Source organism: Drosophila sulfurigaster, chromosome 3, assembly GCF_023558435.1.
Source record: "Drosophila sulfurigaster albostrigata strain 15112-1811.04 chromosome 3, ASM2355843v2, whole genome shotgun sequence".
Lineage (NCBI taxonomy): Eukaryota > Metazoa > Arthropoda > Insecta > Diptera > Drosophilidae > Drosophila > Drosophila sulfurigaster.
Window position 1 is genome coordinate 1055527 of NC_084883.1, and position 142021 is coordinate 1197547.

At 39.1% G+C, this 142021-nt stretch overlaps 9 protein-coding genes, 1 long non-coding RNA gene and 1 pseudogene across 14 annotated transcripts; 2 read left to right on the forward strand and 9 right to left on the reverse strand.

Annotated features, from left to right (window-relative positions):
• Window positions 1-18844: 18844 nt before the first annotated feature.
• On the forward strand, window positions 18845-20608 carry LOC133843527 (uncharacterized). Its single transcript, XR_009894516.1, has 3 exons — window positions 18845-19300; window positions 19391-19574; window positions 19637-20608. It is a non-coding gene; the product is annotated as an uncharacterized LOC133843527 (long non-coding RNA).
• Window positions 20609-54784: 34176 nt separating this feature from the next.
• LOC133840973 (uncharacterized) lies at window positions 54785-103640 on the reverse strand. 4 transcript variants are annotated; one of them, XR_009894235.1, is made up of 5 exons: window positions 103479-103640; window positions 103239-103427; window positions 102334-103183; window positions 101884-102083; window positions 101784-101798 (listed from the first exon to the last, which is right to left on the reverse strand). XR_009894235.1 is itself a non-coding variant. In XM_062273201.1 (4 exons), exons 1-3 carry the CDS (start codon window positions 103529-103531, stop codon window positions 102981-102983), a joined length of 441 nt encoding a protein of 146 aa, XP_062129185.1. In that variant the 5' UTR covers window positions 103532-103639; the 3' UTR covers window positions 54785-54797. The 4 variants fall into 4 exon arrangements, 3 of the variants coding, with proteins under 3 accessions (XP_062129185.1, XP_062129184.1, XP_062129186.1); XM_062273201.1 differs by lacking the exons at window positions 101784-101798; window positions 101884-102083 and adding an exon at window positions 54785-54797 and having other exon boundaries at window positions 102981-103183; window positions 103483-103639; XM_062273200.1 differs by lacking the exons at window positions 101784-101798; window positions 101884-102083 and having other exon boundaries at window positions 102845-103183; window positions 103483-103639.
• Window positions 56643-64045, reverse strand: LOC133845038 (uncharacterized). Its single transcript, XM_062279373.1, has 9 exons — window positions 63555-64045; window positions 62716-63498; window positions 62374-62647; window positions 61165-61436; window positions 60326-61108; window positions 60146-60257; window positions 57888-58423; window positions 57045-57833; window positions 56643-56977 (listed from the first exon to the last, which is right to left on the reverse strand). Exons 1-9 carry the CDS (start codon window positions 64014-64016, stop codon window positions 56702-56704), a joined length of 4287 nt encoding a protein of 1428 aa, XP_062135357.1. The 5' UTR covers window positions 64017-64045; the 3' UTR covers window positions 56643-56701.
• On the reverse strand, window positions 59879-61667 carry LOC133840970 (probable cytochrome P450 6w1). Its single transcript, XM_062273198.1, has 3 exons — window positions 61165-61667; window positions 60326-61108; window positions 59879-60257 (listed from the first exon to the last, which is right to left on the reverse strand). Exons 1-3 carry the CDS (start codon window positions 61624-61626, stop codon window positions 59982-59984), a joined length of 1521 nt encoding a protein of 506 aa, XP_062129182.1. The 5' UTR covers window positions 61627-61667; the 3' UTR covers window positions 59879-59981.
• On the reverse strand, window positions 67762-69534 carry LOC133840969 (probable cytochrome P450 6w1; annotated as a pseudogene).
• On the reverse strand, window positions 72954-74974 carry LOC133840968 (probable cytochrome P450 6w1). Its single transcript, XM_062273197.1, has 3 exons — window positions 74474-74974; window positions 73623-74408; window positions 72954-73561 (listed from the first exon to the last, which is right to left on the reverse strand). The coding sequence occupies exons 1-3, from the start codon at window positions 74933-74935 to the stop codon at window positions 73286-73288; spliced, it is 1524 nt and encodes a 507-aa protein (XP_062129181.1). The 5' UTR covers window positions 74936-74974; the 3' UTR covers window positions 72954-73285.
• LOC133840967 (probable cytochrome P450 6w1) lies at window positions 90836-92638 on the reverse strand. Its single transcript, XM_062273196.1, has 3 exons — window positions 92143-92638; window positions 91299-92087; window positions 90836-91238 (listed from the first exon to the last, which is right to left on the reverse strand). Exons 1-3 carry the CDS (start codon window positions 92602-92604, stop codon window positions 90963-90965), a joined length of 1527 nt encoding a protein of 508 aa, XP_062129180.1. The 5' UTR covers window positions 92605-92638; the 3' UTR covers window positions 90836-90962.
• A 6338-nt stretch (window positions 103641-109978) lies between the features above and the next one.
• On the reverse strand, window positions 109979-111761 carry LOC133840971 (probable cytochrome P450 6w1). Its single transcript, XM_062273199.1, has 3 exons — window positions 111283-111761; window positions 110445-111224; window positions 109979-110380 (listed from the first exon to the last, which is right to left on the reverse strand). The coding sequence occupies exons 1-3, from the start codon at window positions 111742-111744 to the stop codon at window positions 110105-110107; spliced, it is 1518 nt and encodes a 505-aa protein (XP_062129183.1). The 5' UTR covers window positions 111745-111761; the 3' UTR covers window positions 109979-110104.
• Window positions 111762-113696: 1935 nt separating this feature from the next.
• On the reverse strand, window positions 113697-115309 carry LOC133845044 (probable cytochrome P450 6w1). Its single transcript, XM_062279379.1, is given in 4 exon segments — window positions 113697-113948; window positions 114014-114227; window positions 114229-114785; window positions 114863-115309. Coding segments are annotated over 4 exon segments (1464 nt in total). The 5' UTR covers window positions 115304-115309.
• A 1421-nt stretch (window positions 115310-116730) lies between these two features.
• LOC133842464 (probable cytochrome P450 6w1) lies at window positions 116731-118464 on the reverse strand. Its single transcript, XM_062275557.1, has 3 exons — window positions 117986-118464; window positions 117148-117927; window positions 116731-117083 (listed from the first exon to the last, which is right to left on the reverse strand). Exons 1-3 carry the CDS (start codon window positions 118445-118447, stop codon window positions 116808-116810), a joined length of 1518 nt encoding a protein of 505 aa, XP_062131541.1. The 5' UTR covers window positions 118448-118464; the 3' UTR covers window positions 116731-116807.
• Window positions 118465-128140: 9676 nt separating this feature from the next.
• Window positions 128141-139961, forward strand: LOC133840961 (zinc finger protein jing). Of its 2 annotated transcripts, none has more exons than XM_062273185.1 (6): window positions 128141-128319; window positions 132684-136562; window positions 136620-137172; window positions 137239-137386; window positions 137451-137628; window positions 137707-139961. In XM_062273185.1, exons 2-6 carry the CDS (start codon window positions 132823-132825, stop codon window positions 138197-138199), a joined length of 5112 nt encoding a protein of 1703 aa, XP_062129169.1. In that variant the 5' UTR covers window positions 128141-128319; window positions 132684-132822; the 3' UTR covers window positions 138200-139961. The 2 variants fall into 2 exon arrangements, with proteins under 2 accessions (XP_062129169.1, XP_062129168.1); XM_062273184.1 differs by lacking the exon at window positions 128141-128319 and adding an exon at window positions 132412-132581.
• Window positions 139962-142021: the final 2060 nt, after the last annotated feature.

The following is a 142021-nucleotide window of genomic DNA, read 5'->3' on the forward strand; positions in this document are numbered from 1 at the left end:
CTGCACAAACATCAGCGGCATGCGATATGCCAAACCTAACAACAACAACAACCCGAACAACCTAAGCAACCTAAGCAACCCATCCGCCCCAACTAGTCATCTTCAGCTACCCCTCCCCCATTGCCTCCCACTCAATCTGGGAAGACAAGTGACAAAAGACACGCCCACCTCTTGCCTCCAGCCACCCACAAAAGTTGTAGTCGCTCTCTAAGCTCCTGCCGCATAAATATCATTTGTTTAGCACCATTTCAGGGGGCGACTAACGTTGAGACTTTTGTGTTTTGTGTTTTCGGTGGCTCCGCAGCTCTGAGCTACTTTTAAAGGTGGGTCCTCCACTGAGCGGACTGAAACTCTAGTCGCGACAGCTGCACAAATAAACTTGAACTTTCATTAATTATGCGCATTCGCATTTGGAGTTGCGAAGGCTCGACCATAATTAGCTTCACTTTTGAATGGGGCGACTTAATAGAATTTTGAATAAGATATCATTTCATCAGCTCAAATATTCTGTAAACAATTGATGATGATTGCATTTGCATTTGCATTTGCATTTGCATTCAGAAACAAAGCGAATGTCCACTGAAATTCCTTTGTTTGGCTCAACATTTTCATAAAACTCAAGTGTTTGTGCATAGTAATTGTAATTGTAATAGATTGATTCTAATACATCGTTATTAATTTGCCTTGTTCGCAAGCAACTGGCAAAATCTCTAATCTCTTCTTCTTATTGGCAACTTTATTATTGTCATGTTTTCAACTTAATAAACCTTTCGCTTAAGTTAAGCTCTTTAGGCTTTTTAATACACATGAATTATAATAAAAAATGCATTAATTGCATATTTTATTATCACATTTTGTAACATTTCTTATAAATTCTTATTTATTTTATTCATCAATTGTTTTACACATTATGTTTGAGAAATACTTTTGTGTGAGAAAAAATCATCCTTACTTCGGGTCTTAGTAACTTTGGCTGGCAATCTGGTATATTTTAAGGGTAGTACTATGTCAACACTTTGCTATAATTTAGTATTTTTGTGGTATTCAGTATATTTTAAGAATAATACCATACTGTTGCTTCTATTCAAAATCGGTAGCAAGTATCTTTTTGTCGAGCACACTCTGTGGTCTACCTTATTTGTTACTCGTTGTTTGCCTAATGCTGTTAATCCTTCTTACATTCTAATTCTTCCATGAGTTGTATTTGTCAACGTTTCTCTCTTCTCTGTATGATAATCCTTAAATCTCTTCTGTTTTCATTTGATTCTTTCTTCTTCGTGTGTCTCCATATTTGCATTTTCCGATTTGCATTAGTTTCTGAAATCGTTTTTCTATTAAATGCAAAATCCACATTTGTTCTTCCATCTTTACAATGCTCAGACCTTAATCTTTACCTATGTAAACTTCATGTGAACTGCCTTGTTCTTCCTTCTGAAGAACCTTAACGTATTGCCAAGAGTTCTTTGTGTAATAATCTTCATCGTTTTGCTTCATTGCAATAATAGCATTCGTTTTCAGTTTAATTTTTCGCAATTCCCAGTGCGAAAAGGAATGCGTTGGTAATTACACGCTCAGACCTGAGTTTATCGCATTCAGAGACCGCAACCCTTACACATTACTATCCCACAGATCTGTTTTCTTTCTCTTCTCTCTCGTCTCTCCTCTCTCCGCCTTTAACTTCCCCGCAACCGTTCCTAAATGCCAGCTAAGTCACAAAAATCTGTTACTTAATTTCAATTGACTTTGAAAAGCGCGACGTATGGCAAAAGTGAAGTCTGGCTGGCTGTTTGCTTCGATTTCGACATGGAACAAATCAGTTTAATACAACTCCCCCCGCCCACTCTATGGGAAAATCCACCACCCAACGGAAACTAACCAAAGGAGCAGAGAGACAGTCGAATTCAAAACCCAAACCCGAATCCAATCCCAGGCAGTTGGTCGTCAGTCGGGGAGCGATGCTTATCAATTTGAAATTACTTTAGCCTCGAACACAAAAGACAAGCCACGCACACGATAAAGACTCACCGTGATACTGAGGGGGAGAGGGGGGGACGAAGGGCTTGGCATAGGGCGCAAAGACAATCGCGCCAACATCGACAATGCTGACACCCCATAAAATATTTAAGTTAACAGCGGCTGTGCGGCCCGAGGGGTGCGACAGCTATTCAAGGGGTGAGGGAGAGCGGGGGTAGCATTAAAGGGCGTCACAGAGCGCGCACCCCAAGCCAAGGCAGAAGCCAGAAGCCAGAAGGAACAAGCAACAAGGACCAAGGACCGAGGACCGAGGACCGTGCAGCGAGCACATTAAAGCGCCTCAATGTGTTGCCTTTTTTTGCCTTGCCGCACGTCCTTTGCCGTCGCTTTGACTCGCCTCATATTTGTCGACCCTTGTAAAACTCGCTTGGCACTTTGCTGTGTGTCTCTGTCAGTCTATGAGTGTACATGTGTGTGTGTGTATGTTTATATCAGTGTGTGTGTCTTCCTTCCTTCCGGTTTCGTGCTCGCCTTTTTTGCTCAACTTTCTCTTTGGCTGTTGCGCCTGATAAGGTTCTGTCCGTTGCTCCCAATTCCTTCGCATTCCCCTCCTCATTTGACAGCGTTGCCACTTGATTACTATGCCGACAGTCTGGCAACGCTGAAAGGCGAAAAGGAACAATTTAATTTCGCTATATTAAATCTGCGAGTTGCAAATCTTTCGCTGCTCTCACCAAACACCTTTCTAGCTGCTCCTCTAAGTTCTTCTTTCTCTCCTTTCGGATCCTTTCAACTCCTGGGCTGCTTGTCTGACGACACTGTCGTCTCACAGGACACAATGTTTTATAAGTTTAAAGAGGCGTTAAGTTCATTTCGTCCGCCTGTGCTTCCTTGCCTTCCTTCGTCAGTCTTTGGCTTTCTAATGTTGCCACACAGCTCCTTCTCTGAGCTCCACTTCACTTCCTTTCGCTGGCTTCATTTTATGTTTGTTTTGTGTTTCGCCGTCGTTCTCCTGCTCGTCTAGACGCGTCCTGCTTTAGCTGCTGCTGCTGCTGCTGCTTCTGCTTCAGTTTCAACTTCAGCACTGGCTGTTGGCTTCTGCTTGCCACACAAGTTGCCGCGACTTGGCTTATTCATTACCAACATCAACTTTCAGCTTCAGCTTCATCATCATCATCATCATCATCGTCATCGTCATCGCGCTGTAAATAAAACTATAAATATAAATATAATAATAATCAAGCTGAGAACACACACAACTTCATTTCGCCTGCAACAGCTCGTGTCTTGCAACAGCTGCCACAGTGGCGCGTGACACGCAGCACGTGCCCCCAGCTCCTCCTCATTAGCTCCTCAGACATCAACAAACAACAAGACAGCAAGAAAAGAAAACATGTTTATTAAGATTAGTCGCTTTACAGATACTCTTACTCACACTCACTTTATTCATATTCGCGCTCTTGTTATTCACAAATAGTTTGAACTCTCTGCTGAATGATGCAAATGGGTGAATTAAGTGGCGCCAGAAACTTGTGCGCGATTTTAATTAGAAAACTTTTACATTTGTTTTGCGAGCCCTTTTTTTGGGGCATCGCTTTTCAAGTTTAATTGAAGACAATTCGCAAGTTTATGAGTGTGTGTGTGTGTGTGTAATCCAGGGCTACAAAATCAATTTGCAAATTAATTTAAGGGGTTCTCTTCACTTATTTTAAAACTCAATAATTGAAATCTGTAAATTTGAATATCTGTTTCAATCGATAACTTCTTAAGTGGTATTTTTAAAGTTGCTGAAAACTTTCATGGGAATTTATAAGCATTTCGTAAATCAATCATTCCATTTACGATCATCTATTTTCACTTTTTGCAATCTTCTAATCTGTTAATCTAATCTAATCTATCGATTGATTTATTTATCTATTCATATTTAACTTTACTGATGGCGTGTTTTAAGATGTTAGAAATCTTTGAAATGCATTGAATTGAGTATAAATCATTTCAGTATAAACCATTTGTGAGTATCAATTTATATTCTACCAGCATTTGAATAATTATTTAGTCTTTGCTTGATTAAGATCTAATGTCGATCTTCATTTATAGATGAAGATTTTCTCTATCTACTTTAGGTTTAATCTAAAAGCACTTCATCAACTTGAGCTTGGAAAATAAGTAGAATACATTTGACCACATGCTATGAATATAATAGCTAATTTTCTCTTGAGTTGCCAGCCCTGATCTGTATCTGTATCTGTATCTGTATCTGTATCTGTATCTGTATCTCTCTGAACAACTCGACCCTTCGACTAATATCTGCAATCGTTGACTAAGTCCTAAACCCAGACACGATTTGTGCATTTAGCAAATAAAGTTGTTGATTGTTAACAAAACTTCTCTTAACTGACTTTTTAATTAACATGTTTTTCTTTTGACTTTCAATTTCATTTACAGGTAAGAGGACTATTAAAAGTGTCAAATCAGCCAAACAAAAAAAAAGAAATCATAGCGTACAACAATATTAACGATGATTAAGAGATAAATTCGGTGAGTTTGTTGACTCTATTTTTAGTGCAAATAATAAGGAAATATTGAAATAGATTTATTGACGAAGCAAGTGAAGTGCTCTTGAAGTGATTGCTGAAAATTATTGATGCGATAGAAGCACAAGTGCTACACACTTGTAATCATATCTAAGTAGCGACGCCTGAATGAGTCGAATCTCTTTGATTCAGACAAACCGACGACGTTGGCTGATAAGTCAATAGTTGAAAGTAAATATGTGGGGTCAATAACATGCAGCTGATAAGAGGAAGACGGCGTCGCAACGCTCGCAATCTGTCAGTCAGTCAATGTGTCAATCATAATTTAATACGCCGTCAATCGTGTTGTGCAGTTTGTCGTTCGATTTGTCATCGACTGTGCGTATGTATGTGTGTGTGTGTGTGACCAACTTGAGTAAAACAAGTTAAAATAGTTGTCAACATGAATTATTTACAGGCGACGTGCGTCGCATGCAGCAATAGCAGGCAGTAAGCTAGCATTTCCATCACCCGCGCGACAGGTGTAAGCGACAACGCGGCGTATGCGTAATGTGAAGACGACCCTGCCACTCATTACAAATGCGAGCGCACGCGCGCAGCTGCCCAAAAACGGATTGCGGATGGTCACTAGACTGCTGTGCTGTGTGTGTGTGTGTGTGTGTGCATGGGGAGAGGGAGGGAGGGACTGAAGCAGCTGAAGCGGGGGTCATTGAAATTAATACGCGCCGACAGCACAGAAATGTGCGTCGAGTTATGTGAAAAAAAGAGAAAAACATGAAAAAAAAAGAAACCAGTTTGGTAACGCGAAATTGGCAGACAGACGGCGGCCACTCACTCACTTCGCTTCGTTTTGTGTGTGTGTGTGTTGGGGGGAGGGGGCAAAGAGGGGGCCGCATTTAATGGAGTTAAGTGCCTGGGCCATCAAAGGGAGGGAGAGTGAAAGAGCGAGCGAGAGAGCGAATTGTAGTCGTTGCTCTTTGCGCTCGTTTGATTAAAAAACGGTAGCAAAGCAATTACAGCAACAGCAACAATTCAATTACAAGAGCAACAGCGATGCACAGCCGAAGATTAAATGCGTAGAGAGGAAGAGGGGTCAGCAGAGAGGGGGGGAAGAGCAGCGATGTGGGGGCGTAGTTGACTGATGTGAAAGATTGTCTGCCTATCTGTGAGTGTGAGTGACAGTTGATAGAGTTGCAAGCACATTTAATTCCACACGCACTGCGAGCAACTATCAACTATCAACGATAGGTCAGAAATTAAACGAAACAAATTAAATTAAATTGAGGATTATTCAAAATTCATTCAAATACAACATACAAAAAAATAAAACAAATGCAAATATCGATTTTCATTAAAGATAAATAACATTAAAGAATTTAAATTGATTAACCGCAGAGCCACATTTAGTTTTCAAAACTAAATATAATTTACAGCTGCGGAATAAAAAAAACCCACAAATTTTAATTTATATTTTTGTTTATAATATAGAAATTGTTCTTATGGTTCTGATAGTAAATATTAATTTAAAATATTATTCAGTTACATCTTAATGTAGTATAAGTTAGATTGAGATGTTATTTTAAATCGTTAAGATCGTTTTTTTTTTTTTTTTTTAATAGTATTATAATTGTAATTTAAGTAAGAAAACCACATAAAAAGTAATCGAAATACAAATGAAGACACAACAAATATTCCTTATTATTGGAAATTTTCATTTTAATTTTAAATATGATTATTATTATATTAAAAATGTTAGATATAGTTAAAATTAATACTGGCTGAAAAGGCCTTCCGCTTAAATTTTAACTATAAAATGCTCTATTTCGAGCAAAACTATTTCAAAATTGTAAAACTTTGAACTGCTCACTCAGAAACTGTCAAGTATAGAAACCAGAAACTATGATTTGATATAATATTAAGTTTTAGTTAACGTAAATTTTAACATAGTTAGCCAAAAATAACATATTTGGTAATCAAACGATGTAAGAAATCAACTCAACTCAATGAATGGCATAAAAGAATTAGTCGACTGCTCGAAGAAGTGTTTTGCTTTAAGTGAAAACTAAAAAGTGGTTGCACAAAAGTTTTGTTTTCTTTTTAGTTTTAAAATGTTCAATTTGCATTTATCTGTTTTTGCGAATCTCGTTCTGCGTTGAGCCAATCGATATGCCCACCTAAATGCAGTGTAGCGTAATGTTTATGAAAAATGTAAATCAGCAGGCAGATCCATTCCACTTGTGCGACAGCCCCCCACCGTTGCCCCTGCTGCCCCTTCCTCTGGCCCCTGGCTGCGTCATATTTATGAAGCGTGTGCTCATAATGCAGCTGAAAGGCCCACAAAACTGGCTGGGAAAAGTGCCACAGCGAAGAGCGAAGAGTGAAGAGTGCAGAGTGCAGAGCGCGTTGCAAGTTGCAGTCAAGTTGTACACGAGTAGTTGGGGCGTCAGCTTCTACCACGCAACGCGTTGCAAGTCGCGCTTTATCATGAAGATAAAAAGTATATAAAAAGAAGCAATGAAAAAAAGCGAAATGAAACACAGGGCAAGGTAGGGCACTCGCCCTGAGACTCGAATTGGGATTCGGATTGGGATTGGAGAGTCGGAGCCTCACCTGCATAACGATAACCGCAGTCAGCCACCAGCCAAGCAGCCAACCAGTCAGTCAGTCATTCAGTCAGCCAGTCAGCCAGTCAGGCAGGCAACAAAAGCTGCAGGCAGCCACTGACTGACGCTCTCTCTCTCTCTCTGACTCTGTCGCTCCGTCTCTGTTGTGGCTGGGGCATGCAACTCGTGCCTGACGCCAATCAACTGGTTGCCCGTCAGTGTCCAGCCACTGGGCAGAGGAGAGGGGCATGCTCTGTGGTGCTACGTTGTATTTTGGTTGCTCACCTCCTCCCGTCTCCCTCTCTCCCGCTCTCCCGCTCTTCGTCACTCGCATTTTGCGTTTCCGTTGCATTTTTTCAATGTGCCTTCAGTCGTCAGTCGACGTCCGTCGATGCGTCTGCGGCGTCTGTTGTTGTTGCAGATTTATATGCGGTTGAATGAACACGCCTCCCAGGCACAACAACAACTACAACAACAACAACAAATGTTCATTATCATCATGCTGTACAATAACAATAACAATATACGCAGCAGCAGTCACTCACGTTTTTTACTCGTTTTTCTCTCGTTTCGCTCGCTTTTTTTTTGGTTGGAGGGGGGGATGGGGAAATAAACAAAATTTTAACAAACTTTAGCGAGGCGCACAACGACAGCAGCCACAACAAGAACAACACCAAACAATTCACAAAGTGTGCAGAAAAATTTCGCATAATTATTTTTCATGTTCCGCGGTTCATCTGGCTTTCCCCCTCCACTCCCCTCTCTCCCTCTTGGCGCTCCCTCGATAGTAAGTGAAAAAATTTGTTAAAGTGTCAACATTGACAGCGATTTAAGTCATTTTACTGTCATCATTAAGTGTCGGGGCGGGGCATTTACTTGTTATATATGTTGTAGTTGTTGTTGTTTCTGCTTTTGCTGTTGTTGTTGTTGTTGTTGTGTGTGGGTCGCATTGTGGTTTTTATTTAGTTGTAATTCCATTCAACTTGCGGCAACTGTCTGGCACTTTTTTTGAGCCAACTGCGGTTGTCGCATCTTCATTAACTCGACGAAATGAGAGTGAAAAGAATGTCCTTGAACGCAGTATTATATTTCTCATTTTATTTTTACCTTTTAACCCATTATTAATTACAGTGAAAACTTACACTTCCACTAAAGCTCTTTTTTTATGATATTTGGTATAGTTTTCAGAGCAAACTTTCCTCTCTGCAGCGGAAGATGAATGTGAAATCATGAGAATTTTAAGTGCATTATTTAGATATCCGTTACTTACTTTAGATAAAACCATATTTTTAAAACACATATAAGAGACATAGTATAACGCGAAAATACTTAAACAGACAAAAGCCTATATATTTTATACCCGCTACCCATAGGGTAGAAGGGTATTATAACTTTGTGCCGGCAGGAAATGTATGTAACAGGTAGAACGAGGCATCTCCGACCCTATAAACTATATATATTCTTGATCAGCGTCAACAGCCGAGACGATCTAGCCATGTCCGTCTGTCCGTCTGTGTGTCTGTCCGTCTGTGTGTCTGTCAGTCTGTTCGTCTGTCCGTATGAAACACTGGATCTCAGAGACTATAAGAGATAGAGCTATAATTTTTGTCGACAGAATTTGTTATGTTTGCACGCAGATCAAGTTTGTTTCAAATTTTTGCCACGCCCAATCCCTCCCCCGCAAATAAAAAAAATCGAATAAAAAGCGTGGGAGTTTTTAAAGAAATACTTTTGTAGGGGCAAAACCGGCTACTTATACCTATATCGATATACCAAATATACCATTTGGTATATTTTTAGTACCTTTGCAGCACATTCGGTATATTTTGAGAAAAATACCGCAAAATGTATTTCTTTTATTCAAAATGGGTAGCGGGTATCTCACAGTCGAGTACACTCGACTGTAGCTTTCTTACTTGTTTTCTTACCCAATATGAAAATCAAGCCAGCAGATTCTTATATAATTTATCTAATGTAATAGAATGCTAGTTATAGAATCACCCATATCAAAATTCGAGTTATTTTTAAAGTCTTGGCATAACTTTCAATGAGTCTTCCCTGAGTTTCCCTTTCGAAGGGCGCCAAAGCGTGCTGCAAACATTTTCGCTTCGTTGGCAAAGAACAAAAAGCCGCCGACATAAAAATGGAAAAATAATAAAAAAAAGAGAAGAAAATCAACTGCAGGCAGCGAAATCAATTAAAAACTTTGCTGCCAACATATTCCCCCAGCTAGGGTTCTGACGGGATTAAGGATTAAGCGTCTAAATTACGAGCAACAAATAGTCGAAAAAGGGGTCGACAAATTGGCAATATGCGGATATGGAAATGGTAACGGAAATAGATGTGGATGAGCATTAATTAAAAGTCAATGCTGCTTTTAAAGTCAACCCCGGCCATGTTTTTTTTATGCTTAAGCAACTCAAAAGAAAAATCGTTCAAGTCAATTTCAAATGTCTTTCTGGGCAAATATATACATATATATATAAAAAAAGACAGACAATAACAAAATTTAACAGTGCTAGGCTTAAGGCCACGCCCCCTCGTTCGACAAAAGTTTTACGCCCTGTAAAGAAAAAACCTAAACCTGAAAAGAAAATTGTAAACGCGCCGCATTTTCTCTGTATTTTTGCTTGTTTTCATTTTCAATTCGTGGCTGAAAAACTTTTTTTTTGGCACAGACATTAATCTTGAGAAAGAAAATTTGCATGAAATTAAAAAGTGAAAATATTTTAGCTACAACAACAAAGCGGCAGACTTGAAAATGCGAGAACGTGCAACATTCTGGAAAACGGAAAAGTGAAATTTGCAAGCACTTAACAGAAGCATCGACTTTGCCCCTTAGTCCGCATGTTGCCCCCTAGCCCCATCCCAGAGTTCTAACATTGCTAAGAGGGTGTATTTGTAGTGCTCTTAAAAATTCGGGATTTAAAAATTAAATTTTTTGTAAGGAATGTCTTTAAAATAGCGGGAATAAAGCAAGTTTAACAATCTTTTGAACTTAATTTATTTTTAAATGAATAATAACTAATTTCATTTTATAAATAAGTAATAAAGCTACAGTTGAGTAAGCTAGACTGTGAAATATTAGTTAACCATTTGCAATAAAACTAGACTCTGAAAATACTAAAATATATCGAAACATATACTTGGTATATCAATATTGTACTTAATAAAATATTATAACGTTAATAAATTTAGAAATGCTAATTTTTAAGGGGATTTTAACAATTTGAATCAATGATCTTAATATAAGATTTTTCCTTCTTGGTTAAATTTTGAGATTTTTGGGCAATCTAGATTTTTTGTAAATTTTCAATTTTGATATAAGAATAAACATTATTTGTTATTTTTTTGACATAAAACAATCTTGATTAATGATTTTCTTCTTGATCTTCACACATTTTTTCCTTATGTGTATTTTGTTTTGTGTTCTACTTTTCAGTTTAATTATTCACAAAAACAACTTAAAATCCAAATGCCATTTATTAAGATGTTTATTTAAAGATTAGATAGAAGCGATTACAAATTTAATACTGTACTTATTATCTTGCCAAGCAATAATTATTTACGTTGGAAATCAATACAATAATCAGCATTTAATTATGTCACTTTCACCAGCTTTAAGTCGATTATCTCACCGGAAGCTCTAACTAAATTGTGCCGTAATTTTATTAAAGCAAAAAGGAAAAAATCGTTGTTTAATTGGAGCCAGGCGGAAGAATTTCCGGACGGAATCTTGTCCGTTGGCATGCAAAAGCAACACTTTAAATATTTAATTACGTAATGTCCGTAATTCTCTGTGAGCCCCTTTGCCACTTTTTCGGCGGCACAGCTGCAAATTGTTGTAAAGCCTCCCACTTCAGCTCCCTTTCACCTCTTCAATGCTTTAAAGGGAGAGAAAAAGAAGGAGGAACAGAGCTTTGATATTCTTTTGTTGCCACGACGACAGAGAGAGAGAAGAGAAGAGAGAAAAACCGCATCAGCTTCGAGTTATGCCAGTTGGCATAGGCAGCATGCCTCGTGTGTTTGTGGCATCCACACAAAAATAAAAAAATAAATGAAATAAAGCAACAGCAGCAGCAGCTGCCCCAAAACGCTGCAGTTGGTGGCACAATGGACGCATTTGCATTTGACGCAATTCGGCGTTGAATCCACGCCCACATACGCCGCTCCCCTCGCCCCCTCAGGTGCCAGCCCTTAGTCCTTGTAGTCCGTGGGCAACTTATTACTTTAGTCGGCTTTCAGGCGCAAGAATTTCATTCATTCATTTGCACATTCACTCCTCGCTTTGGCTGCCATTTGCGTTAAAATGTGATTTTTCACTTGACTTTTTAATTATGCGGCAATGCCAGAGAACAACCAAGCAGCAACCAAGCAACAGCAGCAACAACAAAGAGCGGGGAAACATAAACAAAATACACCTACTTGAGCCTTTTGCCTCCTTGTCCTTTTTTTGTGTGTGGAATCGTGCCTTGGAATAAGCCCGCAGCTAACCAAAAAGTTAAGCAGTAAATCTAAAAACCATAGACGGAGAGACAAATGAGAGAGAGACAGAGAGAGAGAGAGAGAGAGAGAGAGAGGGTAAAGGTCTAAGGTAAGGATAACAAAATGTATTGTTACCGACAATGGTTCGGGTTAGATTTTTGTTGATTTTTGCTGAGCTGGCAAATTGCGGCGATTGAGCTGATAAATTTCTGTGCACTCGAGTGAAACTCACGGACAGCACTTGATTAAGATTCCGTCTGGGCTAAGAAATAAAACGAAAACACAGCCAAAACATTAATATACACAATTAAAGCAATTAAAGTGCAGTTACAAAAACAAATTTGCGTATGCCAAACAGCTTCCTAAAATATTATTTTTGGCTACAACATTTTTAAATTCTTCTTCGAAATACTTACTTTAATATTCAAGAATAATGTTTGCTATTATTAAATAGTGAATCGAAAATTACAATACTCAAAATATTAAAATTCTTTATTTTAATTTTTGTACAGACTCTTGATAAAGTAAAATAGAGAACTTAGGTAAATATATGTATATTTCGAATGATTGCATTGAGATATTAGAAGAATAAAATATAGATTATCTAAACATTATTTTTCCCAAAATACAGGTGAAATGCCATGAAATGTATAATTCCTTGAAATGCCGAAATTGAAATATAATACTCAATTGTATTTTTACAAATTTATATCTCGCAATCACTTATATCGAATTACTTCCACGGTTTGCCATTGTTGAATGTTTTGAATTAATGTTCAGATTTATTTGATGAACAATTTTTAAAATAGTTTGCAAAATATTAATGAAAATATAATACAGAGTTGTTACTTTATCAAATTTGCGTATTTGAATTTTTCAAATCTTTGGCACTTTATTAAATTACTTTGCTGTTCAAGAATTATTTTCACGATTTGCCATTATTGAGTGTTTTGAATTAATGCTTGAAGAGATTTGCAAATGGTCCAGCGCGAATGTTTTAAAATTGTTTCAACGCTGTTTCAGCGTAGAACATAAAACAGAAAGTCACAAATACACAGACTACTTAGATTTGTTCATTCGTGTTGAATTTGCATACAAATGAGTGCATTGCGTAGCCAGCCTCCCTTTCTCCCTCTCTCTCTTTTCCATCACATCTCTCCCTCTCTCATTCTCTTTCATATTCGTACAAAAAAAGCAAAAGTTTTTGGTTTGCGTTCGTCCCTCATTTGTAGTAACCGTTCCAACGCCACGCCTTGTTGGTGCCGTTATGCAAATGACTTAATTTAAAACATCAAATTTTGCACTTTACTCTCTGCTGGCCTCTTCTCTTCTCTCTCCTCTTCTCCCGCCCTTCTCTATCAGTCAATTCGCTGGTTGCCAAAAGGACGACGACGAAGATGACGACAGCGACAGTGAGAGCGAAGAGCGACGACAACGGAGCCATTGGAAACATTTGAAATCATTATTATACCACTCACACACACACACACACACACACACACACACACACACACACACATAGATGGGCAGACAGACAAACTGAAAGGCGGTCGAGAGCATTCACATTATCATTATTATCATGAGCGGAGGGGAAACTCCTCTTCATCTTCTTCGCTGTCTTCATCGTCGTCGTCGGCGTCATCATCATCATCATCATAATCATTATCGTTGTCTTCATTTTTATGAAGTGTCATTTTTGTATAACATTTGCGCCTATAAAGCAGACGTCTAAGCCCAAAAGGCGCACAACCCCTTTGCGACAGACAGACAAACAGTCATTCAGTTAGTCATTCAGTCAGTCAGTCATTCAGCTATTCACTTGAGTTAGGGAACGTGCTTTTTGAGCTCAGCCAGCTCTGCTTGAGTCTTGAGCAAAGGGTAACAGATAAGTTTATATGAGCATCTTCAATATTCTCATAATGATTAATAGCTATTAATTATGAAAATTACATTTCAAAATTATGGAATAGAATCTCTGAAAATGTATCGATCCAAGCATACATTCTTAAAATATAAATTGCATTCAGACATAAATTGAATCCTAGAAGGGAATACTCTTCTAAAAAATAAAATTAAATTCTTAATTTCATTTTTAAGTTAGGTAACGAATAACTTTAAGTCGTGCACACTTTCTCCACATCTTTTTTTTATCAGGCGTCCACAATCATTTTTCCAGCTTCTCTTTGCTGTTCTCGCTCCTCTCTCATTTTCTCTGCTTTGCAATTTGTGCGCCCCTTTCATTTGTTTTCCAGCTGTGGTTCTTGGCTGTTGTTCCTTGAATTTTTCATGACGCGCAACTTGAGCAGAAAATTCTGGGAGCCTATTGTTGCTGTTGGGAATGCGGGCGAAAGTTGAGGGTTATTTGTGTGGGGCTTACGAGTCGTATACTTAATAACAGTTTAATTAAATGAAATTATATTTTAATTGCATTCGCAAGGCAAGCAGATACAACGATAGCAGCAAAGAATCTTCCCTAGAAGGTGTCAACCTTGAGTACTTACATATATTCGCAACTGCTCGCCATTTTACCACTTGTCACAACATTTGCCGACAACAAAAGCAATCATAAACATCAACATCATCATCATCATAATCAACAACAATAACAACAACAACACTCACACACACTCTCAATGTTTATTTGGTATATCAGAAATTCCGCCCACTACGTTGCGCATACGCCCCGTTTGACCGGCAAGCGACCCACAAGCCATTCAACGTTTTTCTCAGCGAAGCAAACAGTTGCCGTTTATTGAGCCGTCCATCCCAGCTGTCCGTTGGTCCGTTGGCCAGTCTTCAGTCAGCTTTAGACATTTTTATGGTTTCATTGACATTTTTGCCTGTGGCCACAGCCCACAACGCCCACCACCCGAATGTCTACGAAATTGATAGTCTTGATAAAATATTCAATAATAAATTATAGATGTGCGTCTACCAGATATACTATATAGTACATACATACATATATGTGTATGGTAAATCAAGTATTAACCATATTTGTTGTACTTAAGTCGCTTTCTTGGCAGCCACTTCAATTCCTCGACTCACTGAAGAGTTAAGTTTTGGTGTCACAATTTGTTATCTTAATGATTAAAATAGAGGTAAACGAGTTCCATTTGCAAATTCCTTATTCAAAAAGTGAGTAAACTGGTTTGCAAATTCTTTGAACATTGTTACACAAACATATTTTCAGAAGTTACTTAATTGAAACAATTAAGCATTTAACTAATCATAGTAAGAAATATAGTACATAGCAAAAACGTAATAAGTTTAGGAATTTATTCATTATGATTATGAATTAACGTTTTTAATCAAGATAAGAATTGTGAAATAATTCTATATTCCTAAAATTAAATAAAATATTCTTTAATAACATTATCTAGCTTAAGATTTGTTTTGTGATTTTTAGAACGTAATTTGTGTTCATTCATTATTATTATAATTGTAATATGATTAGATTATAATATATTATTGTATATTATTTTATATTATATTATTTTATATTATGACTGACTACTTTTCATTTTTAATTTTTATGATACACAGCGACAAACCATTAGCAATTTGTATACATTTTAATTAGACTTTGCGAGTTTCATATTTTGCGACTTTTTCGCTAAGCAATGAACCACTGTGCACCTTGACGCATTTACTTGACTTGCCAATTTCTTTTACATAAATAAAATACGCTTGGAGTGCAACTGGCAAAGCGTGCGCTCGGCTCATGCAAATTAATCATATTGATTAACCAATTAATTGCCGAAACATGTTTCGCTTTGCGCTCAGATTTTCAATCAGAAATTAAAGCGAAATAAATAAATGAAAACCGAATCGGGGTCTCTCCTCCAAAGCCTCCAAACTGGAAATGATTTATGTGAGTTTGGCCGCCAACTGTTTGGGGCAAGCTTAGAGCTTGAACGTGGAGGGGAGTGGAGGGGAAGAACCGACTGCTGCTCAACCGTGTGGCTTGTGGCTGTCAATATCACACGATGCGGAGTCCGTCCGGCTTCTCTCTCTCTCTCTCTCTCTCTATCTGATTATCGACTAACGATAATGAACTTGGAAGTCAGCTGGCTGGCGATGTTGTTCGATTGGCGGTTTTGGCGCGTTTTTGTGCAATGAAATGTAAAATGTGGCTCAAATTGACATTTAATTGGCTTAGAAGAGCTACTTGGTCGGGTTTGGGTCGAGCGTAAAAGAGAGTTTAGAAACTCGGCCGTAAGCTGATATAGTTTGGCTAACAGAGCAGCGGCGACTCTGTGCTTAATGATGATATATTTTATGGCTAGTCATTAGCCCAGTCAGTTAGGGCTTAAACCTTTGAGTAGGGTCAAGGTGACTGGCCAACTTTGTGTGCTGCCGGCCCAAAGGGTCTTCGAAGCAGACAGAGAGATAGAGAGAGAGAGGGCAAAATAAGTAACAACAATCAATCAGTTGTTACTGAAATAACTTTGTTATTCTGACACCATATGAGACTGAGAATGTTTTTTTTTTTACTCCTGGGATACAAGACTATAATATTTATGAGCGAGTATTTCTCAAGCAACCCTCGCTTGCCACAGTTTGCGGCAGCTTTGAGCCTAATCCTGTTACCTTTTAATAATAATTTCAATTTCGGTTCTTTATTTGCGACCCCTGCAATTAAAGCGCAATAATTATGATGTTTGGCCGAACGACATCGAAACGTTATTCCAATTAACTTCCGAAATTAAAGTTCAACCCGAACCAGAAACTGCCAGACAATAAACGTTCAGATTATATAATCCATAACACAGCTGATTTGCCTGTTGTGTTCCGCACATCATCAATTTATGTACGAGCATAGCTCTCCTTTCTACGAACCTCTGTGGTCCCCTCCTCCTCCTTCCCTCTGTCTGTCTGTGAGTGTGTGTGTGCTTGGCCTGTCTGCCCTCATCATTGGTATTGTTATGCGCCAATGCCCAAATCTCTGGTCGGCTGACTGGACGCCGTGCTCAGACCCTAATCGCATTTCAATCATCAATGAGCGTATCGTGGCAGGCAAAAGACACACACACAGCCAGCGAAAGAGAGAGAGAGAGAGAGAGAGACAGAGAGGAGGACCTCAGGGAAATCCTGCAGCGAACGTCACTTGCAGAAGCCGGACTCGTCTCGTTCTCGCTGACAATATGGCAAGAGCACTCGGATTACCTATTCACCAAAAAGATTCCTATCTGTGTTCGTATTCGTATTCGTATTTGTTATTCACATTCAGTTCATTTTCATTTGATATGCAACAAGAAACATTCTTTTCTCGTTTAGTTTTCGTTCTTCTTGCGACCCCGTAAAAAAATAAAAGATGTGCAGGAAAATTTAGCTTGGCATTTTCTTTATTGATTACATGCAGTTTTCCTGCCGCTTTTTCCTCACTTCTATTTGCACAAGTCAAAGCAGGGCAATGACAAGTCCGAGCTACAGAATGGAATGAAAAACTGTGTCCATGTCTTGGCTCTGCAGACTCTTTCTCTCTCTCTCTCTTTCGCTCTTGCCTCCTTCGCTTTATCTACTTTTCTATCTCTTTCGGGTTTGCTGTTTGCCAAGGACATAATGAACAGAACTTCCGGTACTTCCGCGCAACAAGAAAAACATATCGAAATGTACACGAGTATTGTGCAAATGACTCCTTTGAAGTCAAAATGTTGATGAGACAGCATTTGTTGTGCAGGCAGCATGAAAAAGGATGTACACTCCAGAGGGTGAATACTTTCGCAGAGCACTGTGTAGAAAATGCCCAAAATGAATACTATGTCCACTGGCATTTTTGTGGCTGTCATTGCGAAGGATTCCTATTCTTCTTCTTTCTTTCTCAACTTGCAATTGAGATCTAAGCTGGATTTAAATGCTGCGATTAAATGCAGACTCATATTAAAGACTCAATTACGAGTACTTGCCACTAGACTCTTTCAAAGTTTAAGTAACATTATTACTTTCAAGAAATCTGTTACTCAAACATGAAATTATTTTACTACTTGTTTCCTACATCAAGCTAAAGCTGATGCCAGTCAAAAAAATTTGCTTTTTGAAATAAATATAAAATGGTTATATTTGTAATACAAAAATGTATTATGTATGTTTTATTTTCACATTGTATATATTTAATAACTAAATTTAAATTCAATTTTCTATTTGCTTGGCCTTATGTTGAAATAGATGATAATTGATAAATTAACTCAATTATACAGCTTCTTTACCAATTATAAATATTCAGTATTTAGTATAATAGAATATGCTTTTAAATGCTTTATCACTTAAATAATTGAAAATGTAATTTCCGTTTTTATAAAAGATTAAAAATCAACACTCTTAAAAAAACAGCTAATGCAGCTTATTTGAATATAACCAATTATTTGAAGGCAAATTAAATTAACAAATATGGCATATATTATATTATCGCTATTAGTGAATAACTACAAAATAATAATTATCATGCTATACAAAATTGATCAGTCTAATAATGTGTAGAAACTGTATTTATTTGTTATTTTATCTATACCAACTTTATAAATAACCAGTGTTAATACAACCGACTAAATATATTATCGAAGTTATATAGTATATTATTATACTGTTCACGAAGTTATCATACTAATTTGCAATATAAATTCTGTTCTATCTCTGAACACATTAAAAAGTATTTCAATCTTCGTTGCATTTACATATGGTCATTTACAGGAAAAGGTCCAATACGATCAAAATAATAAATTGCATTTATTTTCTATTATTTACATCAAAAATACAGAGTTGAAAAAAATAATTGGTTTTGAACCAATGCAGAGCAGTTTTCTAGTTTGATTTCGACTTTATTCGGCTTACTCAAAGCTACATTTACACAATTTAGTTTTTGTAGGTTTACATTTATTGTTGTCTAATCTTATGGTTAAATGTTAGTTTACCCCATACCCCCTTCTCTTAATCCTTTGCCCGCAAGGAGTGAAGAAAATACATATTCACGCATCATTTACAATGAGTTTTTTTGATGGCAAAAATGTCATGATCGCGAAGTCGCTTAATTAAATATAATTAATATCGCAATACAGTGATTCGAAGCTAGACTTCAAAGGCAGTCTTCGTTTAAATAAAAAATAGTTCTTTTAAAATGACTTAAATACGTACAAATACATTTTGGAAAATATATATTTTTGACATAATTTAAAGAAATACCGAGTAATACCGCCATATTGTAAGTTTACATTTGAAATGTTTAAAAAATACAATATTTAATGAGGTGTTATTTTTATGTTGTTGCATTAAATTATTTGTCTTACCAATACTTAAATTTCGTAGTCATTAAACTCTCACAGTGCGTTTATCATAAAACACAACTCTAAGCTTCAAGTTACGTTCAAAAAAGCTTCGCACACTCGACTTTGTATGAAAATTGTCATATTTCACACCGCAGAGCAGAGCTGAGCGGAGCAACGGTAAATGCAAGATAAAAGAGCAAATATCTCATCAGGAGCAGCTGAGCGAAAACTAATTATCACCCCGTTAAACTCTCGGCTATCAATTTCAATAATTAGAAATTTTCCAGAGCTGTGGCAGAGCCACAACAACAACAACAACAACAGGAAAGCAGCTTGAAACTTTAGCCGTGGGGCAGCCAAAAAGAGCAACGGCAACAGCAGTTTTAATGATGGAAAAGCTTAATAGTTGCCATTAAGAAAAACGCGTGCAGGACTGAGTAAAGTAAATCAAAAATAATAATAAAGAACAACAACAACAAAAAAAAAAAGGGAGAGAACCTAATCCACAAGCTATTAAATTCTTTTTTCGCAGAATGAAATTTCAAACTAAAAGCATTTTGCGCCTTGAAGCAACAAAAAGCAATGGAAAGCGGGGGCGGAGGCGGAGGAGGGGGTTTAATGCATACATATAGAAAGCAGTTAGTTGGGAGACGGAAGACGACGACGTCGTCTGCGTTGGCAACCAATTAGCAGCTTATTAGAATGCACACCAAAAAGTAATCCTTTGCAACAACAATTTGTAGACTTAAAATATTAAATTGCTAAAACTTAAAAACAGATTTCTCAGCACAAAAAAAAGTGAAGCAGAGCATAAAAAGCGTCGAAAACTTGCTCGACAACCCAACAGCCAAACTGCCAGTTTTGTTGGCCAACTCAGCCGGGTGGCCGCAAGGAACTTTTGGGGCAAGCAGACGGAGGGAGAGAGGAGGCGCAATTGCAGACGAGACGCCGAAGCTCTGAAGCTTAGCGAGTAAGTGGCCAAGGCACGAACCTGTGGCCATGTTTGGCATTAGGTTTGGGCAACTGAAACTGCCACTGCCATTGCGACTGCGACTTGGACAGAGACTGCGACTGCTACTCAGACTGAGACTGAGACTGAGACTGACTCTGAGATTGGGCACTGAGAATTGGGAACTGAGAACAGGGAACAGGGAACTGAGAACCTGCCCATCGTCGTCGCTTCAAGCGTAAAAAGTTATACTCAAAAATGCTGTTGAGTTGCTTTCTTGGAAATTGGTCCTGCACTCGCATTGGCATTGGGCAAACCCAAAGCGGACGCATCGCAGCCAGATGGAGCGGGAAATCGAGTTGGAGATGGAGATGGAGTTGGAGTTGGAGGCTGCAGTATTACTCCTTCGTCTGCGTCTAATATGCACGCCCGACTTGCTAAAACAAATTATAAGCTAAAAGACATTGCTATGATTATAACGTTGTCTGCCCCGATGTGACCAAAAGCCCCCAAGAGAAGAAGGAGATGGAAAGCAGCTTGTGGGATGGACCAGATGTTGTCTTCAGGTTGAATCGCCAAAGACAACAAGTCTGAGAAAAAGGAGTTAACCTTGCTGTTTGCTGCGAAATTAGAGTTCAAACTCGCATTAAATAAATAAAGCAACACTCAAAAAGTTTACTTCAGCGTACGAAAGAGGAATTAACATATTTATTTTTATAATATAAAATGAATAAACTTATGTGAATAACGCTTCGTAAACATTCATTAAAGATTAAAATGAATCTTTTTCTTATTTCCCTATTTTATTCTAGTTTACCTGTTCTTAAAGACTTTACACTAAGTAGAATTGATCATTAGTAACAAATTAGTAGATTCCAAAATATACTAAATTATAAACCAAAACAACAGAGTCGCGAACCGAGCAGCATTTTTATTTAAAAATAATGAAGTTAAAAGAGTTTTGCAAACTCAGCCAAATTTGAAAAACAAATTGATCAACTTTTTAATTTAGTTTAGAAGAAAATTACTTAAGTGATAATCTTTTCTATTTTGTATAATACATAAAAACGAATTTAATCCACTCAATAATCAAAATCTGATTAACATTTACTTAAATGTCTGGCTTTTTGACTGGCAATCGCCATTTTTCATTTCCTGCGCTCCAAGGATCAAGAACAATGGCATTTAATGTCCTATTGATGACACTATCTATGCCTAATTTGTGCGCTTCTAATGCATTGAGGCATTTTCGACAATGCGACTTAATTACACCATATTCACACACGCTCACACACTGACTACACACAATAATGAAAGGGATCAAAACACACACACACACACGCATAACTCGGCAAATATGTGACTATATTGAATGACAGTTGTTACCGAGGGGCAAGGGGCGAGGCAAGGCAAAGCATTGGTATATTGCTCAAAAAGGAAGGATAAACCAATTAAACTGAGTCCGAAGCCGGTTCAAAAATGCCTGACTGCCTGACTGTCTGGCAATTCAAACAACAGAATTCAACTAACCAACAATGAAAACCTCAAAAATCTGATGCCAGGAGCGGAGAATGTGGTGTCATGACTACTAATGCCAGAACTAATGCCAATGCCCAGGACAGGGCAGGATAATGGGAGATGGCGATGGAGAGTGTCCTGTGTGTGTCCCAATGCTTGACAGTCGCTCAGCTCAGCTCAGTTCAGCTGAGATGGGTTTGCGGATTGTGTTCGGGGGAGTCAACGTTGCTGAATGGCATGACTGCATATTTCGACATTTATGTGGTCGTCGATGGGTGTCGTTTGTGTCGTTGATTTCTTGCTTAAGCGTTGCGCGATTCAATTTCGAATCCTGAACACATTTCCACGAGTGGCTGAGCCCAGAGCAGGACACAGACCGAGGACAGGACTCAGGACTCAGTGCTCAGGACGGGGCAGCTAACAATGTTATCTCGTAATTTTACACGTCGATGATTTCAGGCGAATGAGTTTGATTCGATTGTCTCAAGTTTTTTTGCAATTGTAGCACCATCTAAAAAGGATGCGCCGCTCACACCGACAACAGCAACAACAACGACAACTAAAACTGCGGTGCACGCTGGTGACGACGCCTTTGACATGCTTTTGACAGCCAAACACCGCCCGTTGTTGCCAAAAGCGAGAGCTGAGAACAGCAGCTGGCTTCATGTTGCCGTGACTGGCAACTAGCAACTAGCAACCCCATTTCATGTTATCCCAACCCATCCGACTTCATCGTGTCGTACCATTCACTACCATTTTTGGGAACAGTCTCGGAGTCGGAGTCAGAATCGGAATCGGAGTCGGAGATGGCGATGGAGTCGAAGTCGTGTGCTGCTGCAATAAATTGCTCGAATGCAACAGTCGAAAATACTTCCAGAGCATTAGAAAAGGGTTTCACGTTCTAGCTGCCAACTTCCCCCTTTTGGCCAACACCTTCAAAAGGGGATCAAAAAAAAGTGGGGGAAAGATTTGGTAGCAGACACTGCGACGGCATTTGAATGACATGCAAACTTGTCGCCCCGTTGCAAAACTTTTGTTCAAAATCATTCCGTATTTTCATTCCTTTTTTCGGCTGTGGCAAGAGTTTAGTGCCACGTCCTTGCCAGAGATGTCACAATTTCCATCTGAAAGAAATCCGAAAGAAAACAACAGAGAATATTTAATACGCTTGCAAAAAACAAGCTTTTGTTAACTTATTATTTTAAAGACGTTTGTAAAATACTGTTTCGATATGTTAAACACCGATAAGAAGAGAGAGAGCATTTTTCATTATTTTGAATTTTGAATACAATATTTCTATTAAAAATCTATATTCAAACCGAGAGACAAACGAAACACAAAATATAGAAATATAACGTATATAAATTAAAATAATAACTAAATAGGTAATATTCTCATAATCAGTTTTAAACAATAAAATTATTTTAAGCAATTTTAAATGTTTGCTTAAAATAAATATAAACAAAAAGTTGTGCTGAACACTTTAAAAATATTAATTTAAATTAAAATAACTTTTTAATTTAATCTCAAAAATTTGCAAAAAAAAAGTTACATAAAAAATATTATTATTAAAATTAAAACTATACATTATTAAAAACATTAAATATAAAATATCACTTATCACTCTTCTAATGAAGTATATCAGTTAAACTACAATTTCAAAATTTGGCAAAATTAATTTTATTAATTTAAAAGAAAAATACTATTCGTGCTGACATTTTCTAAAAACTGAACAATAATTTTAACAGATGGTATCATATTTTTTGAATTATAATACATATGTTACTTATAAAGTAAGAACGCCTTTGCAATGTTATAAGCTGAGCTGATGAAGGGAATTCAGCTGACTTTTTACGAGGAAAAGGCTAAAATAATACTTGCAACTCTCATTCTAGCTTCAAATGCAGTGCGCGTCCTTTCATTGTCCTGGTAATCAAATAAAAATCAATGGCTTGTGAAATTCAAATTGTGACTGCGAGTGCGAGTGCTGCCACCACTCGCCACCTTGCCACCTCTCCACCAAATAGATAGCGGCCCTGAGACTTGGTTGGACTTGAACGTCCAAACTTGCCCCAACTTCTGCTTTAACCACTCCTCCATGGGCCAGGAAACTCATTTCTTCGAGTGCTTCGCGTCTCGCACTCGCACTCGCGTCTGCATCACGTGCCCAATTCTCATTTGCCGTTAGCATTCGAAATCGTTGAAGTTAATGATCTGATGCAGTCTAGAGCGCACAACTACATCTACATACATATCTATAAGCCCTTAGCCCATGCAACTAAATCAACTGTCATTAGGGCCACGTTGACTGCGCCCAGCTGTGGCAAAGACAACTCAACTCAACTCAACTCAGTTGAAGTCAAGACCAGACCGAAAATATACCTCCCTCATTTTTGGTGGGGGGAAATAACTTGAAAGTTGTGCCCAAGTCTCTGCATAAATTAATTTTTAAATAGCAGAAGGAAGTTTGAAGTTTGCTACGCTTGTTATTTGGTGTGATGCTAGTTAATTATTGGGTTTACTTGGCGAACTGGTCTTGTTTACCTTTAAACGATCTCAAATGTTGTCTGCATTTAAATTGTCTTCAAATATGCGGAGTATAACAAAAGGCAAACCTTTGCATTTATTTTCATTTCACCCGTTAAGAAATGATAGTATAAACTACGCGGAAATTGCTTTAGTTGTTATCCATTCCTCCCTCGGGTTTTCCATTACTCGAAACAATGCCTGCTCCATCCTCATTTATTTACTGCCCCGCCAGACTTTTCATCAATCTGTGTGTTTTCCTGGCATTTCCTTAGAAACAAACAAGAAATTAACTTCATATGTTTGAGGCAGCGATGCGCAAAGCTAAACCTTAAGGATTCTCTCACTTTATCGCTTCCTGCCCAGATCCGTTCCATTTTGCATATCCCCAGGGAAAAGCTTCCACCTCTGTTCAAATTTCTTAAACAATTTTTTATTAAATGACAAATACTTTTGTCCAGAGCGACACGCTACAGGCAAATGTTGACATTTGTTTTGTGGGGTGTGCGTGTCGTGTATTAGCTTACACTCCCCACGAAATAATTCCACCCCACAACCCCCAACCGCCAAGCCGTGTGTAATAATTATGCCAAGGACTGTCAATTGTGAGGGCTGGAAATTGAATAGAGATCGACTCAATGACAGCGATACACACCGCAATAGAAAACCGAGAGCTACATTGTCGTCGACTTTTATTGGAAGGGTTGTTTTCCCTTATCCTTTTTTTTGGTCCCCGCATTGTCTCAAGACGCAGTCGATGTCGATAGTTGCCTCCCATTCAGCATAGACCTCAAATCGCTGCCCCTTTTATTCGCAAATTAAGCTTGCTTTGGCTTTTCACAGTCAATTGACTTGACGCGAAACCCTTTGCCACTGCTTACCCCTCTCAACCCTTTGTCCCATTTACTTTCTTAGAGGTAACTGTTATTGGAGTGTTGTCAGCTCTTCACACACACACACACACATACATGCACGCACTCTCAATGGGTTTGTGGCAAGTTCCCGTTCCGCTAGAACGAATCGCATTCGTCCATTATTTGCAGGCACTTTAAGATATTTCCCTCCGACTCCAAACTCCGTCTTAAAGTCCGTCGACCGATGCTGGCCACACTTCAAGTACTCTGTTGTTGCTCTTGAGGCATTGCTGTCTGCGCCTTTGACGCATCAGACTCTGGCTTGTGTTTCTCTTCCTCAGCTTCAACTGCTGCCAGCGACTGTCAGCGACTTTGCATTAAGATTATGTAAATTTTTGGCACTCAACATGCGAAATGAAGGCAAAAAGAAGGATGAAAACAACTTGAAAATGCGCGTGTTTCTGGCACTTTTCAAACCAAAAAAAAAAAGAAATCTCCTTTTTCGAGAAGGAGGTGAAGAAATTAAATTTTCCCCCATTTGCACTTAAAGATGTGCCACAAGGAAATTGCTTTAAATTGTATGCCATGTAAATCATAAAATCATTTTCCTATTTTAATTAAAACTGCCAACCGAAGGTAGAAGTAAAAGTCAAACCCTTCCTTGCGTTCCTTTTATTCTTGCCAGCGCAGGAGCCAGAAAAAAAGGGGAAAAAGGGAAGCCTGAAACGCTCTCAGCTGTCGCCTTTTAAGTTTTGTGCGTTTAATTTGCTGCCATTTTCCATTTTCACTTTTCTCCCGGCTGGCCGCTTACATTTATCAGTACCGCACAGCCACGCCCCCTCAATCCCCATCCCTATCCCATTGCCATTTCCACTGCCACCTCCAGAAGCTGCCTTTGTCAACACTGCGGCAGACGCATGTGGCATGTATGGAGTCAAAGTTAAGACTGGAAAAACTTTTATACCTAGGCTGTAGCTATAGCTGTAGCTGTAACTGTAAGTAAAATGTTTGGTCATAGTTTTCTTGTTGCCTTTCGTATCGCATCCAAAGAGCCAAAGGATAGCCTTACCTCACTAAGGGGTTGGGATTGGAACTGGGACAGGGTCCTGGCCCCTGTCCGAGCATAAGGAAATTTATTTCCTGCCCGCCCGGCCCATGACATGAGTGTAAGTAACTTTGACTGGATACTCGCCCAGACTTGGACCTGCACATATGGCGAGTAGTTGATGAAGAAGAGGATGAAGAAAGGGGCCACAAAAAGAGCAAAGAAACTAACACAGAATGTCGTGCTGTACAGAGTCCAAAATAGTTGCAACATTTGCAGCAATTATATTTATAAAGTGTGCGGCAAAAGCGCTGAGGGCAATCAAAAATTAGCCACTGCCTGGGCAGAAAGTTTAAGCGTTCACAGAGTGTGAGAGTCAGAGAGAGGGATGCAGAGAGAAAGGGAAGATATGACTGACAAAAGCAAGTGCATGTGAGACCATGCTTAAGTTATTTCTTTAAGTTATTATTGAACCGTTTAAGGAAAATGTGAATAGCATCATTCGATGAATGCTGAATGTTTAAAGTAATCAAAGATACACCAATATACATAAGAAGGGAGCAAAAAGTTTAATTCGTTTAGTAGATTTCAGACTATCAGATAAAATGAGGGAAAAGAGAACATCCCTGTTCATTTTCATCAGATTGCAGGAGAAAGATCTGATAGAAGCAAAGAGCTGATCATATGGACCAAAATGAATATAGAAAGGCAGAGGAAGAGAGGGGGAGATCGAAAGAGCTAGCTGCAATTATCAGATAAAAAATGAGATTTTTTCAAATGCTAAAATAATAAACTACAAAGCATACGAAGATATGAAGCATAAGATTCACTGAAGTAAATCGCTCTTTAAGTGAGATTATCAGGTAAGATTAAAATAACACAAATAAGAATCCGGAAGTTGAGGATTATTATTACTAATTAGAAAGAAAAGTGAAATTCTTCATTCTTCATTTGAATGTTGTCAATTGTTTTGAGTTCTAGACGGTAATAGAATATAAATGATTTAATTTGTTGTATTTCTATAATTGAAATGTCACATTTTCATTATTTTACACTTTTTATAATAGCTTAGCTGTTAAGTATATTGCAAATTTAGCTCAACTTGTTTCTATTTGACAATTTAAAGGCTTTGTTTGGCCTTAAATCCAATCGTGCGTTACCGCATGCAATGCTGAATAAGCTAACTTTATCTTAAGGTTCATACATATTAACAGTAGAATCACGGAATGGAAAATGTTTCAATCTCATTCCAACATAAAAAGCGTAGCTAAATTAAAATATTCAACAGATACTCTAAATCTAAGAATATCAAATGGATAGGAAGTGAGCCCCAAAGCCTATTTTATTCGGTTCTTATAGATGTCACTATATATTGTCACATCAATCTGTTTCCTAATACAACACGCAACAAAGTTAAGCTCATCGAGTCGACTCGAGTTGGGAAGTAGAAGCAGAAGCAGTCGGTTGCTGCTTGCTGCACGTGCTGACAAAGTTGTTGCAACTGACAGAGTGACAGGCCAGTCAAAACTACCCACAAACACACACAGACAGATTGAGAACGGTAGCAGCTCTCCAGCTCCAGCTCCAGCTTCAAGTCAAACTCTAACTCCAACTCCAACTCCAGTCAGCAGCTTCAGTTCTCGGTTGCAGCAGCCCAATGCTACTTAACACTTTTAAGAACTGAAAAAAATGCAGGCACAAAATAAAAGGAACAAAGGAGAGAAAGAAACCGCAGACATGTTATGCCTGGGAAAGGCAAAGCTGAAAGAAAATGAAATTTAGTATACGAGTTGTGCTGAAAGGGTGATGCCCCAAGGGGGAACGGGAAAGGGGAAGGTGAAGGAGAAGGGCCTGAGGCAGCTCAGCTGTTTGGACCACAGTCCTGTGTGTTGTTGTTGGTTGTTGTCCCCAAATGGCATTTAGCGTTTGACTTAAACGCGACAGTGGCTGGGGCAAGTTTGTGTGCTGCAAAGGGGCAGGCAACAACCACGACGACGACGACGACGACGACAACCTGCTGAGGCCGAGCCCAACAGCAGCAGCAGCAACAGCAACAGCAACAACACAATCACAACAAGCGAGCGAGCTGCAGTCAACATATGTTTGCAGCGTGTGTTTGCTTGTGATTTCATGTTAAGAACGTCGAATACTCTTTTAGGAGTATTACTCTACTCCACTCTTTGCTTCGTTCTGCATTTTTTGTAGTCTTTTCATTGTTTGTCTGCAGACTTCGCACTGTTTCCCTTTGGCTGGCACAACTTGCTGGGCAACTATTAAGTCACATGTTTGTCTCTTCAGTCTCGACTTTTGAGTTATGACTCTGGGCTCAGAGCATCCTTTGAGCGAAGGCCTCTCTCTCTCTTTCTCTCTCTCTCTCTCTACGCTGGCAACCCAGTTTAACCTGAATTTCCACATTAGAGTCAAAGTTGGAGACAGAGTCAGAGTCAGAGTCGAAGTCTGTCTCGTTTCTCGCTTGGTTTCATTTCGTTTCATTTCTTGCTTCTTTCATTCTTTTGGCCTTTATTTGTCTTTGTTTTTATAGCCTTTTTCTGGCAGGTAAACATGCGGCTCGGCAGTGTCCAACGGCAGTTGCTGCAACGCAGACGTGCAACATCATATGGTCGAGACCACAGATTGTGTATGTCTGTGTGTGTGTGTGTGTGTGTGTGGCAGCAACTGAGTCACCTTTTGTTTGGTCGCCTGCTGCTCAGCTTCATTATGCGCCTGTTGCCACTTTGCTGCCCCTTACTTGTTGCAAGACGCTGCTTTGTTCCTTTTTGGGTACGACTGAGGCGCTTCTTTGCTTTATTACTTTGGCCCACGGGGCAGTTGCAACAATGGCCAAGCTACGTGCCACAGCTGCGTGGCAAGCACCATAACTATTCTCGCACGCACCGAGACACAATATGACAGCGCAAAACTTTCGAGTTTTATTTGACGTCCAACGCGGGGCATGCAACATAATCATCATCATCAACGTTATTATCATCCTTAGCTGCTATTAGCAAAAAAACATAAGAAGGAGCCAGAGTCTAGACTCGGTTAGCGGCAACTTTTGCCAGCCAGTTTTATCTATTAGACATAATTTACACGATTTAACTAACTTTATCTGTCGTATACACTGTGCAAAAAACTTAACGTTTCTTTCCCTTTCTTTCTTCTTCTTCTTTCAGGTAAGTCCCGACAACAGCTCGAAGGCGGCAGGTCTTAACTTCAATTAGTCGTAAGTGCTGAGCCCTTTCTCCTTCCCTTCAACTCCCTCTCTCTCTCTCTCTCTCTCTCTCTCTCTCTCTCTCTCTGTCCCACACTTTTCTTCTCTCCTTGGGCCACAGTTTCGCACGCTTCTCGCGTATATTTTATATGCTTTATCCTTTGGATTGCCAACGACTCAACGTTGCCAACATTCTGCGAAAAGTTGGGCAAACTTATGTGTGTGTGTATTACTGTGAGAATGTCTATATATATGTACCACATATATATATATATATATATATAGATGTGTGTGTACGTGTGTTGGCTTCTTTGGCGACCGAAATTGTTTTCAAAGCTGTTTTCGCTGCATCTCTTTTGATTCTCTTATCTTTTTGGCTGTTATCTCCCTTCCCCCAAAAAGTAGGCAATAATTATGTGCTAGCACTTGGTGGGCGTGACTCGCATTGGGCGTGGCACCCACTCACACACAAACACACACATTCAACTCTTCTGGTTATATTCACACGTGTGTTTGCCGAGCAGATTAAGTGCACTTTCACTTTGCAACTAAGTGCAAAGGTGGCAACTTTAAAAGCTAATTCAATTTCGAATAGGATTTCAAAATATCTGAATGTTTTAAAATATGATTTAATAATAGCTATTACATAAAATTCGCACCTACTAGTTGTACTCAATAATTGAAATATTTAAATAATTTCAATGTTTGCACCAAGTGCCTTAAGCTTTAGTGCTTGGAGCTTTTAGTTACGTATTTACAAATGTAAAAGGGTATCATTTTTTTCCATATATATTTTTATTTTATTGCTTATATCAACATTTACATGATCTTCTTTAAAGAATACAGATCATTTGAATAGACACTTCACATATTTAAATTGCCTATATTTCACTAAAATTCTATCTAAAGATTTACTTAAAACACAAATCTCAAGTAAATCGTAAAAGGATATCTCAGTGAACGTAATTTATGGACGTCATTTAAAATAGTTTAAAAAAAAGGAGTAAAAATATAAAAGTTTATGAGAACAACATTATTTAAGTGCTTCACACATTTTACTTATTATTATAATTCGAAATCCTTAGTCGCTCTGACTGATCCCATTGAAACAAGCAATTGTATTCATTATTTCAATAAAATAATGAATTATCTAAAATATCCACTTTAAATACAGAACTGTAATAAATCGTTTAATTCATATTTGCACAATTGTTTTCAAAACATTATCGTAAATTGTAAGCACATTAATGCGCTGCACAAATAAATTCGTGTTTGTAAGATGCTTAAATCTTTTGGAATAATATCTCCCTGATTAATTGTAACAAAGCTGAAAATGCTCACTTGCATTTTACACATTTCTCACCATATATTTATTCTTTATCCTGACATTTTTGAGTGTGTGTGTTTTGTCCTTAATCCCACACATTTATGGAGCATTTAACTACAGCTCTTAGCATAGCAGCAGCACATTTAAATGCTCCGTTTGTATAACATAACTCAGATACAGACCACATGACACACAGGCAACAAAATGTCATTTGTGAATGCTTTTGGCCTCACCGCATATCATAAATGCTGTCACCTTTCGCATTTTTTATGCAAACTTTTACCCTCATTTTTTGTGAGTTTTTACTTTATAAATAAAGTATCACAAGCGAACTGAACTGGCTGAAAAATAGTAGGTAAAAGTTTTGTGTATGCAGAGATTTTTGTGTAGCTTTTGCTTTTTGCCTTTTGTCTACTCAAAAATTCATTATGAAATATCCATTACTCAGACTAAGCACACATGCAGAGAGACAGAGACTGCTGAAGAGTGAAAAAGCAGAACGCAATAAAAAGTGCGAGACGGGAAATAAACAGTTGCAAAAAACTTTCGAAATGAACTGTGGCTAAAAAACTGAAACTGAAACAGAAACGTTTCCTGCAAATTCCTCGACTCGACTTCTGCAGCTTGAAACACTTGAAAAACTTTCGTCATATTCACATAGAAGCCAGAGTTAGAGTCAAAACAGATTCATTAGATAAAATAATAAGCACTTGCCGAGTCGAGTCGTGTTGAGGCTTGAGTCAACGTTGCGTATGAGCGATATTTCTACTACTTGTTATCCTTAACGGTCTCTCTCTCTCAGTCTCTCTCTCTCTCCCTCTATGTTAAGAATATTGCAAATGCAGTCAAAGTTTTTTCCTGTATTTTTTGCAACACTCGAACAGCAAACTTCAACACTTTGGCTGAAAAGCGAGCGGCAAAATTACAACAAAAGGGGCAGCAACAACCACAGACAAACAAAAAAGCCACATAGAAAGCACAGCTCTGAAAAACTTTGCTACTTAAAAGCGCAAAACGCAACGCAATGCTCGAGTGGCTGCAGAGAGGGGAGGGAGGGGGGATGGAAAGAGGGTGGCTTGGCTGCTTGGCAAAGTAACTGCGAACAAACCAATTAAGTTTATTACTTTTGCGTTTTTCAAGTGCCTCACTCTGAATACGTGGCACAACACGATGCTACACTCGCTGCGTCTCTGTGTATGTGTGTGTGTGTGTTTTTTTTTTTATTTCGACTTTGCTCTACTATTACTAATGTTAATATGATAACGAGATACATGATATAAATAAATTATGATGGGTAAAGGGCAGTGCGATCTCCTGTGGTACGGCCGTGAAGCATTGCTTCACAAGAGACATAGCGCCACCTATTCCATCGACTCTCTCCTGGCTCTCTCCATGCTTCTTTGGGTCTGCATCACAGTTGACACAAACTCACAAATCGCAACCCAGTTGTCCACTGATTGCAGCATAAGCGGGACCAAGTTTCCCACCGCAATCGATACGCCCAGTGCCCTTTCCAAGTCGTTGCGTAGTGATCCATATAGCTTGCAGGCGAAGATAGTATGCTCAGCATCCTCCAGTGTTCCACACTCAGAGCAGTTGCCAGAAGCTTCATGACCAAATCGGTGCAGATAGCTTCTGAAGCATCCATGGCCACTTAGAACCTGAGTCAAGTGGAAGTTGACTTGGCCGTGCTTCCTGCTGGTCCATTCCCCGATGTTCGGGATAAGCCGATGCGTCCAACGGCCTTTTGGAGACATATCCCAACGTCGCTGCCACCTCTCTAGGCATTCTTGCCGTCCTGCTGTCCGAACGGTTCGCGTTTCGGCGTTGCTGTGGTGCCGGGATCGCAGCTGCCGATAGGTAGCAGCTCGCTCTCTGGCCATTTCCACAAACGGAGGTACACCAGCGATGACGAACGCTGCGTCCTCAGAGATTGTGCGGAATCCACTAATGATGCGGATGGCACTCTTCCTGAACGCTGCCTCCAGCCCTTGGCAGTAGCTTCTGGTGTCCAATGCTCGAACCCATACTGGTGCCGCGAACAGTGCGATGGATCGCATGGCACCCGCGATTAGCGATCGTCGCAATTGTTTTGGGCCTCCAACATTCGCCATGAGCCTTGACAGTAGCCGGTTCATGCCTGCAGCTTTATTGCTCGTCGCTTCCAGGTGCTCTCGAAAGCTGAGCCTTGTATCGATCCAAACTCCCAGATACTTGATCGCTCTTTTGGACGAAATAGTTGTACAGCCAACCGAAATTTGCGCTACCTCTACATGTTTTCTGCTGCTTATCAGCACGGCTTCAGTTTTATGCGGCGCAAGTGCCAGCCCAACTGAGCCAAGCCACTGCTGGATGGTCGCAATTGCTTGGTTGCACACACTCTCGGCCTGCATCAGCTCCTTCCTCACGACAAGGACAGCGATGTCGTCTGCGAAGCCAACCATGTGCGTGCCCGGGGGGAGGGTTAGTCTCAGGATGCCATCATACATGGCATTCCACAGAAGAGGGCCCAAGACCGAGCCTTGTGGGACACCTGCCGTCACGACGTACTCCTCTGTACCAGCGCTTGTCTCGTACAATAGCCGCCTGCAGGATAGGTAGCTACGCACGATTTCCAGAAGATATCTCGGCACTTGGAACGCTGCCAGAGCCTTGAGAATGCAGTCCCAACGAGCCGAGTTAAAGGCATTCTTGATGTCCAGCGTGACCATCAAGCAATACTCCTTGGCTCCTCCCTTCCATCTGCTGCCCGCTATGGCGTGTGAGGCGATCTCCACAACTCTAGTCGCTGCGTCGACTGTCGATCTGGCCTTGCGAAAGCCAAATTGATTTGGCGATAGGTCACCTCCTGCGGCAATAGCGCGCTCCAGCCGGGTGCATACGATTTTCTCCAGCATTTTTCCCGCATTGTCAATGAGGCAGATTGGCCGATATGCAGCAGGTTCGCCCGGATTCTTGCCTGGTTTAGGGAGCAGAACCAGTCTCTGCGATTTCCAGATATCTGGAAAGACAGCCTCCTGTAGACACCTGTTGAACATATCAACGAAGATTTCCGGCCTCAGAGCACAGGCGAGCCGAAGAGCTCTCAGTGGAATGCCATCCGGCCCAGGCGCCTTTCCCAGCTTCATGCTTCCAGCGATAGTACTTATCTCGGCACTGGTAACCAACTCAATTGCCGCGCTGTTATTGGATGTGGCGACATCAAGATTTCGCACCGTCTCACCAGCTGTAGTCGGAAACAGCTCACGGACAACGCAGTGCATCACATCATCCGGTGGCATAGACGCTTTGTGTGCCGAGATCTTTTAGTGACCAGTTGGTACGCCTTCCCCCATGGGTCGCTCTCCAAAGTCTCACAAAGCTCGATGAAGCATTTGCGTTTGCTCGCCTTGATGGCATGTTTCAGAGCTTTCCGCCTCTCTTTGTATTCGCGCTGCCATGATGTGTAGGACGGTCTGCCTCGCGATCGCTGATAGCATCTTCTCACGCGGTTGCATTCCCGCCTGGCGGTGGCGATATCCTCATTCCACCAGTACACTGGCAGATGGTGGTGGGTGGAAGATCTTCTGGGGGGCATCGAATCTTTGCATGCTTGCGCTAACGCATGCAATGCTATCGTAGCCATCTGCTCGGCGCTTCCTGCCGCTTCCATACGCTGGATGCGAGCGCTGAAGCGCAGCACGTCCATCTTATCCGCGTTGAAGTTAACCCATCTTGATGGGTCACCTGTATTGCTGGGGCGCCGCCCGCCAACTTCGCACAGAATAGCACGGTGGTCGCTAGCTGTGTAGCCGTCGCTCAAGCGCCAACGTGCCGAAGGCGACAGCGCGCTGCACACATAAGTCAGGTCGACTATGGACCCCACGCCAGCTCTACAGAAAGTCTGTTGCGTGCCCTCGTTCAAGAGGATTAGATCCAGCATTTGGAACGTTTCCGTCACAATCGAGCCTCTCGCATTTGTGCAGGGACTACCCCATTCCATTGCCCATGCATTGAAGTCGCCGCCGACAATTAATGGGGAGCGGCCTATAGCATCTGCTGCGAGTTCATCCAGAATGCGCCCGTACTCCTCCAGAGACAGACTGGGGCCAGATACACGCTATAGACCCATGTACCGCCGATTTTTGCTCGCACAAATCCACGTGCAGCATGCTCGTGTCCGAACTGCAACGGTGATTTGCCGCACACCCAGATTGCTGCCTTACCCGTAGTATCCGCTGCCCAGACTGAGCCTGTTACCGCTCTGTACGGTTCGCTTAGGATAGCTACGTCAGCGCTATCATCTCGCACTGCTTACTGAAGAAGGTCATGCGCAGCTGCACAGTGATTTAGGTTGAGCTGGACTAATTGCATGAGTGTGCTTTCGTTGCGCTCTTTGCTGCCAATGGACAATTGCGACTACCAGCCTGGTGGTTTAGCTGTTTGCCTCCATTTGCGCTGCAAATGTAGCAATTCGCTGCGTTGGTGCACGATGCCACTTTGTGACCAGGTACTCCACATCTTATACAGCAGTTACTCCTGTCAATGAGATTCTTGCATCTGCTGGCTATGTGCCCGATCTCAAGGCATTTGAAGCACCTCGTCCTCTGCTCTTGCTCCACAATTCTGCAGCGAGACCACCCAACCTTGAGTTTGCCCAACTCAAGGATTTTGGAGCCCATAGTGGTGGCACCTGAAGAATTGCTACCTGCGTGCCTGCGTATCCCGCTCTCAGGCTCTTCAGCTGGCACACATCGATAGGGACGCCCGCTTGCGCATGCACTGCTGCCAACACTTCCTCCTGTCGCGTGAGTTCGTCCAAGTCACGAATAGCAATTGTAGTTCGCTGGGTAATGCTGCGCACCTCTGCGCAATCCCTAGCACGTTCTCGATTGCGTCCTTCAGTTTGGAAGTACTGTCCAGCCCAGAGCCGCCGAGCTCCAACAGAAGATCTCCCTTGGCAGTTCTTCGAGCTGTGATCACGCTATCAGCGACATTTTGCAGCTTCCCATCCTGCCGTCTGGTAACCATAGAAAGCACGTCACTATAGCTCATCTCTCCTTTTGCACTGACCACCAGTGCGTCAGGCCGTGGCTTGATAGTGGTCCTCTTCCTCCCCGTGCTTTTCGACTCCACAGTAGTCCACTCGGCGTGAGTTACTGTTTTATTTCGCTTGGGTGGAGTCTTCCTCGGCTCCGCCTCGGTATCCCTCTGCCTCTTGGGTGTTGCCGACGGCTTGATGCCGATTGCCGCTGACACGACTGCTCTTTTGTGTGTGTGTGTGTGTGTGTGTGTGTGTGTGTGTGCGTGAGTGTTTGTGTGTGTAATGGCCAGGCATTTAACAAGTTGCGTTTTGGTCCCTCCATCCGTTTGTGTGCCGCAAAGTTGTTGCAAAAGTTTGACAAAGTGCTTCAAAAACAACAGCGGAGCCGGAAGCGAAGAGCAGCAGCGTTTGCCACTCAGCGTTGCATGCAACAGATTTGTCAAAGAAATTAATAAATACCACGTCATGCTGTGCGGGGGAACAACTTCCCCACGTTCATCACACTCAACACACTCTCTCACTCTCAATCGCAATCTCTCCCTCTTTCTTGGCCAGGTGAAGTTGTAAAAAAAGCGTAGCATACTTTTTGGGGCCAACCAGGCAATTAATTGCAGTCGTCGTCCTTGAGTTATGTGCGGGCTATTTGCGCTGAAGTTTTTCAGCATTGAAGCTCGAGTGCTTTATAATTAAGATGCCACTTTCAAATACCAAATATATATGTATGTATATACACTGTGCGGCAACTCTGCGAGCCACATTTGCTGTGGCAATTAAAGCAAATTACAAAAGGCGACATTTATTATTATTATTATTATTATGCCAGTTTCATTTCTGCCCAGGCAACAGCCGAGCGACTGCTGACCCTTACTCTCTCTCTCTTTCTCTCTCCCTCTCTATCTCTTTCTCTTCATCATTCGTCTGTTCGTTCTCCGCTCTCGTCGTCGCTATTCGCCGTGCCTTTGTCAAGGTGATTTATCACTTCTAAGCGCCTGGCACTCATTAATTTTTGATTGGGCCAAAAAAGGCAAACGGCAGAAGATGTTCGGACCCCAAATGCTTTTGACTTGTTGTTGCTGCTTGCTTTTTTATTGTTGTTGTTGGTCTGCTTCTTCTGCTCGCTGTTGTTGCTTTTGCTTTCATTAAAACTTCATGCAATGCCATGCCAGCGCCTAATGATGTGCCCAGTCAGCAGCTCCGTTTTCATTACAAACATACCCTGTTATTATACCCTGTCAGGCACAAAAGGGTATATTCAATCAATAAAAAATTAATATAAATTTCTTGTGAATAAGTTTTTGTTTGTGTATTAACATTGATATTGATAGATTTGAGCATTGATATTGAAACTGGATATTAGCTAAGTTTAAAAAGTTATGCGTAAAGGAAAATCAAGTATAACAACTTAAAATATAATAATAATATTAATTAAATAACAACATAAAAAGAATAATTATTAATAACAGATAATTGGTTTTTAATACGATTTCTGAGGTTGCGAATTCTTATATTCATAAAAACTTTTAACAAATAAAAATAGAACTTCGAAATATTCTATTCAAAGTTAGTTATTTTGCTCTCAATTCTTTTTACAGGATATCTATCTAAGAATCTATAATTGAATTCAAACACTTCCACTTATTTTGATGAAATAAAAGACTTGCATTCGTCCAGCAAATGGTTCATTAAGCTGAACGATTGCCTGGATAAAGCGTTTATTTAGCTGATAATTTTCGGTTATTGATCTGCAGAGTGTATTAGCTCATTGTCACTTGGGTTTTAGGGTTGCCTTTGGGGTTTTTACTCAGAATTTGGTCTGCGCAACTTTAAAAGTGCTTCAATAGTTGACCACAGAATTTGTGCACACAATTAATTATGGCCAAAAAGCCGACAAAGCAAATGGCAAAAAAATGACAACCGGCGGCGGCGGCGTCGATGGCGGTGGCGGTGGCGGTGATGGTGGTAACCCTGGCCACTAACCACTGTCCACTAGTCGTATACATTATGCGCCGCACCGCAACTTGAACTATGCACTCAATGGGGATATATTCATGGCTAGTTTCGAATAGGTTTTTCATTTTTAGCTTTCCCGTCGTCGTCGTCGTTGTCGTTGCCAGTTCCCGGTTGCAAGTTCCCGGTTCCATTGCCATACCGTTAAAACTATGGACGCCGCTTCCGCTGACAGTTATTTTGATTTATGTGAATTTGTTGCAAGTGTGTGTGTGAGTGAGTGTGGCAAATGCGTGCTTTGGGTCCATAGGAAAATGGCAATAAATAGCCAAGCGTACGTGGTCCGCTGCTTTTTGGCCCTGACAATCCGCTAACAAAGAACTTCTAGTCAGCAGAACCCCAAAAAGCACTCAAAGCCCTACAACAAATTGTCTACTCTCTGCTCTCAGCTCTCAGCTCTGAACTCAAACTCCAGTGGCTTCATTCAAAGGTGTTTCTATTGATAAATACTTGAAGTGCAGGTCGTGATTAAACGTACGCACCTTGAGCGCAGTTAACACACAAAAGTTATGCGAATAGCATCGATTGCTCATCATGAATAGGAATATAATATGTAATATATAAAAAGACAAAAGAAAAAGTTACATAACAATTCACTCTGAAACTCAATTTTAATTTTGAGAATTGATTAAGATATTTACTTTAGAAATCAAAGCAACAATAAATAAACAAACTCGTATCTGACTCCAAGTGAAATAAATTCCACTTTTTATCTATGTACATGAAATCTGCACATTCTATTAAAATATTAAAAACAGTTGCTTCAAGTTTCATAAATCACATTTTAAAGTTTAATCTCAAGCCATAAATTGGCTCAAACTCTGTTCAATCTCTCTCTCTCTCTCTCTCTCTGTCCATATTTGAATCCTTCCATTCCACTTTCTATCTTCCGTTTCTTCGGTTGTTCACGCATCACTTGTCGCTGTCTCTGCTCACTCCTTTTGAGTGTCTCAACTTTATCTTGGCCACTTAGCAAATTCAACAGCAGCCTCTTGTCTAATAACTCTAATGGCAGCAATAAAATATCCATATACATTTGAAATTAGCCCTCGATTGGAGAGCAGGGAGTTGCATAGAGAAGAGGACTGAAGCAAAAGTGGGAGATATCTACTGGGATGTCATTTGCAGTCCACTTCTAGTCTAACCCATATTGCTGGGCCAAATGTAACCGCAAACTACATAAACTATAATGTGTCTGCTTGTGTGTGTGTGTGTGTGTGTTTGTGCTGCCAACAAACCAAATTGAATGAAATGCAGGAAAAAGGTTTCGTTCGTCGCTTGGCAGAAACAAAAAATGAAAACGACAAGTTGGCCAAACAACCGCACAAGCGGCGACTGTGGGTGCCACTCTGGATGGTCAACAACAACAACAACATCAGAAACAACAACAACAACAACAACACCGACAGTCAAACCAATAAAGACCACTAAGTGTCCAAGTGTGTGTGAGTGTGTGTGTGTAAATGTGATTGTATTTCAAATAAACCAAATAGTCGCACATAAATGCGGGTGTCACAAATGCCTGACCGCCACTTCCCCCTTTCGTCTGTCCCCAAAGCCAGCGCCAACAGCCGTCGCCGCTGTCTGCAGGATCGAGATGAGCGTGAGCTCGTGACTAGTAAGCAGATATATATCGCATTGCAAAGAGTCCTTTTATCATACTTTAAACGTAAAGGGAGACTAAAAAACTTATTCATTCAAGTAGCAAAAAAATGAGTTAAAAGTTCATTAGCAAATGCGATATCTGCTTTTAATATTAATAATTAATGAACCCAACAATAAGTGATTTGAATATATTACAACTTTAAAGAATATTCTTATTACTACTATATGCATCTTATAGTTCAAACACTTTAGAAGACAAAAATTCAATCACTATTCAAAATATTCTCACTTCCCATTCACCTAATGTTGAAATTCTACAACACAATTATACATACTATAGTTTCAAACGTTAAGCTAAATCATCCAAACAACATTTACACTTTTAGAAGAAAATTTAATGTTTAAGTGATTGATAATAACAATATAACGATCTAATTACAAATAATAATAGGTCTGTTATATATTGAATTCTCTCTTGTAAGAAGAAAAGCCAATTAGATCAAATTATGTGTATGTTTTTATTTACATTTTATCTTGCCATAATATGGTAAGTAAATTTTGTAAAGAAAGATATCGAAAGTATATAACAAAGAGTGTGACTGATTACGCTGTGTGATTATGTTTATGTTTTTGAAGATTCTATATTATTGTAGCAATATAAAAGATATTCGGGATAACTATTCTCTTACGTGTTCAAATATAATATCAATTTTCAAAGACAAATTAATCTGATATATAAGGAACAAAATTGTAAATTATATATTATTTTAAATAAACAACATTCACATTTTAGCATAAAAAATTAAAGTTGAAGTAGAAATAAGTAAATGATATTAAGATTTATTTATAAATGAAACTTGAACAGTTTTGAAATGTATTCCCAAAGGCAAAAGCCTAATAAGAACAGGATACTCTCTTCACAATGAAATAACTTATAAAAGCTTTTAGCATATTTTCACATATTCATTGGACATACGATGCTATTTGAATCGGCCTCGGTCTGGGATAGTCTCCGTATCGAGTGTCATCGCTACTGCATTGTCGTACATCATAAATTGTGCACAGGCTGCTGTTGCTGGTGCCCTCTAAAAATGTCCTGAAACAAGCAGCGCAGCAGTTTCCGTTGGCACTCTCCTCCCTCTTTATCCCCCTCTCTTCCATTGTCCCTCACTATTAACATTCGCTGCTCCATTCGACACCGCAATCCGAGGCAAGCGGCCAGCCAACCGGCATAGCTAAACTTCCGGCCAATGCTGACCGGACAACGGACTACGGACTCCGGACTACGGACTACGGACTACGGTCTGCGGCTGTGACTACGGCTGGGAGTCCTGGTCAGGGTGCAACTCCGGTTGAGACTCCATCACCGCACCGACTGATGTTGCTGTTGTTGTTGCTGCTGATAAAAAAAGTTTGCCTTTGAAAATGTCTATTTGAAAAGTTTTTCGGGGCTGGCCGTTGAAATCAGGGCGCGACCATAGTTTGTTCTTCCCCCCAGCCATTCCCTAAACTTTTCCTCTGCCGCTAAATGAAAGTCATTTATTTTCGTAGGGTATTTGGTAATTTTTTTCTCTTGCTCTCTACGGTTCATTGCCGGGCAATGTTTTTAATCAACTTGGCACAAAATAGTTCGCGCTGCTGTTACCCGAACGAGTTGAAGTGCCGCCATCTAAAAGCCAAGGTTCGGGCTTCACTAAAAAAGGGACTCCCCTCTTTGCTTTTGGATTCCCTATTCACCATGAGCTGAGCGCTTCAAGTTTCAAGTGCATGCTGACGGCTTTGATTAGTCTTCTGTGTGGCACATACTCGAGGCATGTGATGAAAGGCACTGCAAAAGCCTAATAAAAGCCATAGTAATTGAGATTAACTGCAGCTGTCTGCTGCAGATTAAAAAGAGGACACCACTCGTAACCACAAGCAAGCACTTCTTCTCTTCGTAGCTTCACTCCCATTGTTTCTCAGTCAAATTTCCTACTCTTTTTTTGTAGATAAATGTTGGAAACGCATGCAATCTTGCTTAATTGCAAAAGCTATTGGCTTTTTGTTGGATATCTCTCTTTTGCAGCAGTTGTAAATTAATTTCAAACCAAACTTCAAGTAGTTCAAACTAACAAGGAAATCAAAATGAATTTTCCAATACAATTCATCGATTCTCTCTGGTTAATATTAACATAATTTCACTTTCCACTTCATATTAATTCGATCGGGGATGCTTTCAGCAAATGTTTCTACAATTCAAATAAAAACAATAACTTTTGTAAATTTCTGTAAAAGTTAAGTACTATTTACTCCTTACACAACTGCATTTCGTTTCCTTCAATTGGTATAATATTACTCCATTAATTATTTTTTAAATTAAAAACCTTTTCACAACTTATAAGTCCAACATTAAACTATTTTCTTTAAATCTTTTTCCAGCACTTTTTGACATTTCCATCTATAGTTACTTCTGAATCTTTAAACATTTATGAATTTAAAAGACTTTATCCTCCATTAAAATATTTTTATTTTATCTTTTTGTAACTTGGGAATTTAAACAATCTTAAGCTTTCCTTATTTTAATAATAAAGTATTATATATTTATTGTTTCGAATTGAGAATATATTAAAGTTCACTTCAATCGTTAATATTATTTTTTATTAATTCTCATTAAATATTTAACACAACCTTTTCTCCACTTAAAAGATGTTTAGAATACTCGATAAATGCATTAAGTGTGCTTTCATTTGTAATTTTCTTTAAATCTTTAAACATTATTTAATTTTAAAGTCTTAAAACCATCTTTCAATTTGTTTTATTGCTCTGTTTTTATAAACTTACAAAAATTTGATGATTAAGTTGTGAAGTGAGAATGAAAAACTTTGTATTCAATCGGTACCATTCAATCTTATAAATTCTCGTAAAATCTTTAACACAACTTTTTGTAAATTTAAAAATCTTAAGTCGAAGGCACCAGTAGTCAGTATTCTCTTTACTGTACAAATAAATATAGAATTTAATACTACATTTCATATAAAAAAAATAAGAAGTCTAAGATCCAAATTTTAATTAATCGTTTTCTTACTTTATTCCTTTTAATCTTATATTAAAGCAAATATTATATAATTCAGAGCATTTTAAAGTGATTATCTCAGTAATAGGAATCAAAATATTTTGAAATTTGATTTAATCATTATTCCACATTTGCATTTTGGTTGTTTTCATAAATTCTCATTAAACCTTTAATACCATTTTCTGCGAATTTAAAAGCCTTTAAACCAACACCAACATACTTTTAATTAATATATTTCTAACTTGATATTCTTTGAAACAAAATTCGCTAGCTCTGCTCGTGTTTAGTCCGCGACTATTCAGGTTTTATTTCCATCATGTAAATGCAGAAATTTCAAGGGATTTGCCAGCTGACGCGCCTAAAAGCACGCCACGCTTTTCTATAGCATGCGATTAGCATGTAACATGAAAAGTGAGTAAATAGTATGGAAAACAGTAAAAAGAAAAAATGGAAGAAGAAAGTGTGGAAATCTATTGAATGGCATGCATTGAAGTGCAGTTTGATGCAGTTGCTTTTCCCGTCAACATATTTAAAACTTATTCAGGCATTAAATAAATATTTACACGATGTCGGGGCCGATCTGCATGGCAAATCCGTGCTTAGCCTGCCAAAACGTGCATAGAAAATGGGCGTGTTGTGGGCGTAAATGGTGGGAAAAATGAGTGGGATATGTGTGGAAAATAAAAAGTGAATGAATGGAGCACAGAATGCTTTATCATTTGTCGCTCGCTGCGCCCAAAAACTATGCAAATAATTCATTTGACAGACAGCCAGGCAAACAAACAAACAAACTGTCAGAATGGTGTTGGGGGTATCAAGGCGTAAGGGAGTGTAACATGGGAGTAGTGGGAGAGGGAGAGGGAGGGGAAGGGGATGGACTGAGGCAAATGGCAACAGAGACGATAAAGTGTGAAAATATGCAGCAGGCAAAATTGCAAAGAAATTAAAACGAGCAAAACGCCACAGCAAAAAAATGTCGACACTCCAAAGGAGGAAAGCGAAGGGAGCTCGAGGGATGCGTGTGTGCGTATTAAGGATGTGTATATGTGTGTGTGTTGGTGTGAGTGTGATACATGAGTCCGGAAGTTGGCCGCTTGCATAGACATTGCCTCGGTTCTAGCTATCTGTCTGCCTCTTTGCTTCTCCCTCTCACTCTCTTATTCCCTCTCTCTCTCTCTCTCTCTCTCTCTCTGTCTCTCTGTCTCAGTCAGGTTAAAAGTCAGCTCCGCCCGCACGCTGCGCCCCTTTGCCTTGGCACTGTTCGAGCCGGAAGCTCAAAGTCAATGTGCAGATTTGTTAGACGCCTGCTAAACTGTTTGGAATTTTTGCACTGCTTCTGCATCTTTCACACCTTCAATTTACCTTCCCCTTTGTCAACATCCCCAACTCCCCCTCCTGGCATTCAAACTTTGGTCCATTGTTTGAGCGTTAATATTGCATGGCTGGAAACGCTATAAAGTATGCTTTAAAATATTTTTGTGCAAGAGCATAAAATAAACAACAAATCGTCGTGAAATTCGCATTAAAAATGCAACATGTTGTGTCGCATGCGAGCTGTGCCACATGCCACATGCCACATGACCTCCAACTCCTGCTCCGTCCCCAGATAGTGAAATAAAAAATACAGAAAAAATCAACCTCAGTCGAGGCATTTTAAATATTTCATAGCTCAACATTATTCGGCAATTGATGGCAGACACTCTATGGGAAGAGCTTTTGTCGAGAGAAAGTAAGAGAAAAATAAACAAACCGAAAGAGAAGCACGGACCGACAGACAGAGAGAGAGAGAGAGAGAGAGAGAGAGTGATAGGAAAATTGCTGTCTATTAGTTATGGCTAAGAGCGGAAGCGTTTATATTGTTGCTAACAGCTGTCAGGCATTGAGGAATTCATCTATAAAAGCATTTTCTATGCATTTCCCTGACATTTCCGCAACATATGGCATTACGGTATACAACAAATAAGCAAAAAGAAAAAAAAAACAGAAAAACTGAAAAATATATATTGAAATGACAGCGGCCGAAAAAACCCCTAAGGAACTACTGTCAGTCTCTGCACTGACAGAAATACTACATATATAGTAATATATAAAATATGTATTAATCTGATATCAGAATACACTTTACAAATGTCACTTTTAGCATTGTTTATTTAATTAATTATATCGTGCACATACAGTTTTCTCATTTAAAATACATCAATCAAAAGTAATTGAATTTAATACAAAAAAGATGAAATTGGTTTAATTCACGCTTTGTGAAATTTTCTGAAAATTATTCGAAATACCATAGAAAACGTGTCTGCCAAGATTGAAGTCTCTTACTGATTAGTAAGATTAGTAAGATTAGATTCATCTTAATAATAAGAAGAGATCATTTCTGAACCGTGTTTCGAGTAAAACGCGTTAAAAGTTTTAATATGCAATTGCATTATATTATAGACAAAAAAAAATCGATTTCTTGAAAATTGTATTGTGTTACCCCTTAATCAATAAAAAAAATTTCGTTCCGATTTTTAACATAATTTTTTTTAGTTATTTGCATACTTCTAAATTACGACTAATTTTGTTAAAGAAAGTAAATAGTATTTAAATCTATTTGTTTAAGCATGAACATGAAGAAGCCACAGTGCACCGAGTTATCCAAAGACTTAATCAATATACATATGTACATGATCATGTTCAGAGCTGAACAATATTTAAAATTTAGAATCTCTTTAAAAAGTATTCTTATATGTTTTCTTTTATTAATTCGTAGTTAATCATTGTTTTATGATACAAAAAGATTATTTCTATATTTAGTTGTCAAGGTAATTTTGATTTCAGTGTAGCGCAAGTATCATTCATTATAGAGAAGGAAATAGAGCTAGGGAAAGAAAGAAAGGAAGACTGGTAGGGAGAGAGCGAGAGAGAAAGAGTGTCTCTACACATATGTCACTTGGTATAACCGACACGGAAACGCGATGTCAATTCAAATTTGGGGAATGTGTCTGCGTATGAGTGTGTGTATGTGTGAGTTTGTGTGTGTTTGTGTGAGTGTTAGCATATGTGTGTAGCTTTAAGTCGCCCCCTGATACTTTCTAAGCACACGAAACTTTTTCGAGTGCGTGAGCATCCTTTAGCATCATCATTATCGTCGTTATCTTCCTGAGTATCGACACCATCATCGTGTTCCGCATCATCAGAAACTTGTGCTTGTTCTTCGTGTTCCGCTTCTTCTTCGCCTTCTTCTTCATCTTCTTCGACTGTGCGGCGCTGTTCCTGTCACGCTTTGATATCCTGCTTTGTGTGACATATCCGTTTCTGCCAATACCTCGCCTCCAACCTCTTCTCTCGCCCCTGCTCCCGTTCCTGCCACGCCCCTGCATCTCTTTTGATGGCTGCAGCTGTCGCTGTCGCTGTCGCTGTTGCTGTTGCTGTTGCTGCTTGCGCTTTTGTTTGTCAGCAAACGGCGCAGAAATTTTCCGTCTTTGCAACATTTTTTCCCTCGCTCGTTCGTTCGTTTTGCAATTGTTGCGATTTTTCTTTTGCCATGTTCTGTGCAATTGAATTAAACGCGACACCAGACAGGAGTCGCTACCGTTATGCGGCATGTGGGTGGCACTGCCACCTGAGACTCTTAAGTCTCTGCTCCTCAAGAGCTGACAATCAGATGTGTTCAGCTCTGCCAGATGTGAGGATGCGAGTCGAGCTGAACTGAACTGAACTGAGCTGAGCTGAGAGTGTCGCTTGTTAACCGGCAAGATGACAACTGATGATAACAGTTGCCACTCTCGAACAACAATCACGTGGGCTGCGACTCTTTAACGATATAAATCACACTGACGTGAGTCACGCTTTTGCCAGCTGACATATTGAGCATGATTCCTACAATCAATTGGGATTTCTAGGCAGACAAGATAGTTATTGACAGTTTTCTAAATAATTACCAATCTACTTTTCTCGTTTGCAGTGCTTAAACGAAAAAACACTTAATGAAGGGATTAAATATAGTCAATATTATTTTATCACAATGATTTTCTCATTAAATGTATATTTTCTTAAATGTTATATTTACTATATACATATGTATTTAGCATATATTTATAATTGCACAACTCAGCTTCTTTCGTATATAAATATATCGTCTATATCTGCAGATATTAGAGATTATTCTCCAAATGAAAATTAAAATCGAATTATATTTTGTTACACTACAAATTGCATTGTTAATTTTAAACTCCATTCCATTCATTCATAATATCATAATTTAGTTGTACTTGTAAATACTTTTATAGATTTGCTTATCTATCTTAAAATTTTTAAATGAGAATAATACCATTTATATAATTTGAATAAAGTATTGAGAGTCAATATCTTTCACAGAAATAATTTTCTTGATGAATTAAAAATAATTTGATTTCATAGCATCTAACTTTGAAATTTATCTTCTACAAACCTTCAAATTTAAATTCTCTCATTTTTAAATCAGTATAATATCGAAAATATTTTATTTTACTGCCTGCAACTTTCATTGCTATTACTTATCTCAATTTCTAGCATATCTAGTAATTGGCAACAAACTATCATAAGTATAAATAGATTTTACAACCGCATAAAGGGCTGCAAGTCTTTGCTTGACCATTTACATGGCATTATGTCAAAACAATTAGTATCGCGTAAATCGCTGGCTTCTAGAATTACCAACAGCAGGTCGAAGCAATTGCTGTGAAGCTGCCAAATCAGATAACAATAAATTCCAATTTATATTGCGCTTCGAACGAAACCAGTTTCCGAGAAAACTGTCGGTTTTGGTATCAGTTTCCATTTCGAAGAGAAACCCAAAGTTACTCAAGTTCTTAATTTGTGTACAACGCATAAAGTCAGCCAGTTGACTAGACTCGGATTGGATCTTAATATATTTGTTACTCAAACGCTGTGGCATCTAACTTACGCCGATTATTTACGATCGATGGGCATAAAGTTGTGCACACATTCCTCGTTAAACTAACGCACACAAGCACAATTGAAAGAGCCACACGATAGCAAAGAGACACAGACAGAGGCAGAGATAGAGATAGAGAGAAAGAGAAAGAGGCTAAAGCACCGGAGGGTATCTAAGACCATTGGCATTAAAGTCGATGCCAACTGGGGGCTAATTTAACGACACAAGCGACATTTCAAGGCACATTTCATGGCACTGTCGACTGTCTACACACACATACGCACACAGAGAGAGAGAGAGAGAGAAAGAGAACAGCACATAACGGTAGCTGCTAGTTAGACCCTCTAAAACACGAGCCAGACACACGAGACGACGAGACATTTACAGGTGGTCGGAGCTGCAACGTTGGTCTAATGAATTTTATAGCCAGGAAATTATTATGGCAGGCATCGATGGGCCAAGGTAAGGCCCGAGACGGAGGGCAGAGTATCGATGGGGGGAAGTAGCTGACAAAGACGATGGTCGCGGCGCTCACAGTGACTGCGAAAACTTGTGCGACGGTAGAACGAGTTGAAATTGGCAATTAACAAACCATTGAATCCAATAAACAGGATTTTAACATTTTGAACAAACACACAAACACAAACATAGAGAGAGAGAGAGAGAGAGAGAGAGATGGAGCATGGCAAGCAAAAGGTAGCAAATTATGGGAACGTATTGGCGCCAGGGGCAAAGGAGAAACAGCAGGAAAACGGGGATGACAGGCAAAGCGAGGACAGCCCAGCAGGAACCAAGCAAGGGACTGAGTCAACAACTTCCAACTGCCGATTCCCGAACCGAACCGAACCGAACGTCGACAGCCGACAACCGACTGCAGACTGTCGTTGTGTTTGTTTATATGCCATTTTTGATTATTTTTATGTCGGTGTGTGTGGGTGTGTTCGTGTGTGTGTATGTATGTGCATGTGTGTGAGTGCCCAGCCCCCGACTATGAGTCCGTGTATTGGTTTTTGAGACTGCCTCCAAAATGACTGTTGTTGTAATTGAAACCTTTGAAGTGTGTTGCCAAAATGTTAGTTTCACATTTAAATTTAAATGAAAACGGAAGGCAAAAGGAAAATGAAAATTCATTTAAATCATTTGACAGTCGCTGTGATTCAAATACGCAGCCCTTTTTTGACCACTGCTCAAAGGAATTCCCAAGCTATTTGGCCATTAGTGAAGCGACCTTAGTGAACCGTGTCAAGGCGACTCAAAGTGACGGTTTTAATTGGAAAACGATTTAATGATTGAGCAGAACTCGACAACTATATAAAGCTTACATTCGATTAAAAGCATCTTTTCACTTCGTTAAAGCAAAGAGATTTGTTTACTTAATTGTATTAGAATTCAAAATTAATAGAGTATAAGACAAATACGTAGAATCTTAGGATAGATATCCTAAATTAATTTTAACTTTAACCTTTGTTTTTCAATTTTTGTATTGAATAGAATAAAAATCAACTTTGTTAACTTCTCCGCAAATAAGTTGTGATGGTTATCTTAAGGTTGTTTTCTAAGACCGCACCAGAATAATCGCTTAAGCTGGTGGAAGTCTAAACATTGGAGAACTATTAAGTTCTTCAGCATTCACGTGTCCCCATTCCTATTCCTATTTGTCATCTCATGGAGCCACCATCAATTACAAAAGCCTTTCAGTTGCCATATGCGCCTGACCAGCCTAGGAACCAGAGATCTCCCCCAATTGCATCTTAATGAACAGTTTTCAATTGCGAGCGGTTTTTAATGAGCGATTGCGATGTCAGTCAGTGTAGGGACTACAATAGATCACGTGGACTACAATGCAAACCACTTAGACATACTTAGTCCTGGCAGCGTTGTCCCGACGTAGTCCAGGCATATGCTGCTGCGTTGGGTATTATTAAATCAAATTAAATTAAATTAATGCCGCTGATTAAAACGTAACGCGACGACGTAAACAAAGGCCCAGCATTTAAGAGTGCGTAATGTACAACAAAAGGTCTACAGAGAAAACGAGAGAAGGGAGGAGAGGAAGGTTCTGGACCTGGAGACTTGGAGAGCCTAGCGACGAGTAAACATCATAATCAGGGGGCTATCAAGGGACGCGCAAGCATGTGGGCTCTTTAATGCCCTGACAAAGAAGTGAACAGTCCGGAAATGTGGAAATTTGCAATCAGCATAAAAATTACATTAACATACAGCTCAGAGCATAGCAAGAGTTTCCCAACCTAGCCCAAGGGCACATAACAATCTTTATGTGTGGATATTTAAATGAAATTATTTTAGGCAGAAAAACGCAGAATAGAACGCCAAGCTCAAAGACTTGCGAAGTCTTGAGCGAGAGTTATCTCGCCTCCATGCGCAGGACTTCAGTTCCTTTAGAGTTCCCTGTTGTAATGTACCCGGTTTCTCTCTCAGTGACAAAACGGAAAGTGATTAAAATCACATTTAATGCACAAGCGACGCGTTCGCTTAAAGCAAAGGAACGGGACGCAACAGGGGAATGTTGTCGATGTCGACTTCGATGTCGATGTCGCTGTCGCTGTTGTTGTTATTGTGGCTGCTGGTGGCGGTGGTGGTTTGGCGGGGTGTGAGTGTGCTCTAAGTGTTTGAAATATATTGTATGTTTAGGGCAGGGCTTTCGACTTGAGTTGGGTCTGGCGAGCATTGCGCTAATCAACGGGAAAATGACACGAGCAATGGGGCCCAATCTTTCAATATATCGAACGGAGCTTAGCCCGAATAAATGGCAATGGGAATGAATGCTGTTTCGATTTCAACATGGTTCAGGATGTTGGGGCGTAAAATAACCTTTAGAAATACTTCAGACATTCCTCGAAATCATTTCCGCAATGTGACAAGAGATTTGCCATTGCCTAAGAACATATTTATTTAAATAGACTTGAATTTAAGTGAGGAACTCTTATTCATTTTTCCTTGCTACGATCATAAAATATAGTTATTTTCAGAAATCTTTTGAGTAGCTCTACAGCTATCCACATTTATTATCACTAATCTTGCCTCTTCAACATCTTCTTAGCTCTTATGCAATCTTCCTGTAGAACAAACAGTCGAATTGAAGAAAAGAAAATAAAAGAAAACACTGGCCAGCAGATGTATGTTTAGTGCTGTGCAAACAAGAACCCAGCATTATTGCTGTACAAATGTAAGAAAACATGGAAATCCTTTTATCACCGCTGCACATCGTTTATCATTCAGGAGCAAGGATCAAGTCGGCCGAGTTCCATGGAAACTAGCATGTTCAGCTGCTCAGGATCAGTGGAAAGCAAAGGCAGCACCTTCCATCTACCTGGCACTGCGAGAACAACCTGGTAGAAACACTAGAGATTGTTGTGAAAAATGGAAACGAAATTGTTTGTTTGACAAATAGAATTTCCATAGCATTAAAGCGAAAGCCGTCAATAAAGATTAGATGCGATGCGTGCCGTAAGCGGAGATTGCATTTGCTCTCTAAACGCGCAGACAAATAAAATAAATGAAATTCTGGCAACCCTCCGAGAGGTACGGCTCATTAACGACAGCTGCTCAACAGGCAGAGAGACAAACAGAGAGACAGACGAACGGACGGACTAAGGAACAGAAGAAGCTGACGGCTCATGCAGGTTGCCAGCCCAGCTACCTGTGTGTGTGCGTGTGTGTGAGTCCCTGGTGTCTGGTGCCATGGTGCCACAATACCCCTCGCTGTAGGGAACGGAGACAACTGAACTGAGGGCAATACTCAGTGCTGGAATGAATTCTCTTCCTCCTCCTTAACATAATAATCATCAGGCCAGAGCAGAGCGCTTATTATGCCTGCTTCTGTTTAATATCGAGCCTGGGCGTCCCCCTTCATGTTTTTCTTTCCTCTTTTTTGTTGTTTTCTTTTTTTTTTGCACCTTGCACTTTCCTGTTGCATACCGCAATAGCACCGCAGATACCTGATGGATTCAGGCAACACGATCGTTGGATTGTCCTCATTCTCGACAGCTGTTTCGCATGGCTCTTCCCTTTGTTTTGTTTTGCTTTTGATGCCAAATCATCTGTTTTTTTGTATTTTTCCTTGTTCCTATTCCTGTTTCGATTGCTGTCCCGACAAGGACAACTTAACCATGCAACGTGTTGGAGGCCTTTTGTGTGCACAGTTATTTAAATTTGTCTTGCGGTTTTCGACCACGACAACGACGACCTTATTGTCAATCATCTGTTGTCTGCTGTCTGAAATGCTATTAAGATCGTTCTTCAGATCCAAGGAAGTGGTCGAGAGAATTAAGAGTGCCCCAGGGTCCAATAATTGGGTGTAAAAAGAGAAACAACTCTTAAAATACATAAAGTAATATAATGTGAACCAAATTTAATAGGAATTATGTAAGGCATTAGTAAGTTTATAATTCTCTTCGAACTTTGGTTCGATAAGGGCTAATTGTTAAATGCTATCATACTCCTCGATTAATCTACAGCGCAAGAGCAGTAACCATAAATGAAAAAAGTGGCACTTAAGATATCATTCAAGCAAGAGATTCTCAAGTTGAAATACGAGAACGAAGTAATTCAAGTGGAACAAAGGCTAGTAAATTGTCAAAAATTATAAAATAACCCACTGAAACTATAGAGAGCGACCCTAAACTCTTAATTGAGGCATGGGAATGCTTTGTGGCCAAGTATTCACTGAAACGGAACCAAAGTAATGTCTAACGAGAGAAATGCATTATGGCAGTTGAAGATCTTGAAGAGCTTATATGTTTTTCTTAACAACTGGTCAAATAGAAGATGTTTCTAAATATTACCCATTTATTTTAAAGCGATGGGACCCCATGTTGGGCGCCCTGTTAACTATAGTATTCATAGACTCACCATCGTTTATATGGCTTTTTATCTACACCGCTTCAGTTCGTCACACCAAAAATCAATTTCCATCTAAAATGCTCCTCTGTCTTTTCAGTCGAACTTTTTGCCTCACGTTTGTAAACAAAACACTGGCTCCCTTTCTTCCCTTCTTCCCTTCTCCCCCACCCTTCCGACGAAGCTGAAGCGAAACCGAAAGGCAGAGGCCAAGGCAGAGGTTCGATGCCGCCGCCGTCGCAGCCGCTGCCATCGTCGCGTCGCCTCCCCCAACAAAGGCAAACGAATTTGACTAAACACTTGTAAAAAATACATAACACCCCCGACCACGCTATCAAGAGGCATAAAAGGAGCGCTCAACCCAAAAAAAAAATACAGAGAGCTCTTTTACACATGTACACACAGATATGTACTACGTTCATATGTGTATGTACGCCAAGTGAAGTGCACTTTAGCAACAACAACTGCAAAGCCATAGCCCAGTATTTAATGGGTGCTCTCGCAAAGAGAGCCGCTCTCGCAGCGCATGTGCATGCCGACGAGAGCGAGAGCACATGACGGAAGTGTTAAAAATACTGGGAAATTTCATAAACCGACAGCATTACCGAAAGAGCGCTAACAAAAACAAGAGCGGGAACGGGAGCACGAGCGAACGAAGTAAGAGTGAGAAGCGTGTGGCCGGGTGTGAGTGTGTGTGTTTGTGTCTGATAGGGTAGCAAACTTCCCACCAGGGTGTGTTCAACTCTTGATGAGCAGCCGCTAAAATATCCTGCATGAAAATGTTCTCACGCTGCCAGAGCCTGCTTGTACCCGTCTTCCTCGCTCTCTCCCTGTCCCGCTTCTCCTCCTGCTACACCCCTATATTGACGCCTCTTTACGGCCCCGTGTCCCGCTCCCTATTATGGTCCCTATTCGGTTTGCCATTTGGCATGGCTTTTTAAAGTTCGTCGGCGCTTTCAATTTTTAGGCAGAGCCCGAGAAAAACCGAAACGAAATGCTTAATTTCTTGTCTAACTTCCTTTTCGCACGGCCACTTGAGAAGGCCGCCTGTGAGCCTAAGAGGGCTACTGCCACTGGGACTGAAGTCCGAGACTAAGACTGCGACTGAGACTGAGGCTCTGGCTTAAAGCTATTGCCAAAAGGTTCTTCAGGGCTGCGCGCGCAGTCAGCAAATTTAAAGAGGAGCCGCAGTAGCGAGTGTATGTGAAAGTGTGTGTGTGAGTTGCCTGTCAGTCAGCCCGTCCCTCCATCTGGCTGTCTGTCGTTGGGTGTCTCTCCGTCGCTGTGTGTATCACAGTTTGTACTTAGCGCCAGATGTTGCACGTTGCTGTTGCTGTTGCTGTTGCTGTTACTGTTGCCCTTCCGCTGGCGCTTGGCACAATCTTCCTCTTTTGCCTTCTTCCGCAAAATCAAGTTCCCAAGTTCAAACAGACCGAGAGACAGACGAACAGGCGTAACGACTGTCAGTCCGTTAGATGTTCATAGCATGCAGGATTCCCAACTCCACGCGACAATTAACATACACACAATCATGCTACTCACACACGGAGCGTTTATCCTTTTTAGCCTTCTTTTAATTTTTATAGAAATCATTTTAATGTGTTCCATGTTTTTCTCCCTCTCTCTCTCTCCCTCTCGCTCTCTCTCTGCCTTTTTCACTTGTCTTCTTCTTTTTTCATAATTTACGCATTGTTGACTTGGTCTTTAATCCTTTTTAGTGTGTGTCCTTTTCAGCTTGAGGTAGGACCCGTTGTATCCTGCGGCATCCTTGTGTGCCCAGGCAAGCGACTGCGGCTGCTAATGAGCAAGCGACAAGTTGCTGCCAGTTACTCCCACAAATAGTTAGAAAAAAAGCAGAAAAATCTACGAGTCCTGTCCAGGAGAGGTTTACATAGCAATTAAGTAGGCGTGCCAAAGCAGAAGAAGCCGCAGCAGCTGCAGCTTAATTGGAACAACTAAGCTAAAACTGGCAAGAAGCAAAGAATAGTCTTTGGGTTAGCTAATTCAACAAGCTGAGATAGGGAAACAAAAGCTAGCTTCAAGTAATACATAGAAGGTGCAGATTGTAAGTACTGTTGTTTAAAATATAAATACTTTATTTATGATTCCATCAAAATTAAAATTAAATTTAAAAAAATTAACTATAATAATGCTCTTCTTCAGTTATTGTCAGAGCAACAGATTTAAAATTGGGAGAGTAAATTTGACTGTTTTCACTGATATCACATCATCAATGTTATTAAATTGTGTTTTCAAATATATCTTCGAATTAAATATAATGCAACATCTGTTATTGTTATGACTGTAATCAAACCATTCCTGAACTCTCGTTATCTACTTTAAGCTTTCAGTCCCAAATTTGACACTCAACAACTATCAACCTTCCGTAGATTTCATCTACGTTCCTTATGTCAACATTGTGCCTGCTGTTCTTCATTTAGCACTTTAATAAAATAGACGAAAAAAATTTCATGACCACACATACACAGAACTACCACCGCACTGTCTCTCTACTCCCTTATCGACCGATGATCCCTTATCCTAACTACACAATGGAGAAAGGAACTAAACTCACCCCGCAGGCATAAGCCCAAGCGACATGACATCAAACTCATTAAGCTGACATTACATCTAATTAAAATCAGTGCAAGAGCTCTGCCTAAAATTTAATTTGACTTTAAGTCGACTGCCAGCTTGGTTTTGGGCCCAGATGCCAGAAGCCCCAAAGCAGCCAATGCCCTACAGCAAATTGCGAGTCCATGGCAATTTAGACGCTTTGCTTTGCCGGTGAACTGTGAACAGTACTCCCCACTTTCCACTTTGTTACGCCTACTGCTCAGACCCCAACCCAAACCCCAACCCCAACACAGACCCAGACCCAGACCCAGGTGCCGGGCGGCAGTCTGAACATAAAAATGTGTTAATAACATTGAACAGCATCGGAATTTATTAACAGGTTTATGATTTCCACAGCGCAGACCGGCGACTTTTACTAAATCGAATTGAAGAGAGCGAACGAACTCGAGCTTGGGAACTTTAATGTCAACGAGGGGCAAATCATTGGCAATTCAATAAGCTAAAGCCAAATGAGCTTTGAAAACTGCCCCAACGACTAGACTCCAGATACTTCCTTCCTTCCTGCATGGCCACGATATGCATACATACATTTTTATGGCCTGCCTATAAAAGCTTTCAATATTTCATTCGCTTTGCATTTATGCTTTTTTTTTCCTTTTACTGTTTTCGAGCCAACAAATAATTTCATAAACGCACCGCGGTGTCCCTTTCATCCTGTTTTTCGCATGAAGCGGGCTTGCGGTGCCTACAACAACCCCACATCGAACTCACTTTTGTTGCTCGTGTTGCCGTCGGCTCGTTGAGCCTCAAACCGAACCCGTGACTAGGGATGAGGACGAACAGAAGCAACAGCAGCAGCAGCAGCAGCAGCAGCAGCAGCTGCCTCCTGTTTGGCGGCTCTGTGGCTTGAAGTTGGGGTCGGGTCAGCTCTTCGCATTCGTATTATCCTTTTTATTGCGGGTATACACTCGCTTCCCACTCGCTCACCATGACCATTTACCGTTGCAGACTTTCGGCCAGTTCAAAATGTCAAGTTCAGTTCAATAACAACGCAAACGACACACGACTAACAAGCTGAGTCTACACTTCATGCACTTTTTGCGGTTTAAGTCGACCTGTTAATGCCCTCAAAAATCTACTTGAATTATGCTTCATTTAAGAAAACTGTCTGACAAAGCGTCAGTGTGTCCAGACTAAATGGGCCTAGGTTGAAGGAATGATACTGATGAAAACTAGATTAATGAAGGAAGCGATGGAATATTGTTGCGGCTAATAAGGATTTAAATTAAAATATCTTTATAAACTGAAAAATATTTATTTAACATTAAAATATTTTCATTATATTTATTACTTTCGAATTATCAAATAATATTCGCAAAAACTATAAAAACTATATATATTCTAATTATTTAGTTCATAAATAATTTAAAATATTAAGTAATTTATAAATATGAAATATTTGTATATCAAAAGTTCATTGCACCAATACTTTATAAAGAAAGACTTATCTTCGAACGTCTCGGAGAGGAGCTATAAATATACTTAATTGACAGCAAGTGGATTACTGCATTGGCTCAGCCAAGATTCGTATGCTCCTGTTATTTATTTTTTAATTTTTTGTTAGAGCCACGCCCCGAGAGCACACTGTTATCTGCCCTAGCTAATTTGACAAATGTAACGCATTCGTCACACTCCCAAAACAGAGAAATGGGAATCGTGAAACAAGAACAGGGAACCAGAAAACCCGCAGGGGAGACAGAGAAACCAGAAATCGAAACATTGCTGCATTACAATTTGGAAAATCAAATACAAAAGAGTGAAAATCGTTTGCCATTACACGCGATGAGCCAACCGACAATCAGACTGCCAGACAGAAAAACATATAGCCAATGGACGGGGTTAATGTGTGTGTGTGTGTGGGAGCTTTCCCTTCAAGCTGCTTTCTTTCCTCTCTGTGACATGCTATCTCTCAGAATGGGGTCGTGAACAGAGTTCGAGAGTGTCGTCGTTGAGCACTTGCTGGCAACAAATGAGTTATGAAGTGAGGATTTTGTGGTATTTGCTGGCTGGCACTGCTCATGTTTTATTGCCAACATCTTGGTGCTCACCTGGTTCGGTTGAGCTGAAGACGATGCATTAGCATGCCGGGAATTGCTCGTAAGTACCGCGTTTTCTGGGGTAATCCTTTACACGGTAAACAGATCTGAATTATTTGTGGAGCATCTAAATGAATGAGCTCATCTTCAAGGATACTGGGACACCTTAAACTAATTACGAGTGTTACACGAAATCAAAAATACATATATCTCTGAATGCTTCTTATAGTTACATTTATTTAAGTAGACTTCTTCCACCAGTCTAATCTGTCTTAATCCTTTTGCAATTGCAAATAGATGTCCACATCAGGACTCATAACAGGACTATTAGAAGCATAATTGAAGGAGTCCACGGTTTTACCACACTTGGCGACACTGTGATTACGCAACAAGTGAACCAGACCTAGTTTAGCCTGCAGAAGTCCAAGCCTCATGCCAATGCAGTTGCGGGGACCGATTCCAAAGGGCATATAGGCATCCATGTTGATCTTATCACGATTTACTGGCGCGAAGCGATCAGGATCATATTTCTCAGGGTCTGGCCAATACTGCAAATCAAAAGAAATAAATAATAATTAGTAAACATGCTAACAACATGTAGAAACACACTCTTACCTTTTCGTCACGATGAATTCCCAGAGTGGAAACATAAAAGGGCATACCGTTTGGCACCTCCAGATCATAGTAAGGCTTGAGAGTAAACTTTTCTCCCGTCTCAGGTTGGGCACATTCTCGTTCACTAAACCCTGCAATAGGATATTTCCGCAGCGTTTCATTTACCACCTGTGTGAGGTAAGGCATTTCCTGGATTCTCTCGTAGCTAATGAAATCCTCGTCTGCAAAATAATCACTTATCTCTCGGCGAAGACGCTCCTGTATGACAGTATTACGTGCCAATTCAAAAAGAGTCATCGTCATAGTCGAAGAGCTTGTCTCAAAGCCCGCTGTCTGGAAGGTAGCAGCATGGGCCACCAAATAAGCCAAATCCTCAGTTTTATTTTTATCGTTTTCTGGATGAGCAGCTGCTTCGCGTTTCATAGCCAATAGGACATCAATTAGATCATTGCGATGTAATCCAGATTTCTCACGCTCCGAAAGAACATACGAAATAGTATTCATAAAGAAATCCCTTGTTCGCTTCGAAAATGTTTTGACTCGTGCCAGAGAAGCCAATGTGGGAAACAAGAAAATTATGAAACTGTCCAAAACGCGCGACAAGTCGAAATTAAAGAACTCTGTATTCACTTTGAAGAACTCGCTATTTGTGTCCTTCAGAGCGTTGGCTTTGATCCCAAAAGCAATAGTCGCTATTAAGTCAGTGGTAAATCGGGAACAAATATCCTTAATGCATACTATAGAGTCAACAGGCAAACTCGCCAAGAGCTGTTCCAAATCTTTGCCAATCTATAAAATAGAAACTTATTTTTATAGTTTATTTTCATATCTTAGAGTACTTACTTCCACCATCAGCGGATACATTTGCTTGATCTTGCCGCTTGTAAACACCGGTGATATTTTACTCCTGACATTCTTCCAGTCCGAATTACGTACAAAGAATAAGTTGTTGTAGCCAAGAGGATCGTGAATGGGATCAGTTCTTATAACTCTATTCACAAAAAAGTTAAATTTCTTGATCATTACGGTCTTAATTAGATCAAGATCACGAATAATTATGCCCGGTCCTTTTAGCAAATAAACACCAATCAAAGGTTCCTCCTCGAATCCAGGTGTATTATACAGCATACTAAGTTGCTCGAAATATGGCACTTTTCCCGTCAGAAAACTGCGAAAGTTTCCAAAGATTGGTTTAGGCTTTATGGACTTAATGCCATGGCGACGCCAATAGCTATGAACTCGTTTCTGCCAGAGATAGAAGGCAAGAGCCAAACTGGCGATGAGTAAAATGATTTCAGTATACATCTGAGTTCTGGATTGCACTATGGACTGCCACTGCTGCATAGCCCATCTCAAGCTTTTATATACAACAATTCCACCTTAAAGCTTTCCATCTAAACGCATTTGTTTTCAAAACGTGTCGTCTCATTTTATTGCTGATATGCCATGACAAAGCGAAAACAATATGTTTGTATAGCAAGTGTGTATAGTTGTTGTTAAGGAATAACATTTGTTTGTAGGATTTATAATTTCTTGATCTACATTAACATCCAATGCTGATATCTGTAGGAATTTCATAAGTCTTCATTCAGTTTTCATAATACAAAAGTTATGACATACTGATTTTCTTCGGCCGTGATGATAATAAATATTCACACGCGAAATGCTTGAATACCCTGTATTTAAGTCTTAATAACTCGGGTATAATTCGAAAATAAAGAGAATACAAATTATTTTCCAGCATATTTGAGGTAAATATTTTCATATGTCATGTTATTGATATTTTGCCCATTTTTAACAGTATTTATTTATCAATTACAATACATTTATTTTAATCCATTACATGTTTACGGAAAATTTTCTATTTCAATTAAAAAATAATTCTTAACTTCAAATGACTATTTCCTTTTAAGACGATATTTAAACAAAATAATTTTATAAGGTAGTAAATGGTCGCCACTTCTAAATATAACAATTTTTGCCAACTCAAGAGAACCCCCTCGTTTATCAATTTGCTTAGTCAGAATTACTTTCGTTCTCTGCATGGGGGACTAACAACTAACTAATTTTGTTGTTCAATTATTATCAGTTCTTCGTTCAAGTGTTTGCTGATCGCTACTTTTGCTTATCATTGTTGTCTAGGTTCGTCAGAGAACAAAGAACCGGGGAAACCGTTTATGGTTTGTCTTGAGAAAACCCCTTGCCATTAAATATTTTACTCACGATCTCGCTAAATATTCCACTCACTCAATTTATTACTTTTTTTGCTCTCTCGTCATACTCTTCCGTCTCTCTCGCACACATTTTCTAACAGTGTTAGAGATGAATATAGTCAAGTATATAAAGAAGTTCATAATATGGAATTAAGGTATTGTATGTAGCTAAATCTTTAAGGGCAAAACTTTGAATTGGTGTAATCTAAAATCTATCTATCTATAATCTAAAATTGATCTAAATCAATTAATACAAGTAGCCATTTCTCCGCTGTTCATATAATAGAGAGGTGTTTCAAATTCATACAAACCATACAGCTCATGCTAAAACCATTTTAACCAGTCGCAATAAGTGCCTGTAAGAAATATGTTATATGTATAACATATACTGAAATAAGAAAATTAAAAAAATTCTCCTCACTAACTCTAATACTATCTAACATTCCGTGATTACATTCACCAATACAATCTTATTTTGTAACCTCTGGCAACTCTGTAAACACCAAACTTTTGGAAAACCTTTATTCTAATCAAAAAATAAAGATAATTTCTGGATAGTTTTCATCACTTAAAAATTAATTCGAGAATATGATCTCTTTTTAGACTTAGGTGTACAATACATGAGACAGAAAAAGCAATAACACTTTGCACATTGCACAACTGCTGCTCATTAAGTAAATTTATTGCAAAAGTAATCTTCAATACAAAAATACTTCTTTACATATCAATCCTTTTGCAGTCGTACATAGATGTCCACATTGCTTGCCATAAGAGGACTTTTCACCTCAAATTTAAATGAGTCAACGGTCTCATCACATTTGGTCACACTGTGTTTGCGCAACAAGTGTACTAAACCTAGTTTAGCCTGCAGAAGACCAAGTCTCATACCAATGCAGTTGCGGGGACCGATACCAAAAGGCATATAGGCATCCATGTTGATCTTATCACGATTTTCTGGCGCGAAGCGATCAGGATCATATTTCTCAGGGTCTGGCCAGTACTGCAACGCAAAAGAAACAAATAATTATTACTAAAATCAATAATACGCCTTTTGAAATAAGTATATACCTTTTCATCTCGTTGTATCGCCAAAGTTGAGACATAAAAGGGCATGCCATTTGGTACCTCCAGATCGTAGTAAGGCTGTAGAGTAAACTTTTCCCCCGACTCAGGTTGGGCGCATTCTCGTTCAACGTAGCCAGCGATAGGATACTTTCTCAAAGTCTCATTGACAACTTGACAAAGATAAGGCATTTCCTGCAAACGTTCATAGCTGATGTGGTCCTCATCCCCGAAGTATTCCTTTATCTCCGAGCGAAGTCGATCTTGGATCGCAGTATTGTGGACTAACTCAAAGAGCGTCATTGTCATAGTAGATGAACTAGTCTCAAATCCAGCTGTCTGAAATAGAGCAGCCTGGGCAACCAAAAACTCCAAATCTTTATTATTAAAATCATTTTTTTGAGATTTAGTCTCTCGTTTCATTGCCAGTAGAACATCGACTAGATCATTCCGTTGCACTCCAGACTTCTCACGCTCATCTAAAACGTAGGATATTGTACGAATAAAGAAATCTCTGGTCGGTTTTGGAAACATTTTGGCATGAACCAGAGAAGCCAATGATGGTAGTAGAAAAATGCAAAAACTATCCAAAAGCGTTTTTAAGCTGAGCTTAAAGAATTCTGTGTTAACCTTAAAGAACTCGCTATTGTCCATTTTCAAAGCATTAGCCTTGATTCCAAAAGCAATACTCGCTACAAGATCAATGGTAAATCGAGCACATTTATCCTTAATGCGAACAACAGAATTATCGGGCATTTTCGCTAAGTTGTCTTCTAGATCCTTACCAATCTGTAAAATGATAAATTAATTTCAATGTGTTTCATATAACATCAAGATGTACTTACATCCACCATCAGCGGATACATTTGCTTTATTTTACCACTGGTAAAGACAGGAGAGATTTTATTCCTGAGACCTTTCCAATCTGGACTTCGGGATAGTAAGAGATTATTGTAGCCAAGTGAATCGTGAATTGGATCTGTTTTCATAGCTCGATTCACAAAATAGTTGAACTTCTTGATCATCACAGTCTTAACTAGGTCGAGATCCCGCACAATTACTCCAGGACCCTTCAGGAAGTAAACTCCTATTAATGGCTCATTCTCAAATCCTTTGGCTGTGTGGAACAAACTAATTTGTTCAAAGAATGGAACTTTTCCAGTAAGAAAACTACGTATATTTCCAAAAATTGGCTCTGGTTTTATCGACTTCACACCATTTCGCTGCCAATAGCTATAAAAACGATTCTGCCAGATATAGAAAACAAGAGCAACACTGGCAAAAAATATAAAAAATTCCGTAAACATCTTTGCAGTTTACACTGTAGAACACGACTAACCGTAATGGCAACTTTCGAAATTATTTTTACCAAACCTCTTATCTCTATAGAGCTTTACTGATTAGCAGTGGAAAAGCTTAAAATGTGCATATTTCTAAGCACTGATATAGAACACGAACTTTTTTTAAAGCTTTTGCACAACTTGAAGACTATTTAAAATTTATAAGATTGTTGTGTCTTAACAATTCTGTTTGTGCTTTGCCATATTATGCTGATTAAAGGCGTGCATAATTTCATTCAAAACTAATTCCTACGATCCTTTTCCATATTAATTGCCGATTCATTATTACACTCGTCGTCTTACTTGGGGACTACCTCAATTTTTAATAGTACGTTTTTATAGTTTACCAATACTTTTTGCTTGGAAGCATAATACCCTGCACAGCTGTTAGACGACTATATTATATTATGAATATAATAGAATAGAGATGGACAGTGGCAATTTTACACATACAGTAAAGAGTGAATTCTTAAAACCAGAATAGTATTACAAAGTTCAATATTAATTAATCTTCAATCACTATATTACAATTCTACTCTTTCACTATGCATACTTTTAATAAATAAATTCTAAATCAAATTGTTGATTACGAACATCTTTGTATTTGTTTTCTCTGAAAAAGAAACTAAAATAAGACCTCGGAAAACATAACCGTGCTGCTCATGAAGTATATTTAATGAAAATTATATTTTCAATATAAAGTGCTTACATATTAATCCTTTTGTAGTCTCACGAATATGTCCACATTGCTTGCCATAAGTGCATTTTTCACCTCAAATTTAAAGGAATCAACTGTTTGTTCGCACTTAGCTACACTGTGATTACGCAATAGGTGAGCCAGACCTAGTTTAGCCTGCAGAAGTCCAAGTCTCATGCCAATGCAGTTGCGGGGACCGATACCAAAAGGCATATAGGCATCCATGTTGATCTTATCACGATTTTCTGGCGCGAAGCGTTCAGGATCATATTTCTCAGGATCTGGCCAGTACTGTAATATTAAAAAAATAAATTATTTTTAGTACAGTAATTAAACGGAATATTAAATTTAATGTATACCTTCTCATCTCGATGAATCGCAAGAGTTGACACATAAAACGGCATGCCACTCGGCACCTCAAAATCATAATAGGGCTTTAGAGTAAACTTTTCTCCTGATTGCGGTTGTGCGCATTCTCGTTCAACGAAGCCAGCGATAGGATACTTTCTCAAAGTCTCATTGACAACTTGATTAAGGTAAGGCATTTCCTGCAAACGTTCATAGCTGATGTGGTCCTCATCCCCGAAGTATTCCTTTATCTCCGAGCGAAGTCGATCTTGGATCGCAGTATTGTGGACTAACTCAAAGAGAGTCATGGTCATGGTAGATGAACTTGTCTCAAATCCAGCTGTCTGAAATAGACCAGCTTGGGCAACCAAATATTCCAAATCTTTATCATTAAACTCTTTTTTTTGAGACTGAGTCTCTCGCTTCAAGGCCAGTAGAACGTCGATTAGATCATTGCGTTGCACTCCTGATTTCTCACGTTCATTTAACACATAAGATATTGTACGAATAAAGAAATCCCTGGCCTTTTTTGGAAACAATTTGGCTTTCACCAGGGAAACCATTGATGGTATTAAAAAGATACAAGCAGTATCCAAAACTCTTTTTAAACTGAACTTAAAAAATTCAGAGTTAACATTATAGAACTCGCTATTGTCCATTTTCAAAGCATTAGCATTAATTCCAAAAGCTATACTTGCTATAAGATCGATGGTAAACCGAGCACATTTATCCTTAATTAGAACGACTGAATCAATGGGCACTTTTCCCAAGTTCTCTTCTAGATCCTTACCAACCTGTAAAATGATCGATTAATTTCTATGTATTTTATACATTATCAAGATGTACTTACATCCACCATCAGAGGATACATTTGCTTTATTTTTCCACTTGTAAAAACAGGAGAGATTTTATTCCTGAGAATTCTCCAATCCGGATTGCGCGAAAGTAAAAGATTATTGTGGCCGAGTGAATCATGAATGGGATCCGTTGTCATAACTCGATTCACAAAATAGTTGAACTTCTTGATCATCACAGTCTTGACCAGGTCAAGATCTCGCACAATTACTCCAGGACCCTTAAGGAAGTATACTCCGATTAATGGCTCGTCCTCAAATCCCTTGGTTGCGTGGAGAATACTGAGTTGTTCAAAGAAAGGAATTTTCCCAGTAAGAAAACTTCGTATATTTCCAAAAATTGGCTCTGGCTTAATTGATTTCACTCCATTACGCTGCCAAAAGCTATAAAATCGCTTCTGCCAGATATAAAAGAGAACTGCAACACTGGCAAAGAATATAAAGAATTCCGAAAACATCTTTCTAGTTTGTAGCGAAAAACACGACTTGCGGTGAATGCAAATGTTTCGGGGTATTTATACCAATCGTCTTATCGCTTCAGAGTTTTGCTGATACACGATGACACAGGTCAAAGTGTACACATGTGCAGTATGATATATACGACATCGAATATTTATGTAAATTTCTTAATGTTGTTATTTACAAATAGCTTCAACAATTTTCATCTCCCAATAATATTATTTTCATAAACTTATTGAAGATTCTTTTAAATTTCAACAGACTAACACTCAACCCTAGCGTGTAGCGGTTTTCGCAATATAATGATGAATGAGATCGTGCGTAATTTTATTCACTTCATTTTACTTACTACGAGTCACCTTATCAATTAGCAAGTCATTATTAGTTTCGTGGCCTTACTTTGAGAATATATCAATTTTATAATTTTGTTTTTTTTGTAGGAACTAGACTAACTAGACAGCACGTCGCAAAAATATAGGGTGTCACAATATCCATATCACAAAGAACATGGTAGTAGATTCGTAAATGAGCTCTCGATAGGGGTTTCAGTCTTAAAATAAACTTCTTAAAAGCTACAAGTTATATTTCAAAAATAGAAAAATAAATAATATTTTTATTTTTACACAAATTTCGGGTTTACGTATATTTTAACATTCTTGAATTACGGGTTTTCATTATATAATGAGAATTTTTATACCCGCTACCCATAGAGTAGAAGGGTATTATAACTTTGTAACGGCAGGAAATGTATGTAACATGTAGAAGGAGGCAACTCCGACCCCATAAAGTATATATATTCTTCATCAGCGTCAACAGCCAAGACGATCTAGCCACATCCGTCTCTCTGTCTGTCCGTATGTCCGTATGAACACCTAGATCTTAGAGACTATAAGAGATAGCATTTGTTATGTTTGCACGCAGATCAAGTTTGTTTCAAATTTTTGCCACGCCCACTTCCGCCCCGCAAATTGACAAAGATCGAATAACAAGCGTAATTTTAAAGCTAGAGCTTCGAGTTCTGGTGAGTACAATAATAACAAGAGTATTTATGATTTCTGAAAATTGATTGCGATCTGATAAAAATTGTGGAAGTTATTAAAGAAATACATTTGTATGGGCAATAACGCCTACTTATGTTACTAGGGGTCTTAGTTGCTTTGGCCGACAATCTGGTATATTGTGCCGTCTATGATATATTTTGAATGTGGTGCTATGTCGATATACCAAATATATCATTTGGTATATTTTCAATATTTTTCTAGTATGTTTGGTATATTTTGAAAATAATACCGTAATATTTTGCTTTTATTCAAAATGGATAGCGGATATCTCACAGTCCAATATGGGCAAAAAGTCCCGAATTGCGGCATTTTTACCATTTTCGAAGATAGAAACATGAAACTTTGTACACATACCTAAAAAATAAAGATCGAATTTCGGATTTTTTCTTTTTTCAATTGGACCACGCCTTTCTTCCCGCCCACCTTACCATGAGGTTATAATATTCGATTTTTTTTCTAGAAATTTGTTTTAAAATATTTCAATGTAATATATTTAATAAAATTAAACTAAATTTATTAAATTAATATATTTTAGCAAATTCGCATTTTAAATTTGATTTGGATCCATGCAAAATTAAATCAAAAATTAATTAGAGCCCAATATTAAGTTTTGTGACTCCATATTAGTTTATTCTTCACAAAGCTGTTCCTCCAACTCCAGGGAACTTTGCCCGAAAATTTCGAGTTCATTATCTCCGCCTTCTTCTACCTGATTATCATTATTGTCTACACATGCCCATGTTATTGGAGGCTTAATATCAGGAGATTCCAAAAGAGCTATAACATCTCTTGGTAGGCTTTTTTATAGTTTAATCTTTGGCGTTCCTTTAAATTTATAGTTGAAAGCAGTGGGTCAGAGAAATCTAATCCTCTATTTAACACATCTGATATAGTATTCAGGCGGCTGTTTTTCCTTGCATGAGAAAACATATCGAGTTTGTACAATTTTTTGCGCTCTTCTGACACATTTTCAATGTACTAGTACTTTATGCAAAATTTGAGACATTGGATACCACTTATAAGTATTAACGTATAAGTACATCAAGTACCTACTTTAACTTTTGATTGGCATTCCTCAAACTCACATTATGTAGCAATTAAAATTATATAAAAACTTTTCAAAACGTATTGCCACAATAGCATTGACTTTTCTGTTTCATAGACTAGTTCAAATGCTAATTTTCACTTTAACCTTGGTCCTGCCTAAGTATACGTCAATCGTTTACGACCAGTCTTTACGCGTGGAACATCATCTTAAAAAAACTCAATTATGAACGAGGATGCAAGCCTGTTGCATTTTCATAAACTAGTGTTACTCAATCCGAAAAACTGAATAAGCTTATCTTTTATTAAGATTTCCTGAACATCACTTAATTCATTTTCATCGATATTTTGCAAAACAAACTGCTTCACAGCAGTTTGTTGGCGGTTGTTTTTTGCTCCAAAAATCAAGCAACGTTGAAAAATAAGACGTAAATACAACTGCAACATTGAGTTTTGCCGTAAATCGGGCAAAAACGGGCAACAATGTTAATCACTATTTGATTGTTAACAGTTTGGTTAATAACATTCAGCTTTAATATTGCCTCGACCGGCCTAGACGCACTAGTTACACTCCACAGAAACACAAATATATTTGTTACCAGGGACCTAAAAACATACCAACAACACATTGCACGATTGGACAATATATCACATGTACTACAAATTTAGTGCCAATAATTAATATTAGATACCTTGACGATTAAATTCCATATTCAAGCTTTTTTTGTTTGATTTAATATTTGAATATAAAATTGACAGAAAAAATCACAAATTTTCCCGCCAATTTCTTTTTTTTAGAGGGTCCAGACCATAGTCTTTAAATATGAGCGAATAACAAATTACCTACGAAGTCTAAAATTTTTTAAAAATATGTTTCAGTATCCTTAAGTATTCTAATTAAAAAAATAAAGTCAATTTAATGATACCGAACACAAAAAAAAAATGTAAAAATGCCGCACCTTGCGACTTTTTGCCTATAGTGCACTGAAAAACACCACTAACCGTAATGACAACTTTTGAAATTATGTTTACCAAAGCTCTTATCTCTATGGAGCTTTACTGATTAACGATGGAAAAGCTTAAAATATACATATGTACTATATATGCACAAGGTGATATAGAACACGAACTTTTGAGTAAGCTTTTGCACAACTTCTTCAACTTATTGAAGACTGTTGAAAATTTATAAGATTGTTGTGACTTAGCAATTCTTTTTGTGCTTTCGCAATATTATGCTGATTAAAGGCGTGCATAATTTCATTCAAAACTAATTCCTACGAGCCTTCTCCTTATCAATTGCCCATTCATTTTTTCATTCGTCGTCTTACTTGGGGACTACCTCAATTTTTAACAGTACGTTTCTATAGTTTAGCAATACTTTTTGCTTGGAAGCATAATAACCTGGCAGCTGCTACTAGAGGTTATATTATGAATACTAGAGATGGACAGTGGCAATTTTACACATACAGTATGAAGTGAAGTCTTAAAACCAGAATAGTATTACAAAGTCCAATATTTATTAATCTTCAATCACCATATTAGAATTCTACTCTTTCAATATGCCTACTTTTAATTCAAAACTTCTAAATTACGAACATTTTTGTATTTGTTTTGTCTGAAAAAGAAAATAAGACAAAAATAAGACCTAGAAAAACATAACCGTGCTGCTCATGAAGTATTTAATGAAAATTATATTTTCAATATAAAATGACTACATATTAATCCTTTTGTAGACGCACAATTATGTCCACATTGCTTGTCATAAGTGCACTTTTCACCTCAAATTTAAAGGAATCAACTGTTTGTTCGCACTTAGCTACACTGTGATTATGCAACAAGTGAACTAAACCTAATTTAGCCTGCAGAAGTCCAAGTCTCATGCCAATGCAGTTGCGGGGACCGATGCCAAAAGGCATATAGGCATCCATGTTGATCTTATCACGGTTCTCTGGCGCGAAGCGTTCAGGATCATATTTCTCAGGATCTGGCCAGTACTGTAATATTAAAAAAATAAATTATTTTTAGTACAGTAATTGAACGGAATATTAAATTTAATGTATACCTTCTCATCTCGATGAATCGCAAGAGTTGACACATAAAAAGGCATACCACTTGGCACCTCAAAATCATAATAGGGCTTTAGAGTAAACTTTTCCCCCGACTCAGGTTGGGCGCATTCTCGTTCAACGAAGCCAGCGATAGGATATTTTCTCAAAGTCTCATTGACAACTTGATTAAGGTAAGGCATTTCCTGCAAACGCTCATAACTGATGTGGTCCTCATCTCCAAAGTATTCCTTTATCTCCGAGCGAAGTCGATCTTGGATCGCAGTATTGTGTACTAACTCAAAGAGAGTCATTGTCATGGTAGATGAACTAGTCTCAAATCCAGCTGTCTGAAATAGAGCAGCTTGGGCAACCAAATATTCCAAATCATTATCATTAAATTCTTTTTTTTTTTTGAGATTGAGTCTCTCGCTTCATTGCCAGTAGAACGTCGATTAGATCATTGCGTTGCACTCCAGATTTTTCACGTTCATTTAACACAAAAGATATTGTACGAATAAAAAAATCTCTGGCCTTTTTTGGAAACATCTTGGCTTTCACCAGAGAAACCATTGATGGTATTAAAAAGATACAAACAGTATCCAAAACTCTTTTTAAACTGAGCTTAAAAAATTCAGAGTTAACATTATAGAACTCGCTATTGTCCATCTTCAAAGCATTAGCCTTGATTCCAAAAGCAATACTCGCTATAAGATCGATGGTAAACCGAGCACATTTATCCTTAATTTGAACGACTGAATCAACAGGCACTTTTCCCAAGTTCTCTTCTAGATCCTTACCAGCCTGTAAAGTAATCAATTAATTTCAATGTATTTTTTTATAATCTCAAGTTGTACTTACATCCACCATCAGAGGATACATTTGCTTTATTTTACCACTGGTAAAGACAGGAGAGATTTTATTCCTGAGACCTTTCCAATCCGGAGTTCGGGATAGTAAGAGATTGTTGTATCCAAGTGAATCGTGAATTGGATCCGTTGTCATAACTCGATTCACAAAATAGTTGAACTTCTTGATCATCAGAGTCTAAACCAGGTCAAGATCTCGAACAATTACTCCAGGACCGTTTAGGAAGTATACTCCGATTAATGGCTCATTCTCAAATCCCTTGGTTGCGTGGAGAATACTGAGTTGTTCAAAGAAAGGAACTTTGCCAGTCAAGAAACTACGTATATTTGCAAAAATTGGCTCTGGCTTAATTGATTTCACTCCATTACGCTGCCAAAAGGTATAAAAACGCTTCTGCCAGATATAGAAGACAAGTGCAGCACTGGCAAAAAATATAAAGAATTCCGTAAACATCTTTTTAGTTTGTAGCGAAATACACAACTTACTGGGAAAGCAAATGTTTGGTGGTATTTATACCAATCGTCTTATCGCTTCAGAGTTTTGCTGATACACGATGACATAGGTCAATATGTGCAGTATATATGGTATAAACGACCTTGAATATTTATGTAAATTTCTTGATGTTATCACTTAAAAATAGCTTATAAAATTTGTATCTTCCAATGACATTGTTTTCATAAAGTTATTGAAAATTCTTTTACATTTCATCAGACTTGCACTCAATCTTAGTGAAGCAATTTTCGCAATATAATGATGAATGAGATCGTGCGTAATTTTATGCACTTCATTTTACTTACTACGAGTCACCTTATCAATTAGCAAGTCATTATTAGTTTCGCAATATAATGTTGAATAAGATTTTACTTACTACGAGTCACCTTATCAATTAGCAAGTCATTTTTAATTTCGCGGCCTTTCTTTGAGACTATATCAATTTTATAATTTTGTTTTTCTTTTGTAGGGCATTCCTCTCTGATAACAAACTAGACCAACTAGACAGCGCGTCGCAAAAATATAGGGTGTCACAATATCAATATCTGAAAGAACATGGTTAAGTTCAAGAGTTGTAGATTTTTAAATGAGCTCTCAGTCTTTAAACAAACTTTTCAAATTTACAAGTTACATTTGAATAATAGGAAAATAAATAATATATTTATTTTTTCAAAAATTTCAGGTTTATGTATAAAATAACATTCTCGAATTAGAATTTTTAATTTTCGATTTAATAAAAATATTACAAATCTGTTTTAAAACATTTTGTAATATAAGACGACTGTGCGAACAAATAATCTCTTTCATTACACTATTTGTGTACTATTAATTTGATCAAAATAAGAAACTTTTAAAAGTTTTTCTATAGAATAAGGAACAATTTAATGCACCTTGATATAAAATGACGACGGCGAAGTTAGGGACAATCTGGCTAGTTCCATAAATTATTGCTCCTCCTATTTCTTTATTTATTTGTCTGCTATTCTCTCTTATGTTATTGATCTTCGATTCTTACGAGGTTTACCTTTCTATATTTCTTCCATCCAATCCATAAATACATGTTTTGCAATTCTCATACTTTGCAATTTAATAAGCTATGAATTACTTAAGAATCGTCAAAATAAATAAACGAAGTTGTGGGTCATTGGGTCATCTTGGAGTGAAATGACAAATGCCCCAAACCAGTGTCGCGAACTACCCCAAAATATGCAAGTTGAACCCCTGGTTGAAGAACACAAATTAGATTATATCAGCAGCGGTGGCATTACGAACTTCATTGGACAATGGCATAATTATGCAATGAGCAACCCTCGTCGCAAATCGTCGCAAGGCAATACTCGAACTGCCGTGCCAGATGTTATCGTGAAAACGTTTACCGTTCGACTGTCCCCAGTCTTCAGACCCTGCTCAAAATTATGATGGAACACGCGACACAGCACACGGGGCTGCTTCACTCTTCTCTTTTCTTTCTGCCTCTATCTCTGTCTCGCTTTTTAATAATATGCACTTTGAGATTTTCTGCCCCTATCTGGTCAGCAGCTTTTGTTTTCTTCCTTATTTTTTTGGCACATGGCATGGGGTCGGGTGTGGCCAGTGGTCAAACCCTTGAGAACAAGTTCCGATCAAACAGGTTTTCGCAGTTGCATGCCGTACAAACATACGACCCCCTCATCAACAGTAGCATCAAGTCAAAGGCTTACACATTTCATTGATGTTGCTGATGCATGCGCCCTGCCAGGCTCAACAGGGTAGACCAAGGCAGGGGTAGAGGCAGGAAAGGTCCTGGGGCAACTTGCAACCTAGGGTATTAAGTCCGCGTGACATTTTTTAAATTAAACAAGATCCAGCAACAAATAATAACAACTTACTACAGCAGTGGCTTGCGCGATTCAATTTTTGTATGTGTGTGTGTGTGTCTACGACAATCCTAGTTAGGGTTGCTGCATGCAGTGCATTCGATAAAGGGCTTAAGGGTTGGAACAAAGTCCGAAGAGGGTTGTCCCTGATCAATTCCATTGACCAAATGTTAGAGCTGCTTTACTGACCAAAAATTCCAATAACCGAATATAAAAGTGACCAATTACTAGTGAGCTATATATACTTAACAACCCTATGCCATATTTCAACTCAGTGATAAAAGTCTTAACTCTAATCTATAAATAATATTTCTGCTGCCGAGTGGATTAAAGCTCATAACAAACATCATTGCAATTGCCTGATGTTCGTAATTATAAATTAAAGTAGTCAATCTCGATCTCCATCTGGTTGAATCAGCGCAATCATCTTTCTACCCAAAACTTTTCTGTGTTAGTAATTTTTATAAATAACTAAATAAGAAATAAGAATTCGATCCATTTGATTAGACTTTTTAGTTTAAATTTTAGTTGCTTTAGAACTAAAGTATCACATTTCTATGTATTTATATTCCATGGAAAAGTCAATCGCCATTTAACGATTTTATGAACATGCATATTCTTAGTCAAACACAATCTTTTCTTAATCTCTTAAAGACTTCTTTTAGAATAATTTTTAATATAACATCTTCATTCGGTTTCTTTAAATGACATTCTTTAAAAGTCAGACCCTTGATTCAGCCACCTTGTCTCAAGTGTTTCCATCAACTCTTGAAGTAAGTTTCTTAGACGTGTGTTTCCCCTTATGTTCAACTTCCACAAAAGTTAAACAAGCTCAACTTCCTTCATCTATATCTGTGCTCTCAATTGCACAAGTCCCTTCTAGATTTAACTCCTTTTCAACTGAAATTCACTTAACTTCATGCTGAATATCCACTGAAATAACCACACCTGTCCCATCGGCTGCAACTTTTCTCTCCTTTTCTTACTCTATCACTCCTCTGTTCGTGTAGCCAACTTTCCGACTTCGATTCGGCATGTGATGGGCAAACCCCTCTATAATGGCTCGTCGATGGTTATGAATGCATAATTTCATTCCAAAAATTGCTGCTTCCTTCTTTTCTTTGCGACTCTGACTCGCTCTTTTCTTTTCTGTTCTGTTCTGTTCTGTTCTTTTCTGTTCTTTTCTATACTTTACCCTCGGACTATTTGCCTGCTTTGCCAATGCTGTCGTGGCTGCTTGTGCATATTTCACCGCGGAGCACACACAATCGCACGGGGTCTGATCCTTCTAGCCTTTCACGGTCACACCTCACCCCACTTGAATCTAACGCATTCCATCTCCCCTCAGCCATGGTTTTGAATATGTTAGGGTAAAGAGGTCTGCCAAATCTGGTTTATAGTCGCGCTTATAAAAAACACACAACAACATTAAAACTCCCCACGATGGTACATGGACGAACGCAGGTTTAGGGTGAGGAAAAGGGGACAACGATGAGGGTGAGGGCAATGGGATTCGGGTAGAGAACGAGCCAAGTTAGACCGGCCGAGGGGCCAGTTCATATGGTGTAGAAGGCCGGTCTAGCCGCTGCGCTAATATCTACATAAATACATGCAACACGCTGCTTCCGGTGTTGAAAGTTCCATTTCACAAAAGTCCACGACTTCATGTTGATGTGATGTTGATGTTGATGATGATGACGATGGCAACGGGCACGAAACCCAAATGAGGACTAGGCGGCTCTCGTGGTTGTCCTGATGAAGGCGAAAGCAATGGTGGTGATGGTAGGCGTGTGAAGGACGCAAGTAAGAAGGGCCCCCAAGTTTGGGGACAGTAACAGTGGTAGCAATCCAAGCAATATTTCACCAAAATAATAAACTATATTTATTGAATCGAATCAATTCAATCACGTTGCAATCGCAGCAAGATGTCCACATCGGATGACAACACGGGACTTAATGGCTGGAATTTGATCGACTCCACCGTCTTATCACACTTGAGCACTTTGTGATTGCGCAACAAGTGAACCAGACCCAACTTAGTTTGCAGAAGACCAAGTCTCATGCCAATGCAATTCCGAGGACCAATGCCAAATGGCATATAGGCATCCATATTGATATTGTCACGATTTTCCGGAGCAAAGCGTTCGGGATCGTACTTATCCGGATCTGGCCAGTACTGCAAAAATAAATAAACAATTATTAGTAAAATCACTCAGAAATAAAGCGAACTGTAGTACCTTTTCATCTCGATGTATAGCCAGAGTGGACACATAGAAGGGCATGCCACTGGGTACCTCCAGATCGTAGTATGGTTTCAACGAAAACTTTTCTCCGGACTCGGGTTGCAAGCATTCCCTCTCAGCATAGCCGACAATGGGATACTTTCTCAAAGTCTCATTGACAACTTGACTAAGGTAGGGCATTTCCTGCAAACGCTCATAGCTGATGTGATCTTCATCACCAAAGTATTCCTTGACCTCTGCCCGCAATCGATCTTGCAATTTGTTATTGAGTGCCAATTCATAAAGTGACATGGTCATGGTAGATGAGCTAGTCTCAAAGCCTGCTGTCTGAAATAGAGCAGCTTGAGCCACCAAATAGTCCAATTTGAGAGCTTTCTCTCCCTTTTCTGATTGAGCAGCTGCTTCTTGTTTCATAGCCAACAGAACATCAATTAAATCATTGCGATGCACTCCAGATTTCTCACGCTCCGATAAAACATAAGAAATGGTTCGAAAGAAGAAATCGCTCGTTTTCTTCGAGAACAACTTGACACGAGCTATGGAAGCCAAAGCGGGTAGCATGAAGATAATGCCAAGATCCAAAGCGCGTTGCCAGCACAATTCAAAGATTGCCATATTATAATTAAAGAATTCACTTTTTATATTGCTAAGAGAATTCGCTTTCACGCCAAAAGCGATAGTTGCTATAAGATCTGTGGTAAACCGCGCACAAGTATCCTTAATCCGAATCTCAGAATCAGTGGGCACTTTTTGAATGTTCGATTCCAGATCTTTGCCAATCTGTAAAACAATTTAAATCAATTAGCTTTTCCTGTCCCCTTTTCTATAAATCGATGTAGACTTACTTCCAACATGAGTGGATACATTTGCTTGATCTTGCCGCTGGTAAACACAGGCGAAATCTTGTTGCGAAGACCCTTCCATTCCGGACTGCGGACGAAGAATAGATTGTTATAGCCGAGGGGGTCGCGATGTGGATCAGTTTGAAGAGCTCGATTCACAAAGTAATTGAACTTCTTAATCATTATAGTCTTGATGAGGTCAAGATCACGTACAAGTATGGCGGGACCCCTAAGCAAATAGACACCGATCAAAGGTTCGTTCTCAAATCCTTTGGCCGTGTGAAGCAAACTCATCTGCTCAAAGAAGTTCACCTTTCCAGTAAGGAAAGCTTTCACATTGCCTACGATGGGCAGCGGTTTGATACATTTGACCCCATTGCGTTGCCAATAGGTATGGGTTCGCTTCTGCCAGATAATGAACACGGTCACTAAACTGGTTATCAGTAATAGAAGCTCCGTAAACATTGTGTTCGCTCCGTACGTAGATTTGCGACTACTGCGTATTTCAGCTCTCGCGCTTGCTTATAAGTAAGTAAACAAGATTTGCTTTCTCAGAGTGTCGCGTGAATATTTTAATTTGCCGATCGGCGATGACAATGCAGAAAGTGACAATGCGAAATGTTTGCGTACCCTGTTTTAATTGAATGTTTTGTGGGGAATTATTGTACTTTTGGTAATTTCAATTATTTAATGTTTTGCTGAGGTTGCTTAACATTATCGAAGAATGTTTCTTAATTCAATTAGTGGAATTAATACTTATTTTCAAGTATGTATATAAGCTATTTTAAGAATTATTAATATCTTCTTTATAAATAGATACTTAGATTGCCAGTTCGATTGCTAGCTTTAAAAATGTATAAAATTATTTTCAAATATCTGTATTATAAACCAGACTATTAACAATCGTTCGTTATACGAATAAACTAAACTACTACACTTAAAGATGATAAACTATATTCTTCTTATCAATTAAACCTTGTGTGTCGAATTCATTGATAATGCGTTGACCGTCAAGTCAAAAGACCTCCCTGATAAAATTTGAATTGATGTAAAACTGTAATTACGGAATATATTGTTTTCTACGCAGTATAATCTAAGAGCTAAACAGGGTACCTCTTAGTCGGACACTTGAATTGCACAGAACGCGGCACGATTGGACAGTAAACTCTCCTTATCATATGCTCAGTCAGTGTTACTTACGAAGTCGGCCACTGTGACATGCTCAATTCTTTTTTGCTTAGTGTTAATCAAGTTTTGTATCAGTGTTTGGCGCCCCCCTTTTCCGTGCTTTTTTCTCGCCTCTTTCCCCCTTAGCAGCACATTCACGGAAATCGGTTTCGGTCTCGGTCTCGTGTTTAGTCTCACATTAGCGTATTGACTGCCCGCCCGTCCCGCTCCCCACTCTTCACTCGACACTCGTCGCCCGTCGTCGAGTGGTAAACGATGCGACGCCGTTTCGGCTTTGACTTCGGGTTTGGGTGGCTCGGGTGGCTTGGAAAGTTTAGCCAGGGGCGCCGTCTGCTTTAGCTATCGCTTTGGGGTGTGGTCTTTGGCTTTGCTATCGTTGCTAGTTGCAGCCCTCGCCACCCACTGGGCTACCCCTTCTCGACTCCTTATCGTCTCTCGTGCTGTGGCTGCGTCTGCGGCTGTTTGTTTGTTTGTTTGCCTTGCCTTTCGCTGGCTTCTTTCGTTCGCAACTCCCACTTCCTTTGCAACTCTACCCTCCGCCCTACCCGCTGAGGCGGACACATACTTCAGTAACTGCCAGTTGAACGCATATTGACGCTTATTAATATTTACATTTTTATTTGTATTTTGGGTTTTTTGCTGCTGCTCCCGGAAGAATTTTGGACGCCGTTGATTAAGCGCTGAACAATGTTGCGACAGCGAAAAAAAAATATGAAGAATAATAAATGTTTTTGATTGCTCCCTTTTTTAATTGTCATACAATTTAAGCCAGTTTGGAAGCCGTGCCACATGCATTTTGTTTTTCTGTAAATATGAATAATCATAAGAAGGGTAGTTAATTTTTATACCCGCTACCTATAGTGTAAAAGGGTATTATAACTTTGTTCCGGCAGGAAATATATGTAAGAGAAATAAGGAAGCATCTCCGACCCTATAAAGTAATAAAGTTGATCAGCGTCAACACCCGAGACGATATAGCCATGCCCGTCTGTCCGTTCGTTTTTATGAACACATAGATCTCAGAGACTATAAGAGATAGAAACTTGTTATATTTGCCCGCAGATCAAGTTTGTTTCAAATTGTTGCCACGCCCACTTCAACTCCCGAAAATTGACAAAACTCCAATAACAAGCGTATTTTTAAGCTAGAGTCGCGATCAGATAAACATTGTCGAAAGTATAGAAATAGTTTTGTATGGGCAAAAACGCCAACCTACTAGGGATCTTTTTGCTTTGGCTAAAAATCTGGTATATTTTGGACTGTATGGTATATTTTAATTTAGTATTTAGTATTTTTGTGGTGTATTATTTTGATATTTTTAAAGATTAATGCAGCTCTGTTTTCTTTTTATGGGTACCGGGCATCTCACAGTCGAGCACACTCGACTGCAACTTTCTTACTAGTTTTTGTTAAGTTCAAGATCGAAAATAAATTGAGAATAATATATATACTTGCTAACAAACGATAAAGGCAAATGAGTTTAACAAAAACTAATTTATTATTTATATAACATAAATATATAAATATAAGTAAAATCTAATCTAATAGAAGGATATGAATATAAATATTTTTATTACAAGATATCTATAGTTAGAAATATTCATCAAAAAGATTAATTTTATTGACAAGTATTTCATAAACGCGATATGTTAGACCTTTACAAGGTATACAGCAGTCGATCTATTGTATTACAGGTCGCAATTTTATTTAATGGTGTTTTGCTATGTTTCCTGCAATTTGAGGCCGTAAAACTCAGTGACCATAGATTTACAATTTACAATTTACGATTTGCTTTCCGTAATTGGTCCCAGTCGCCACATGCGAACTCCATTAAAGTTCGGAAACACTCGTAATCTCTACTCTCTTCTCGCTCTTACTCAGCATTTACGTGCTATTTTATTTCCACTTTTTATGTATTTTTTACACAACTTAATTAAAATATGAAATTTCTTTAATCTCACATTCTCTTTCTCTCCTCTCGCTTTCGTTGCAGGTAAGCAGAGCGTCCAACTCTCATTTAAATGTTTGGCTCTAATTTCGGAGGGATTTTGTGCACGTGTCATTGTTTTCCTGGTTCCTGGTTCCTGGTTCATCGTGTCTGTTGTTCCGGTTCGACTTTCAGTCATATAGTGCTGTTGCTCGTCGATGCTTGTTGATGTAGCGAGAGGAACCCCTAAACCACTTGAATTGTTTGCTCAAATTATTTTGAATTATTGCATGCGCCGTCGGCTCATTTCCACGCGACTTTTGTTACACCCTGTCCGATCCCCCAGGGGATGTCAGAGAAACCTTACCACCACCAAACACATCGCCATCGCTATCGTCATCGGCAACGTCATCTCCAACACTAGCACTATCATTAAGAGCATCAAGAAGTGTTGTTGTTGGGTTCTCTACGGATAAGTTCTATTGCATCCTGTTGGGTTTATGTTTTCCCTCGCAATTCTCAATTCTACTTATTTCTTGATGTGGCGTGTCCTTGAGCGCAAATGTTGCATTTGCTGCTCAGCATGTGGCAGCTCAAACGCACTTTGAAAGGATTAGTTCCATTTCCTTTCCCTTATTTCCCTGCATAGCATAATGCTCACTGCATGGGTGGTGGCAGTTTTCAATTTCTCTCCATCAGCCAAATAAGGATCAGGCAACAATGAAGTAAATGCCATTTGCGATCAAAGCTAATAAAGATTAAAGAGAAATCAACAAAAAAAATATTATGATATTTTCTTCCATTTGAGCAATTATGGAAATAGGTATAAGTTATTACTATTTATTCATATTCGCCAATATCGTGATATTTTCATTGTCTAGATGATAGAGCTCTCAGAAAATGGTTTGATATAATAAAGTCCCTATTAAATAGAGCCTTCAATGCAAATCTAATTTCATTGACATTTTGTCAGAGTGATAATATGATTATTTTTTTGATACAATAAATATATGTAGTATCTGCTTCACAGCAAATCTTCCTAAATTTATATTTTTTGAGAAAATTTCAATATATCAAATAATAGAGAGTTCATCCACACCACTTGGATATATTGATATATTAAATAAGTAAAATAAATGAAAATCGGCAAATCTTCATTAATTGACATAATTGACATAAGAAAGCTACAGTGGAGTGTGCTCTACTGTGAGATACCCCCTACCCATTTTGAATAAAATGCTATTATTGCGGTATTATTCTCAAAATATTCCAAAAATACTGCAAAAATCCCAAAAAATATATATATATTCGATGGTATCTTTAGTATACCGATATAGTACCGATATACACACATTTCTTGCCGGCACAAAGTTATAATACCCTTCTATGGGTACCGGGTATTAAAAGTCATAAGGAAAACAGAAACTCACTATTTTATTTATTACTTAGTGTATATTAGCGAGATTTAAATTCAAAAAAGAACGTAGTTATGAGGAAGTGGATTGGTATAGGTATTAAATATATTATGTGTACTAAATAACACCAATTCCTCTTTTGAAATATATTAATTGTTTAATAAAATATTTTGTGAATTTTCTTTTATTAACATTTTGTCAACTAATAATAGAGAGATCAAAAAGTATTTTGATAAATATTAAAGCCACTATTCAATAGATCCTTTATTGCACATATAAACTCAACATTTATTTCTATTTCTTCTTTATTATTTAAGTAATCTTATTAAACATTTTAAATGTTAATTTACCTAACCAAAGGACAATAATAACAATTATCATTCAGCTCTTTAATTCTAAGGAAAAGTCCCTCCATCGCTCTTTTCAAAGTATATTTCAAATTCCTCATTGTGCATCTCAATCATTAAACATCAAAATTGTGTCTGACCTTGAAGCACAATTTTCAATTATGTGTTTAATCGACTTGCTTAACCATAATGTGACAATTATGATTAATATAATTGCAATGCGAATTGCTGAAATCATCTGCTGCTTTCACACAAAAACATTCTCTTAACTCTTGGGTAATAATTTATCAAATTCCACAATTGAAGTGTGAAATGCTCCAATGAAATCAACTTGGAATGTTAACTGATGTCGCATCATGAAGAATATGTACAAGTATATTTCTGTGCGAATGTAATACTGTATTATTAAGATATTTATATTCATTAACCCACAAAATACAGACGGCAATTGATAGGACACTTAACACGCCAATGCCCCGAGAGACCGGAGAAGAAGATGTGGAGTGGCAAGTGGCAAGAGGGAAGTGGCAAGTGGGAAGTGGCACGAAATGCCATTAACATAATTTATATACTAACAAAGGCGCCGTATAACGATTTACATAACAACCTGGCTTGAAGAGTGCGAGTATAGCGATTTGGCCAATAGATTTTGATTAAGCCGCAAAACAAGAAGCAGCCGTCTCGATGTGGACATGGATATGGTTATAGATGCGCATAAGCCGAGCCAAAACGCTAATTGTTAGTCAGCCAAGGCAACGACAACGACGGGTATAAAACATAAATAGGGCAGACGCTTGAACGAGGGATACGTGAAGTGAGCACATTGAGAAAATTACATTGACGACGTGTTGTCGGGAGAGGGAAAATAATTTGGTCACGTGCAGCGATATCGAGAAGGGGACTCCTTTGCTTAGCTGGTTGACTATTATTTCCATTTGATCTCCACATCCACATCCACATCCACATCCGCATCCTCGTGTCTGGGCTCAGGGCTTATCGCCCACAAAAACCCGAGCAAGAAAACTGAAGGCAGTCAGCGTAATGAAAATAGATTTTTGCTTTCTTTGGACAAAGTACAAGTTACAACATTGAATTTCTCTGAGGGTATTTCGGATGTTCAGTGTCCAGGGCAACAGCCCGCCCTGGGCCTGTGGTTTCGATAAGCATCTGAAATTGAATTGAAATACAATTTTTTTTTTCCTAGTGCCTTTGCTGGCGAACAATTAGAGAAATGAAGTTATAGGAAGTTCTTCAGACTGAAGCCGATTTACTGTCACAAATTTGTTGGAGTCGTGGAGCAAAAGAACTTGGAAGTTTGAAGTTGAAGTTGAAGTTGAAGAAGGTGTAGTTTTGCAGGTGCTAAAACGCCACTTCCTGTGCCTTGACACTTGACTTGACTCCAGTTGACTTGAGCGAGCTTCCCTCTCGGGGAAATAAATTGCGTTAGGGGCGCTAATGAACAACGTCTGCGGACAGGTGAAATGTTCCCGACCAACAGATAAGAGTTACTCACATATAACTGTGGTCAGCTCTCCATTACAAAATGCGTGCCCTCAACGCACGAATGCGGCCCAGACAGCGACCTCAGTCGCAGTTGAAATTCGCATGCGATTCGATGCGTTCAAAAGCCGGGATACATTTAATAACAAATAGCATGAACGAGCACATACGAAACCATGAGGGTAGTTTTTATACATCAATTTTTTTTCAGTTTTCCTTTTTTTTTACTGTGTTGTTATAAAACTGCTATGCACATAATGAGCAAAAAACGATGCGCCAGTTTGGGTTAGACCGGCATCAGGATGCGGGATACGGGATGTGGGGAGATGCGGAACGTGAACCAGACGGTCTGACAACAAAACGAACGAACGCATGCAATGGCTCATGGTTCATGGTTGGTTTCGTGTGAGGTCCTTGTTTTAGAGCACTCGGCTCCACATCACATCTCCGCATGCAGCTCACGTATGCGCTTAATTTTTTGTTTATAACGCCCCCAAGGCACACGCCCAGCTGAAAACACCCGATCCATTCCGATTCCATTCCGGACGCAGGCTGCGTATGTCACTTGGGGACTTGTTGGGGTAGACCATTAAACCCTTGGCCATTGCCTTTGACTATGGCAGCCTTTTCATTTATTTTTGTCTATTAACCGCATCGAATCGAAATAACGTCTGTACTATAATGAAGGTATCTTTAACATAAACCCTTTTGCAACTTCTTCTAACTGTTTAATTCAAGGCAATGCTTCCTAGATAATGTTAGAGTATTTACACTTCACTGCATTTAAAATATTTGAAATTTTTGTTTAAACTTTTTTTTTTTTGGTTCTGTTGATAATCAAATGCGAAATTCTATGCATGGCTTAGTTACTTGGGTTATGTGTAGACTGCGCTCCTGACTCTAAAAAGGTTTTCACTTTTTAGCCTTTTCTTTCGCTCTTTCGATATATATATTTTAGCTTGTGACCGTTGAAAAACTCTCTGGAGAGTACGACTTATATCCGATTACAACACCACAACTTTTCTATATGTGTTTTGGGTGGTTGAATGCAACGCGACGGGATGGACAACATTTTTTTCGTTTCCTAGACCTTTTGTCTAATGGAGCTAATATAAGTCGAAGTAAAGCGAGTTTAAAATTTCATAAATTTCAATTTTAATAATAACTGAATGACATAAAAAGTTAAAGGACCACAAATTGTAGATTTATGGTATAGGTTTGAGATTAACAAAAAATACTACTCATTCAATTCAAGAATTCAATTTGTAATATAATATAACAACTTAAATATTTATATTTACTACATAAAAATACTATAGACCAAAAAGAACTTCGAGTTTTCGTTACTTAATCAAACTTTTAACGCTATTAATTAACGAATTAGAAAATATTTATAAGACTTTTCTACACATCTATAGCCTGTTAACGATGTGAGCCTCTCTACGCGCTTCTCAAGTCAAGTTTCGTGACACAGCGAAACGAAAACTATAATTACTCAAGAGGCAAACCACAAGGCAGCAGACAGTGACGCAGGCTCAAACGAAGAAATTAATATTTTAATTACAACACATTTAACATGCGATTATGCGCTTCAATGAACATCTTGTGGCCCAAAAACCAAAGAGAGGGTGACTCAGATACACACACAGGCGCACGCACACACAAAGCCATGCAGGCAAACGTTCACATGTTTACCGCCCCACGGCACAGTGGGCGTTAAAAGTGTCATAACTTATTACAGGACTACGACCAAAAGCGACACATCCGCCTGTTAAGCGTAAGCAACCCTAGACGCAGCAGCAACAGCAACAACTTTCAGGAGTAACAGAAACGTCGACAAACGCAGAGTCAAACGAAGAGCAAGCAGCAGTACAGCTGTAACAGAGCTTAATGAAGAGTAAGTCATAAACGGGACGAACTAAGCCCAACACGTACTGCACTTTAATTACAGACGAACCGAGACGAACTCGGAGCCGAAGAGCGACTCAGTGGTCACTCGGCTGCCAACAACAACATACATTTCAACACTTACATTTACATAGCATGTACAGAGAAACGCTTTCATTAGCTTAACAGTGCAATCTAAGCTGGTCAAGCGGACAACGCTCAAAATACAGAGACAGCGAATGTAATTGACAGCTGTTAACTTAACAGACAACATCTAAGCTACTGTTGTTGGTGCGTCTGCTGCTGCTCTGCTTCTGTTGTATTTGGGTATAATTGTAGTTGGGGGCTGTGGCTTGGGCTCCGCTGCCAGCAGCTGTCGTCGTCATTGTCAACGATATGCGACGCCGTCGAGTGTTAATCAAAGCGTAGTTAATTGCTTTGCCGAAAGAGCCGAAAGAAAGACAGTGATTGGGCTTGAAGTTTGTCTGGGTAAGAGTAAGGGAGAGCGAAAGAGTAACAAACTGTTGACGACAGAGCCACACATGTGTGTGTCTGAATAAATGTGTGTGTGACTTTTGATTAAGTTAACCCTTTGGTGTGCTATTGTGTGTGCTGCCGCTGTAGATGTTGTTGTTCTTCATGCATTTCTAATTTAGCAAGTGTTAAGTGCCCGTCTGGGCACAACAGGAAGAGTGGGAAGAGCGTATTTGCCCAAATGGCAACGCCAGTCGTCTACAAAAACAATAAATACTAATTAAAATGTATTTAAATACAAATTCAGACACGAACATGCCCAAAACCTCACACACACACGCTCACTCGCACATGTACATCAATTTTTATGCGCTGTGAAGCGTATGTTTTTGTAGCAACACAAGCCAATCCCCATCTCCACATTCGCACACTCACACACACACACACACACATATACATATATAGTCGCCCTGCAGTGCCGGCAAAGCAGCAACAACAATGCGAATGAGTCTGGCGCCAGCAGCGAATCGTTCGTTCCGTCTGTTTGTCTGTGTGCGTGTGTTCATGTTGTTTACTTGTTTTTGCACCAGCACACTAGCGCCACCTAACGGAAATGTTTCATAAAAACTTAATTGTCCATGTAACACTTTTTTTATAGCCTTTCTCTACGAAAGTCTTGTTAGCCTTTAAGTGGCATGTCAGGCATAGTTATTATTAAAGACCCCTAACTATTTCAAGAAAGGATTTCAAAGATATAGGCCAGAGAGCGTGATAATTGGCATCTCTTTCACTGTCTTTAAAAGGACATAATTCTACAAATTAATGGGTCTCTAATTTCTTCACTAGTTTGTAAAGTGAACGCGTTCATTTCGTTTTAATTTAAAAAGAAGTGTGAAAATAAATGTATAAAATTAAAAATAATACCTGCATAGCTGGTTTTGTAGCAAACTAAAGACTCGGTGGCTTTTCGAAAGATTTTCTAATTTACATTAAACTTCGCATTAAGCTAGAAGAATCTAGAGTTGAAACCTGAACTTTTCTGTTGAAATACAATAAGTTCAAATCCCCACTAAATATTAAATCAGTGAAATGAAAGAAATTTTAGAGAAATAATACCACAGACCGTTAGTTCATTGTCGTTAAATTAGTTAGTAATGTGATAGCTATTTCATTTTAAATACGATGTGGATGTTATCATTATCTAAAAAGTGCAATTTTTCAATCTATTTTATGTTGACTGCTTCATAAAATAAAAACTAATCAAACGAAGAAAAGTCTGTCGCATTCCACTATTGTTTATGTTGATTACGAATAGCCTTCGTTAAACCCGAACGAACTAACCACGTGCAATAAAAGCAGTTTGCGGCAGCATTGTAATCAGAAAAAATGAACTTCCAGAATGCAATTCGTGTCACTTCCCCCTGCTGAAGATAACGTCAAAAGAGAAAGAGAAAGAGAAAAGGAAAACCCGGGGAAAGAAAAAAACTTGAGCGACATCATCCATTCGCATCAGTCGCCGTATCCGTCTACCACAGACGATTCACATAACAAAAAGATTCGGAATGAAAAGAAAAATAGATTGAATTGCGTGCAAAATGCGTTTGCTGTGCCTTGCATGGGTCAAAGCAGGGAGAAAGGTAAGGTGAGGGTCGGGCAACATGCACCAATAAAGTGCTACAGCCCTTGAATGAGGTTTTTCAGCTACGAACGCAAACGCAGATATCGCTGATAAAGTATCTACGAAGCGGCTATACACTGCCAAATTAAAGGGACACGAATTCTGTAGCCAATCCAAGTATTTATATTTTGGGTGAGATATAAACTTATTACGGAAGTAATAAATAGAATTCATTTCACCGAAAAATAAAAAAGTTTAAAATTACATATTTTCATGAGATTCATTTCAAGATCAATAAAAAGTTGAAAATTATATATTTTTATGAGATTCATTTGAAGATCATCGTTTGTTCATCACACTATCTTTAAACGAATTCCTAAATCGAATATCGGGAATACTTTCTTTGTTTTTGTTAATATATACCAAAAATTATAACCATAATTAACAACATTAATAATACCCAATATCTTCTTTGAGAATTTTAGAAATTTTTCTACAAATAACAAGCTTGAAAATAACAATCTTGAAAAGAATTAAAGTACAAAATTCTTGACTCGATATGTTTACAGTCACTAAAGAGATAATGTCATGAGGTTTTCCAAAATCATGTTACCCTCTAGCGGAGAGGGTGCGACAATAACAACAACAACAAAAAGCGGCAACAACACGCGGCCTAGACAAAGTGTCGCCGTCTGTCCGCCAGCCTAAATGTTGTACGTGTAAAGCATTTAAAGTAATGAAGCGCCTCTGGGCCGAAGTTGGTAGCAAAGCCATCACCCTGTCACTCCCTGAAGGGAAAGGGCAGGGACGAGGAAGGAGAAACATGTGGCAAATACTCGCACTCTCAATTTTATTATTAGTAACATTTGCGCGTTGACTTGATTCGTTTTTCGGCTGAACAATCATTCAATGCACTCAGCCAATACATCAATATGTCCTCCACTGAGGATACGTTCAATGATGCGTCCAGTCGAAATGTGGAAACTGTCAGAAAGGTGTCCAGTAGGACATATATATATGCATATATGTATATGTATGTGTCTGTGTGTGTATGGGGAATGAAACGAGCTCAACTTTCTGCTGGTGGCAAGCTAGGACTACGAGTGTATATGGTAATTTATGTGCGGCATTTAAATGGATCAGCTATGGTCATAGAGTTCCCCCCCCCCCTCCACCACTCTTTGTCCACCTCTCTTACCCCTTACCACGTGATGCGACACGCCCCCGCTGGGCATCCGCAAATTGTTAAAGCAAACATTTGGTAGCACAACAGGATGGAACAGGACATAACAGGCAGGACTTGGATTTGCCTGAGATCCGTTTCATTTTATGGCGAAGGCGCGCTGTTTGTCTTTGATAAATGTTTGGCTTTGCCTACTCCTTGTTGTTTCATCTTCTTCTGCATATACTGCTTCTTCTTCTTCTTCTATTCCGTCTTCTTAGTCCTGCATATCCTTGAAGACATTTTACGTGCTTGGCTCCATTCGCTGCGATTATGAGCAAAGTTTTCGGTTATTTATCAATTTAATGACTTTGCACTCGGCCAACGTCAGTTGCTGTTTTACTGTTGTTGTAATTTAAAGCTTTTAGATTGGATTTATATTGCGAAATTAAGTTGAAAATCTTTTGCTACTGAAATAAAAGAATAATTAATTTCCTTTATAGCTGGACTTTGACTTGAGAGTCCTAAGAGTGCCTCAGGACAACAGTCAAATAAATATGCTAAACATCTTCAAGGTATATTTACATTTTGAGTCCCAAACAAAAAACATCGAATTTAAAAAAAAAAGTTTCACAATTGGATTTTAAATACATGCAAGCCAAGAATAGAATCAATAATTTTTAATGAGACAATTGAAATTGAATTAAGCAATCTTGAATGTTTCCATTGATTTACATAAGTATTCACTTCTCAAAAGTTCGTCGTTATTTGTAATCTACATTTTGCTACAGGATCGAATTCCCCAGTTCCCAGAGTTGAAGAAGTGAACACTTGGAATCTGGCTAACTCAAAAATTCAAGTATTATATTTAAGATAATACGTCCGACTGTCGTCCTATATTTTCTTTTGCTCTCTTCTCTTTTTTTAATTCACACTTGATTTGGCTTCATTTATGAAATTCTTGAAGTACAAATATTGGATCAAATTAAAGTAAAGTAGAATTACTTTCAATTTAATAAATAATGTCTTGGATTGTCTTAAATTTTATTAGACTACTGTACTATGAATTAAATTTGAATTTAGCACCAATCCATTGTAAATAAGGGTTGTCCTTAGAGTCTCACTTCTTTATGAGGTGTTTATCTATTTATTGCCATCCCTTTGAAGTTAGCACTCTGTAATACCTTACTTTATTCTCTTTCGCACCACATTCCATTCCATTGCTCATCCACTTGCTGTCAACTCCTTATTGATGACAACTCCGAAATCAATCCCTAATGCCCCTTGCCAGTCAAATCCTAAGCACCTGTTGGCACCCCTCCCCCTTCCCATCACACAAAATGTCAATCTTCACTCCCTGGAAAGTTGGAGAAGCCCTTTTTCGATGGTCTCATTGCCCATGCAAAGTTCAAACCCCACGGCACCTTGACGAGTGACTCGCCAAATCCATACCAAAAATTCCATTTCTCCCTTATATCTCACTCTCTCTCTTACTCTCAGTGTCTCTCTTTCTGCCGCTTTCGTTCGCATCGCTTGATTGCACTTTTTTCGGGTTTTGTTATTGTTGCTCGGTACAAAAAAAAAAGTGAACGACAACAAACGTTGCCACACAAATGTCAGCATCATAAACCAATTTTTACAAAATTTTCCAATTTGTTTAGTTGAATCTAAGCAGCCATTGAAGCCGAGCAAAGCAAGCAAAAAATCCCAGTCAAGTAAATACTGTGCCGTCTGTCAGAGAAGGGCGCAACCCCTCGGCCTAGGGGTTGACTGTGGACGGGGGTGCAGTCACAGCTCACATGCCACGCCAAGCAGAACCTGTCAACTTTCTGAATGGGTGTGAGTGTGAGTATGAGTGTTGTGCTTGTGTGAGTGTGTTGATTGTAGAGTTGGGTGCAATTGAAGTTGCTTGCCGTGACACGAAAATGCTAGAATCTGAGAGTCAGGTAATAAATGAGATAGCTACAGTCAACAGCACTAATGCGAGATACCCGATACCAATTTTTGAGAATTCCGAAAAGAATGTTTCGTATAACGTTATACCACCACATTTAAGATATACTTTATAAAGAATTTTACATACTCTACTATGATTGTTCATTTGTTCGAAGAATCAGAAAGACCAATAACAACAATATAAAATTAAAAAAGAATCTAAATAATAGTATCAAGTTGGTAACTTCTAACGTTCAACAGGCATCTCTAAGTCATATTCAACACATTCAATCTCTAGTTCGTGTCACGACAGAGTGCCCACCACTAGGGAGCACACACCCTCGGCTAGCCTGAAAGGCGCACCAACACTATGCTCATCATCATAATCATGAGCAATGAGCAGGCGGAGAAGCGGAGACTTTGTGAAGACGCGTGCTGCCATTTTTATATTTATTTTTTTTTTTGACATGTTCGATGCCTCCCACCTACCATCTCCCACCCCTTCTAGTTCTCCCCCTCACTGTTGTGATAAATTGTTCAATAAACTTGTTTCGCAACTGATTTGGCTGTGCCAATTTCCGAAGTGGCCAAAGTTTGTCCCCATCCACAATCGTTGTGCACTGAAAGTTCATGCCAATAGTCCAAGCCAATTTGGCTGGCAGAAGTTTGAGACTCTGAGTCTCAGGTTAAGTCTCGAAAGCCTTGAAATAATTTCTTTGCTATTTAAGTTTGTAACCAGTTGGCAGGATCTGACTTCAAGTAGCCACGTGATGCAGCAACAAAGTCCATTATGGTCGTCATCGTTGTATGAATAACACACAATGCACTTTGAGTCTACCATTTCCCTGAGTTTTTCCCTTCCCAATTGGCTTTTCAATGCACGCTACTTAATTTCAAATTAGGGTGGCATTTTTCATGGCTTGCGCCCGTCTGCAGAAAGTTCAGAGTATGGGCTACGCTATGTTTGTGATTTTCATTAATAGCATTTGGCACAATTGCAGCCCTTGGTCCAAACAGAAGTCCAAATCCCAAAACTCAACCCTTTGATGCACAAACTGCAATTATGCGTCCTGACTTTCCTACCCCCTTCAGTGCGTCTGCATGCCAGAGTTATCAAAAATCAAAAGAGGCAAGGCAACAACACTGGAGCTCTCGGCCTTTGTTTCAGGTACTCGAACGATCTGCCCACTTCAAGTCAATCTTCAGTATTTGCAATCAATTTAATTTCAATGACACAAAATTTGCATCGTTCGGGGGGCTTTTTCTATGCAGTTTGCTTTCTCAACTCAACTCGATTCGACTTTGTAGTCAACTCGAATTCGCATAGGCTGTAGATTTTGTGTAAATATGCAAATCGAAAATGCAAATTAGTTGAATTTTGATTTGGATTTCGCATCCGATTTTCTTTTCAATGAAATGGAAACGAATGAATCAATGAGTGTGAATGGAGAGAAGGTAAAGCCAGCTTAAACAAAAGGATTCACGACTTTGACTGCATTCGCAGTCAACTGGAAGCCAATCGATAGAGGAGGGGCTGTGGGATTAGAATGCGTCATGTGTGAGATTGGATGTATTCATGAAATAAGTTATCTGTCACTCGCACTTGCTTCAGGACGGGTGAAAGTGAGAAATGAATAAATACCGAGAGCAGGTGAACTAGAAACTTGGGGAACCCCTCACAGATTATCTATTTTGATGATTAATTCTTCTTCCTTTTCACTTGAAGTAAATGTCAAGTTCCTTATCCTTCATTAGAGATTAAAATATTTATTACAAATATGTTTTTAGAACTTGTTTTTTGTAATTTGAGTTCTATTTCGAAACTTGTTTTCCCTTATCTGCTATTACCTTAAAGGTCTTTTCGTAACTTATCCTTTCTTTCTCCGTTTGACCTATGCAACACAATAAGGACAATTTAAGCGATCAGAAATGTAACAGCATTAGTAATATCTTAGCTGTTAGTTTCTTCTAAATATTACTTTAGATTTTTCTTATTTTAGAGCTGTTTATGTCGTATGTATGTTCTCCCAGATCGCCAAGTTCACTAGCAATTTCTAGGCTACTGCATTTCATATAAAGTGCCACTTGAGATACCTTCGACTCAATGTTCATCCTACTCATCCCATTGTTAGCCTCTCGAAATACCTTTCACGCACATACACTTGGCCAAGGGCATAGAGACTACGGCGATTATATACGATGATTCTATAGACTTTGCCATTTCATGTCAGGCGCGCCCTCTTTTATTTTTATTTTCTGTTCTGTGCCTCTCAGAAGTTGTTTACGCTGGAAAAAGATTAAAATTTCAGAAAACAAAATGCATTCCTCGAATAACGCAAATATTTTCGAAATTAAATAAAAACATTGTGAAGAGCGAAAGAGTCTCAGTCGAGTTTTTCGAGTGAAACGCTTAGGCAACCCTTGTTGAACTGAACAGAGCAACCCTATGTTATTTGTATGTGTGCCAAATGACGCGCACAGCATTTGGCGCACTATTATTATCATAATGCTCAGCTTTCATTATGATGATTATTATGGCACGCGTAGCCTATGAGAGCAAAACAACTGCAATAATTGTATGGATATGTCAGAGACCAGGGTTGTCAGCCAATGAACATCAATGTGACAGCTACTTAAACATTTTTTCGATAAAGGGCAATATTTTTTTTCTATAGAAATGCAAAAAGGGGAATTCTGAAATACAATTATAATTTTCATATGAATTGAGCAAAACTATTTAATTTTAGCTTCGGAAATATGGGAAAGGAATATTATTTAGATTGTGTAGATTGGGTTACTATTTAAGCACTATTACATTTCGATTATAAAATGTTGCGAAAATGATTTGCTTTTGCATTTCATTTTTCCTCTATGCGATTTGTATATAAATTGCATCTTTAGAAGATTTCATAAAAATAAACTAAAAGTTCAAAATCGGGTATTTACCATTCAGAAAAGTTCAATATTCTTTCATTTTGTTGCTGCTGTAGTAATATATTTATTGAAGAACTAATTCTCAGTTACGTTGTAGACGACATCTTAGTCTTTTTGTAGTTGCACCAAAAGATCGACAGCGGAAGACATTACCGGAGAGTTAATTTGGAACTTGAATGAGTCGACAGTCTTGTCACACTTATTTACACTGTGATTCCGCAAAAAGTGAGCCAAACCCAGTTTCGTCTGCAGAAGAGCAAGTCTCATGCCAAGGCAGTTCCGAGGACCGATGCCAAAGGGCATATAGGCATCCATGTTGATGTTGTTGCGATTCTCAGGCGCAAAGCGCTCTGGATCATATTTGTCAGGATTTGGCCAGTACTGCAAAGTTCATAACAATTTTAGTAAATAATTTTTGCAAAAGGAAGACAATTTAGTTACCTTCTCATCACGGTGAATCGCCAAGGTGGGAACATAGAAAGGCGTGCCACTGGGTACCTCCACATCATAGTAAGGTTTGAGAGTAAACTTCTCTCCTGTCTCCGGTTGGGCGCATTCTCGCTCAACGAACCCAGCAACCGGATATTTCCTTAGGGTCTCATTAAGAACCTGGCTAAGGTAAGGCATTTCCTGAAGGCGTTCATAACTAATGTGATCCTGATCTCCAAAATAATCCTTAATCTCGGCACGAACGCGTTCCTGGCAATCGGGATTTAGTGCCAGTTCATAGAGAGTCAAGGTCATGGTGGATGAACTAGTTTCATAGCCCGCTAATTGGAAAATGGCAGCATGAGCCACGAGATGGTCCAAATCGGGAGTCCAATTCTTTGACTTTACTGATTTAGCATCTTCTTCTTGTTTCATAGCCACCAGGATGTCAATCAAATCATTGCGATGAACTCCAGATTTCTCACGCTCATTTATAGCATATGTTATGGTACGAATAAAGAAATCTCGGGTTCCCTTCGAGAATATCTTGACACGGGCAAGGGAAGCCAAAGCGGGCAGCATGAAAATTATGAAACTATCAATCACGCGCATTAAGCTGAAGTTAAAGAAGTCTGTGCTAAACTTGTAGAATTCGCAATTCCTGTCCTTTAAAGCATTGGCCTTGATCCCGAAGGCTATAGTTGCTATATTGTCAATAGTGAATCGAGCACAAATATCCTTAATGCGAACCGCAGAATCAGAAGACACTTTCTCCACCGTTTGCTCCAGTTCCTTGGCTACCTGGGATTAAGAGTAAATTAATTGATGTTTGGCAGATATCCTTAGGAGTACTTACTTCCAACATCAGAGGATACATTTGCTTGATCTTGCCACTAGTAAATATCGGCGTGAGTTTACTTCTTACATTCTTCCATTCGGAATTGCGCGAGAAGAAGAGAGTGTTGGCACCCAATGCGTCATGAATCGGATCAGTTCTCATGGATCGATTTGTAAAGAAATTAAACTTTTTGATCATCACGGTTTTGACGAGCTCCACATCACGAATAACTACTCCCGGACCCTTCACCAAATTAACACCAATCAATGGTTCGTTCTCAAATCCAGGTGTATTATAGAACAGGCTCAGCTGCTCAAATAATGGGACTTTGCCACTAAGAAAAGTGCGGAAATTTCCGAGTATGGGCTCGGACTTTATGGACTTCACCCCATTCCGTTCCCAAAAACTATGGAGTCGCTTTTGCCAAAAATATAGGGCAATAAATACACTTGTTAAAATAAGAAAGAATTCCGTAAACATATTGTTTGTTTGCACTGTGAAACACGACTAACTGCATCGAGTAGACTGGGGAATTCTTTTATACAATCTTAAAGCTTTTGCTGATTCGCAATGACACAGCAAAAAAAAAGAAAATATACTTCGTTTCAGAAAATGTACATTTATTAGAAATAAACTGATATTTTTCATTATATTTTGGGGTTAACAAATACACATAATAAATAAGTTTACATTTTTACAAAACTAGGAAGAAATAAATGAAAAATTAATAAAAAATGGGCATACAAAGTGTTGTACCGTTAAGTCACATGGTGCCGGGTAAACAAATTTGTCGATTCTTTATGACAAAGCAAATTTGTATTGAATTTGTAGCACGATTACTATGACTTTTCTTATCAAAGTGCCAAGTCAGTATTACTTTCATTGAGTACCTAGTGGCCTATCTCAATTTGTTCAGGATTATACCCAGCAAACATTTTGTATTACAAGAATCTTCTAACTGATTAAAATGATAATTTTGAGCTCATTTTCTAATAAAAAATTACTCATCTGTCGGCAGAAAATTATACTCAGTTTTCATTGTAATTTCGATTCCCCTATTGAGAGTAGTTTTATAAACATATAATGTAAGCTGGATTTTTAACAAATAAAGCTTATATATAATTTATTTAAAATTAAAATGCAAACATTGAGTGCCTATTGCAAGCTATTATATAGCATGCAAAATTACATTCTAGACTGACATATTTGCAATCTTGAAAAAAGAATTAAACTAATCTTATATTGAAAATTATGTGAATCTTGAAATTTGCAGAACCTTTTTTGTTTTATCCTCCGAGATCAATTTTGACATTCCATAATTACAGAAATCGTTTCATTTTTAATTTTAGAATTTTTATCCTTTGTAATAATAAACATGCAAGAAAACTTAGAATTACAATTTTTAAAGGGTTCAGCATACTTTAACAGAATGTATGGAATAAAACACGAATTGCGGCAACAGCGCATTCAAACGCTATCGTTGGGGGAAACATTTGAGAAGTGAAACATGAAATGAAATGTGTGCAATGCAAAGCAGTAAATTAAGTGCCCGCTGGGAATACGCGCATTCATCGTAGCAGAAGTGCGTGTGCATGAGTGTGTGTGCACATCTATGTATGTGTGTGAGAGTGAGTGTGCTATGTTGTGTTTGACTGCGAACAAAAAAAACCATGCTCACTGCTGGATGTTCTTGGTTCTTTCACGTTTTAATGGGCTTGCTTGGCGGCTGCTGCCGCCGTCGTCGTTGCTTCCCCTCTGTGCCTCACCACTGCGCCTGGCTGGCTCAACGATCAGGCCGATGGCTCAGAGGCTTACCCTTTCATTATGGGCTCAGCTCTTTGTGGGTCTTGGCATTGTTATTGGTCGACTACGATGACGACGACGACGAAGGCGACGCTGATGGGAAGTAAATTTCAAGTTCTTGCGATACAAATTCATTTCAGAGCAGCTTATTTTTTGTTCACTCTGTCTGATGCCGCAGCAACACTTTCCATGCCGTTGTTGTTGTTGCATTGTTATGTTAATTTTGATTATACGCATTGTTATTGTTCTTGCTTGTGGTTGTTGTTGCTCTCAGTTGGCACGAGACTCGCTTTTCATATCTGCTGCTCACTAATTTGTGCGCGTGCCGCGCGGGGTGTGTCGCCCCCTCTCCGCTCACTGCTCTCTCTCTCTCTCTCTGTCCCGCTCTCGGTCGATTTGCTTACCCCACATCGCACTCCAACAAATCACATTTAAATAGTGCTGAATATGTTTTGCGTTCGCCTCCCTCAAGTTGTGCCCAAAATGTTGCTTTGTTTTGTCTGCGCCATCCGTCTGTCTGCCTGTTGACCAACCATTCCGTCGCTCCTGCGGGCATCGTCATTATCATGTACTTCGTCATGTCCACGTGCCGGGCATCAGTTTCAAGTTCGTCTTCTCCCCCGCCAGCCGGCTATGGGGGGGAAGAAGACACTACATCCGAAAAGGGGTTTTCTACACAAAAGTTCTCAGGGCAACTACGAAATTAAAAGTGTTGTGCTTAAGTGTTTTGTTGTGTTATTGCCAGTTCCCAGTTGTTGTTGTTTTCGTTCATGTTGTTGCTGTTCCACCCGCAAACTTTAACTAATGTGGAAGACAAAAAGGTGACCGTAGCAATCCCATTGTGCCAGCCCCTTGTGGGTGTTGACTGACATTGCCAGAGTCAATCAGTTGCCTTAACCTCTAATAACCCTGCCAAGGTAGAACACTTATCCAGCAACTCATCTACAGTTACGTGTAATTTGTGGCTGCACTTTGAGGTTATGTTCGCCATAAGCACTATTATTATAATGTTTAGGGAAAAGGATAACTAACTGTTATATGTGGGCTAGACATTAAATACCCTTACATATGGTTTCCATAGTTTCTTATCATATTTCCTAACATATGTGATTCCTAGGATAGTAATTCGAAATAAAAAGAAAGACTTCCGATTATTAAAATCGTCAGAATATAAAAAACCTACACTGGTTCAACTTAGTACATAAGAAAAAACCTACTTAAATTAAAAAGAACATCTTAAATCATGCAAACACATCTCAAAATTAAGCCCGGGACATTAAATTATAGAATAATTATAGATTGTTCACTCTTCAATTCAAATTGTGCATATACGAATATGATAAAAAATAATAAATGCATTTTTGTGTTTTTAATTCATCAATAAGAAAATGTCGTAACTTAATCAAGGACAAATGTCAAGTTTTATTTGAATTTAAAAACATTATTTAGTTACTTTTTGTTAATATCAATTACAAAAAGAAATAAATACTGATTTAATACTTTTTAAATGTTTAAATTGAGTTTTATCTTTAAAGAGAACCCTACTCTGATTAAACCTTAACTGGAAGCTAGTCCAAACCTCGCCTGTACACTCTTGTGTGGCAGCTTGGAACTTTTGTAATCTTTCATCTTTTTGAGAGTTAATCAAATTCGTTTCTATGCAATTATAGACGGCACCCCCGCTTTTTATGCTAACCCTAATATAACCCTCCGTTTGCAACATGCAGACCAAATCACCTGCGAATCTCCCTTAGTATTGCAAATTAATGCATATGTATTATGACCATCAAAGGTGTTAATGGACACGACACGCCACACACACACACACAATTTCGGGCCAGCGATTGCATGGGGCAGCGAGTCAAGTTGAGGTCAGGGTTCAAGGGGAGCAGACCAGCAGCACGTTGGGTGTGCTATGTGGCATGTAGCAATAACAAAAGCGTTGCAGCCACAAATTGCATTAGAAATGCAAACAAGTGGGCAGCCCCGCACATGGCAGCGCCTATGCCACGAAGTAACGAGTGCCGAGTACCGCGAGGCGAGTACTGAGTACTGAGAGTACCGAATATCGCGGGCTGCTTCTGTTCCGTTTATTTGGCAACGGAAATGTTCGAGGACACACAGCCAACTAATTGAATATACAAAACGCCTAACCGAAAAGGAGACGAAATAGACTCTGCCTCTCTCTCTTTCTCTTTCTCTCACTCACCCTGCCACACATATTCCTGTGAAAGGTTGGATGGATTGTGAACGAGAGAGTGGATGTGGACCACGTGTTAACCCTTCAAAATTTGTTATTGTTGTAAACTGATTGACCACTACGGCAGGCAAATGTGGGCGATGCCACACCCCAACTCCCTTCCTCCTCCCCAAGACACCCACTGAGCACACAGTGTTCAATAACGGCAGCTATGGCTTAAGCATCATTGAGTCTACCTTGTGAGGGGTTACAACACTCTTGCATCTACTTCGGGAACGGGGGACTTGCAAGTTCATGCTTAGGGTGGTTTCTTTCTAGCATGTCGCAATTTCGCGCAGTGTATTGACATCGTGGGAGTTTAACAGTTGTTGCCGCCGACTCTTTGCTGCATATTCCACTTCCGTTTCATGCCATGCTCTGCAAAAAGCTGCCAGCTCAATGATGTATATTAACAATTTGGTATATTTTACCAAATAATTATTAATTTTCATGTGCTCCTTAGAACTTAAACACAGTCACTAAACGTTAGGAGGGAAATAATGGGAAAGAGTAAAGTTAGTGAATTTGCGACTCGAAAATATTAAATAATTCTAAGGTAAACAATTTATAATTTACATAAAAAACATAGATTAAAAAAGATATAGTTTAACGGCTTTAAGGAAGCTAATCCGATGCGTTTCAGCCCAGTGAAAACGGATATATTTAATAAAACTAAAAATTTATTTATATTTTATATTTATTATTTTATTTATTTTTTTTAATAATCGTTGATTATTGATTATTTTATTTAAATTATAATCTTTTTTGCATTAAAAGTTATATTACTTTCAATTCCTGACATTTCCTTGACATTTTCGAGGGTATTTTTTGCGTCGTGTCTTGGCCAGCTTAACCCTTTGACTTGTGCACTGTGTTTTAACAAGTTTTTTGGACCTTAATCTCATCCACATATTTATTTGTGTAGTCTCTTCGTCCATCTCTCTTTCTCTCTCTCTCTCTCTCTCTCTCTCTAAACGACTGTTGCCGTCTCTCTTTCTCGACATGTCCACCAGCCTGAGGTAACTGCAATGTTGACTTTTTGGCTTTGGTTTTGGCTTTGCCTTTAGCCTTTTGATATGCGTGCATTTCCTTTATTTTTGTTTGTATCCGTATCAACCCTCCTCCTCGACCCTCCTACCGACTCACCCCATTGCCCCTTTTGCCATGTTGTGGGCCTATCGCTTTTAATTGGAATTGTTTTACTCACATTTTGTGCCCACATTTCGTCGTCTCTTTTGTTAATGTCATCGTTGTTGCTGCTGCTCCCGCCAGTTATCTGTTGTTGTTATCTGCATTCTTTTTTCGGCTGCAATTTTCAGTGCGGTTCGGTTAATCGCCTGGACTTGCGTGGGATTACACCACGGTGGGTCGCGAAGGGGCAACAATGACCCTGGATTTGGAAGGGGGTTCGAGTCTGGGGTATTGTTCTTGTTTTGATTGCGACGCACAGATGTCTGGCCAGGTAACGGCTAGAAAGTTGCAATCGGAACATGGAATGGAACAACAATTTCTGCAAACCCGCGCATTGCCTTTACAAAAAGTGAAATAATCTATTCTCTTTCCTTTCAGGTATGGAAATTCAAAACAAACATTTTTACTCTGCCCTCAAACAAAGTCAAATAGGAAGAGAGTATTATAAGAGTGAGATGCGCATAATGCTGCTTACTCACTCTTGCATCGCGCATCCAAAAAATTATTGGTAAAGTAAAGAACAATAATATCCGACTTATTTTTGGAACTTCTCCCTCCCCTCAAAAAGTCTTCTGTATATAGGGAGGGGGGCTTGAGATTTAGGAAGCTATTCTTTCTGGACTTTCATTAAATTTTTGGCATATGCTGTGCCCCATCAATGAAATGTTTATTGGTTCTATTGTTTGTGTTTTCAATTTGTTCCACTGCTCAACTGGTTTTAGAGGCATTTTCCAACCCACACTCTCAAACACACACACACACACACGCACACTCCACACAATTCATGGGCGTCAACCATTGCAAGTCACGCACTTCCGGACAGCGACACGCCCCCTAATTGCAGCTACCGATAGCGCCGAGAAAGAGAAATGAGAAATGAGAAATGAGAACGACGGCAGCGCCAAATTAGCAATTGTCATTGTGAGTTCTACGACTATTCGTAGAACATTCGCACAGCTGTGAGGAATTCACCAGTTTCCAGTTTCCCAACAGCTGAGCTCTCAACTCAACTAAACTGTCCAAACCAGACAGGGGCAACATCCCAACCACGGCCAGGGGTGCAAAACTCGTAACAATTAGCACTCAAGATTGATGACTGAGGGAAAGGGAGAGTTCTGCAGAGAACAAAAAGGAATGAGGCGTAAGGTATCAAGGGTAAGAGCTACGGAGTAGCGACGTGTGGTATGATTTTTGTGTGTGCATTTTACAACGAAAGAGTGTTATTAACATCCGTTGCATGCCACAAGTTAAGGCGTGGCAAAGACCAAAAATGCTCTCGATTTCGATATGATGGATTGATGTGATGCATTAGAGAACATCCTAATGGAGTTTGAAAAATATGTGCTCTAGCAAAACCCTCAATGAAAACATGCAACTATAAAATTCGATAAGGAATATATTTAAATAAATAGGTATATAATTGGAACATATTTTTCCTATATATTCTTGCATGTCTTCTTCAATCTAAAGGAATCTAATATATTTTTGAAATTAAAGATAAACAACTCCGAAAATTATGTTCAACCGATATAGAAAATGCATAAATGCATAGCTGAACTTAGTTAAGTCCCAATTGATCCTTTTAATTGATTTGAAATTTTATAAATTCATTACAATATTTGCTTTAGTTGAATAACTTAGTTTTATAACAATAATTCGCTGCTTCGAATATTAGTTTTAACCAGCAGCTGACGCCATAGTAAATTAATGATTTTGAAATTTGCCTCATTTGGATTACTCATAATATGAATTTTAATGTAAATCTATATAATATATTTCTATATGTCATAATGAGCTAGCGTTGGCACCACTTTTTTTGGTGGGAAGTCGTCGTATTTAAATTCACAAATTCTACGAGTTCTATAACAAATCATGAATTATCGTAAATATTTACCGACTATTCTCAAGTAATCTTCAACATATTGAACTCGAATTATTCAATGAACCAAGCCCTGTAGATATACTAGACCGATTTTTAGATTTTTGAATTTATTATTTATTTTAATAAAATTGTATTCAAAAATGAATTTTTAGCTTATGTAAATCATTTAATTTTACGATTATCACAACTAATTTTATATTGATGGTGTTTTAAATATTGCATAAATATCTAACACAACGTTAATATTTGTTTATTTCAAATTAGTGAAAACTTTTGTTTATTTCTCTCAGTTATATTTAAATTACTATATGTATGTAAACTGAAGTTTCAACACTAACTATATTGTCAATAAAATTAAAAACTATAAATTTGATCATAGAAACTAATATTTCTCTTTTTACTCTCAGAGTAACAAATTTTCTGAAGATACCTTAAACTGAATTCTACCGAAATTTGAGTTGTATAGAACAAAATCTTCAACATATGTTCTTGAGTTCAGTAAAATATCATTCAGCGAGCTAACTCCCAGCAACCACTATTCGATTTCGAAAGCCACGAAAAATAAAAAAAAGACGCAGTTCCCATGACACCCACCTTATAAATAGGGCAATCTATTGTCTTGCTTAGTACTTGGAAAAACTATAAAACCTTTTATGAACTTGTAAAGATTTAGCATGCTGTAACTGACACATCAAGCAAGTTGGTTAGATCTTTTTGATTTGTGTGAGTTAATGATCCTTGACTGAATGGAAGCCGAAATCGAAACCCCACAAAATCTACTCAACGACCCACACACACCGAGAAAGAAGTGCACTGCGACAGACGAAGAGAGAGACAATACACAGAGAGAAAGACCCAGAGACAGACATGGACACGGACAAGTGCCACATGCTCCATTAGCGGCATACAATTTGTACCTACCGAAAAATCCATCAAAACAAGCCCACAATAAAAACCAATTCCAATGAAATTTTTCATGCCACAAAATTGAAAGAAGAGAAGCAAAAAAAAATGGAAAAAGGCAGTCAAGAACGAACAGCAAATAGCCTAGCTCGGTGTGTTGTCTTGGCTTGACTTGGCGAGGAATGGGCTGAACTGGACGTGGACGTGGACGTGGAAGCCACAACATGAAATCTCCGAGAAGCCCTTTTTATGGTGCAACAAATCTCGAACTGAATAAAAAACAGAGAGAAACAAGTAAGCAAGTTGCAAAAGAGGCATTGCTCGACTGAAGGTTACTCGGTATATTGATCTTTATTATTATTGATGTAAATTTTGTAGTTATCATAAATTAAAAAAACATAACACGACTTATGTTAGCTTGATAAAATATTCGAAATTAATATGGTTTATTTAGGACATTTGTAAACAACCTTAATACGTTCAGGAAGATTCAAAGTATTACTATCAGAATAACCAGAATAATCTTATAGTGTGGGAGATATTTTTATAACTTTATGTGGTAACTAAAGTTGAATTTAGAATAAATAAAATATAAAATAATAAAGCTTTGCTTATTTTATTTTTTTATTTATTTTAAATTCAACTAATTTCATTGAATTGTATTTTGTCAATTAACCACATTTAAACTTACTTTTGGAATTAAAAATCATTTTAAATTATCATAATATCATGATACCCTTTATATCTAATCGGTTCCCGGTATAAAAGCGAAAGAAAGAATTGTTGGACGCGGACGATGACGACGACGACGACGGCGACGACGATGATGACGACCAACGCTGAGTGAAAAACCCGAACAAACAATGCGGCCAAGGCGGCTGCCCCTGCCTTACATACTCTCCCTCACTTATTCCCCTGCTCTCCTGCTCTGTCAGATTCGAGCTCTAACTACCTAGCTGCCTCCCCCTTGACAACGTCGACGACGACAAGTTGTAGCAGGAGGAGGGCAGAAAACTTCGCCACGGCCACCGCAATGAGTCGAGCTGGAGACCAAGACACGATGACGATGACGATGACGTTGTGGCTCTAGTCAAGTATGTGTGTGTGTGTGAGTTTGTGTGTGTGTGAGCAATACCATATTATTAAGTGTAGCCAGAAGCAATTAAGTGTAGATAAGCAAACAATAATGTTCCTAGTCACGTACCATACAGTCTTGGGACATTCTCTCACTTGCTCCCCCCACAGTCCTAACTCCTCCTTCGCCCCCTTTTCGTCTGCTGCTAAAATTCTTCTCTCGTGATGTTCAATCACTCAAGTGTATTGGTCAGTTCACGATTTCAAGCATCAACTCCAACTCCAACTCCCAACTTCAGTTCCATCTCCAACTAACAGATCATAGCTCCTGTTTCAGTTGCTGCTTCGCTGCCGTCTTTGATACATTTAATTTCATTAGTTGCGGCCCCCAACAACAAATCGTTCTTCAAACGGAGACATTGCTTCATGTGTATTGCCATTTAGCCAATGTTACAGATTGACAGTCTATTGGACATGGTCTTCGACTTCGGTTTGGGACGGCAACTTGAGTGCGGGAGTTAAACTACAAAACGATGTTGGGGTGTAATAAGTTTCAGGGCTAGAAGTTGTTGACCACAATCTCTAAATAAGAAGCAAGTAAACAAAAAGAGTGTAGCTATGTTTAAAAAGGAAAAAGCTTCTCCTGGTTGATATACTCTGGACTTACCCTAAGTTCGTTTTATTAGATATTGTAAAAAACGCTAACTGAAAAATAGTTTCTTCTTCGGTCTGCTTTCTCGAGTGTGACCGCTAAGCGAACAACTACAAACTTCAGTGTGGCCGTTAAGTCAATATTACAAAAAGTGGAGCATCACTAAAGCGAGGTGACTCTTGATTAGGAGTATCCGAAATGGTTGTGAATAGAATCTGAGATAGTCACAATTATGCAGATGGATAGATGAAAGGAGAAAAGGCGAAAAACATAAGCTTGCCAAATACTCGCTTTCCCTATACCCAAAAAGTACAGGATGTAGCAAGTTATCAATTTATTTATCTGTTCATAAATTCGCTAAGAGAATTTATCTAACCGTGTGTGCAAAGCAATTGAGTAATTGGCAATTGGCAATTGACCATTTTAACGATAAAAACCTTTGAAGTGCAAAATACAATAATTCACCTTTTGCAAAGTACGGTTGGACAACTTCCCGATTCATCAATTCCTTATCATTGACTCACATCAATTGTGTTTCTCTTCCAAATTGCCGCACATTTCATTGAACATGTGTTCCGTATCAACTACACACGAAATACTTTGTCAACATGAACGAACATTGGACAATAGAACCAAATACTGACCACAGACAAGAGCAAGGCAATGCTTTGAAATCATAAGCAAATAACGTCACCCGAATACAAATACAAATTATAATAAACAACAGGCACAATAGAAATCACATTTTTGTTCTCGCTTTTCAACTCTATTTGCCTCTGCGTATTCGCAATCGTATTTAATTTCAAAATTCGCACACTTTTATGTAGATTTTCGTTCATTGTTTTAGGTTTCAGTTTCATTCAATGTGTTCACTTAGATTATTTCGTTTTCTACATTTCCATTTCCATTTAACACATATTTCATTTCATGCTGTTCCTAAATACTTAATTAATTAGGGAGTGACAATAAAGTGGGATTATCATTATGAATAGTTATTTATGTAATGAAAACAAATTATAAATCTGACACTAGCATACGCGACAAAATTTCTAAATCTGGGAAAGGACTTTACGATGAATTAAAAAACTTCTATTGTCTAGCAATTTGCGCAGTCATAGCACTCGCATGATCGACAGACAGCATATAATGAACCATTTTGTGGGTGCTAGCCCAACACTGTCAGCAGGGCGAGAGCATTTATTCCTGCACTTTTCGCAAAACCTTACAGGATTTCCATAAGGGTAAATTGTAACGCCTATAGCGGCATTGCAGCCAAAGTTTTGCGACCAGAAACAGCAGTATTTTGCGACATGTTCTGCAAAGGAAACCGCTTAAAACTACGACCTCCTAAGTACGCTTCAAGTACTTACCTAATCGGTATGGATATGGTACGCAGGTAGCCCACAAGCTGTTTGGATTCGGTGTACTAGTCGCGTAGTCCTCCTCTTTCAAGTAAACTTCAGATATTGAGGCACCGCGTTCACAAAAGTATCCCGTTTCATCTATCAAACGGCCGCTGTGCCAATACTCTGTACAGTTTACACACTGACTCCTGAGAGCTATGATGATAAGAAGTAGAATGGAACGGAATGATGGAATGAAACACGCACCTACCAGGCAGGAACATGATCGTTGCTAAAAGAATGCTTGAGTAGTGCAACATGATAACTGGAATTTTCGAATATCAGATTTTGTTTTCTTTATTTTATAATTATCTGACGCATATCGAAAATATGCTCTTGCTCAATTATTTTCCTACTAGAATTAGCTTCATCAAATGAAGCCCACATTTTATATTCTAAATCATAATCGTATTTCTCTCTGACAACTTTTGGTGATGCGTTTTATCGCACAGCGTGCGAATAGTAAGGTTTCTCTCAGTTGGTGTTCCTGCAATCAGGAACAACCATAATTAACGGCATCCGAGTGACGTTTGCATATTTCAGTTCATCTCTTTGCCGTCTCTGAAGACGATTCGTTCTGTGGCTGGCGAAATTCCGATGAATTTTTAATGCTCATTATGCATAGTGGAACACGCCTGACTGTTCCAAGAAATCAACTGACCCAACCCGTGAGTCTTCGCGAATGTTTCTTTTTCGTTTACACCTTTCTGCACATTTTCGAATTGTGTTCTGTGACCATCCAAGCGAGGAAACACTAATAACAGAGGCATCCAATTGGGAATTAAATTCATCAGCATTAGCCCTACAGATCTATAGATAGTTGACCTGTGTCCGAGACTCAACATTTAATTAGATCTCAAACATATTTTAACTGACAGAAGTCAAAGCGATTGCAGTTAAAATTAACTACGTTTAGGATCAGAAGTGATTATAAAGACTGCTTGTTCATTATTTCAATTCAAAATTTTATGTATTATTTATGTTATGCAGTTGTTAAATTTAAATTTATCTTAATAGATTCTTTGAGTTTTATAGTTCGGAAATATTAATAGAATTTATATTGTGTACTGCCAACTTTATACAAAATTTAAGAACTCTAGCTTTTATGTTCTTCAAACGTAAGATCGGACTATGAAGAAACTATGAGCGTAAAGCAATGCAAATAAATTCTTAAATATTGTCGAAATATTTAAGTTTTAGAAAAGTAATAGCAGAAACAAATTTTAATGAGCAAGAAAGTCTTTCTCTATGTGTATACCCCCTACCGATATTATTAGGGTAATATACATAAAGCATATATATTCTTGATCAGCAACATATGTCCGTGTGAATATTAGACTCTCGATCTCAGAGACGATAAGAGATATACATAGATATAATTTTTTTCGTAAGCAATTGTTTTAAATTTGTTTCAAATTTTTGCCAAGCCCGCTTTCACCGCAAATCGAGAGAAAAGTGTATGGAAGTATGGAAAAAAACGCCTACTGCAATAGGAACTTTGCTGATTTTACTAACAATCTGGTATATTTAGTACTATCTGGTATATTTTGAATGTACCTTAGCAATATACCAAATAAAGCCTTCGGTATATTTTTGTATTGTTCTGGTATTTTTTGGTATATTTGTAGAATTTAGTTTTATTGATAATGGATTGCACAGACGAACATACTCGAGTGAAACTTTCTTACTTTCTTACTTGTACAACAATGTGTAAAACATGCTGACAACAGAAAATCAAATTTAACTACTCTTACTTTTATGTTATGACATACTCATATACGTACACTTGCAATACATAAATTTCTGCTATTTAGTAATAGAATTAAGCTGAGGCTTTAATATCTCTGCTAAAGAGCCTAAAGAAGATCCGCAGCAATTTCTAACAATGTCCGATTGGTGGCGCCACCAGACACCTGAGCAACTGCATCACAAATTGGCCTTTACACTCAGGGCCACTTGTCGTCGGTAGTTGTCATCCACTCCCCACTGGGTGGCTGGGTGGCCACTTTTCCTATTGCTGGAGGGAGGTGTAGCTGCGGCTGGAAACTTTGTCGTCGGTGTCCCGGCGCCAACATCATTGGCGGCTGCTTTGGCTGCTGGTGCTGCATTGTTATTCAAATGCTTCCATTAATACTTCACTGGCAATTGCAAGGAAGTGTAAGCGAGGTGGCCACTCTTTGAGTACTCCACACAAATGGGGAGCTGGGAGCCCACACACGTCATGTATGTGCACGGACTGCGGCTTCAGTTTGAGCTGCGTCCCGGTCTCCGGCTCGGCGCTTTTCATTCGATTTCCAGCAGCTATTCATATGTAAATGTTTCTACTGAGACTTGGCTGAAGAGAGACAGAGGGCGAAGAAAGAGATTGCTTGGCACACGCCCACCAACCAACTGCACAGAAGCTAGCCAGCTAGCTAAACCCCCAACCCCATCTCCATTCCGATTCCCATCTCTCTCACCTCCATCTCTATTCAATGCATAGATGGCATTTCTTTTCACTGAGGCCCCTTTTGAAATTTAATATTCGTAAATGAAATTTTCAAGTGAATTTGAATTTATTAACTTGGCATTCAGATGAAGAAGGCCTTCTAACTCTGCCGTCTAGAGTCGATTTTTTCTCATCTTTGTATTTTTTGTTGGTCAAGGAAGCCAAACAACAATTGGCCCTGGGTTCATATAGCTAACAGCCTTTGGTCCTTTCTAACGCTTGTATCCTGTTGCCGCTTGTTACTCTCCATCTCCCTATGAAAAACTAACAGCACCCGTTGCTGTGCATTAACGGAAAATTGTTACAATGAACTCTACATACAAACATATGAACACATGACAGGCCATTGGAGAAGCATTCTCAGATTGTATCAATGTTGAGTTAATGAAATCTAATGGAAACAACTGATAAATACTCTGTAGTCAGTACTAAGATGCCTCACATTTTCTTGAACTTATATTTCAATAGAATTCAGGAAAGCAAGACTCAGTTTACTGTTTAATATTATTAATAAGCTTAAGAATAGAACTAAAACATTCGTATATTTGAAAACTAGATTATGTTTGATATTTATTTATTTTGTTATATAATATAATATTTGAGGCAAATACCATCGTAAAATTTCTGTTCTCAACACCATTGGGATTTAATTTAACGGATACACATTAATGTTATATCACTGTTATTATTGACAATTGAATCATTTTAAAACATTATAACATAATAGATTTTTGTGGGAAACCTCAGACAATTAATTACAGCACGCAAAAAGACAAAAATACGCGTTGCACAAAAAGTATCCTTCTGTAGAAGGGTCCACTTAATAGAGGTGTCCGCTATGAGAAGTTTCACTGTATGTGTTTTCAAATACAACATTCCTTATACTTTTATTTAAACTATACTATCCATCTACATGGTTACAATGGGTATAAAATGTGATTATAGTAGTTGTTAAGGGGCAAGGAAAAACATCATTTTCGCTGTGGAGTTCATGATAAGTTTGGAGAGCGCAGTGCAACTGAAACCCCGCATGACAACAACACCATCCACAATAAAAATACCAACAAAGCCAACAACAACAATAGTGACACTAGGCAACATCAATAATAGCAACTACCAGAAGAGCTACGAGGGAAGGAGAGAACGACAGAGAGAGAGAGAGAGAGGGAGGGAGAGGTTACAATGCATCATCCCTGGTGAAGGTATTGAATTACAGTTGATATCTTTCGGTTCGGTTTCCCCCCGAGTCGACCCATCGACGTACTTTCGGTCCGGTTTTAATGAATTTATCAGCTGTGGCCATCGCATGTGTCGTTGAGGTTCCATCTTGAGACATTTTCGTAGAACTCGACAGAACTCATTGTAAATTCAAATTCCTTCTTTCTATCTCTTTTTTTGTTTCGCTTCCCTTTCTACTCTTTCTTTTTCAAGTTCGATTTTATTAACATTTAATGTTCCACATTCGATCTAATGTTAATGGATGTGTGTGTAAAGTTTCTTTTTACTCAAATCGTATTTCGGCAGGGGTCCAACTCCAAACTCACTTCTTCCCCATTACAATCCCCCAACTCAGTCCTCAATCAAGTTTGTCTCCAGACAGTCGTCAATTGTATTAAATAGTTTTTGGAAATCTTACAATGTAATGGCTTCAATTGTGAATGCCTTTAAATAACACATCAATTTACAATAAAATCTATAAATAACTGATGAACGCGCTCGCCCGAACAACGTTTGTTGTCAAATTCTTAATAAGATCTGAAAGGGTTGATTTGTAGTTGCTGCTCATCTTCTGTCAATTATCAAGCATTTAATTTCCACTTCGTTCATTACTTTAGCTCTACAAAACTTCCAAGATGTTGCTAGCATTTTTACTGTTCCTCTTGTGCAGTTTTCATACTGACTTTTAAAGATTGATTCAATCATTTAATTTCCATTGCATTCATTTTTTCTTTTCGCTTTCGCTTGAAAATTAAACTCTTAGTATAGTTAGTTTACCAACTTATTTCTTATCTGTCAATCAATCATTATAGTGTTATTAATAGATCTATTTCTGTTCATTTCGTTACCATTTCATTAAATTTTTGTATACCTAATTCTTTCCGTTGCATTCTTTTATTCTTTGTTTGCTCTCATCTTATATTCATTTAAAGATCACCTATGGGTTCTAACTGTCAGTCATCAATCATTTCTGAGCCTTCAATAATAAACTTGTTTTTGGAATCAATCAATGATTGTACACATTATGATAGTAATTACGAATTGAAATTGCAAATATAAAAGCAACTCCATTTTCAAGACTTGACTGTTTCACATGTTAAATATAAATCCTCGCTTATAAGCAGATAATGTAAATTTCCCTACTGGATATTAACGAACATTATTCATCGACAGTTTTCTCGATTGCCCATTAAACTGACAATCACGTTAACTTCACACTCAAACTGATTAAAACAGTTAAAACTTGAAGTAACTGCCACTGGTTACGGTGCTCAAGACCATAAACATTAGAATAACAGAATAGAACCATGAACACCAGAAGACCAGCAGTCATAAAACTTTAAGCAAACACTGTAATTGTGGTTGGCAAACGATGAGCATGAACCGCAAGACTCGAGTCAGACTCCGAAATAAACTAATATACAAGCACATAAATGTATCTGCATTTGTATATGCAGAGAGCAATCCTTTGTCAGATGACAGACAACGACACCTGACTGTGTGGATTAAAGACGATTTGCAACAGCGCCGTGGGGCAAGACAAGAAAATACGAACTGCTGAAGTTGCAGCAAATGAAATGTATCTACAAGCAGCACGACAAGAACAAGATGCCAGCTACACAATAGACAGACAGACGATAGACTGCCAAACAGCCAGACATGCAAACAGACAAATAGACAAACATACAGATTAACTAACACCGACAACAAGACAATTAAATTATGCAGGATTTTTCACTTTGTGGATTTCGCATCCGCAACCTTTTCCTTCCTTTCCTTTCATTTCTTTGGCTTCACTTTGGCACAATATGCAAGATTGATTTTAAATAAATTAAAAGTTAAATATTGACAATGTTTCTCTTGACACAGGTGCTAAACATTTTCCCCTGGCTCACTCGCAGCCCTTCGCCAACCCCTTTTATATCATCCCTCTTCACTTGCCAATATGTGTCAAATTTGTCAAAAATTTCAAATGAATTTCGATCAATTTTGCAAAGGCCATGTTCGCCTGGGAGCTGAACCATTTAAATATTTAACTTAAATTTGTTTCCGGAATTTGTTACGGTTATGCAAAAAAGTCAATAAATTTAGGAATGCAGGTAACAACAGCAAATTACAAAAATTACAGTAGCGCTTGTTTTGTGCCCTACAAAAGTATTTCTTAAAAATCTACGACAAGTTTTTCCCGACCACAATCAAATTCTCAAAAATCATATAAACTGTAATTCAAAATTACGTTTGTTATTCGACTTTTGTCAATTTTCGGGGACGAAAGTGAGCGTGGCAACAATTTGAAACAAACTTGATCTGCGAGCAAACATAACAAATGCTCGAAACAAATTATATCTCTATCTCCTATAGACTCTGAGACCCAGAATATAAGATTTATACGGACATATCGCTATATCGTTTCGGCTGTTCGACGCTGATCAAGAATATATATATTTTATGGGGTCGGTGATGTCTATTAAAGTCTGTCTATTAAATACTATTCCTGTAGGCATATACCCATTATACCATAGATAACATATAATATATTTTTATGGATTTATATAATACATACATTTTTGTATATGGACAATTCTCTGGTAAATGTCGCTAAACTAAACTAAAACAATTTTCAAAATAAGTGAAGGGTATTCTTAAAGCTATGGATTAGCACTATTTTTAGAACTTAGATTGATTTTAGAAACTTGTTCTGTTTTACGATAAAATATATAAATACGTTCATTTTTTTGGTTTTTGCGGACGAACTTGTTAATTATCAGAACAGAAAACAAAACAGAAAGAAAATTCCAAAAGCATTCTTAGCTCTAATTAAAGTACTAATCTAGAGCTATTAAAGTAACTTTTTCTATTTTTTTTTAATTATTTCAGGTTATGTTTTTTTTTGTTCACTGAAAAGACGACTTCCGTCAGAGAATTGTCTAAGAACTAATAGAGAGTCCTTCTGCACTTGTTTGTAGAAGTCTCCAAAATAAGATTTTTGGTACTCTACATATATAATCATATTTACTATAAATTTAAAAGATTTTCTTTCATAATAATGTGAAAAAGCATTAACATTCTGATGCTCATAAAGTATATTTATTGAAAACGTAATGTTCAAAATAAAAAGGGGTGCATATTAATCCTTTTGTAGTCGAACATAGATGTCCACATTGCTTGCAATAATTGGAGTTTTTACCTCAAATTTAAAGGAGTCAATTGTCTTATCACACTTAGCTACACTGTGCTTATGCAACAAATGAACTAAGCCTAGTTTAGCCTGCAGAAGTCCAAGTCTCATGCCAATGCAGTTGCGGGGACCGATGCCAAAAGGTAAATATGCATCCATGTTGATTTTATCACGGTTCTCTGGGGCAAAGCGATCTGGATCATATTTCTCAGGATCTGGCCAATACTGCAATGACGAATAAAAACATTATTTTTAAGATTTTTATTGGAACCTTAAGACATATGTTTACTTTCTCATCTCGTTGTATCGCCAGAATAGAGACATAAAAAGGCATACCACTCGGCACCTCAAAATCATAGTGGGGCTTTAGAGTAAACTTTTCTCCTGATTGCGGTTGGGCGCATTCTCGTTCAACGTATCCAGCGATGGGATACTTTCTCAAAGTCTCATTGACAACTTGACTAAGATAAGGCATCTCCTGTAAGCGTTCATAGCTGATGTGATCCTCATCCCCGAAGTATTCCTTTATCTCCGAGCGTAGTCGATCTTGGATCGCAGTATTATGTACTAACTCAAAGAGCGTCATGGTCATAGTAGATGAACTTGTCTCAAATCCAGCTGTCTGAAATAGAGCAGCTTGGGCAACCAAATACTCCAAATCTTTATCATTAAAATCTTTTTGAGATTGAGTCTCTCTCTTCATTGCCAGTAGAACATCGACTAGATCATTGCGTTGGACTCCAGACTTCTCACGCTCATCTAAAACGTAAGATATAGTACGAATAAAGAAATCTCTGGTCGTTTTTGGAAACATTTTGGCACGCATCAAAGGAACCAATTTCGGTAGGAGTAAGATGCAGAAACTATCCAAAAGCGATTTCAAGCTAAACCTAAAGAATTCAGTGTTAACCTTAAAGAACTCGCTATTTTCAATTTGCAAGGCATTAGCCTTAATTCCAAAAGCTATACTCGCTATAAGATCAATGGTAAACCGAGCACATTTATCCTTAATTAGAACGACAGAATCAGCGGACACTTTCCCCAAGTTCTCCTCCAGTTCCTTTCCGACCTACAAAAATTCAATTAATTTACATGTTTTTTTATACCATATAAAAAGATGTACTCACTTCCACCATAAGGGGATACATTTGCTTAATCTTTCCGCTGGTAAAGACAGGCGAGATTGTATTCCTAAGATCTTTCCAATCCGGAGTTCGCGAAAGCAAGAGATTATTGTAGCCGAGTGAATCGTGAATTGGATCCGTTTTCATAGCGCGATTTACAAAATAGTTGAACTTCTTGATCATCACAGTCTTAACTAGGTCGAGATCCCGCACAATTACTCCAGGACCCTTCAGGAAGTATACTCCGATTAATGGCTCGTTCTCAAATCCCTTGGTTGCGTGGAGAATACTGAGTTGTTCAAAGAAAGGAATTTTCCCAGTAAGAAAACTACGTATATTTCCAAAAATTGGCTCTGGCTTAATTGATTTCACTCCATTACGCTGCCAAAAGCTATAAAAACGCTTCTGCCAGATATAAAAGACAATTGCAACACTAGCGAAAAATATAAAGAATTCCGTAAACATCTTTTTAGTTTGTAGCGAAAAACACGACTAACTGTGAATGCAAATGTTTGGGGTATTTATACCAATTCTCCTATCTGCTTAGAGTCATGCTGATAAATGATGACGCAGCTCAAAATGTAGACGTGTGCAATATATATGAAATATGCTATATCGAATATGTATGTAAATTATTTAATGTTATATCCACTAATATGATAAAAGTTTATTCTTTCATTAATATTATTTTAACAAACTAATTAAAAACTCGTTTAAATTGAATCAGACTCGCAGTCAACCATCGAGTGTAGCGACTTTCGCAATATAATGCTGAATGGGATCGTGCGTAATTTTATTCACTTCATTCAACTTACTACGAGTCTTCTTATCAATTAGCAAGTCATTATTACTTTCGCAGCCTTACGCTTTGGCTTTCTCAATTTTTTTTTTTTTTTATTGTTGGGCATTCCTTAGTGATAACGATGTAGACGGCACGTCGCTAGAATAAAGGGTGTCACATTGTATGGTTCAAGAATTGTAGACTTGTCAGCAGTCAACAAATAGGATTTAAATTTCAAAGAAAATTATCAATAAATTTTAAATAATTTTTAAGCAAATAATTACAATTCTTTTTTAAAAGAAAGTTAAACCCACGACCAAATGTAAAATACTCATCCTTAAGAATAAATCTGTTCGTCAGGACTGACTGAATAAAAACACACAGTCCATACGGTGAGAGCTAGGAGGCTACATATTATATTTTGCAAAAAAAACTGAATTTTTCGGCATTTCTACAACGCCTACAGCAGTATAGCCATATCTGATAGTCTGTCTGCCCGCTAGAGTGTAAATACAATAGACTAGAATAGACATACAATAATATCTACAGTATTTTTGATTCTGAAAAATTTAAATACGATCAGATAGAAATTGTAAAAATCATTTAAGAAATACTTTTGTATGGCAAAAAACGCAAAATAATAGAATCTTAGTCTGGTATGCTGAGTACTCTATAGTATATTTTAAACGTAGTAAGTACTATATCAATATATTAAATATAGTCTTGGATATATTTTTGTATTTTTGTGGTACATTAATTTGGTATATTTTAAGAATTATACCGAACTGTTTTGCATTTACTCAAAATAAGTAGCGGGTATCTCACAGTCGACTGAAGCTTTCTTAATTGTTTTAATACAAAACTGATACATTCTTGTTTTAGCCTATGACTGAACAAAATGTTTAGTTTTAGATCATTGATATTGGAATGTTTTTCATACTATATAAAATTACTAATCGGGAAAACATAAAAAATGAGGAATTATCCAAATATATACCAGCAATAACAAACATTGGATAAGTATTACCAACTCCATTTTTAGTTATTTCGCTTTGTCAAAAATTTCTTTAGTAAGAGATGTTTTAATTCATATTATATTTTATTATTTAAGAAACAGTGCTGTTGGTGACTATTTAACTGACTATTATTTTTATTTAAAGAGGCTTTGTAAAATTGTAAAGCAGAAGCATTTTCCTCGAAATTTGTAGATTAGTTCTTCTGAGATATATATCCTCTATGAAACTAATAGATGGAATCAACTGTTAATGCTTTAAACTGTAGATGTTATTAAAAAAAATCAACATTTTCTCTCCTTGTCGCTTAACTAACATACGTCTGTCTCGCTTTTTCATTCGCCAACTGTCTGACTTGTTCAACTTTCCCGGGATGGCATCGTTGAATGTGGCCCCTGCTCAAGTTTTGTAATCGTTTCAAGTTATCCAATTTGTAAGATGTTCCAAGCGCGCCCCCTGTCCCGTTCCCCTGCTGCTTCCCCTCGTCTCCACCCCTGCACTAGCAATGATAAATCATCTTTTTTATTATGATTATTTTGTCGGTGTTTTTTTTTCGGGTAACCGTTTCCCATCTTCGATCATTGACATTTTTACATTTGTTCACTCTATAAAGCAACTAAAAATTAATCCTTTTGTAGTCGCACATAAATGTCCACATTGGATGCCATAAGAGGGGTCTTCACATCAAATTTGCAGGAATCAACTGTTTGTTCGCACTTAGCTACACTGTGATTACGCAATAAGTGATCGACACCAAGTTTAGCCTGCAGAAGTCCAAGTTTCATGCCAATGCAGTTGCGGGGACCGATGCCAAAAGGCATATAGGCATCCATGTTGATCTTGTCACGATTTTCTGGCGCGAAGCGTTCAGGATCTTAATTCTCTGGAAATGTATTATTAAAATGAATAACAGGTATTTGAAAATGTATGTTATATATACCTTCTCATCTCGATGAATCGCCAGAGTAGAGACATAAAAGGCCATGCCATTTGGTACCTCCAGATCGTAGTAAGGCTGTAGAGTAAACTTTTCCCCCGACTTGGGTTGGGCGCATTCTCGTTCAACGTATCCAGCGATGGGATACTTTCTCAAAGTCTCATTGACAACTTGACTAAGATAAGGCATTTCCTGCAAGCGTTCATAGCTCATCCCTGAAGTATTCCTTTATCTCCGAGCGAAGTCGATCTTGGATCGCAGTATTGTGTACTAACTCAAACAGAGTCATTGCCATGGTAGATGAACTAGTCTCAAATCCAGCTGTCTGAAATAGAGCAGCTTGGGCAACCAAGTACTCTAGATCTTTATCATTAAACTCATTATTTTTAGATTGAGTCTCTCGTTTCATAGCCAGTAGAACGTCGACTAGATCGTTACGTTGCACTCCAGACTTTTCACGCTCATTCAAAACATAGGATACAGTACGAATAAAGAAATCTCTGGTCACTTTGGGAAACATTTTGACACGCAGCAAGGGAATCAGTTTCGTTAATATTAGCATGCAGAAAACATCTAAAAACGTTTTCAAGTTGAGCTTAAAGAATTCAGTGTTAACCTTAAAGAACTCGCTATTGTCCATTTTCAAAGCATTAGCCTTGATTCCAAAAGCAATACTCGCTACAAGATCAATGGTAAATCGAGCACATTTATCCTTAATGCGAACAACAGAATTATCGGGCACTTTCCCCAAGTTCTCCTCTAGATCCTTACCAACCTATAAAATAATCGATTACTTTTTATGTGTTTTTTGATATATATCAAGATGTACTTACTTCCACCATCAGCGGCTACATTTGCTTTATTTTTCCTGGTAAAGACAGGAGAGATTTTATTCCTGAGAACTTTCCAATCCTCACTGGAACAAAGTAAGAGATTGTTGTAGACGATTGTATCTTGAATTGGATCCGTTTGTATAACTCGATTTACAAAATGGTTGAACTTCTTGATCATCACAGTCTTGACAAGGTCAAGATCCCTCACAATTACTCCAGGACCCTTCAGGAAGTATACTCCGATTAATGGCTCGTTCTCGAATCCTTTGGCTGAGTGGAGCATACTAATTTGCTCATAGAGTGGAACTTTCCCAGTCAAAAAACTACGTTTATTTCCAAATATGGGCTCAGGTTTGATCGACTTCACACCATTTCTTTGCCAATAACCATAAAAGCGCTTTTGCCAAATATAAAAAACAAGTGCAGCACTCGCGAAAAATATAATTAATTCCGTAAACATCTTTTTAGTTTGCTGTATAAAACATGACTCAACGTGAATGAAAATGTTAGCGGTCTTTTATAGCAATTCTCTTATCATGTTTGTCATGCTGACAAACGATGACACAGCTAAAAATGAAAACTTGTTATATGTACATATATACGCAATTAGTATGTATGCAAAGTTATTAATATTATTATTCAATAACACATTCTAAAGCATTGATCTCTTATTATAATATCATTTCCATAAACTTATTAAACAAATGCATATTTTAATTTCATTATTACTGGCAATAAAATCAAAAGTGTTGCAGTGTTGCGCAATGTAATGCTGAATATTGGTGATCGTGCGTAATTTTATTCACTGCTTTTATCTTAGCACGAGACTTCTTATCAACTAGCAAGTCATTATTAATGTCACAACCTTACCCTAAGACTAGCATTTCTTAATACATATATATTTTTTGTTATTGTTGGGCATTCCTTTCTGATAACAACCCAGATGGCACGTGACAATAATAAAGGGCGTCACAATATCAGAAATACAAGTGCTGTAGATTCATAAATGAGCACTCAAACAATCATATTTTTAATCATAAACCAAATATCTTAAAAACTACAAGTCAAAAACTAATTTCTAATATTTTGAAAGCTTCAAATTATGAATTAAATTTCGTGATTTACGTATTTACGTTGTTCATCCAGGTTTCTTAAGACGAAGTTTTGGTAGTTATTTTTCTCATTTCTGCTATTCCCTGTAACGTTATTGACCTTCAATTCTTTCGCGTCTTTACCTTTATAAAACTTTTCAATCCAATCAATAAATACTTGTTGGTTTGCAATTTAATCAGCTATGCATTACTTGATAATGATCAAAATAGGAAGTCAAAATTCTGAGTCATCTCTAAGTCAAATGACAATTGCCCCAAAATATGCAAGCTGAACGCCTGGTAGAACAAAATTTATTCATAACAAATTATAGAATTCTGATCTTCAAAAATTTTTCGACCAACAAAAATATGCAAGAAAGCTATATATATCCACTACCCATTGTGAATAAAAGCTAAACAGTGCGGAATTAATTTAATTATACCGAAATAATATACCAATGGCGATATTTGGTATATTTACATATTGTTACGTTCAAAATATACAATACCATACAACCAAAGCAATTAAGACCCGTAGTAATAAGACGTTTTTGCCCATACAAAAGTATTTCTTAAATAATTTGTAAAATTTGTACTTTACTTTTACCAAATTCAGAAATCTTAAATACTATATATAAAATAATAACTCATAGATTGTAAATTACTGACATTTTTGTATATGTTTTCTCTAAGAACTAATAGCGAGTGCTTCTGAATTTGTTTGTAGAAGTCTCCAAAATACAATTTTTGGTTTTATTTACTACAAACATAAAAGATTTTCTTCAATAATAATGTGAAAAAAACATTAACATTCTGATGCTCATAAAGAATATTTATTCAAAACATAATGTTCAAAATAAAAAGAGGTGCATATTAATCCTTTTGTAGTCGAACATAGATGTCCACATTGCTTGCAATAAGTGGACTTTTCACCTCAAATTTAAAGGAATCAACTGTTTGTTCGCACTTAGCTACACTGTGATTATGCAACAAATGAACTAAACCTAGTTTAGCCTGCAGAAGTCCAAGTCTCATGCCAATGCAGTTGCGGGGACCGATCCCAAAAGGTAAATAGGCATTATTGTTGATTTTATCACGGTTCTCTGGGGCAAAGCGATCTGGATCATATTTCTCAGGATCTGGCCAATACTGCAATGATGAATAAAAAAATTATTTGAAAGATTTTCATTGGAACTTTATGACATATGTTTACTTTCTCATCTCGATGAATCGCAAGAGTTGACACATAAAAGGGCATGCCACTCGGCACCTCAAAATCATAGTGGGGTTTTAGAGTAAACTTTTCTCCTGATTGCGGTTGGGCGCATTCTCGTTCAACGAAGGCAGCGATAGGATACTTTCTCAAAGTCTCATTGACAACTTGACTAAGATAAGGCATTTCCTGCAAACGCTCATAGCTGATGTGATCCTCATCTCCGAAGTATTTCTTTATCTCCGAGCGTAGTCGATCTTGGATCACAGTATTGTGTACTAACTCAAAGAGCGTCATTGCCATGGTAGATGAACTAGTCTCAAATCCAGCTGTCTGAAATATACCAGCTTGGGCAACCAAATACTCCAAATCTTTATCATTAAAATCTTTTTGAGATTGAGTCTCTCTCTTCATTGCCAGTAGAACATCGACTAGATCATTGCGTTGGACTCCAGACTTCTCACGCTCATCTAAAACATAGGATATAGTACGAATAAAGAAATCTCTGGTTTTTTTTGGAAACATTTTGGTACGCATCAAAGGAACCAATTTCGGTAGTAGTAACATGCAGAAATTATCCAAAAACGATTTCAAGTTAAACTTAAAGAATTCATTGTTAATCCTGAAGAACTCGCTATTCTCGATTTTCAGAGCATTAGCATTGATTCCAAAAGCAATACTCGCTATAAGATCAATGGTAAACCGAGCACATTTATCCTTAATTAGAACAACAGAATCAGCGGGCACTTTCCCCAAGTTCTCCTCCAGTTCCTTTCCGACCTACAAAAATTCAATTAATTTACATGTTTTTTTATACCATATAAAAAGATGTACTCACTTCCACCATCAAGGGATACATTTGCTTAATCTTTCCGCTGGTAAAGACAGGCGAGATTGTATTCCTAAGACCTTTCCAATGCGGAGTGCGCGAAAGCAAAAGATTATTGTAGCCGAGAGAATCGTGAATTGGATCCGTTTGTATAACTCGATTCACAAAATAGTTGAACTTCTTGATCATCACAGTCTTGATCAGGTCAAGATCCCGCACAATTACTCCAGGACCCTTAAGGAAGTATACTCCGATTAATGGCTCGTCCTCAAATCCCTTGGTTGCGTGGAGAATACTGAGTTGTTCATAGAAAGGAATTTTCCCAGTAAGAAAACTACGTATATTTCCAAAAATTGGCTCTGGCTTAATTGATTTCACTCCATTACGCTGCCAAAAGCTATAAAAACGCTTCTGCCAGATATAAAACAGAACTGCAACACTGGCGAAAAATATAAAGAATTCCGTAAACATCTTTTTAGTTTGTAGCAAAATACACAACTTACTGTGAATGCAAATGTTTGGGGTATTTATACCAATTCTCTTATCTGGTTAGAGTCGTGCTGATAACAGGTCAAAATGTACACATGTGAAGTATATATGGTATATACGACCTCGAATATTTATGTAAATTGCTTTATGCTATATCCATTAATCCAATAATACATATGTTCTAAAATTTTCTTCTCTTAATAATATAATATTCATAAACTTATTAAAGATTCTTTAAAATTTCGTCAGACTCGCACTCAACCCTAGAGTGTAGCGTTTTTGGCAATATAATGCTGAATGGGATCGTGCGTAATTTTATTCACTTCATTCAACTTTCTACGAGTCTTCTTATCATATAGCAAGTCATTATTACTTTCGCAGCCTTACGCTTTGACTTTATCAATTTTTTTTTTTTTTCCTCTTGGGCATTCCTTAGTGATAACGATGTAGACGGCACGTCGCTAAAATAAAGGGTGTCACATTGTATGGTTCAAGAATTGTAGACTTGTCAGCAGTCAACAAATAAGATTCAAATTTCAAAGAAATTTATTAAAAAGTAGTATACATTTTGAAATAAAATCAAGTTAGAGTTAGTCGAGTTTGCTCGACTGTGAGATACCCGCGACCCATTTTGAATAAAAGCAAAATATATAAAGCAAAATATATTATTTTCAAAATATACCAAAAATACTAAAAATATACCAAATGGCATATGGATATAGTACCACATTAAAAAAATAAGTAAGAAAGCTACAGTCGAGTGTACTCGACTGTGAGATACCCGCTACCCATTTTGAATAAAAGCAATATAGTTTGCGGTATTATTTTCAAAATATACCAAATATACTGCAAAATACTAAAAATATACCAAATGGTATATGTGGTATACCGATATAGTGGCGCATTCAAAATATACCATAGACGGCACAATATACCAGATTGTCAGCCAAAGCAACTCAGACCCCTAGTAAGTAGGCGTTTTTGCCCATACAAAGGTATTTCTTTAATAACTTCCACAATTTCAGGGATCATAACTACTATAGTTATTACCGTATATACCAAAATTCGTAACCCTAGCTTTAAAATTACGCTTGTTGTTCGATTTTTTTTTATTTGCAGGGGCGGAAGTGGGCGTGGCAAAAATTTGAAACAAACTTGATCTGCGTGCAAACATAACAAATGCTGTCGAAAAAAAATTATAGCTCTATCTCTTATAGTCTCTGAGATCTAGGTGTTCATACGGACAGACGGACAGACGGACGGACGGACAGACGGACATGGCTATATCGTCTCGGCTGTTGACGCTGATCAAGAATATATATACTTTATAGGGTCGGAGATGCCTCCTTCTACCTGTTACATACATTTCCTGCCGGCACAAAGTTATAATACCCTTCTACCCTATGGGTATAAACAGGCTTTTTAATTTTATGAGCTGTTCGTATGTTACTATGTATTTGAAATAATTTGTAAGCAAACAATTAAAAATTATTTTTAGAAGACAGTTAAACCCATGATCAAATGTAAACAAGTGAGAAAGTTACAGTCGAGTGTGCTCGACTGTGAGATGCCCGCTACCCATTTTAATAAAGGCAAAATATTTCGGTATTATTTTCCAAATATACCGAAAATACTAAACAAAATACTAAAAATATACCGAATGGCATGTTTGGTATATCGATATAGTACACCATTCAAAATATACCATAGACTGCACAATATACCAGATTGTCGGCCACAGCAACTAAGACCCCTAGTAAGTTGGCGTTTTTGCCCATACAAAAGTATTTCTTTAATAACTTCCACAATTTTTAAGTGATCGTAACCAAATTTTCAGGAATCATAACTACTATAGTAATTATTGTATATACCACAATTCGCAACTCTAGCTTTAAAATTAGGCTTGTTATTCGATTTTTTTGATTTGCGGGGCGGAAGTGGGCGTGGCAAAAATTTGAAACAAACTTGATCTGCGTGCAAGCTTAACAAATACTGTCGAAAAAAATATTTAGCTTTATCTCTCATAGTCTCTTAGATCCAGTGTTTCATAAAGACGGACGGATAGACACACAGACGGACGGACGGACATGGCTAGATTGTCTCGGCTGTTGACGCTGATCATGAATATATATACTTTATAGGGTCGGAGATGCCTTCTTCTACCTGTTACATACATTTCCTGCCGGCACAAAGTTATAATAATACCCTTCTACCCTATGGGTAGCAAGTATAAACACTCATCCTTAAGAATAAATCTGTTCGTCAGAACTGACTGAATAAAAACGCACAGTCCATACGGTGAGAGCTAGGAGGCTACATATTATATTTTGCAAAAAAAACTGAATTTTTCGGCATTTCTACAACGCCTACAGCAGTATAGCCATATCTGATAGTCTGTCTGCCCGCTAGAGTGTAAATACAATAGACTAGAATAGACATACAATAATATCTACAGTATTTTTGATTCTGAAAAATTTAAATACGATCAGATAGAAATTGTAAAAATCATTTAAGAAATACTTTTGTATGGCAAAAAACGCAAAATAATAGAATCTTAGTCTGGTATGCTGAGTACTCTATAGTATATTTTAAACGTAGTAAGTACTATATCAATATATTAAATATAGTCTTGGGTATATTTTTGTATTTTTGCGGTATATTTTAAGAATTTTACCGAACTGTTTTGCATTCACTCAAAATGGGTAGCGGGTATCTCACAGTCGACTGAAGCTTTCTTAATTGTTTTAATTTAAAACCGATACATTCTTGTTTTAGCCTATGACTGAACAAAATGTTTAGTTTTAGATTATTGATATTGGAATGTTTTACATACTATATAAAATTACTAATCGGGAAAACATAAAAAATGAGGAATTATCCAAGCAATGTACCACCAATAACAAACATTGGAGAAGTATTACCAATTTCATCTTTAGTTATTTCGCTTTGTCAAAAATTTTTTTAGTAAGAGATGTTTTAATTCATATTATATTTTATTATTTAAGAAACAGTGCTGTTGGTGACTAAGACTGTTTTATTTAAAGCGGCTTTGTAAAATTGTAAAGCAGAAGCATTTTCCTCGAAATTTTTAGATCAGTTAGCTTCTGAGATCTGTATGCTCTAAGAGACTGATAGATGGAATCAACTGTTAATGCATTAAACTGTAGATGTTATTAAAAAAAATCAACATTTTCTCTCCTTGTCGCTTTTTCATTCGCCAACTGTCTGACTTGTTCAACTTTCCCGGGATGGCATCGCTGAATGTGGCCCCTGCTCAAGTTTTGTAATCGTTTCAAGTTATCCAATTTGTAAGATGTTCCAAGCGCGCCCCCTGTCCCGTTCCCCTGCTGCTTCCCCTCGTCTCCACCCCTGCACTAGCAATGATAAATCATCTTTTGTATTATGATTATTTTGTCGGTGTTTTTTTCGGGTAACCGTTTCCCATCTTCGACGCCTCTCCAGAACAGACGACGCCGCCGCCACAGCCAGTGCCAGCTGCTGCCTGCCGCAAGTTGCATGCCGCTTGCCGCTTGCCGCATGCTGTATGCCGTATGCCGTATGGTGGCCTTTTCTTGCCTCTACCTGGTCAGTTGCATTCGTAAATTTCATTGTAATTTTATGATTATGGCCGCACGCATTTTGATTGATACTTTAGCACTACTTACGAGGCCAACGGCCTTCCCCCTGGAGCCATCGAGTTGCCAAAGGGAAGCGTGGGGGATTTGGATGGAGGGGGAGACTGCACCCTCCGCTGGCGATTCACCCTCAACCCTGCAGTCCAATTGAATTTCGATTTCAATGCTCATCATGTTCAAGATTATCACGTTATTGTAGTTCCAGCGAATTTCAATTTTCAGTCGAAATGCATTCGAGGCCCCGTTGAAAATACATCAATCTCATCGATGGGGCACGATGGGGAACGATGGGAAACGGGGACATGGCGGCGGGGGAAGCGCACACACAAAAAACTTCCTGCGGCGCACAAATTTTCAATGCCTGTGGCAACAAACTCGCGCTCATTATGGCCCATTGAGGGGGGCGTGGCAGCAGCAGCAGCAACAGCAACAGCAACAGCGGGGCAACTGTGGGGCAACCTTTGGCCAATGTCCGGCCGGTAAAGCCCGCGAGGCCGGCAAGGGGCAAGTCGAAGCACTTGTCGGCTGCGTTCGCTTTGGCGGCCTCTCATTTCGTATGCCGTTAGGCGGCCCAATGTAATTATTCAATACATTTTACGTGCGTCGCATGCCAATGCTAGCCACGCCTACCGTAGCCACCGCCCACCTACACACACACACACACACGGACACGCACTTGCTCGCCTTCACATTTGTATGGCTTTCCACTTAAACTTCATTAGAATATGTGTGGTGTGCACAGCTCGTTTCCTTCGCCCCTACTCCGTCGTATCCCCTCGCACCCTCTGTGTAGCATTCTTAGTTCGTCTCTTGCATTTGCCCCATTCACTGTTGCCACTTTCGGCGCACTTTGCAATTTATTAAACATTTTATTGCGCCCCAAGGCATGCTTGCTAAAGTAAAATGCTACACAATGTGGCCAGACAGCTCAACTTTTCCCACCCATCCTCGCACTCCACATTCACTCAGCTGGCAACGCTGCACAATTAAAGCTTGAGCCTAATGCTCAGTGCATAAAGTAGAAGAGGAAGATACTACGTACATAAGAAAGGTCTGGGAAAACTTTGGAATGAGTTTTCTTTGGATTTCAGAAACCATAAAAGTAAAGAGTTCCTCAGGTGTTTCGCTTTATTGCTTAGGGGACGTGTATTTAAGGCGCCCTGACAATAATTTGTATAATACCAAAACATTTTTGCTTATTACTGAAATATCAGACGGAGAAAAGAGTTTAATGAGTTTTTCAACTTTCCTACAAATTAAAATATACCATCACATTTTAACATATTTAAGTTTAAAAATACGAATTGCTTGTTTCCTGTTTATATAAAACCTGGTTTTATGAACGTGAACAGATGAGACACCAAAAATTACATTTTGAAAAAAAAATAATTCACCGATGAAGAAAGTTATTTTAGTGGCACCTGCTTTTTCAATTCATATCCATAATTAGTTTTTCTTTATTTATCAAATTGCAGTCGTTTTCCATTTTCATTTCCCCGTAAGCGATGGCAACCCTGTTTGATATATTTACTACTTGTACCACCTTACTTACTAAGAGCTAAGCTCTTCTGATCCCACGCACACATCCTGACAGGCTCCCTCCAGCTGCAGCAAAGGGAGAAACGAGAGAGGAAAAAATAAAGAATTTAGGTCTTCCAGGCGAGTGCATGCATTGTATGAGTCCTGTCAGGGACCACTCAGCACCCCAATTATAACGCGCTAGACAATAAACAAAAATAATAATACGAAATCTAGTCCACACATACACACACACATACACTTGTGCGAGCACTACTCATGTGTGCAATGCTAAGAGCAACCCTCGCTAATGAAGCTGCAGTTTTACTGCTGCTTCTTCCTCTTTCTCTCAGTGTTTGCCAACTGTGGTGTTTTGACTGTTGGGGAGGGAATAGAGTTGGAGGGGATTATCACCAGTAGCAATGGACATTCATTAGGCATAGGGGGAAAAAAACCAACCTGCGATATCCACAATTACGCTTATTTGTAGCAAACATACAACAAAGTATTCGTGCTGCCTACTATCGGCTAGCGAAGGCACGACTTAAGCACGAGCACGAGCACTCACACAAGTTCTGACACTTGCTGTAGTTGCAGTTGTTTGTTTTTTGTAGTTGTTGTTGAGGCTACGCACATTCAGGCATTACATTCAATGGAGTATTCCATTAACTCACGCACACACACACACACACACACACACAAAGATAGTCGCGCACTGACACAGCTGAGCAACCTGGTAACCGCAGGCAACATGTGCCGCACACAGCGACAACATCAGCGTTTGCATGTGTAAATGGAAAGAGCGAGAGAGAGAGAGAGCGGCGCTTTATTTGCTGGGAACAAATACTTACAACAACTGCAAATCACAGCTGCAGGCTGCAGCAAGCAAACGGTCGTCGGCATCGTCGGCTCTCAACATAAAAAAGCGCCGCCGTCGCGTCTGCCTCCCCATTCTCCTCCCCATCACCTTTTTATTCATTCTCTCTCCCTCTCTCTCTCTCTCTCTCTTTCTGTCGTTCGGTCTGCGTAACATTTGTTTTGACATTGCCCCGTTGGCTGCCCACCAAACACGTCGTTTGTCCATCTGTCAGTCAGTTCGTTCGTTCATTCGTTCGTCCGTCAGACGATCAGACCAGCAATCTATTCTTTTTTTTCTGTTGATTGTTTGTTGTTCACTGAGCTTTTTTCTTGCCCGTTTCCAGGCGTAAAGTTTTGAAATTAGTTTCAAGTTTTTCTGTTTTTTTCCTCCCCGAAAAAGCGCGACACATTTTTTTGTCAACTTTCAGTAAAGTGCTTAAAACAGCAGCAGGAAACAGAAGAAAAACCAAACAAACAAAAAAATAGAACTATTCCCATGCACTTGATAACAGTTTTTGGTTCAATTGTTGACAGCGTGCGAGCAGATTAAAGACCCTAAAACCAAAACTAAAACCCAATGGAAATTGGATTGACAAAAATTTAGACCAACTCTGTGAATCGATCCCCTCATCTGGAGAAGAAATCCATAAATATGTGCATTGACGTGATTTGGCGACTTTCATCGAAATGGAAAAAATATCGTTCTAAGAATAGCTACATTTTTTCTGGGCTTAAGTCTATATAATGTTGACTGGAAATTTTTTTGTATTTTTGTTTTATTTTCGTTTTCATTTTATGCATCTGCAACTGCGAAAAAATGCATTTTTATTTTTCCAATTTATTCTCTACATTTTGCTTCGGGTTTTCTTCTTTTTTGACAACAACATCTGCGGGCAACTGTGAGGCAATTGCGACTGATAAGGGTTTTCAAATATTGTATCTATGTGAATCTTTTGTTAGTGTTGGCATTGTTGCCACACACGATGCCACATTCTGTGTTGATGTGCGTAAAGGTTCTGTCAGAGTGTTTACTGAGGAAATTACTTATATCGCGAGATACAACTAAGACAACCACCAACAAAAAACACACTCTTAACACTGTAGAGATGTTTTGAAGGTCTGAAATGCTGAAAATATACTAAAATAATGAACAGTCTTTTTCTCTCATGTGAATATACAAATACTAAATATACAATTTTTACTCTAGTAAATAAATACCTAAATACTACAATTCATTGAAGAATCTATGACAGAAAGTTATTGTTAGTCAACTAAGATTATTTCATATTTAACGTTTGTTTTCATTAAAACTTAATCACCATAAATAATTCTTTAGTAGGAAAAAAATAATAAAGAACAAATTAAATTAAAATCTAAGACTTATAATAAATAAATTAAGAATAAATATGGTCGCATATTTGGGGAAAAATAATATTTTTAAAAATTATATAAACCGCAAGTCTCAACTTAACATTTTTCATCTTCAGCACATAAAAGTTCAGGTCTTTTCGTCGCCTTGGCTTATTAAATTAAACTTAATTTTATGTTGTTAATTAGGTTTAGCATATGGAGATTAAATGAGAACAGGTTTTCTCGGTTAGTTGCAGCTAATTAGCATAAGTAAATGTTAGGAACCCAAATCAAATTTAAAGTAATAGGCATTCACACGTACTATCCATAATTCATATGGATTCACATACGAACCCCGAACTCAAACTCCTCACATTCGCATAAACCCAAAAAACCCGAAACTGAAACTGAAACTGAGCCTGAGTTGACAGGTCTGTTGCATGGATAGGCGAATGGAGAAGGATGCCAATCGAAAGAGGTTGTCAGAAACAGTTTATAACGCCTAGAATTATGCCGCACATAAATCAAAATTGACGCGTAAACAAATATGCTTCGATGTAGGTGATGGGGCTCTTGTATTTTTTTTTTTTGATATTGCAAATTTTGCGCATATTAAGAAGTTGTGTATGTGATCAAAGGCAAAAGTAATGAAAGAAAGGAGAGAAAAAAATATGGAAGCCAAAAAAACCAAGAGTTTCGTATTGGGGCTAGACGTTTGTTTTTTGGCACTCTGTTTGCACTGTGGGGTAGAATTCTAATTTATGGCCGGCAATAAGCGCTAACGGAAAAACGGAAAACGTTTCAGGATTCGTTTTGCAGACAGAATCCCCATAAAATCCTAATATAATAAGCATGTAAATGTGTCCCGGCAAACTCAGCATCACCCCACTGTTGACAGACAATCCATTAGAATGGCAAACTATGCGTATAACGGTATACAAGTTAGTTAGCAAAATTCAGTTTCGTTGAGATTTCTACGGCAAATTGAATAATTTTTTTAACGAAAGTGTCGGGCAATTGACGGATGAAGCTGGCGGGAAAACGTCTAAATAATTAGATAAACATTTAAGCCATGCAAACAGAGAGAAGAAAAGTAAAAAAGACGACAGCCGTATGCCAAGTGACATGAAGAAGAAGAAGCTGAAGTGGAGACAGAACACGCGACAACTGTAGACGCATAACGGCAATGCGGGGACAACAACGACAACAGCAGCCAGTTGATGTTTGTGGAGAGCAGGAGTTGCGCCAGCGGGGTCCGAGGCCGGAGAGTACGTGACCATAACATGAACTGCCCCCCGCACACAAATACACACAACAGAGTAGCATACATATACAATTTGCGGGTTCAAAGTGGAGAGACGACGTACTACATACAAACAGGAAATATTTAACGTGCTTGCAACAACAGCAACAAAAGTGAAATATAAATAAAAATAATAATAATAATGGGCAAAAACGTAGGGAACACACAGAACGTGTGTGGCTGAGAGAGCGCCGAGGGTTGCTGGCCCTGCACTCAGAGAGCAAGCGTGAGAGAGCCCTCCGAGAGAGAGAGAGAGCGCATTTCGAAATGCATGCGTGTGAGTGTGGGTGTGCGTGTGCGTGTGCAGTGTGCAATGGTCGTGTGCCGAAGTTGATGTCGAAGTCGAAGCTGTGTGGCATTGCTGTAGTCCTCACTCTCAGTTTCTCTCTCTCTTTCTCTCTCAGTTGCAAGTTGCCGTTAGAAAATCCCACCGGCCCTTATTATACAGGGAAATTCTCTGATCGCACAAGAGAGATAGACGACGTCGCGAGCCAGCGCGAGAGAGAGCAAGCATACGAACGAACGAAACAACGAACGAGAACAAAAGTGAACAAACAAAACACAAACGAAGCAATGCGACGCGCCGCGACGGCGCGACGACAACGACTTCTCTCTCTCTGCGAGTTGCAAGACTGAAAAAACAGGGAATTTGTTGCTGCTGCTTCAGCTGCTGCTGCTGCTGTTGGCCTTTAACGAATTCTATAAATCAGTCTTTCATTTTCTCTTTCACATCATTCAGCCATTTTCTCTTTGACGCGACGGACGCGTCTGCAGCTCGCAAACGGACGAACGGCAAAACGAAACGGGCAACGGTCATACTAAGCGCACGAACAACGCTTGGGAATTTGGTTTTTTTTGTCGGATTAATTAAAACAATGTTCTTATGAATGTTTCGCCTTTTCGGGTTCTGTGCTACCATATAGTAATAACAAATACGTAATGCAAATATCTCCAGTAAGTGAAGAAGCAAAAGAAATGCACTAAGTGTATTTAAGTAAGAATAAAAGAATACAAAAAATATAGCAAACAAACGTGCGTGCGTGCATTGTGAATGTATGCAAGTGTGTGTGCGTGAAACATTTAAGCTTTAAGTGCTAAAAGCGTGCGTTGCTGCTGCGCTTTGGATACCCAGCGACGTCGCCGTCACCATCATCGCCGCCAGCATTTGGAGCTGCTGTCTAACATTAAATGTTAGTATACCAACACAAGCATAGCTAAATATGTACATACATACATACATACATATGTATACACATACATGTACATATGTAGATACAAGAAGAACAGCGAGCAGCATAAACGAAACGTCTGCAAAGATGCGACGGACGCCTGCCAGCCTGTGCCTGACTGTGTGTGTTAAAAATAAAAGTAATCAAAAGGGGGCAGCGATTACGTCGCCGCTGCCGCTGTCGCTGCCCTCGCCGTCGTTGGCGTTGTAGTTGTCGTTGTCGATGTCGTCGCGTGCATTGCTCCCTCTCAGCTGCTGCGCATGTGTTTGTAGTTGTAGCTGTAGTTGGCGTTGTCGTTGTCGTAGTGTGTAGTGAAGTGTATTATACGTATACAATGCATGCCCATGTTGTGCCCTGCTTCAATTTTGTCAAACTATTACAGCAGCGCTTACATTTACATCATACGTTAAATAAACTGTTAACATTGAGTCGGAGACTCCGAGTGCTGCGCTGTCTGTCTATTGTTTGTTTTTGTTTGCCCACGCAAATATGCAATGATTTTTTGTCGCGTTGCGTTGCGCTTTTCGCCTTCCCCACTCTCGCTCTCTCTCTCTCTCCACCATCCCAATCATGCATATTTATCGCGTTCGTTCTCTCTCTCTCACACACACAGCCCGCGTTCATTTCATTCATACCTTACAAATGAAGCGTGCTCAATTGTGCGAATGGCGGGTGGGTGGTGGGTGGTGTGTGTTGGGTTGGGTGGCTGCACAGTTAAAGTGACGGGAGTTGGGGTTGGAATCTGTGTGTTGGGTGGTGGATACACACACACATACTCACACCACGAAGCACACATACAGATGCAAATACACAGGCGTCTTACAAGCGGAAGTGGAAGTCGTTCTGTATGTGTAAGTCTTTTAGCACTGTGTTTGTGTGTGTGTGTGTATCTAATGGGATTTTCTAATAAAATTTAAATTGTTGCCGTTTTTGCTGGGTGCCTTCTATGAATTTAATATGAAGTGTGTGAGAAGTGGTCGAATGAAATACGAGTGAATAATTTACGAAGCACAAAACTTGCTATTTTATACATAAATCTCTTCTTTAAATCGGATGCTGAATATGCAATTAACCTCAAATTTGTTGCTAATTGTACAAACAAATACATAAATCGTAACGCAAAGCAAAATAAACTCTTTTTCTTATATGATAACTTTAAAAATATAGTGAAATATGCTTCATATGTGAATTGTTCTTGTTCTGATGTAAAATGCCGTCGCTTAAAATTAAGTGCAAACTGAAAATGAAAAACTTCGTGATAGTGTGATATTATACAACAATCAAAGTACATTAATGAAACTGAAACGAATAACATTTATTTTACCCTTAAAAAAAAAAAAAAAAAAGGCTATTTGAAAGACAAAACTTGTTTCTTATTCTTTCAAATAATTGAAAATAGTGTAAAACACGGAAAATAAAACTAACGTAAACCATTAAAAAAAAATAACAAAAAATTGTGAAGCATAGTAACAAAAAAATATTTTTGACATTTGTGCATTAAAGTGCAATAACTTTTAAATTGTGAAGATAGCTGAACCCGTGTGCATTAAAGTTATTTACTTAATTAAATGAAAAGTTAAAATTATCCAAGTGAGATAAAGTGACCGGAAACTTCAAAGTTGTGAGAAATGTGAGTAGTCATAAAATAAGATCGAAGGAAGTTAAACAGAAAACCGCGCAAGCATTGCAATTAAATACAAAAATTAATCAATACTTATCACAGTTGAAGTTTTCTATTTAAATGTAAAATCTCGAAGATTATCCTTTAAATTGTGAAAAGCACAGAGAATTTGAATTTCCATGTGTGCATCTGAATATATGAAACAAAAGAAACCTCACCAATGTAGAAAACCTCGGACCCAAAAGTAAGGCTTTACTTCTTGCCAGAAGACAACCCGACCAACAGAGCGGCTTAACATTAATCTTCACATTTAACGATGCGTTTAACAGGATTGTTGTTGTCACAGGCAGCGAAGGGGAAGAGATAGAGAGGAGAGTGAGAGAGAGAGAAAAAGAATATAGGCAGGTGGCATAGAGAATTTCAACCTAAATGCCCGAAGCAGACCAAGAGATTATACTTTTGGGTCGTAAAAAAACTCAAATAAAATATTTTGAGCATTCAAAGTCGTCATAAAAATGCCGAAAAAATGTTACATGAAAACTCAAAATGAAATGCAATCAGCAGTGACGATAACAATGACAACAACTGCTTACAAAACGAAAATTAAGGGAAATACTAGAAGTAAATAAGCAAACAGTGAGCACTCTAAAAGTTATCTAGTAGATTTTGTCAAAGATAAAAACCCAAACCTGCATTCAGTGTTAATTAAAGTAATAGGAATCAATAAAAATAAAAAAATTTTAAACACCTGTGAAATACTTTAATAAAAGTAATTTTAATATAAATATAGACTCAATTTTTTCAATATTTTCAAATTTCAACTCGTTCGAGTTAAAAATCCCACATGTGATTATCTTTGGCTCTTATTAGTCCACTGTAACGAGCGTGGACTGTAAAGACAAAAGATCTGAGCACAAGTGCATACACACACACATGAATGAAAGCCGACATAAACATGGATTTATGTGTGTTGAGCGTGTGTCGATGCGTGCATTTGAGTGTGTGAAAGACTCACGCTCAACGCTTTTTATTAATTCTGTTAAATATGCACACACAAAAAAATGAAAATATAAAAAAGAAACAAGAATTTCAAACAAACATCAAACGCGGGCGGTGAGGAGATCAACAAACCGCTCTGCCTACGTGCAACTTCACAGTCGCAGTCCATTTCCCATTACGTTCCCCCTCTAAAGCCAAAACGGCTCTCTGCCTGCTGCGGCTGCCTTCACTGAATGCTTGCTACCTGAAACTGAAATTTTCCCGCATTAGAATGCTCGTGCTCCGTTTCGATGTTGTTGTTACTGTTGTTGTTGGTTGGCTGGTTATGTTGCATGCGGACGACGACGGACGCCGCGACGTCGTCGACAGACAACAATCCAGCGGGACTGTCGGACTGACAGAGACGGACAATGCAGAACGCAAAGATAAAATGAGAGAGCGAGCGGGAGGGAGAGAAAAATAACACGCGAGCCGGAGCCAGAACCAAAGCAGAAGGGCATGCAATGGAAGAAGGAAGGGAATGGGAGTTGATTTTATTTTTCTTCCTTTTGGGCTGCTGCTTCTTGCCTTGCCTGTGCTCTGCGTTATGTTGTGTGTAGTATTATTTTTTTTGTTTACCTTATGCTTTCGTTTATCGACCCGTTTTTGGTTTTGTGTGTTTTTGTGTGCTACATATGCGTTTTTGTTGCGCTCTCTCGCTCTCATTTCGTTCGCGTGCTCTGCGCCGCTCTCGCTGCGAGTTGAGAAGCAGCAACCGCAGCATAATCGCAGTTTGCATGCTTTTAGTATCCTTTTGCTAGTCAGGGGAGACAGTTACTGGCATAAATAGAACTATCTACGAATGCAATTTTTACTTTATGCAATTAAATTATTTACTATTTCCTTTTGTTTTTATTATATTTTTAAAATATTAAAAGTAAACATACATATTGTATATCAACGATTATTACTATAATTTGTATGTTCTTAAAAAAGCTGTTTTATTTAACACCTGTGTCGGGGTGTGGCCGCAAGTTAAATTTCTAAAACATACGTTTTTACGCTGATAGATATACCAAAATGGTTACTTGTCATTTAACAGTTCGGTACATTTCCAACAGTGTAAGAAAAGGCGCGTCATTTAAACCGATTTCATAGACTTTACATAATTTAAACGCAGTATAGACCACTTTTTCTCCATATAAAATTTGCAATAACAATTTTCATTGCACAAACAAAAAAAAAATACAAAATGAGTTGTCTGTCAAAGCGACGGTTCCACTTCTCTTCGTAGCAGTCAGCTTTCGAGTGTGTTGCTGTTAAGGCACTGCACGCGGTTTCGATTGTTTGGGAAATTTCACAGCTGTTGGCTCCATTGTGTGCGTTAACAGTAAGATAGAGATGCGCGTGCGTTCCACACTGTTAGTTAACAGGCATTAAAAAAAAACAAGACAAAAAAAAAGAAGAAAACAAAACTAATTGTTATTGTGATTATTATGTTTTTATTAGAATGAATTAAAGTGTATAAAAAATGCGTGCAACATAAGAGTGCACGCTTGTGGAGGCAGCAGCGCAGTAGCAGCAACAGCAGCTAGCATCAGTCGACGCACACAGCGTGTCCAAGGTGTGGCAGCAGCTTTGAGTAGTGAAAAATGATTTTTTTTTGGTTTTGCTGAAAATGCATTATTTAATAATGTTCAATTATTATCTCTCGTTTACTTCACAGTGGCGTTGCCACCTCGCTCAGCTGCGCCGATTCCAGCACAGGCTCCAGTGAGGATGCATCTGAGCCCGGCTCACCGTACAGTGCGCACTCGCTATTGAGCGACGAGCAGCAGCAACAGCAGCAGCAGCAGCTAAACAAGATGCCGCCACAAATACTCAGCGCCAGCGCCGCAGCGACAGCTGCTGCCAGCAATAGCAGCAGCAATGCAACAGGAACAGCAACAGCGAACGCTGCAGCAACAGTTGCTGCCAGCAATCAGAATGCAGCGAGAAGCAACCACAGCAACAACAACACTGCCAAAATCACCACAACAATAGCTCAACGCACCAACAGCAGCAGCAGCAGCAACACATCAGCAACAGGAGCAACCACTGCAGTGCCAACGCTGCAATGGCCCTGGAACACAAGTCTCGGCAGCACCTCAACCGCTGTGCCCGCCTACAACTCATCCTCCACACCCGCCACTACAAAGAAGCGTGCTGCTGTTGCCAGCAATGGCAGCAACAGCGACGCCGCCAGCAACACTGCCAGCTGCATTGCTGTGGCAGCGAAAAAGTCACGTGCCGAACTGCAAGGCAACAGCAGCAGCAACAACGGCAACAGCAGCAGCAACAACCACAGCACCAGCGACAAAAGACTGAAAGCCGCCGCCTTGGAGGAGTCGCAGACTAAGATCACGGGTTTCTTCAAGTCACAAATGAAGGCGACGCCTGGCAAGTTGGCCACGCCCTCACCGCCGCCCACAGCAGCAGCAGCAGCGAATACGCTTACAATGAGCACGCCGGCAACCACAGCATCGCTCAACAAATACTTTAACATACTCTCGCAGCTCAACGAGCAGAAGCAGCAACAGCAGCACCAACAACAACAACAGCCGCAACCCAAGCCAGCAACAGTTGCTGCGGCGCCTGCAATAGTTGCTGCTGCGGCTGCAACGCCAACTGCTGCTGCTTTGCCTGTGCCAGCACTCAAGAAGATCGAACGCAGCAGCAAGCAACCAGCAAAGATTGCCCAAGTGGCGCCCAATCTGCGCAAGACGCCCAGCAGCAACAGTCACAATCACGCCGGCAACAGCAGCAGCAACAACACTGGCAAATCGCCCGCCAAGAAGCACGTGGCCATTGCACCGCGCACGCCCGAGATGAAGCAACAGCAGCAGCAACAGTTGCAGCTGCAAGCATCCAAATCATTGCTTGCAGCAACCGCGTATCGTGCGTCCAACGGCAACAGCAGCAATTCGGTTGCTGTTACAGCAACTGCAACGGCAGCAGCAACAGCGGCCGTTGCTGTCGCCAAGCCCTGCCAGAAGCTGCAACTATCCGCCGCGCCCACAGCCACGCCCACTCAGAATCCCACGCTCTATCAGCTGCCCGTGCAACTGCCGAATCTGGTGCAGTTGCCGCCGCAACTGGCAGCAGCAGCCAACATCATGCAGCTGAACAATGTGGCCAAAGCAGCAGTTGCTGCTGCTGCCAGCAACAATGCAGCGGCAGCAGCAGCCTCGGCGCAGGCAGCACAAGCAGCAGCCGCGCAGTATTTCCTCAACGGCACCGTCTTCAAGCTGCAACAGGTGACGACGGCAACGACAACGACAGCAACCACGGCGACGGCGGCAGCAGCAACTGCCGGAGGCGTTAATCCCTTTGGCCTGCTCAATGCCAATGAGCTGCAGGAACTGCTGCTCAAGCAGCAACAGCAGCAGGTGCAACAGCAGCAGCAGCAGCAGCAACAATTGCAGCTGCAGCAGGCGGCAGCTGTGAAGGCGGCTGCAGCAGCCGTGGCCACGCCCACTGCGAATGGTGCTGCCAACTTCCAAGAGTTGTTTCAGCAGCAGATTGCCGCTGCAATTGCAGCCCAACAGCAGCAGCAGCAACAACAGCAGCAGCAGCAACACCAACAGCAACAGTTGCAGCGTCTTGGCGCCGCAGCAGCAGCACAACCCGTGTTTATGGCAACGCCAGCGGGATTGTTGCTGAATGCAGCCACGCTGCCAGCGATGTTGGCGCAAGCAGCAGCCGCAATTGCCGCCAACAGTCAGCAACAACAGCAGCAGCAACAGCAGAAGGTTGCCGCTGCTGTGGCCCTGCAGCAGCAACACCAGCAGCAGCAGCAACAGTCGCTGCCAGCGTTGCAGCCGATACCCGCCTTGAGTTCCATCTTTGAGCCAGCCGCCGAGCAACAGCAGCAACAGTTGCAGCTACAGCAACAGCAGCTGGCGCAGTTGCTGCTCTCCCATCAGCAGCAGCAGCAGCAACAACAACAACAACATCATCAGCAGCAGCAACAGCAACTCATCACTGCCAATCAGCCACCGCCGTTGACAGCAGCAAACAGCTGCAACAGCAACAGCATTAGCAACAATACTGCCAGCAACATAAGCAACAACAGCAATGCCTCGAATAATTTAAGCAACAACACTGCCCTGCTGCCACAGCAGCAGCAACAACAACAACAGCAGCAGCAGCAACAACAGCTGCAGCAACTGCCACAGCAGCAGCCACAACAGCAACCACGTGCCATCATCAAGGGACCGCCACCGCTGGTCACCATCTCCTCCGCCTCCAGCTCCGCCCTCGGCACAGTTGCCGCCAAATCGCGCAGCACGCTGCCCTCCGCCCTGGCCAAGCCCTACCAGAAGCGTCCGTCGCCGCAGCGCCAGCAGCAACAGCAAGTGGGTAAGTGCAAGTATGCAGCGATCGCCACGCCCACCACGCCGCCTCCTCTGGTGCCAACGAGCACGGGAGCAACAGCAGCCACAGCAGCAACAGGAGTCGGAGCTGCTGCCAAGGAGCTGCAGCAGCTGCGCAAGAGTGCCACGCCCAGCAACATAACGCCCACGCCGCCTCTAGTGAGCATAGCGCCCGCGAAGCTGACGCCCACGCTCAGCATGGCCAAGCAACAGCAACAGTTGCCGCCAACCACAGTTGGCAAGATCTCAAGCAGCAGCAGCAGTAGTGCTGATCTCTTTGATCTGGTGAAGAACTCGAATGGCGCGATCAGCATTGTGGGCAAGTCAGCGGCAGCCAGCAACAGCTGCAGCTTTGCCTCATCGCCAACGCCCTCGCTCGCCCTCACCCCGCTGCCCTTCAGCTCGCCCAGCAGCAGCAACAGCAATTCCTCGCCAGCTCTCTCCGTGCACTCTTCGAGCACCTTGTGCTCCTTTGGCAAATCCCTTGTGACCATCAAGGCCGAGCCCATCGAGGAGACACTCTCCGCCTCCGCCTCCGCTGCCTCCTCCATGCCAACGCCCACTTGCTCGGCCACGCCTACAGCATTGCTGTGCAGCTCAACGCCGCTTGGAGTGGCCAGCATCAGCAGCAGCAGCAGCAGCCACAATCCGCAGAGCTTTGCCGGCCAGCTGCCGGGCACTCGGTGCGTCAATGTGAAGCACGAGCTGCTCGCCGAGTGCAGCGGTGGTAACTCGAACTGCAGCAGCAGCTATGCGAGCACGAGCAACTCGGTGAGCTCCGCTGCGGATCTCTCGCTGGAGGCATCGACGCCAGCCACCTCTCTGAGCCCGGCGCCGTCGCCTTCGGCCAGCAGCCAGAGCCAAACGATTCCCATTGCATCGCCGGAGGGAAATGCCAGTCAGCAGGATATGCTGAGCGAGCTGGTCACCTCGTCGTGCAACTCCAGCGGCACCGAGGATTGCTCGCAGACCGCCTCGTTGCCGGCAACCACTGTGGCCACCGCCACGGTGAGCACGGCAGCAACTCCGATTGCCGGCAGCAGCAGCAGCGGCAGCAGCAACTACGACGAGGAGGACGACAAGTCGGTGGCCTCCTCGGAGGCAGCGACGCACAAGCGACTGACGCCCGAGTCGGGCATTGGCGGCAGCCTCAGCAACAGCGAGAGCAGCAACTCCATAGCCGATGCCATGTAAGTAATCTTCAGATCCGTTGACAAACAAGTTTGTTTAATTTGCTTTCGATTTAGTTCCAGCAAGTCCGCCTGTCCGGCTGCCTCTTCGGTCTCGGTCTCAGTCTCAGTATCCGCCTCCGCCTCGGACAGCAACTCGCTGGCCAGCAACGCACCTTCGCCCGCCTCGCCCAGCAACGATGATGGCTCCTGTTCGGCCCCAGCAACGCCAGCACCCGCGCCCTGTGCTCTGCTGGACACAACGCTGGCGGAGACGGCCAGCAAAACGCTGCCCAAGTGCGCCATCTCGCCGATATTGTCGCAGCCCAAGACGATTCGCTTTCCAGCTGGCGCTGGAGCCGGCGGCAAGGGTGGCAAGCGGCACGACGGCGTCTGCTACTGGGACAAGTGCAACAAGAAGCACGAGAGCAACTCGAAGCTGTTGGATCACATGCAGACGCATCACGTGAACACCCAAACAGGTCCCTTTGCCTGCCTCTGGGTGGGCTGCAAGGTCTACAACAAGGAGTCCTGCTCGCGTCGCTGGCTGGAGCGGCACGTGCTCTCGCACGGCGGCTCCAAGCAGTTCAAGTGCATCGTCGAGGGCTGCGGACTGCGCTTTGGATCACAGGTAAATTCAACAGTTGCTGATCTTGGCTGCGATAGCAAACTAAATGCGAATTTCTACTACTTGCAGTTGGCGTTGCAGAAGCATGTGAACAATCACTTCAATGCCACGGACAATGCCAAGGAGAGCACCAACAAGCGCACCTCGGATCCCCCAGTGCCCAAGCAGCTGCGCAAGAACGGCAAGAAGCTTCGCTATCGCCGTCAGCCCTTCTCGGGTAAGTTGCCTTTAACCCGCCTTCTAATCTTGCAACGCCTTCTAATCTCTCTGTGCTCTTGCAGCTCGCATGTTCGACTTCTTCGACACGGGCATCATGGAGGGACTGCAGCATCGTCTGCGACAGATCAGCACGCTCACCAACGGCGCCCAGGCGATTACCTTCCAGGGACAGTGTCTGATGCGACGCCGCAACAGCCAAGGCAGCTACGAGTGCTTTGTGCGCTGGTCGCCGCGTGAAATGTAAGTTAAAAGAACTCTCTTAACCGAATCGAATTGCAGTCAACTAATTGTGTGTTTATCCCTCTCTCTCCCTCTTAGCATCTCGGATGAGTGGATGCCCGAGTGTCCGAATCGAACGCGACAACACACAAAGGTGCTGCACATCAAGCACATGCGTCCGGCGGAGAAAACCTGCGTCGACAGTCTGCTGAGCACAGCGTACAGATTGCGCTATCATGCGCAGCTCTTCGATGACGACTACAACGTGAACGAACAGCAACAGCAACAGGAGGAGATGGACCAAAGCAGCAGCGAATGTGCTGCCAGCGACGATGAGGAAGATGACGATGATGGTGATGGTGATGGTGATGATGATGACGAGGAGGATGAAGATGAAGATGATGGAGTATCGGGCACCATCAGCTCGACCAGCGGTAGCGGCACAGTGTCCAGCTACCAGCAGGTGCTCAGCATAGCCAAGCTGCAGATGCAGCAGCGTCGAAAGCATCCGCGTAAGCCGCCCAAGGGGACGATGACGATGACGATGGCGGCAACACAACTGGTGCCCACGGATGCGCTGGTGCCGCTCTAGAAAGTATTTTTGCCTAAGTAGTTGATAAACGGAAGAGAACGAGACGAGAAGCGAAGCGAAGCGAAGGACAAACGAGTAAACAGTGACAAGTAGTTGATAGAGAGATAGTTTTGATAAGGACACAACAACCACAACCACCATCCCCACCCCCCGTATCACATAAACATAAACTAGAATTAACAACTGTAACATATATATAGTATATATACTGACATATACATATATCAAGATAGATAATGCCATGTACATAGAAGTCGCTTCAATATCAGAACAAATTTTAACTTGACTTATTTACTTATTTATAATGTTAACTCGTAACTTGACTTGAACTAATTTCTGTAAATTGTGAACTGCCTAAAACGAGTAGAAGACGAAGCAGAGGAGCCTTGAGACTTGTTTCCCCCTCTTCAATCATCTTCAATACCTTCGATTTTTGTTTGTTGTATTTCCACATTTCATCATTTCTTTGTATATTACATCCATTTCTCATTTTGTATTCCAAAACTTCCAAAAACCAAAAACAATGAAGAAAACGCACAAATAACAACAACAACAACAAAAAGAATAAGACTTGAAGCATTTATCGCTAATCATTTTAAAGTGTAGCATTAACATTAATTAAGCAGTTAATTAATGATCTTTCATGTACTCAATGTGTTTTCAATGAGCAATGCAAACAGTTTTAAGTTTTTACACACACACACACACACATTTCGTTAGAATTGAACAAAACCTAAACAAATTAATGTAGTCCAAATTTTTATACTTTTATGTAAATATTAAAATTAATTAGTTTTTGCTCTTAGCTCTAATTCAATTTCATTAAACATTACGCCTAAACACAACTTCTCATTTAGAAAAGAAAACAAACAATACAAAAAGAAAAAAAAAACTAAAAGAAATCAAAATAATAAACAAGCTGTTTTTTTTTAGAATTTAATTTGTTTTTATTTCGTTTTTTGGTTTTGTTTTTAATGATTAACAACAGTCGAAAGGTCAACGAGCTCGCCTTAAACAATTATTAAGCATAATTAATTTTCTACGCCAATGAATTTATAAGTGTTTAAACTTTAAAGCTAAGATTATACAACAAAACAATACTATACGAACCCTAAGAACATTACTCAACACTGCCAAAGCGAAATGAATAATACAACAACCACAACCACGAGATGAAGAACTAGAAGAACACACGAAAATGTGGATGAACAGTAATAAGAACGACTGATAAATGTAAAAAACGAAACACAAAAAACAAAAATCGTAAAAGATAAATCAAGCATTATCTTTTCTGTAATTCTTAGTTCGCACAAAGCTTATCATAATTCCCATATATAATACGTATACATATATAAACTATATCTGTGTGTTGTAGCTGCGCCTGTAATCAAGACTCTTCTCCCCCGCCCCGCCCACGCCTATAGATGTAAGCCTATATGTATGTAATACTCGTGTAGATAAAGCCAATCAGTTTTTGGGCATTACTTTGTACTTTCATACAGTAGTATATATATATATGTATATACATATGTATTCATAATACGTTTGGGTTTTCTCCATTTTGTAGATGAGGCAAAGTCGCATTAAATGATATAGTATTAAAATTGAAAGCAATACATTTTTAACAATTGCCTGGAAGTTCTGAGATTAACGAAACTAAAAAGAGAGTCAACAATTTGGATTGCCTAAAACCATGACAAAAAAAACAATGAGATTCAACCATATTTTGTACCGAGAGAAAATTCAAATAAAAAAATATAAACTACCTCAGATTTTTGCAAACAAAATGAAAAATAAAAACATAAAAAACATAGGAATTTTTCGAGAAAAGTTTTCTAAAAGACAACATAAAAGAATAGAGACTATATTTAAAAACAAAAATAAAAATATTGTTGCAGAACAAGGGAAAAGTTTACAGAGGTAAAAACTCGTAAATAGATAAAACTGCATATTTTCGTATAGAAGACACTCACACACACACACACACACACACACACACACACACACACACACACACACACACAACTATTATGAGCTACTTGCATACATACAGTTCAGCATACATATTCCTGTTTCACAACACTGCCCGTCATCAGATTATTATATAGATTTCCTAATTATTTTGTATATAGTTGGAGCAAATGCATAAATATATCATGATATCAATTCAATTACTAATAACGCAAACCGCTTTAATAAATAATACTATCTAAATAATTATTATAAACCTATTACCGATTTAGCATTGCGAAAGCAATAAAGAACAAAATGCGAATTAAGCATGGAGATTTCTCAGAACTTATGAATAATTTTAGAGCTCGCCAAGCAGACAGCAATTGATTTGACATTCAGTTCTTGGGCCGCAGATCCTGAAAGATATGTGTAATGGAGATCGAGAGCCCGCATATTGTAACTAATGTAATCAAAAGTACAGTCTACACGTAACAATGGAAAACATATATATATTATATATATATACATAGATATTATATTATATAATATTAACTCTACCATATACACAATTTAGTATGTACAAGAGGAACAGAACCGAAACAGAATCATGTAAACTCTGACAAATGAAGAAATATATAGAGGCAAGAAATACTATTGAACCGATTGTCGAATTATTTACTTCACTACTGGGCGGGACACCCACAGAGATTAAAAGAACAAAACGTAAGTAAAAAATTCAGGAATTGTGTTTCTTTATCTATTTTATCTCTCTTAACAACCCAACCACCCTCAGTTCCGTAAAAGAACTTACTTTGCGGGAAGTCGAAGCAGCCGGGCTTAGCATTATCGCGGACAAAACGGACCTGATCCTCTTCACGAAGAGGTCCCCCAAAATGAGGCTGCACTACGCTAAAACCTAGCCAAGCAGTAAAATACCTAGGTGTGTTCCTGGATAGCAAACTGACATGGAAGCTCAACGTGTTAGAAAGGGTGAAGAAGGCTACGGGGGCCTTGTATATTGCGCAAAAGATGCTTAGCTGCACTTGGAGCCTCTCTCCTCATCTTATGCGGTGGATACATACCTCTGCTGTTCGCCCTATCCTCATCTACGGTATTCTAGTGTAGTGGCAGGCCACTGAAAAAAGGACGCACCTATCCATCATGGAAAGGACACAGCGTCAACCGCTACTGTGTATCACAGGCGCCATCAAGTCAAAGCCTACTAAAACCCTCGAGGTAATAACTGGCGGCAAACCCATTAACTTATACGCGCATTCCAAAGCCTCAAAATTGGCCCTTAGGATTGCTGCAACAAGCAATCTAGGTCTATAAGGCTAGGTCTATATGGTAGCGAGATTAGTATGGACTTGGATTATACTATCCCCCCATCTGTGCTGACCATACTATGTAACACGGTTTACGTGGAACCGGGCTGCTAGCGGGAAGGGTTATGCATTCCCGAAGCCCTCATTTTCCGACGGGTCGAAGATGGACGAAGGAGTCGGTGCGGCCGTCTGTCTCAACCCGGTTTCCAAAACTCCTACAAGTTCCCTGACCATTGCAGCATCTTCCAGGCGAAAGTCTTCGCTATTGGCAAGACGGCAGAAGTGCCTTGGGGTATATAGTACAATGCAATTACAACTTGATTAACATCTTTGTTGACAGCCAGGCTCCAATAAGATCAATGTACTCAGATGTGGTCATGATCAAAGGTGTCCTGAAAAGCAGAAGAGCAATAGAGTCGCTGGTCATCGATGGCAACGAGATCGCAGACACTCTTGCCAAAGAGGGCTTGATGTCGGCAAAATGTGCAATGTGCCGAGCTGGCGTAATAGCAACTCATGCAAAACTGCAAGGCTGATGTGTGCT

Coding starts and splice junctions, on each gene's coding strand:
- LOC133842464 (XM_062275557.1), bottom strand. CDS start 118,447: ATGTTTACGGAATTCTTTATATTTTTCGCCAGTGTTGCAGTTCTGTTT. Junction 117,928..117,985: donor TGTATCCCTTGATGGTGGAA/GTGAGTACATCT, acceptor GAATTTTTGTAG/GTCGGAAAGGAACTGGAGGA. Junction 117,084..117,147: donor CGATTCATCGAGATGAGAAA/GTAAACATATGT, acceptor TCATCATTGCAG/TATTGGCCAGATCCTGAGAA.
- LOC133840968 (XM_062273197.1), bottom strand. CDS start 74,935: ATGTTTACGGAGCTTCTATTACTGATAACCAGTTTAGTGACCGTGTTC. Junction 74,409..74,473: donor TGTATCCACTCATGTTGGAA/GTAAGTCTACAT, acceptor ATTGTTTTACAG/ATTGGCAAAGATCTGGAATC. Junction 73,562..73,622: donor CTATACATCGAGATGAAAAG/GTACTACAGTTC, acceptor TTATTTTTGCAG/TACTGGCCAGATCCGGATAA.
- LOC133840967 (XM_062273196.1), bottom strand. CDS start 92,604: ATGTTTACGGAATTCTTTCTTATTTTAACAAGTGTATTTATTGCCCTA. Junction 92,088..92,142: donor TGTATCCTCTGATGTTGGAA/GTAAGTACTCCT, acceptor TCTTAATCCCAG/GTAGCCAAGGAACTGGAGCA. Junction 91,239..91,298: donor CGATTCACCGTGATGAGAAG/GTAACTAAATTG, acceptor TGAACTTTGCAG/TACTGGCCAAATCCTGACAA.
- LOC133840973 (XM_062273201.1), bottom strand. CDS start 103,531: ATGTTGCACTACTCAAGCATTCTTTTAGCAACGATCATGTTCCTGCCT. Junction 103,428..103,482: donor AACGATCATGTTCCTGCCTG/GTAGGTGCGTGT, acceptor TTATCATCATAG/CTCTCAGGAGTCAGTGTGTA. Junction 103,184..103,238: donor ACCATATCCATACCGATTAG/GTAAGTACTTGA, acceptor TTTCCTTTGCAG/AACATGTCGCAAAATACTGC.
- LOC133840970 (XM_062273198.1), bottom strand. CDS start 61,626: ATGTTTACGGAATTTTTTATATTTTTTGCCAGTGTTGCTCTTGTTTTC. Junction 61,109..61,164: donor TGTATCCGCTGATGGTGGAT/GTAAGTACATCT, acceptor ATCATTTTACAG/ATTGGTAAGGATCTAGAAGA. Junction 60,258..60,325: donor CGATACAACGAGATGAAAAG/GTATATACTTAT, acceptor TTTGCGTTGCAG/TACTGGCCAGACCCTGAGAA.
- LOC133845038 (XM_062279373.1), bottom strand. CDS start 64,016: ATGTTTTCGGAATTCTTTATATTCTTTGCCAGTGTTGCAGTTCTCTTT. Junction 63,499..63,554: donor TGTATCCTCTGATGGTGGAT/GTAAGTACATCT, acceptor ATCATTTTACAG/GTTGGTAAGGATCTAGAAGA. Junction 60,258..60,325: donor CGATACAACGAGATGAAAAG/GTATATACTTAT, acceptor TTTGCGTTGCAG/TACTGGCCAGACCCTGAGAA.
- LOC133840971 (XM_062273199.1), bottom strand. CDS start 111,744: ATGTTTACGGAATTCTTTATATTTTTCGCTAGTGTTGCAATTGTCTTT. Junction 111,225..111,282: donor TGTATCCCCTTATGGTGGAA/GTGAGTACATCT, acceptor GAATTTTTGTAG/GTCGGAAAGGAACTGGAGGA. Junction 110,381..110,444: donor CGATACAACGAGATGAGAAA/GTAAACATATGT, acceptor TCGTCATTGCAG/TATTGGCCAGATCCTGAGAA.
- LOC133840961 (XM_062273185.1), top strand. CDS start 132,823: ATGCCGCCACAAATACTCAGCGCCAGCGCCGCAGCGACAGCTGCTGCC. Junction 136,563..136,619: donor AACTCCATAGCCGATGCCAT/GTAAGTAATCTT, acceptor CTTTCGATTTAG/TTCCAGCAAGTCCGCCTGTC. Junction 137,629..137,706: donor CGCTGGTCGCCGCGTGAAAT/GTAAGTTAAAAG, acceptor TCTCCCTCTTAG/CATCTCGGATGAGTGGATGC.